We start from the raw sequence: 116,948 nt of genomic DNA, 5'->3' as shown, positions 1-116,948 counted from the left end.
CTTAAAAATACATTATTAATTTGAAAACTTATGATGATGGAAATGATTTGATAAAAATTCACCTAATTGGAAGCCAGTTTGATGATGACGATTGACTTTGGTTATAAAGCAATGGTTTAAAAATCGATGTTCGGGCAACTGATTTTTGGGTCAAACGGTCTTTAAATGGATGGCCCATTTTGATAAAAAAAAATTAAAGTCAAAATTGTTGAACATATCAATGGTTTGACAACCCGGATTAGTGGGTCATTGATCAATCCAACAATTTTTGGTCGTAGATTGGGTTTGGAGTAAAATAAAACCAATTGCTTGGATGGTTCTCATGGTGAACAACAATCTGGGTCAATAGCGATTCGAAAACACTGTTATAAAGTTTTTTGGTATAATGACTTTTTTTCGTTTGATATCTTCTAAAGAGCTACACAACAGGAGTAGCCCATCCCCCAACCCAGGTGCAGACGGAATTCAATCCCAAATCACCTCTATGACCACTACTAGAGGAGATTATTGCCACATATGCATTTTTCAATGCCACATTAACATATTGTTGCTAGCAATGTTTTTGAATTGTTGTTGACCTGGACAATCGGATCGTTTAGTCCGGAAATCGTCTGGACAACCGGTTCCATTTCACCCCTAACTCGTTATTGGGTCAAAATCCATTGATTTCGTCAAAAAACAGTTGACTCAGGCGATCGAACCATCGACTCGTTCGACCCGGCCAGCAGTTCGCAATATAAAGTTGCTGAGAGAACTCGGATGATTTAGATCTAAGATCCAATCTGAGACACGAACTTATATTTGGGATCTAACACAAAGAGAAGAAGAAGAAGAAGAAGACACAAACTCGGATCTACGAACTCAAATTTGAGATCCAATAACTCAGATCTCAGATCTGTATTTGTTGCCGCCACCTCGCCATCGCCGTCGCCGGTGAATATCCAATCATCCTCTTCCTCTTCCCTCCTTCTCTTCTTCCTTCTTCTTCTTTCTTTTTTTCTTTCTCGGACAACAGTTCTCCTTTCTCCTTCTACTTTTTGGCTTTCTCAGCTGACATCTCTTATGAGGTTTGCATATTAGGGCAAATCTCATATAAACATTTGCCCTAATATGCAAACCATCTGAACCGTTCTACCCAGACAGTTGAACCGCTGACCCAGAAACCGGTAGCTAGAACGGTTCAGTTTCCGGATCAATTTTTAAAACCTTAGTTGCTAGTAATACTAAACAATAAAAAAACACCAATAAGAACGTTTGCTCAAACCATAATTTTTCCGATTTCCAAGGTATGCTCTGAAAAAACATTTTTAAGGAAAATATATAACCAAACAGCAAGCATGGTCTAAAAAAACAGATTTCAAATAAAGCACTGATGTAATGTCATTTTTCACAAAAAAATAAAAATAAAAACACATCGGTGCCAAACACTTCTTAAGCCAACGTTCAAACTAACTACATATCCATTAGTTGAAACTTGAAAGTTTTAAGGACATAGACAATTTATTATTAACGTGGAGCAAAATAATTGATCCCACACCCTATAAAACAACTACTAACTTTGGCTAATCGGGTCTTGAATTTTGTAAAGTGCCATCAAGAGGTCTTCTGGTCCTAGAGGGATTTCTAATCCCTGTAAAGTGCTACTGGAGCTGAGGCGTCCGCATGATAGAAGTTTAGTGTTCTGACTTACAGAAATTTTTTAGCGCCTAAACTTCAACTGTAAAGTGTGATATATGATTTATCCTTCCAATACACTCCTGCATATTTGGGCTTGACATCTTAAAGTGAATCCCAATATCCATTAGAAACTCACCCACTTTCCACATGGCAAGTCTTGATTCAGTAATCCTTGTTATCAAGTTCTTTTTCACGTGTTATTTATTTGTGCACCATACATGCATGATATGATACCATCATTTGCTTTAAATTGTTCTAAATTCTAATAAGCGTAGAGAGAAGCTCACATCTGCACTCCACAAGGGGCGCCCCACAATTGAGACAGGGAGTCTCACATGCACATTTCATCATGTGAGATGGAATGGTGAGATCACTGAGATGTACCTCTGAGATTGGTGTGAGACGCCCTACGTGAGGAGCAGATCCTCGATGGACATGTGGTGTGAGAAATTGTGAGGAACATATGTGAACTCCGAGAAACAAACTAATGGCCACTATAATTAGTATATCATTGCCAACCAAGTGCATTATAAAGTGAGTTTCAAGAGAGTTCAGATCTATGCCCCACAGTGCATCACCGTTGTATATTAGGAACATCTCCCGATGATAATATAAGACTTGATGATGTCATTCATTAGAAGATGTTCCCAATACAAGGCGGGGGTGCGCTGCGGGACATTGTGGGGCGCAAATGTGAACTCGTTTCAAGAGGAATGGGATTTGCTCCTCACACATGGGCACCTCACATGCACATCCACTGTGCATTGGGAACATCTCCCATGAAAAATAACCTACAAGTAGGGAAAATGTTCCTAATGCATGTTAGGATGTGCATGTGAGGCGCCTTATTGTCATAAGTGACCACTTTTTCGCGACATCAAGTGTCTTTGCCATGCCCACGACATGCCATCAAAGTGTCGTCTAGTGTGTCTGGGGTGGGGCTACATGTGTATTTTGTAAGGGGGGTTATCGATGGCATTGTTGTAATTATGTAGTATGATTTTCTAGTATTTCTATGTAATCTTTTGCCAGAGCACCAAAAGCTTAAGCTACTATTTGAGGGGAGATAGGTAGTTGAGTGGTGCCAAGATTGTATAAAGGTTAAGCACGAGATCCCCTCGACACAAACTTGTGTGCTTGTTTTTGCCATCTATTGCAATATAAAGTGCAATTTTACTAATTCGTGTGCCATTTTTGTTGCCTTTTGTGTGTGATTTCTTGCTTTCTTAGGCTTACTCGACCCAATCAAATGCCACACGGGGCCTTGTCGATTAGCCCCGTGACAAGTGGTATCAAAGCAAGAGCTCATTCCTAGCCATTTCACCTGCGACCGGAGCACACCATGAAGCATAATAGGGACATCATAGAGGAGATCGAGCATGGACTTTCCCCTTCCCATGAGGTGCACGATGAACCCATTGATGACACAGTCAAGGACAAAGCACCGAAGACCCGTACATCAAAGGCAAGCAAATGTGAGAAATCCACGGACAAGCATTCCGCCATCAACCTACAAGTGCTACACTATGAAGCCACTATGGGTGAGATGCGTGACCGAGTAGATGAGCTCCACCAAAATGTTGAAGCCATCGAAAGTGCAGTGGTAGAGGTGGAAAGGCCACATGAATGATGTTATTGATGAGGTCCGTGACATGCTTAATGGGACACTCAAGGAAGTTTGCAGCACCGCACGCCAACAAGAAGGAAGCTCATCCCACTCCAACATTCAAGACAAGCTAGATAGCTTTCAGGCCCAACTCGACGAAATGAGAAACAAGTGGGCAACATGGAGGAGAGCCATGTCCTCCCTAATGGCCATCCAGGCCCAGATGAATGAGATGAAAGCAGAATGGGCAGCCATGAAGGCAGTCACTTATTCCTCCAATTCCCAAGCTCAACTAGATGAGCTCAAGGCTGAGTGTGCAATCTTGAAGATGGCCATTGCCAATCCAACCATCACTTCCTTTGTGCACAGTTCTTCCCACATAAAGATTAGGGAGCCAACTCCCTATTCAGGTGTGCGCAATGCCCGGGAGCTTGGCAACTTCCTGTGGCAAATGGACCAGTACCTTGCCACAGCCGGTGTGAATGATGAACTAACTAAGGTACGTACAGCTACCATGTATTTAACTGATGTCGCTATATTGTGGTGGTGCAGAAGATGTGTTGATATAGAGCGTGGTACGTGCACCACCCAAACCTGAGCCAACTTCAAGTGGGAGCTGAAGAGGCAGTTCTATCCAAAGAACATGGAGTATCTCGCCCGTTACAAGATGAAGATACTCAAGCAGGGCGACTCGCTCCATGAATATGTCAAAGAATTTTCTGCTCTCACCCTGGAGGTCACCGACATGTCAGACAAAAACTTATTGTTTAACTTCATGGATGGCCTAATGCCTTGGGCCAAGCTCGAGCTCCAGTGATGTAATGTCCCAGATCTTGCCTCTACCATGGCTGTGGCCGAACAACTTGGTGAATTAAGGCTATCGGATGATGAAGGAAGCAAGCCAACCAGCCCGCGTGCCACCAACTTGAGTTGGGGAGATAGACAACCCAGTCCCCCGAAGGAGAAGCAGCCATTCCACCACAAGTCAGTCGAGTACCACAAAGGGAAGCAGCCACAAGGAAGCCAAAACTCCTACAACAGTAGATATCAAGGGAGACCTGCCCGTCCTCTCACTTGCTACATTTGTTGGGAGGAGCACTTGACCAAGCACTGCCCAAAACGAGAGAAACTAAATGCCCTCATTGCCAAGTTGAGTGATGATGAATGAATCGATGGGGAGTGGAGTACACAGGTGCAAAAAGTGGGTACCCTACAACTTTTCAATGCCATGGTGAAAAAGGGGGTTACCTCCAAACAGCTCGCCTCAGTCAAGAGAGGACTGAGGTACACTGGCATATACTTTGGCGGGAAGCCAACCCGGGCTCTAATTGACACAGGGGTCACTCACAATTTTATATCCATTGCAGAGGCCAAGAGACTCAACATGGTCATTTCAAGAGAGCCAAGCTGGCTCAAAGTTGTTAACATAGGTGCAAAACCTATCGAAGGCATGGCTCGTCGAGTTGAACTCCGAGTCGGCACCTGGAACTAAGAGATTGACCTCTCCATAGCATAATTGGATGACTTCGCTATCGTCCTTGGTATGGACTTCTTAACATAGGCTAAAGCCGCACCATCACCTTACCTCGACACCTTGTTGATTATGGACGAGCGATCACCTTGCATTATTGACATGATTACATCTATTGCTATGAAGAAGAAGCAAGTTTTGGCCTTGCAAATCCAACTTCCATCCGGACATCAAGAGTCTCCGAAGAGCACAACAGTAGCAACCGCAGTCACTGCAACAAGAACTTATCGTGACATCTCTAGCAAGAAGTTAGTGCCACTGCCATCTTAGCATCAACAGAAGCCGCATCCGTAGCATAAGATTCCAGTGCCCTTCACCAACAGGCCGAAGAGAAGACCCAAGGCCAACTCCGACATCAGCCTTACCTACCATCCTGGGAAGATAATGCCACCCACATGCTCTAGGAACCATCCCAACATTTGGTCTCCATCACGCCCACATAGTAGACCTATGAAGAGAGAACCTTGGGGAACATCCCTTAATATCCAACATCCTTTTGTCTTAGATTCATCTATTGCTCCAATCCCTGCCTTAGCTAGTAGTGAAAACCAAACTAAGCCACACTTCACTTACCTTTAGGCTGCTAGCCAAGGACTCAACTTAGGCCTTGGCCATAGGTTCCCCCCATCACACTAAACAACATCAAACCTATCCCCAAAGCACTTTCCTAGGCCTTGGAAGTGAAGAAGTTCGTGGATCATCTGAAGAACCCTCATTCACTAGTAGCAGACTCGAGTAGCATACCAAAGATAGTGTTCGAGAACGAAGCCTAAATTGAGTGGGGGAGACTGTCACAAGTGACCACTTTTTTGCGACATCAAGTGCCTTTGCCATGCCCACGACATGCCATCAGAATGTCGTCTAGTGTGTTTGGGGTGGGGCTACATGTGTATTTTGTAATGGGGGGTTGTTGATGGCATTATTGTAATTATGTAGTATGATTTTTCAGTATTTCCATGTAATCTTTTGTTAGAGCACCAAAAGCATAAGCTACTCTTTGAGGGGAGGTAGGTAGTTAAGTGGTGTCAAGACCGTGTAAAGGTTAAGCATGAGGTCCCCTCGACACAAACTTGTATACTTGTGCTTGCCATTTTTTGCAATATAAAGTGCCTTTTTACTAATTCGTGTGCTATCTTTGTTGCCCTTTGTGTATGATTGCTTGCTTTCTTAGGATTACACAACCCACTCGAGTGTCGCACAGGGCCCCACAGATTAGCCCCGTGACACTATGTTCCCAATGCATGGGCAGGAATAATATACAGATGTGACATGCCAAGCTCTCCTTTTATGATCGTAATGCAAACTTAATTTACAAGTTTCTAAACTTTCGGACACTGATTTGTTTGGCATGCAAATGGGGAGAGTGCAAACTTGGTTCTGTTGTATCTATCATGTCAATTTATACATTCTTTTATCGAATGTAAGTGGATGTAAAATTTTGTACCTATTATAGGACGTATTTTGTTTGGAACAAATCCACATCCGTGAAAAACAATTACAGAACATAAAAAAAAAGTGCACACTTTTTGTTCTATCAAGTATTAACCATCTTGATTCTTGACCCCACCACTTATAAAGCAGTTTGTCAAGGGGGTGTAAAACCCAACTGTGAGAGTTCAAAATTTACCCCTCCTATGATCTTATATTCGCATGGCAATCAATACAAATAGGTGAAAATCGAAAGCAAGCATAGATGTTGTACCTAGTTTGGATTTGCACCTCAAACTAGAGGAGACTAGATAATAACAAGCCTCAGACATTTTTTATTTGCTTTGTAACATTGCTCATTGTAGTTTACATTAGTAAAAAAAAGGCCTATTGTTTGGTTAGAGAAGAAAACAAAGGTGGCATATCATTGTTGCCAAATGAATGGTAAAATATATGATCTAATGTTTGGTAAAATTGATCTTTGTGTTGTTGATGGACCCTATTATGGGGCTACCTCTCTTCAATGCTTCTTAATCCTTGGTTTATGGATTGATATTCATCTTAGATGTCCTATATGAGTGGTCTATCAATATAATATTGATTTTCATTGAGGAAAAAACATGGGTAACATTTGGGAGGGTCACTATTTCATTTATTGGGGGTACAATAGTCCTTAGGGAACCACAACAACCTTTGTTTGATTTGGTCTCAAATTGAATGAATAAATTCTTGCTGTGAAATGGATAGGGGTTAAATTACCCTTGAACTACTCTGTGCCCATTTGGGAGGGCCCATCCAGACAACCTGTAAGCTAGCCATATTTGGTGAAAACCCCATAGATCTCAAAATGACTAAAAGCCAAGAAACATGGATTTTCAAAGCTTTCTCCAAAGAAACTATCTCGATGAAAGCACTCAAGCGATACATCACCCCTCCCAAGCAGACCCTTTGTTTACAACAAGGACAAAGTTCCTGGATACTTTTCCTTTATGTGTGTTCACAAGGGCATGTTGTTTCACCCTCTTCTTGTTTTATCCCCATACCTTGGAGCGTGAAATAATGGCCTTTAAATAAGTTAGGTTGTGTTTGATTAAAGTGTAAATGCGAATCAATGTAAAGTTCAACTATCGATTTGCATTTATACCCTTTTGTTTCTTGTGTAAAAGTTGACCGGTGTAAAGCTCTGCACCCGATCCATTTTTGCAGTTGCTTGTTTCCCATGTAAAAATTCTATAAAAAATTGACGTAATCTTGTTTTTGGATGACTTTTATCGATAAAATTAATGTACTTTTACATATGTTTACTTAAAAACTCCCAAAAGTCCAAGCAGCTTTAAATCGATGGACTTTTACACGATGGATGTTTCCATTGATTGACTTTTACATGGTGGATTTCTTCACTGCATTCAAATACATCCTTAAGTTGTCAATCTTTAGGTTGTTCAAGGAATCCTTGTATTCTATGAAAATGCAAATTAGTTAAATTGTCTTTATTTATTTAGGCCCTCTCCTGTAAGGTGCCAGCTAACTATGGTTGGTAAGGAGTTGAAATTTCCTATATAATTGGTCCTCACACCCACCTTACAGTTCTTGCAGTTGCAAAAATTTTTATACTTTTATGTTTTTATTTATGAGGAGAGATGTTTCCATGCACCACTGCAAGTGCTATGAGGACCAATTATGTAAGAAGGAATTAAATCTGGATTCATTGGAATTGGGATCTACTCCTCACAGAGCATGCCTCACACTGATGTCTCACAAACGCATCCCAACCTATATTAGGAACACCTCCACATGAATAATAAATACAAGTACAAGAAACGTTCTAATGTGCGGCCAAGATATGCTATAGTCATTGTGAGAAATGCTTTGTGAAGAGCAGATCTGGACTCAATTGATTGGTCTATTGGTTGTAAGAGACACTTGGGACTATACCAAGGTTTATGGGCTAGTACCCATTGTGTAGCATCATGAAAGGTCCTCTCAATGCTCCAAATTTAATCCTCTCCAATTTGTCCATATTGAACTCCTACCCATGTTTACACAGATGACACCATGGCATTTTAACATATCCTCTAATGTCTTAGCTACATCCAAATGGGTCCACATTTTTGGTGACGTATTGGATTCCAAGAGATGGGTATTCTCAATCATATCTTTCTTTGTAATGGAAAATTCGTAAAATAAATTGTATGCCCCACATCAGCCACAAAATGCATATGCTTCACAATCACTTAGTTTCAATTAAATCTCACCTACACCAGGTTAGTCAACTTTGTATATGCTAAACCTTATATTTGCACTTTTCCCAAATTGAAAACAACCAGAGTGGTTTGGGATACGATTTGTATCAACAAAGCTTAAATCTTAGGATCCATTTAATTTACAATAGGAATCAAAATCGAAATGGTCTATTCCTATAGTTTGTTTGATTCAAACAATAATCAGAATGGGGAATGGAATTAGCTAGAATGGGACTTCATTCCCAAGGAAGGGGGAGAGAATGGCCATTCCCTCAATTGGGGGAATGCCATTCCACCAATAATGGGAATGTGATTCCGATTCTACCCAACCAAACAGTTGGAATCAAAATGGCCCATTCCGATTCCAGTCACCTATTCCTACAAACCAAATATGTCGTTAATTACTTGTTTGTGTAGTCAACTTTGAAGTTTCTTGTGCTTTGCACTTTATACCTCACATGTGTTTTATAATTCAATTTATATAATTAAATAAAGTACATGTAATTGCTACTATATGTTTGTATATGGATGGTTTGAGGGATGAATGGATACATGTTGTGTGTGTGTGTGTGGCCTAGCCGCTTATCTAACAGTCTTTGTCTTTAAAGACAAAAGACCCCAAAAGATCAAAATGTCTTTTGGTCATCTAAGTTGTTCAAAGATCTTTCTAAAAATACTTGCCAAACGGCGCCATAGTATTGTGACCATATAATATGCACAAATATATACAAAACATGGATATACAATGTATGTAAGACTCCATTTGAGAAGAATGCAAATACAAATATGCAAGGTTCATGAAATGACAACATTTTGTATTAGCAGAACTTAAAAAGAAAATATAATATAGAAGAATAGGTGATTTAATAATATGATGGGTTTATTTTGGGCTACTTGAGCTCTAAATTCAAACAAAAATGAAGTTGTGGTCAAGCACAATCTTTGAGCACTAAAGCTTAGCTCAAACATGAAAACAATGTCTAAGTTTTGTACATCACAAATAGTGGTGGAGTCGAGCCGAGCTGAATATCTTGCTATTCGAGCTCGGCTAGCCAATAAACCATCAAGCTCAAGCTAGAGCTCGATTCGAGCTAGAGGCTTGAGCTCAAATGTGAGCCAACATTTTATAAAAATAAAAAATTAATAATTATAAAAATTAGTTATTGTATATGTAATAAAAATACCATATATATATATATATATTATGTATGTATGTACATATACATATATATGTAAAAGCTCGATTAAACTTGCGACCTCACGAGCCAAGCTCGAATAGCTCATAAAAAACTCGGCTGGTGGCCACCCCTATCACAAACAATTCCACCGCAAAGCTCACAAAATCATGGTTTTGATGAGTTAGCCATTAGCTATATATATTGTTTAGACAATAAAAGTAGCAATCAAACTCCATGGTACCAAAAAAGGCATTGCAAACACCTTACCTAATCAATTTTTTACATAATTTTGAATGTAATTATCGATTTGTTATTTACAACATTTTTTTTTCAGTACCACATCTTCAAGACTAACAAAAACATCAAAAAGTGGGGATCCAAAGTGCTAAGTCATCAGTTTTATCAATGCACTTATCTCCTACCCATGACACATTGCAGCTACATAATGGACACAACCCTAGCTTGTTCACTACCATTTCTCACCTCAGATTTGTTTTTGCACATTGGTATCAAGAGAGTATTGTATTTATACTTTAGACCTTGGGTATGGTCGAGACCGGATCTGCTCCTTGTACCTTGCGTCTCACACGCACATCCTACCATGTATTGCTAGAACATATCCCATACTTATTAGCTATTATTCACGGGAGATGTTTCCAATGCACGACAAGTGTGCCTGTGAAGCGCCCATTTGTGAGGAGCAGATCCCGGCTTGATATAGCCTACCATCAAATAAAAAAAGAAATTCTAATGTGTGCAATAGAAAAAGGAAACATGTTGTTTAAAATAAATGTAATTTCACAGTAATCCCTATTATTAATGCTAAGGTTGGAAATGTTATTGGGCTATATGTGTGAATGCTATGGTGACCATCATGCTAGCCGAGCCCAATCTAACACAAGCATCTATGAAATATTAAGACATGATTAATATATATGATGATACTATGTGACCAAGTTTTAAAAATAGACCTGAAATGAAACAAATTTAACCTCCTGCTATGTGTCATTGGTTTGACCATTCGGGTCAAATGGTTTGACCCATGATATAGTTTTCAAAGACACCAAATGCAATTGAAATTGAAAATGACACAAGAAAAAACCCGGGATTTTGTTATAAGAGAGATAGAGTACAAAAATATAATCCTTCCATGGTTCTAGTTGTGCTAATTGATATTCAAAGAAATCCATCTTAAAAGTCGGCTAAATTATAATCTAATTCAGTTGTATAGATAACCCATCTCGTTTTCACTCGGTTTTTTTTCCCTATTCAACATAATGAAAAATGAGTCTCATTGTTCAACTTAACATGTTTGAGAATCCGCAAACAAACTGCAAGGTTCATCATCTCCCAAGTTGGCCTCATATCTTACCTAAGAAACCAGACAAATGTACTATTTTGATCGATCCCAATGCTCCAAGTTCCGATGAATTAGAGTGCTTGTTTCAATACTTGGCCGAGAACAGTTACGGGAAAATCTCGGACCCGTTTGATATGTCTTTTTGAGAAGATCTTTTAGTAGTTCTGATATGCAAAAGATGTATTGAGCCTTTGCATAAAGATATGAGCAGCCCGAAACATGTTTGGTATATGCATGTTTTTTCATACATCTTTCCATGTAAGAATAAAACGCAAAAGACGCGGAAAGTTTCATTTGAAACTTTTCGAAATGAGATTCTCACGTCTTTTCGATGCTCCGTCTTTTGGCAATTAGTTTTTTCACAAGACAAACAAAAATAGACCAAAAACTGATCTTCCTAACTTGTAAACAGTCGAATGGGCCCGATCGTTAATAGTGTTGTAGAGTTGTACGAAAATAATGCGGGGGAATGAGGGAAGATACTGATGCTTATTGGGCTACAATGATTGATGGTCATTGATGTAAACCATGATTGTTGCAGACTATAAAGTCCAACAGCTACTCCTCAAAAAATAGAAAGAAAATAGCGAAGAAAAAGGTGAAAAATCTTAGTCCCTTGACCATCAAATAGGTATTAGGACACAATAGTGTCTTTTTATTTCATTTTTTTGTGTTAAGTAATTTTAATTAATTTAATTTTTTTTTGAAAACCATTAACCACTACTTGGATCGAACAAGGTAATGGTTCAATTGCCTGGGTTAGAATTATTTTATTTTTAACCATTTTAACAAATTTCATTTCAAAAAGTGGTTTGTGGCAAAAATGGAAAATTGTGATTTAATTGAATCTAAGCTGAATGGTTCAACCATCTTGGTCAATGACAATTTTAAAGCATTGCTATACAAAGTCCAACTATAATACCAAAAAGACATGATACATAAGCCATGTTCATTTTTTAGTAAGGCCATTAACCTAGGTAAATGCACTTATCCAGATAAGTGATACTTAGGAAACACTTATTCCACTATGTGCATTTACCCGTGTTCTTTTAATCAAAAGTATTTTCCATATAAGAGTTTGTTTGACCATTTTATCCATAAAATGCAATTATTGGAAAAGGACACTTTTGTCCTGTAATGTTTTGGAAACTTTCTTGGGAAATATATGGTTACCCACTAGGGTGGGTGGGTAGCTTTGTTTTTCATTAAATGGGGGTGAATAAGTTAGTGGATACTGTGGAAATGTACATACTTGTATTCATGTTTCAGGATTAGTGAGTCCTACAAAAAAAAAAAAAAAAAAAAAAAGAATGATTCCTAAGTCATCAATTACCTAGTAAGTAATCCCCTCCCAAGACCTGGGTTAAGTAAGGTCACGTTTGGTTCAATTTTCATTATTTTTCATTCTTACCCAATATGAAATTGTAAAATAGAAAAGAATGAATAAAATAGGGAGAATGAGAAAATATTGCTATGAACCAAGCACTTTTTTTCCTAAAAATGAATTCTTTTCAAACTAACAAGTGTCCTCTGTTGCTCATTTTCATTCTTCGAAAAAAAAAATTGTGCCAGTACTCACAAACTGCCAACCTAGGTCTCCAACAGTCAATGTTTACCAATTGGCATATATGTTTTATAAAAGTACTTCGTAAAAGTGCTTTTATAAAAGTACTTTCATAAAAATGTTTTTATAAAAGTAATATTGTAAAAGTGCTTTCATAAAAGTATTATCGTAAAAGTACTTTCATAAAAGTACTTTCGTAAAAATGCTTTTATAAAAGTACTTTTGTAAAAGTGCTTTTATAAAGGGACTTTTACATAAAAGTGCTTTTACAAAAGTACTTCCATCAAAGTGCTTTGCAAAAGTATTTTCGTAAAAGTGCTTTTGTAAAAGTACTTCTGTAAAGGTGCTTTTATAAAAGTACTTTTTGTAAGTGTTTTCATAAAAGTACTTTTGTAGAAGTGCTTGTATAAAAGTACTTTCGTAAAATTGCTTTAGTAGTATACTTTTATAAAAGTGTTTCTGTAGAAGTGCTTTTATAAAAATACTTCCATAAAAGTGCTTTTATAAAAGTACTTCCATAAAAGTGCTTTTGTAAAAGTGCTTTCATGTCAAAGTACTTTTGTAAAAGTGGTTTCATAAAAGTACTTTTGTAAAAGTGCTTTCGCAAAAGTAAACATCTTTGGCAACAGCTTTATAGGTTTAGTTTCCTCAAAGAATGAAATGAGCAAGATGGGGCATGATTATTTTTCATGTTGCAGGCTAGTCAATTTTTGTGCTATGGGGCTGATTTTTCATTAAAAAAATAATGGCCTTTGGTAAGAATTTTGTAACCAAACACTTTAATGTTATTCACTTTTGCCCATTCTTACTTAGAATGAGCAAGAATTAAGAGAATGAGGCCCCGAGTAATGAAACCAAACATGGCCTAACTTTCCCGTTCATGTGGACAATTGCTAACATTGATGGAACAACATTGTCCCTTCAATAATGACACTTTTTATGGATAAAATAATCACTGTGTAACTTCACCTAGGAAGCAAATGAACATAGGTGAATGCACTTACCCAAGTTGGAATAAATGCATTTGCTTAGATAAATGACTTATTGAGAAATGAATGCAAACCCTAAATAGAACAACAATTCACCATGGGCCCATGGTTTACTGAAAAGTGAACCCAGGATTGTTGGTCAATGGGAACCACCATTGACCAACCCCCCTCCATTTTATTGAAGCATAAATTGTTTTTTCCTTGGGTAAGTGATACTTAGGCTCCATTCGCTTTTCGGTAAGTTATTTACTCGAGTAAATGCATTTACCCATGTTCTTTTATTTCTCATGTAAATAAGGAGATGACCATTTTGGCCATAAAAATCCAATATTAAAAGGGCATTTTTGTCATATTCAAGTGTTGACAACTTTACCTCCAAGCGGGAAAGTTATTTACCCACCAAGGAAATGGGTATCACTTACTTGTAGAGGTGTAAATCAGGTTGTTCTGCCCGCGACTCAACACGATGGTCCGCGGGTCATGCTGGGCCTTGGGTTTTAGGTCCACTGGTTAGGCCCGCCCATGACCCGCATGCCGACATGGCCCAACACGACCCATATATATATATTATATTATATATTTATATAATATTATATAAATTATAATTATATAATAATATATAGTATATAATATATTAATAAAATAAATATTTTTTTTATTTTATTATACTAATTTATTTAATTATTGTATATATAAGCAATTGTATACATCAAAATTCATATGAAATTAAAATTTTAAGTTTTTTGTCTAAATTTTAAATAAATAGATTTGGCCCAATGCACGACCCAACTTGGCCCATGGCTCAGCCCATGGGCCAGCCTGGCCTGCAGCACAACACCGGCTCGCACGGGCTGACCCCCCAAGTTATCACAGGGGAGGGCAGCACTGCCCGCACTTTGCACGGGCCAGTTTTAGACCTCTACTTACCAGGTAAGTTATACACAGGAAAATAAACTTTTCCTAATCCCCACATAAATCTGAAAAAAGAACATGGGTTTCTTGGTCAATGGGAATCAAAATCCCATTGACCAATTTCCCCCTCTCTTAGAATCCAAAAAAGAATGCCCCCCTTAAGGAAAACATTTTACCATGGAGCCCATAGTTTACTGAAAAGTAAACTCGAGATTGTTGGTCAATGGGAACCACTTTCCTATTGACCATCTTCCCCCTCCATCTCCAAAAACGAATGGGCCTAAAAATGTTATTAATCAATCAACTATATCATAAGAGTGGTAACTAATCAACTACCATTCATCAAAATTCATTTGGATTTTGATTGGTCAAGGTTCTTTTGGTATCATAACTTTTTGGCATCATAGAAATTGCCATATAATAGTTGCTATATAATGCCAATGCTTCTCTTGGCTTCATAAGGGAATGATGCCAGAAGAATTTGATCGATTATAACCTCCATTGATTTTGATGAATATTAGCTACTTGGCTAATTGTTTTTTGATTTATAGGAATTATACCTTATTGATATCATAACTGAAGAAAATATTTTCAAAATCTAAATGCCATTTATCTTTGAAAAAGTTTATATTAATTTTCTGCATATATTTTCATTATTTTAATTAAAGCAAATTGCTGAAAACTCTCATGAAGTTTTTGACCATTTGTTGAAACCTTCCCGTTTGGTAATTGCAATTATCTCCCCTCAACTTTCTTACATAGTTGCAAGTAAATCCCTTTGGTTAGAATCCTCTAACAAAAGGCACAAAATTGTACAAAATGCAAATGCAATTATCATTGAAGTTGGTTTCTATGGAAAATGCAATACAAACTTTATAAACAACAAAAAAAAAAAAAAGAAGAATTTAAAGTTGCAGCTTTACCTTTGAGTGGTTGATAAGAAGGGCAAATTTGAAAAATAAACAATTTTAGAAAAGAGATGGGAAGGGTTTGGGATAGGGATTCACATGAAGTTAAAAATTTAAAAATAAACATTTTGATCAAAAGTAGATGAATTGGGTATTTTGGACATTTTCATACCTCTTTTTTAGAGGATTCTAGCAAAGAGAGTACTTGCAATTATGTCATAAAGTTTAGGGAGGTGATTGCAAATATCAAACTTCAATGGAGGTTTTTGCAATGGTCAGAAACTTCATGGAAGGTTTCAATAACTTACCCTTTAAATTAAATAGTTAATATAATATAATAGTAATAATCAAATAGTTCATTTCCATTGTAGTGAAACCCAAAATATCCATATTTTCCAATAAAACTCAAATATCCATTGATGGGTGAGTTCATATTTCCTCCTCACACCCACCTCAAAGTACATCGTAGTCATACATCACCAATTTATCCATGTTTGTATGTTTTCGTTCACGGGGAAATGCTCCCAATGCACCATTCATGAGATGTAATCTGGATTCTTGATGGGTTATTAGTAGGAGTGGTCATTTCTAGATAAAGATCCCCCTTGTATTATGGGGTTAGTGATAAATATCCCATTGAACTTTCACTTTGTGACAAATACCCCTTAAGTCATAATACATAAAATTATTATAATGCCCACCTGAATTTTTCTTTTTATTTTTTCCCCCTTGCCCTTTTCTCTTAAACTCTAGTTGACAAAAAATACGCACTAGTACAAATGCATGAGAGTGCAAATGAAAAAAATGTAAATTCTTGTTTAATTTTGTTTTGGATTTTACTTTGTTCTGCTTCTTGTCTTAATTTATTTCATTTGTACTACAGTCAAGCAAAATAAACTAAAATTTGAAACAAAAATAGGTCGGGATTTACATTAAAATCATTTGCACTGTCATAGTTTTGCATCAGTACAAATTTATTTGTATTGCAACCAAGCACAATCAAAGACTCAATTTGGAAGGAGTACAAATATATAAAGTGCAAAACCTGTCCAAAAAGTATTTACACTATTTTATATGCATCAAAATATAAATTGTTATAGGGTATAGTTTCTTGGTTGATTTAGGCCCAAAGCCTGGCCCGGCCCGGCCCATGGTCACCCTATGTATAAGAAGATTACAATCCATCGGAGGCTTTTAAGTGTCTACAAATATAGCTGTAGACCATGAATCTATTCTGTAAAGCCCTAAAGCCCTTAACGAGCATCCCTCCCCTGAACAAATACAAGCTTCTAGTTGTTCTCTAGTTCATAGTTTCATACCCTCCTTTAACACTTCCACCTCTCGATCGTTTTCGCGAAGAAGCATCGAAGATGTCTCTGAGGGTTCTTAATCCCAATGCAGAAGTTCTCAACAAATCTGCAGCACTCCACATGAACATCAATGCCGCCAAGGGCTTGCAAGATGTTCTCAGGACTAATCTCGGACCCAAGGGCACCATCAAGATGTAAGACTTCTTCTTCCTCATATTCAATTTGTCACTATCACTGTCAGCACAACCATTGACGTTCTCTTTGATCTCTGTTTATATTCAATTATTCAATCATCCTGCAGGCTTGTCGGAGGGGCTGGAGATATCAAACTTACCAAAGACGGCAACACTCTCTTGAAGGAAATGGTTAGCTCTTCAAGAACCCTATTTTTTTGTATTTGATCTCACATTTTGATTTTCATCAGATGTTTGCATTGTTTGATTGAATGTTTGAGCATGATTTATCGTTCGAACTTGTTTTGAAAACCAGAGTTTTAACTCTCAACTTCCCTGTTTATAATGTCATGCTGTTTCTCCTTCTCTTTTGTTGGCGTGCTTGTTCGTCCATTGATGTTTTGCATTTGGTAGTTATAATGTTTTGCTTATGGCATTTAGCAAATTCAAAATCCGACGGCTATCATGATTGCAAGAACTGCTGTTGCCCAAGATGATGCCAGTGGTGATGGTACAACTTCTACAGTGATTTTCATCGGCGAGCTTATGAAACAATCTGAGCGATACATTGATGAAGGTTAGTAGCACCGATAAGGATTTTTTTGTAATGAGTTTAGTGCTCAGATATAAAAGAAGAAAATTTTAAGAAGAAATAGTGACGCACGAAATTAAACCCTATATATAAACCTTAGCACGGGCAGTGATTCGACCCATGTCATAGTCTTCCCACTTGGATTACCAGTCCCTGGTTAGGTGCTGCTGCCAGCAGGGTTTAGTTCCAATTGTATTTCTGTTAATTCTTTTTTGTTTTTGAAGTGTATAACTATATATTGTGTAGTTTCTCGAGTGCGCAAACTAATGTTTCATTTGAAACCAATTTGTTAGTGTTCGGTGCCTGTTAGATTGATAACAGTCAAGGAAGAGAGAGAGAAGAGAGAAGGAGAGAAAGAGAGAAAGGAGAAGAGCAGAAGAGAAACAAGGAGAAAAGATTCTGGTTTGAATGAGAGAAAAAGTTCACTCCCCCATTTGGCTAGATGTATTTTATATCACTAAAATAATGTGAAAAAGTCACATATGCCCCTACTTAAGTTAGGGACATTAAATCTAACATAAACTTACACATCAGCACCTAAACACAAGTACAAAGACAAAATTACCCCTACATACTCGACACTAACACTCCCCTTTAAGTTGGAGAGTATATATTATATAATCCTAGCTTGTTACATATGTAGTCCACTTTCCCCCGATTCAACCCTTTAGTAAACCAATCTGCCCACTGGTTCCCTGTGTTGACATATGTAGTGTCTATCACTCCACTCAACAACTTCTCTCTAACAAAGTGACAATCAACCTCTATGTATTGGGTTCTCTCATGAAACATCGGATTAGAGGAAATGTGAACTGTAGCTTGATTGTCACAATAGAGCTTCATTGGAGTATCAACAGTGTATCCCATCTCCTATAGAAGGTTCCTTAGTCACACTAATCCACAAGTAGTATGTGCCGTAGTTATATATTCTGCCTTTGCACTGCTTCTTGCTTTTCCATGTCACCAGATTCCACTAATTCTGTATATCAAACCACGACTAGGAGCCCCCTTTAAATACCTCACAATCCTTATAACCACATCCCAATGTGGGACCAGAGGTTTCTGCATGAATTGACTTACCACACTAACTGTGAATGAAATGTCTAGCCGAGTGATGGTTAGGTAGTTCAGTTTACCTACCAGCCGCCGATATCTGCTAGGGTCTTCAAACACTGCACCCATATCACTGCTCAACTTAGTGTTTGTTTCCATAGGAGTTTTAGCTGGTTTAGCACCTAACAAACCTGTTTCTTCAAGTAAATCAAGAGCATATTTCCTCTGACACAAGTTAATACTATGCTTGGACCTTGCTACTTCTATCCCCAAGAAATACTTCAATTTACCAAGGTCCTTTGTTTGAAAATGTTCCTGTAGAAAGATCTTCAACCTGTCAATGCCCATTTTGTCATTCCCGGTAATGACAATATCATCTACATACACCACTAATAGGATCTTCCCTGCCTGAGAGTCATGACTGAAGACGGAATGGTCAACTTGGCACTCTTTCATACCAAACTTCTTTTCTACCTCACTAAATCTGCCAAATCATGCTCGAGGAGACTGTTTAAGCCCATAAATGGCCTTTAGTAGTCGACACCTTACCATCCTCCCCCTGAGCAACAAATCCTGGTGGTTGCCCCATATAGACCTCCTCGAGCAGATCACCATGCAAGAAGGCATTCTTGATATCAAGTTGATAGAGGGGCTAATCATACATTGCAGCAAGAGAAATCACAACACAGACTAAACCAATCTTAGCAACCGGGGAGAAAGTCTCTATGTAATCAATACCATAGGTTTGGGAATGCCCTTTGGCAACCAATCTAGCTTTCAGTTGCTCTATACTACCATTAGGTAAGTACTTAACCGTATATACCCACTTACAGCCAACAACCTGCTTACTAGGAGGAAGAGTGGTGAGTTCCCATGTATGATTATGAGCCAGAGCTGAGAGTTCTTCTTCCATCGCACGAAACCATCTTGGAGAGGCAAGGGCTTCCTGGACATCCTTAGGTATAACAACAGAGGATAGCAAAGAGATAAATTGGCGATGGGAAGTGGAAAGGTGAGTTAGTGAAACCTAATTAGAAATAGGATGAAGGGTGCAATTGCGCTTACCTTTCTGCAAGGCAATGGGAAGATCAAGATCAAATACTGGGGTCGAGGCTGGTGTGGTAATAGATGCTGGATCTGTTGACGATGATGAAGTTGGAGGAGGTGCCGGTACATGTGGGCGATGTATATACACGTGATGGATCGGTGGTCGTTCAACAAGTGGTGGCACCGGAGGCAAAGACTTGGGCATTGTGGGAACAAGAGGAACAAAATCCACAACTGGAAGAGGAAGGGGAGGAGGTGATGGGGAGGAAGAAACATCACTGGACCCCAAGAAGAATGGAGTAGTCTCAAAGAAAGTAACGTCAACAGATACAAAGGAACGTCGAGATCTAGGGTCATAACACTTATACCCTTTCAGTCTGGGAATAGCCAAGGAAGATGCACTTAATAGACCGTGCATCTAACTTGTCCATTCCTAACCCTAGATTATGAACAAAACAAACACATCCAAAAACTCGAGGAGAGAGAGGAAACAGAGACAAGATAGGAAACAATGTGGTGAATGGGGAATGACCATCAAGGATAGACGTGGGCATTCGGTTAACCAAGAAGTAGGAAGTAAGCGATGCATCACTCCCAAAAGATTTGGGAACATTCATGTGATGCATGAGGGATCAAGCTATTTCCAAGAGGTGATGATTCTTTCTCTCAGCCACCCCATTTTATTGTGGGGTGTAGGTACATGTAGTCTGATGGATAATGCCATGTCGGTCTTGGTAGTCCTGAAATGATGAAGAGAGATATTCACATCCATTATCAGAATGAAAAATTTTAATGTGAACACCAAATTGGTTGCGAATCTCAACACAAAACTTTTGGAAAATGATAAACAATTCACTTCTTTCTTTCATTAAATAGAGCCACGCCATCCTTGAATAATCATCAACAAAAATGACAAAATATTTATATCCATTTTATGACATCACTTTATAAGGACCCCAAAAATCTGAATGAACAAAGGAAAAGGGACTCAATACATGATTATCAACTCTATGACTAAATGGAATATAATGATGTTTCCCCAACTGACACAACTCACAATCCAAAACAAAAAATGACTCAATGGAGGAACCAAAGACTTCAGATCTTTCAGTGAAGGATGACCAAATCGGCAGTGCCACTGGAGAGGAGAGGGACGATTGGAGAGCTGTTGACGTACTTCCACCACCATCAAGATAATACAATCCATCAGCTTCATGTCCTCCACCAATCTTCATCATCGTCTTGAGATTCTAAAAAACACACGAAGAGGGGTAAAAGGTAATGGAGCAATTAAGAGACTTGGTCAACTTACTAACAGACATAAGATTAAAAGGAAATTTAGGGACATACAAAACTAAGGATATGGATACAGGGTCCAGATCAACATTACCAACACCACAAATGGAGGATGTAGAACTATTAGCAAGGGTAACAGATTGTGATGTTGAGCAATGAGAGAGGGAAGAAAACACATATGGAGTTCCAGTCATGTGATCAGAGGCTCTAGAATCAATAATCCAGGGATGGGGTGTGGATGCCAGACAAGCCATACCTGAGATGTGGCCTGTACTAACCTCTCATACTCGTCACGGGGAATACTCATCATCTCCTTCCCAGCGACATCTGTGGATGTAGGAGGTACCTGATCGACTAAATGGCTCTCCTGTCTAAAACTACTGTCATTGGTCACGGCATGATTGGCCCAAGTTGGAGGTGGACTATGCAAGTCATAGCAATAATTGATGGTATGTTCATCCATACCATAGTGTGCACACCTCCTTGGACCCGAGCTATGTCCTCTGGCATGGGCTCCCCCTGAATCTTGACCTCTAGTACGATCACCACCACGGTTATATGTAGGTCCACTACCACCACTCCGGCCATATGCCGATCCACTACTATGGCCAGACTAAGCTCCCCAAGCTCCACCTCTAATACCACGGCCTCTGGATACTGCTATCTATCGGAAATATTAGGGTTCTCGATAGATCCAATGGAAATCCTCTTAAGTCGAACAAACAACTCTTCTAAGGAAGGGAGAGCTGAACCTCCTAGCATCTGAGCCTGCACTGGTTCATATTCAGACTTCAACCCCACCAAAAACCGAGTCACATCAAGTTGTTTTCTCTGTTGTTGCTGAATTTTGGCATCAGAAGTGAGGGGGTGATAAACATTCAATTCATTACGAATGTTTCTTATACTAGCATAGTACTTCTTAAGACTCTGATTACCCTGTTGTAGATTAAAGTATTCCTGGTACAACTGATATACTCTGGTTGTGTTGTTTTGACCTGAATACAACTTCTTAGCATGGTCCCACACTTCTTTGGCTGTATCAAGGAACATGAAATTTACACTAATCTTGGGTTCCAAACTATTCCATAACCATGCGATGATCTGTGCATCTGCCTGCTCCCAATCATCATATTTAGGAGAATCGGTGGAAGGTTTTTCATCCCTTATGTGCTTCACCTTCTTCTTTGCCTTAAGAAAGGCTTCTACAGATTTGGCCCAAGTTACATAATTTTCTCCATTCAGCTTAATGGAGGTCATTTGAATATTCAGGTAGTCAGTAGGGACCATCACACTAATCTTGCTATCACTATTGTCTTCCATTGCTGAATTTGGCAAACTGCACACTAGATCACACTACACCCTGATTTCAGCACTTACTACTGCTGCAAATTGCACTCTTTACACCACAAACCCAACTCCACAACTGCCTGAAACTTCCCAACACTGTTTGAGGAACACCCCCCCTTCAAATCACACTGGAGGGTTCACAAACCCTAGCACACTACAATCTGAAATCCCACCATACAGTCTGAAATAGACTTCTCATTTGATTCACACAAAAAAAATATGCATAAAACCTCTTACCTGATCACTGAAAATCAGATCACACAAGACACCCACTGCACCATACGAATCAGCCCTCTTCTCTTCGTCGATTAGGGGAGGGCTTTTTAGAAACTGCAGCAACCGACCACAAACTCCACAACTGGAGGCATAGAAATCTCCAAGGGAAGAGGGCGATCACTCTTTTTCAGCCCTGCCCCTTGTCTCTAGCTGATGGCGAAGAAAATAAGAGAAAATCCTTGTCTGGATGCGCAGATTACAGAATTCTGGGCAGATCCGATTTGCTCAGTTTAGCACTGATACCATGCTAGTGTTTGGTCTGCCTGTTAGACTGATAACAGTCAAGGAAGAGAGAGAGAAGAGAGAAGGAGAGAAAGGAGGAGCAGAAGAGAAACAAGGAGAAAAGATTCTGGTTCGAATGAGAGAAAAAGTTTACTCCCCCATTCGGGCAGATGTATTTTATATTACTAAAATAATGTGGAAAAGTCATATATGCCCCTACTTAAGTTAGGGACATTAAATCTAACATAAACTTACACATCAGCACCTAAACACAAGCACAAAGACAGAATTACCCCTACATACTCGACACTAACACAATTAAAATAAGGAAACACAATTTTTAATCAATGCCATTCCTTGAGGCTAGGACAATTACAGAAATCATCCAGATTTTTTTTTAATTGGTTTCAACCAATGTAGTTATTTATTAACAAATCCTTAATTGCTTATAAGGAAGCACATAGGTTGTTTTGAATTAAATTATAAATAAATTTATGGCAATTTCTTTTTCCTCCCAGCCTTTTCATGAGATATTTAGATTAAATCATCATTGTTCCAGGGATGCATCCACGTGTACTGGTTGATGGTTTTGAGGTTGCAAAGCGAGCAACCCTCCAATTCCTTGAGAAATTTAAAACCCCTGTTGCGATGGGCAATGAACCTGATAAAGAGATTCTTAAAATGGTAGCAAGAACAACACTTAGAACAAAGGTATATTCACTTAATCTACCTCTTATTTCTTGCTGCTTATATTATAAGGAATCCTCCCATTTTTGATTCTTTCCAACCTGTTCTCCTGTATAGTTGTACGAGGCATTGGCAGATCAGTTGACTGAGATAGTTGCTAATGCGGTGAGTACCTTATTTAGTGTATTTTCTATGCATTTTGAGTTCACACTCCTCTTGTCAAGATTTATCTTGAGTGATGAGGGTATGTGAAATAACTTTCTTTAGCATCCTTTCTGAATTAAGTCCATCTTTTTGCACATCTTTGAGACAGTCAATTGCCAAAATTTATTATGTTCGTGCTTAATGAAGCATGTCTTGTATATGAACAGGTTCTCTGTATTCGCAAGCCTGAGGAGCCTATTGATCTATTTATGGTAGAAATTATGCACATGCGCCATAAATTTGATGTTGACACGCGCTTGGTAAGTTTATCCCATTTTTTCTTGAATATGTTCTTCATATACAAGTAACATTTGTCCATTTAAACTGATTTCATGAATTTTAGTTTAGGGGTTGTGGCATGATTATACATTCTGAGCAGTGTTTCAACAGCATGACTTGATTCCCGAAGTCCTGAGGATGCCACTGTAGAATTAGGGCTATGTGGTTAAACAAGGGATGTGTTTTAATAGTTTTATGACATTGGTGCATACAATTAGGACTGAAGAGGCGCTTTGTATAGGGAGTTGGGTCACTTGTTACAAGGTAGCATGTTGGTTGTTAGAAAGTAGAAATAACAAATTTATAAAATGTGTTTAGAAGAGCTGTTGATGTTGATATGGATGATTGGTAAAACTGGAGTGGTGTGCAAAAGTAGAAACAAGCATAGTGGTGATGCTGATGACAGTTGTTTCGTTAGGCATGACAGTGTTGATATAATGATATATGAGTGGGTGTGGATCAAACTAGCAGGATTGAGGAGGATCTTGTCCGTGGAATTAGAGTAGGATGGCCAAAATTGAGGAGTGTGCATCTAGAGTCCTATGTGATGGGAGAATACACAGGCTTAAAGGAAAGTTTTACAGAACAGATTCATCAAAGAAAGGAAAGTTTTATAGAACAGTCATATAGGTCCAACCCTATTGTATGGAGCTAAGTGTGGGCAGTCAAGAAACAATATTTAAAAAATGAGTGTAGCAGAAATACAAATGTTTAGATGATTGAGTAGGCAAACTAGAAACAAACTTATTCAAAGGAACCTTGGAGTAGCTCCAATAGGGTGATAAGATGAGAAAAAGTAGATTAAGATGGTTTTGTCACCACGCAATGACCACCCTGCTCTAAGTATGGCGCTGTGACAGCTATCATCTTATTTGAGATTCACTACTTATGTGGTAAATCTGATTTGGGTTTCCTATTTAATTTAGGAAATTAAATCAAGTATAATTGTACTTGCTGACCTATTTCATCTAAATGAATGAGACCTGCACATTGAAAGTCTTTATGGTGAGTCTTTTGTTTGAATTAGTGAACTGAATTAGAAAGGTTAGTATATGCAGACAAGACCATCTACAATGCCGGGCAGACCAAAAAGGACATGGGTTAAAGTAGCAAGAAATGATTTAGGCTGTGTTTTGTAGTGTGGAATCTCCATGGACCAATTGGCTTCAAAACATGATATTGCCTGTTTGTTGATGTTCATTTGAGGATGCAGCATGTTTTGAAACCCTCCATGAATGACTTCAAAACACAAAATATTACATAGTCTCATCCATGGTAAACTCTATTAGATCCAACCATGCAATTGTGGATTGGTGATGCCACATTGCCACCTACAGTTTTATTGTTTTGGTGTGGTTTCAACCACACTACAAGTCCCAAAACATTCACTTCTGGTTGCCTGTTTTAAAACATGCCACATAAAATGCAACAGAGTGCCTCATGGGGTATGCCCTGGTTCAAACCATGTGGTCTTAACCACATCACACCACAGTGGGGCCCAGTGGTTGACACCACACCACACCTCAAAGAGACTGCACTAATAACTAATGACCACCTCCTTAAAGGCCCATAATTTAACGATGGACATGGCGCTGAACAGAGCAGAATGGAAGAACATGATTTGTGTAGTCTACCGTATATAGTTGGGTTTAGACTTAGTTGTGTTGTGTTGTCAACCTAAGACTTCTGTTATAGATAGATAACAAGAAAATATACATAAAAAAATTCAAAGATATATTTATAAAAAAACCAAAGATATGAGGGGGCAAAGAAAACATGACCACAAATACAAAATAAACAACACAATTATTAAGGGTGGCCTAGGTGCTGCTCTGCATTTGCTGCCAAAGGCATTTCGTAGCTGGAGAGTAGCCACATCTGCAGCCAAATAGCGGATCTAGTGGAATGAAGTGTTCAGTTTGTAATTAAGATGCTGTATATTGAATTCTGTATGAAATATATTTCTATTAGTTCACTTTCTGTGAATGGTTCTATAATTCTCTAAAGTAATTATGAGATGATGAAGACAAGGATCTGTACACACAAATAAATTTTTGTATTCTCTTGTGAAGTATATTCATCTTGAAACGCCTTTTCCCACTTAGGTTGAAGGCCTTGTCCTTGATCATGGCTCTAGGCATCCTGATATGAAACGACGGGCAGAAAATTGTTACATCTTGACATGCAATGTATCATTGGAGTATGAGAAGAGGTAACACGTTCATGACACATTTGATTTATGTTTTATTTTTATTATCACAGCTAGCAGCACCTAATTTGGGAAAAGTGAATGCTTTATATGGACTTGGAGTGTAACTAATGCTTCCTGCCTCTCAGTGAAATAAATGCAGGCTTTTTCTACTCAAACGCAGAGCAAAGGGAGGCAATGGTTGCTGCTGAAAGACGACAAGTTGATGAGAGAGTTCAAAAGATCATTGATCTGAAAAATAAGGTATATGTATTACAAAAGCAGATGTTTATTTACATGATATTCTTAATAGAGCTTCAGTTTTATGTATGGCATGTTAAATATTACTTTGATTTCTTTTGTGCAGGTTTGCTCAGGTAATGATAATAACTTTGTTGTAATCAACCAAAAGGGGATTGATCCTCCATCATTGGACCTTCTTGCTAGAGCTGGGGTTAGTTACACATACTTATTCTGCTTTTTTGACATGTGAAAGTAGTGATCATGTTCGGAACATATGATGGATTTACCTATATATAAAAAAAAAGCATAGGATGGAGTTAATTTTCTGATTACGTCAAGCTGGGGTTACCAGTAGGCTGTAGGTATTACATTTGTAGGACTCCAAGAAGGGAGCATTGTTTCCTGATCTTTACTGCAAGAATGTGTTGTTACAAGTAGTTCCCACTTTTTGATAATGTTGGTCGCTCTTTTCTTTTATTAGTTGCAAAATGTAATAGGTTAAGATTGTGTTTACTACTTTCCTGATATTTACTGCAAGAATATGCTGTTACAAGTAGTTCCCCCCTTTTGATAATGTTGAAGTAGTGGGGTGAATAATTACTTGTTTCCTGATTTAATTGAATACGATTTTCATTAAAGTAGTGGGGTGAGCACCTTTAGCACTTCTCAACTCATCCTAGTAGTCAAGGTGGTCTAATCACTAAAGGTCACACTGCCATACGTCTCATGTGGTTGAATAATTACTTTAACACTTTGCCTGACTTAACTGCCTAGGTGAGTGAGGCACTTGTTTGTAGCTACACTTGACAACCCACTATCCTACACAAAAGGACTTGAGTCAAACCTATACACCCACAATAAAAATCACTGGGATTAAGATAAGCAAGATTTCTCCTAGTAATATTTTCAATTTTTTTTAAAAGAAAGTAAAGTAAATTTTATTAGAACAGAACCAATTTACAGAGTACAAGAGGCCCCAAAACCATAAATCTGGGGACCAAGAAGCCATAAAACAATACAATTAGAAACTGCCAGCATTCAGCTGGGCTGCCAATACCCTTGGTGGAACCCCTAAAGCAACATCACTCCAAGAGATTAGTTTTCCAACAATACAGGACAATAGCTGATCCACAGTTTTGTGTTTATCCTGGAAAATTCTTCTGTTTCTTTCAGCCCAAATGGTGCTAATTACAGCCACAGGAATTGAGAACCAGACACTTTTTTCTAACTTAGACAAGCCTCTCTGGTCCCAGCACCACAAAAGGTCCAGAACAGTTGCAGGCATGACCCATGATAGCTGCCTAGAGGAGAGGAAGTGGTTCCAAATTTTATCGGAGATGGGACGATGCAGAATCAGGTGGCTGCTGTCCTCCTCCCCTTGATTACAGAACACACAGGAAGAATCCTGCAGCTGCATACTTCTCTCCAGATTTTTCTTGGTAAGACACTTATCCAGAGCCACAGCCCAGATCAAAGCATTAAGCTTTAAAGGGACAGTCTGGTTCCAGACTTTATCTGCTGGGAAATCAGCCAGATTGATCAGTTGAAAGGATCCTGGCAAATGAAGTAACAGGAACAGACCATCTGTGCTCTATGATCAAACCCAAGAATCTTCTTCTGATAAATCCAGAGACTGATTAGATAACATCTCCAACAGCCCTGAAACTTGATCTAGTTCCCAGTCCTGGAAATGCCTTCTGAAAGAGGGGCCCCAAGGCCCAAAGGAAAGTGTTGTCTCTAACCTCATAGCTGTCAGCAACCAAGGCTTCTTGGTTTTCTGCCATTAGTACATCACATATCCTTCCAGAATTGAATCCTCCTGCCATTCCCCAACTTTACCGAAAGACCATTATTCAATAAAGGGAATACTTCCATGGTTTTCTTCCAAATCGAGCACTCAAGAGAGGTCATGGTGTTGGTAGTAACCCAGTCCCCAATATCTGGGTTATACTTGGCTGCAATTAATCTCCTCCACCCGGCTTCCTCTTTCTCTGCCAAATCTCCAAATCCATTTGCCCAAAAGAGCTTTATTGAAGACCTTCATTTTTCTGATCCTTAGTCCACCTTTGTCTTTTCGAGCACAAACTTGATCCCAGCTAACCAAGTGAATCTTCTTCTCTTCTTCCCACCCTTTCCATAAAAATCCCTCTGCTTTTTGGCATTGGGAAGAGAAACAGAAAATAGGAAGGAAGATTTGATAAAGCACTCTTGAGTAGAGTAATTCTTCCCCCCAGAGAGAGATATTTGGTCTTCCAACCTGCCAGTTTCCTTTCTAACCTCTCCACCATCGGCTCCCAAATCAGAGAGGAGGTGCATTTAGCCCCCAGAGGAAGACCAAGATAAGTAGTTGGAAGGAATCCAACTTGGCAGGCAAGCACCTCTGTCAGGTTTTCCATATTTTCCACCTTTCCCACTGGAATTAACCTGCTCTTGACCAAGTTGACTTTCATGCCTGAGACTACTTCAAACCAGCACAACACCCCAAGAAGCACCCAATTGCTCCAAATTAGCATCAATGAAGCATAGGGTATCATTAGCAACTTGAAGCAATTGTACCTTTTCTCCACCCGGAGTAACTTCAAAACCTTGCCATAGGCCCTATTCTCCCACCCTGTTCACAAAGGCAGAGCAAACCTCAGTCACACAAATGAATAGAAGAGAGAGGGGGTCTCCTTGCCGAAGACCTCTAGAACTCTTGAAGAAGCCAGCCAACTGACCATTAACCAAGACTGAAAATTTTGGAGAAGTGGTGCATATTTTAATCCAATTTCTCCATTTTTGTCCGAAATTCATTCTTTCCAGTACAAAATCCAAGCATCTCCAATTCAAGTGATTGTAGGCCTTTTCCAAGTCTAACTTGGACAGCAGCCCAGGTTTTCCTTCCCCTTTCCTTGAATCAATCGGTTCATTAGCCACTAGAACATTGTCCAGCATTTGTCTTCCCCCACAAAAGCGAATTGAATCTTGGCTATCATCGAGTTAAGAACCTTCTTCATTCTTTCAGCCAAAACTTTGGCCAGGATCTTATAGAAGCTGTTCAACAAGCTTATAGGTCTGAAATCCCTCATATTTGTAGCTTCTTCCACCTTCGGAATCAAGGATATGAAAGTAGCATTCAGACTTCTTTCAAGGGCAGCATTAGAATGGAAATCCTGAAACACTTTAAGAAGGTCCACTTTAACTACCTCCCAACACTTATAAAAAATGTTTGTGAGACCATCCTGCCCTGGTGACTTATCCACTTCTAGTTTTTTAATCACTTGCCTTACTTCTTCCTCTGAAAATGGAGCTTCCAACTCTCTTTGTTGTGCTGCTGATAGTTTACTGAAAGGCAGATCTAGGGGGAGAGGTCTCCTTTTCCAACTCTCCTTGAACTAATCTGAGAAGTAGCGGGTATCAATGTTTTTTAACTCAGTCCAAGATTCTCCACTTCTAGTTTTTTAATCACTTGCCTTACTTCTTCCTCTGAAAATGGAGCTTCCAACTCTCCTTGCGCTGGTGACTTATCCACTTCTAGTTTTTTAATCACTTGCCTTACTTCTTCCTCTGAAAATGGAGCTTCCAACTCTCTTTGTTGTGCTGCTGATGTTTACTGAAAGGCAGATCTAGGGGGAGAGGTCTCCTTTTCCAACTCTCCTTGAACTAATCTGAGAAGTAGCGGGTATCTATGTTTTTTAACTCAGTCCAAGATTCTCCCACCTGGCCATCAAACTCCAGCTTTTCGGTATGGTTGATTCTTTTCCTTGCATTTACCATCTTGTGAAAGAAGTCAGAGTTTCTATCCCCTGCCTTCAGCCAGCTGATTTTTGATATTTGCCTCCATTTTCAGCTCATCCCTGTATGCTAGATTATCAAATACCAGTTTTGCTTCAGACCTTTTGTTCCCTATCTTCTTCAAGTAATGGACCATTCTCCTTGGCCAAGTCTATTTCTTTGATCAGATCGAGGCAAATTCTCTTTCCAGATTCTGTCTGATCTCTAAATTCCTGCTTCCAAGATTTAAGATAATCTTTAATTGAACTTAACTTCTTTGCCAAGATATAAAAGCTAGAACCCTCAAATTCTAATTCTGTCTACTTTGAAGAAAGTAAAGGCACTAGGTTCTCTTCTTCAAACCAAGCATTCTCCATCTTGAAAGGACATTTTCTGGATCCCTGACCTCCACAACTCAGCTGAATTGGAGTATGATCAGAAACAGGCCTCAGAAGGGCCACATGCTTCACTTGCTGACAGGTATCTTCCCAATCCGATGTGATTAGAAATCTGTCTAGTTTAACCAGAGCTGGGTTCTCTTGATTATTTGTCCAGGTGTATTAACCTCCTAAGCAAGTTATATTTTCAAATTTGCATAAAGTTTTTAGGTGTATAATTTTTCTGACTACTCTAGGTTTTGTGCATTCTATGTGGTTTGCCTTTTTTGAAATCCTATTTGGGCTTCTTATCTTTTTTTGGTACGATAGGTGGTTTCTATGCAAGGTTCAAAATATCAATGCACCCAATACACATGAACCTTGTATATCGGGTGTTTCCAAGTTACACAAACCTTTATTTTTTTCTTTGGCTTTTTTTCAAAGGTATACAGGGGAAGTATCAGCCTTAGGCCTAGCCACCTCCCTGAAATTAATTGCCAAACCCCCAAAATATATATTATTTAGGCGTATTGGGGTGCTACTGGAACAATGCGATACGCCCGATCCCTGATATGTGATGAAATTTTGAACCTTGGTTCTGTGTTGTTTTTGTCCATCTTTATTCTTCTTAGGAACCAGAATAAATGTCTCTTTAGTCAATACATTGGACTTTTTTATCCGAGTATATGACAAACTAAATTATTGATATTAATCATATTTTGAAATCCACTTGCTTTTCTTGGTGAGCCTTCTTTCTTCTTTTTCCTTTTTGTTTTATTATATACATTTTACTTTCTCTTTCATTTTAATTTATTAGTTTATTGGCAATAGAAAAATGAAAATTCCTAGTTGTATTACTTCTATCAACAACTTTTTGTTTCTATAGATAGTTGCACTACGTAGAGCTAAGAGGAGAAACATGGAGCGACTAGTCCTGGCCTGTGGTGGGGAGGCTGTAAATTCTGTTGATGATTTGACTCCAGATTGTCTTGGCTGGGCTGGATTAGTTTATGAGCATATCCTTGGGGAAGAGAAATATACATTTGTGGAGAATGTTAAGAACCCTTACTCTTGTACAATTCTAATAAAAGGTATTTGGAGGATTCATTTCTTTTCCCTTCTATGCACTTTTGTCTTGCTGTCTTGCATATCCTAATGAAGTGGCATGGTACATTGCATACAAACAAACCTTTTTTGAATTAAAACATGATGTGCAATATAGGGTTATTGCCACTAATTTTTCATTGGTTTTTGGCTCTTAATAGAGATTTAGAGACAATATTTAATTTTATGGTTGTATTCACAAGTTTCATATTGCTTGACAAATTTTGACATTAATGGAAGAATGAACTAATACCATGGAGTTGAGTCCTTTGACAAGGACCTTAAAATCAGATATCATGCATGGAGTGAAGAAAGGAAATGTAATCTGTGAAATTTGCACATCTTGGTGATAAAATAGCTTAAAGAATATGGATAGTGATGGTAATGGATAAAATAGCTTAAAGAACCAGCATAGGAGAATCCTCTACTCTCTTGCAAAAGAGGAACAAAGATGGTAATATTACCTATCAAGCGAGATAAAACTTTTGCTTTGAGTTGTTTCAGAAGATCGTTGGGATAAAGTTAAATACTCCCTCTTCAATATGTTGAAGAATTCCATGGTTAGGAGTCATTATTAACAGTTTGGTTGCATCTAATCTGAAATAGAAAAAAAGGAAACGATAGATGAAGAGAAGTATTACAGTTGTCAGAGGAGATGTGAGGGAAGGAGGGAGGTAGGGGTGCAAGTCAGGTACCCGATTTGAAGATTTTAACAAAACCCCAACCTGAGTGGCTAAGCCCACCCAGCATGTATGTTGATTGAAGTCTAACAAATAAGAAAATAAAAAGAAACTAGTATATAAAACCCACCAAAATGAATATTTTAGTTAAATATCTATTTAAATTATTATTATAATATTAAAAACAAAGAATTTTAAAGTGTTTCATAGTGGCATGTAAAAAATAGGTAGGCGATTAAGCGAGGCAACCGTGCATGGGCGCCTTGTTGCCTAGGCGTTGCCTTGACAACTATGCCTCCCTCCCCAAGAAATTGCACCATATGTCTGTTCAATCTCTAACTCTAGCGGGTATGGGTGGGAAGGTTGGGTAATTTACTTTTTATCAAGGTTAGAGTCCCTTTGCCTTTCAAACATAATTTTTCTTCCATGCAGCAGTGGTGGGCTTAGAAGGGCAGAATAAGAAAATTCAGATTTGAAAAGATGGGGAATGAATAAGAGTTGTAGATTTGTATACCTCGATAGGAGAATATAGGGGAAAAAACAAGTTTCCAATCTGTAAATAGAGACAGATTAGAAGACAGGAGAAAGGAGAGGAAGACTTCACAAAGTAACTTATTTTAATATTTTTTCCATAATCAAATTTAGTCATAGACTCGGTGAATTTACAAAACACATGTTTTTATATTTTAAGCTCAGTTTGAGAAGAGTACAAATACAAATATGTACAGTGCAAAGCCATGTATGTTGTATTCTAAACTTGTATTTGCACTGTAGATTTTTGTATTTTTAATCTTCCCAATCTGAGAGGAAGAAGGATTCACCAGCCCACTTTCCTACTTAAAATGAGACTCAAAGAAATAGAAAACCTAAATTTAATCTCTTCGTCCATTGATATTCTGATTCTCTTGATCTTGTTGGATGGATAACTCAAAAACCTTCAGGAGACAACAAAATCAAGTAAAATAGACAAATTTTGACCTTTGAAAAAGGGTCCTAAACAAAAGTGACATGTTCCAAATCAAGGTTGAAGTCAAATGATCGACCCAGTGTTTTAAAAGCAATGAGTCCAAGGCACAATGTGAGTTTTGTGCCTGAACAAAGTGACACACCTTTTCTGAAAAAAATGGAAAGGAAAATATACAAGAATATGCATTTCTAAATTTTTTTTTTGGAAAAGGTAAAGTAATATTTATTGAGAATGAAATACACACTGGAGGCTGAGATCAGTCCCAAAACAGGCTGACTGATCTAAACAGCGATTACACAAGCCATGAAGACAAGGAAAAAAATACATCTGATACATTACAGTTTCTAAAATCTGCCACCACAGAACCAGGAAATCAGTTTGCCCACTAACTTCTGGGTTAGGTCCTCCAGACTTAGAAACTTGTTGCTGAACACCCTACTATTCCTCTCGGTCCAGATACACCACATTACAGCACTTGGAATCATTTTCCATAAAGTCTCCTTTTTCTTGCTCCAGCCCACAATATGCCAGCAGCATAACAGCTCTTTTACTGGCCTCGGCATCACCCAACAAACCTTCAAGGACTTGAGGAGGTGGTTCCACAACTGAGCCGAGAACAGGCAGTGTAAACACAGATGATCAGTAGATTCAGCACTGCACCCACATAAGCTGCAAGGCTGGTCCAAAATCTGAATTCCCCTGCTTACAAGGTTCTCCTTGGAAAGGTGTTTGTTAAGAGCCATAGTCCAAACAAGGAAACTGGCTTTAGTCGGACTGATAGGATTCCACACTTGCTGAACTGGGAAATCAGGAATACCCCTCCTACCAAGCCTAGCCGCCAAAGATTTAACAGAGAATATCCTGTCAGGATTCCACTTCCAATGCCACTTATCCTCCATACTAAAGTCCATCTCTTGATGCTGGAGACAGGTCAAAAGATTCACTGCCTCATCCACCTCCCAATCAAAGAGATTTCTTCGGAAAGAGGGATTCCAAGGAACAGAACCACCAGAAATACTATAGCATTCAGCAACTGAGGCCTCTCGGTCTGAAGCACACTGGAAGATGAGAGGGAAGGACTCAGCAAGAGGAACATCTGAGCACCAAGGGTCCTTCCAGGATTTGATCCTATTACCATTACCAGCCCTGACTGAGATCCCCCTGGCCAACTCTGGAAAGTGCTTCATTATCCCCTTCCACAGAGAGTTACCCCAGTTAGGAGGGGGGTCCCTAGATCTCCAATTTCCCCAGCTCACACCATATTTGCTAGCTATGAGATATCTCCACCTAGCATTCGATTCTACAGCAAATCTCCAAATCCATTTACATAGGAGGGCAGAGTTAAAATATTTCAGCTTCCTTATACCTAACCCCCCTTCAGATTTGGGGAGACAGACTTGTTCCCAACTCACCAAGTGCACTTTTTTCTCCTCCTCCCAGCCTCTCCAAAGGAAATTCCGTCGAAGCTTTTCAATTTGATTTGCCACCTTCTTAGGAATAGAGAAAAGAGATAGGAAGTAGGTAGGCAAATTGGAGAGAGTACTCTTAATCAGAGTCACCCTCCCCCCAAAAGAAAGGTATGCAATTCTAAATTCTAAAAGAAATAACAATACTTTAAAAATCATATTTTTGATGTGTTGTTGTAGTTATGGCTGCTGGAATTTCAGTAGTTACAACAATATAAATGCTATTGAAATAAATGATTCCTAGAACCTTAGACATTTGAAGTAGGCCCAAAAGATTGATTGGAAATTTTCATAATTTAAAGGGAAGATACAGACCATTGAAACGTGTGCAAGCAAAACATAATAAAAATTATTGTCTTTTATTTATATGATTTTTATTGTCTTTAATGCACACATAAAATTAAATAGTTATATGATTCTCATGCCTTATTTGATGTTCCAGGACCTAATGACCATACGATTGCTCAGATTAAGGATGCTGTTCGCGATGGTCTGAGAGCGGTCAAGAATACAATTGAGGACGAAGCAGTTATATTGGTGAGCTTTCATCTTTCAATTTCCTGTAATGTTTTAATCACACTTGACCTCTATGCTTCAAAGTCACATTGAAATCACTGCCTATAAGCCAAGAACCTGACGAACTGCTTCTCAGTTCATTGAGTTCCTCCCACAATAAAGGCTTTAGAGAAGAGTCAGTGGGACCATACACAGAAGTTATGACAATAGAAATATCCAAATGCAAGCCAAAGAGCTTCATCAAGATGGAAAACATACCTTCCTTTTTGTCCATCAATCTAAAAGAAGAATTATTCTAGATGATTGCTATACCACCTGTTGCATTCACTGCCAGAATGTAAAGCCAGTCACAAGGTTGAAAGCCCCATACACTTTGAATAACTGGGAAATCCACCCTTTGTAGTTTTGTCTCTTGCAATAACAATACATCTGGATTCTTGTCTTTTATGAAATCTGCAACCATCATCCTCCTTCCAGAAGCTAAGCCCCTGACGCTCCAAGTTAACAGTTAATACCTTGGTGCTCTCAACCATCAACGATTGGCAGATCTGCTTTTCCTTCCCAAACTGCCTGCTCCCTCATTCAGTAGTCAAGAATACAATTGAGGACGAAGCAGTTATATTGGTGAGCTTTCATCTTTCAATTTCCTGTAATGTTTTAATCACACTTGACCTCTATGCTTCAAAGTCACATTGAAATCACTGCCTATAAGCCAAGGACCTGACCAACTGCTTCTCAGTTCATTGAGTTCCTCCCACAATAAAGGCTTTAGAGAAGAGTCAGTGGGACCATACACAGAAGTTATGACAATAGAAATATCCAAATGCAAGCCAAAGAGCTTCATCAAGATGGAAAACATACCTTCCTTTTTGTCCATCAATCTAAAAGAAGAATTATTCTAGATGATTGCTATACCACCTGTTGCATTCACTGCCAGAATGTAAAGCCAGTCACAAGGTTGAAAGTCCCATACACTTTGAATAACTGGGAAATCCACCCTTTGTAGTTTTGTCTCTTGCAATAACAATACATTTGGATTCTTGTCTTTTATGAAATCTGCAACCACCATCCTCCTTCCAGAAGCTAAGCCCCTGACGCTCCAAGTTAACAGTTAATACCTTGTGCTCTCAACCATCAACGATTGGCAGATCTGCTTTTCCTTCCCAAACTGCCTGCTCCCTCATTCAGTAGTCCCTAAGCCTACCTTAAAAGTTCCTTCAAAACTTAAACAATTAACAATCAGATACCTGTTCTCCAAGGCAACCAAAAGAGCTTTCGTTTCTTCTTCCATTCCCTTTATTGACACCCCCAGAAACTCTCCAAAACTTAACAGTTTAGACAAAACCCACTAAGGGACCTCATTATCTTGTAGCTACCTCAGCTGAATCATTCGAGGAGGTGTTTCCTCTGCCTGCAGATTCCTCATCGCAGCCAGTGGTTCTAGGCCTGTCTCATTTTGGCTACCATTTTGTCCTTCTGGGAAGGCTTCGATGTCGCGTTCCCCTACCTCTGTACCCATAGCTACCAATGCTTTTTGCAAATTCGACCCGACAACTAATGAAGGAGTGGTTTTTGTCCTCTCTGGTTCCCTAGTGAGGTCTTGTGGAGAACTTGGGCTCGGTTGATTGTGATCTCCCTTCATCTGTCATTGCTACCTCTGATTCCTTGTCACCTCTCCTTGATGTCTCGGCCCCCCGGGATGAGCTGGTTGATGACGACAACGATGATCAAACCTCCCTTGCAGGAATCTTGCCTTTTCCTTGAGTGGGAGCAGGTGGGGACTGAATCCCGCTTTCCAAAATTCTTGTCGCACTTGGAAAACTGACTAGACTCACCTTATCTAGTCCCCGTCTTCTGTTCCTTAGGCCTGGCCCTGGCGTTGCTGACTCTAACCTGCTGGGTCGGATCCACTACCATGAATGCCCAAACTAGATTTAACCCGCACCGCTACTGAATCCATGAGGTTGTTTAATAAACTTTCATCAAACACCTTGTGATTTTCCCTGTTTGAAATTTGGGAAGGACCATTTTGAAATTCAAATCTTGACCTTGAGCCTTGATCATTGGATTTGGTGGGGGATCCAAGGGATTTTTTTTTGGCCACGTTGGCCTTTCTTCCTTCTGCTGACCAAACACCAACTCCTATTGTCTCCCTCTTCACCGGCTGGGGAGACTCCCACAGCTTCTTTATCCAGTATTCCTGGTGGAGGATTAATCAAATCAAATTTTTTCTCTTCCATCTTCTTTCTTACCTCTTCTTCTATTGGCCACCCTGCCAGCCTCTACTGAGCCAGCTATTCTCCCACAACTATTGCCTCCCGGAAGTCCTCTGGAATTGCAAGTTTTTCTGCTTTATCTCCGGTCATAGGGTAACTACATACTACATTCAAGGCCTCACTGTCCATCACGTTCACTGTTGGAGGTGGGACTCCTAACCATTTCACCTTTAAACACGCATTCAGTGGACCAACAATACTCAGATTCATCCACCACCAAGAAACCTCCGCAGAGATCCAATCCTCTGTACAATTTCGGAGCTCAACAAATCAAGAGGGAGACCAAAAACACAGATGCAAAGATGACGAGGGACGCCTAATGCCTTCGACCAAGTTTCGTATCTCTCCAACCAGGGTTCTAAATGAAGGAACACCCCATAGAAATTTCTAGACCTCATGTGCAGATTCTTAGCCTCTCTGCTGGTTATTGGAGGATAAATAGCCACCATTTATCATTCATATGTCTCACCCCTACTGCTTGGATTGATTGACAAACCTCCTTTGCCCATTAGCTGATATCATTTCCATCTAAATCATCCCTGGTGAAGCATCCCACCAAACAACCATGAAGGGAAGTCCTTTCTTGAACTCCTTTCCCCTCTGCTTCCAAGAAAAAGTGGTGAAGGTTTGCCTTCAGTTGTGCAAGTTCCACCGGAAGCCCAAGCTCTCCAATCCCAATCTTGGCTATTACTGAAATACTGCCTGTGCCCTTTAGAGACAAGCTTCCCTACTTTCTAATTCTTTCCTTTCCTCTGTCTTGTCCCCTCTTTGTCTTCTCCTTGTAGGGAAGCTCCTCAATTCCTGTTCTTATTCCTTTGATTGAAACTCTGGCGACCATGGTGGCATGGCCTCCTGATCTTGTTAGGATGCAGTCCTGCATTCTACCTTCCATCTCTGTGCAGCTTTAAAAACAGAGTGACATCGTGGTTACTATTGGCCAGGACTTTCATGGTTACCATTGGCAGGAATTTAAAGGGGCAAACCACTTTTTATAAAAGTATTCTTATTATATAAAAGTACTTTTATATAAAAAGTCATTTTATAAAAATACTTTTATCAAAGTGCTTCCATATAAAGTACTTTTATAAAATGCACTTTCATAAAGCTTATAAAGATACTTTTACAAAAATACTTTTATATAAAAAGTACTTTTTTTATAAAGCACTCTGTTGGCTCTATTTGAACTTGTTTTATACTTTTATAAATAAATATTTTTATATAAAATGCTTTTATAAAATTATAAAAGTACTTTAATAAATGCAAATTGGCTGGATTCGATGTGTTCAATATATCTCGATGAGTCTCTCTCTCTCTCTCTCTCTCTCTCTCTTCAAACACACAGTTGGGAACAAGAGAATTAATCAAATCACAAGCAAAAGGCTGAAAGACTACTGGATTACAAGACATCTTTATTTTTGTGGGTTTATTTATTTATTTTACTTGGTTTGTGGTTCAGGGTGCAGGGGCTTTTGAAGTTGCAGCTAGACAGTATCTAGTCAATGAAGTAAAGAAAACTGTTCAAGGGGTAATATTTGGCCTTTTTCCTAATTCCATGTCCAGAAAAAAATGTTTTTTCTGATTGGTTCTTAGAAAATAAAACAGTTTTTGTGGTTTTCTTTTCTTAACATTGGTGGCATTTGTCATATTTGATCAGCGTGCACAACTTGGTGTGGAGGCATTTGCTGATGCCCTTCTTGTTGTTCCCAAGACATTGGCAGAGAACTCCGGCCTTGACACGCAAGATGTCATCATTGCACTTACGGTACAGTCCTATGGTGCTTAATCTGCTTTTCAAGAAGTGAAGATTCAAGTCAGCAGATCTGTAATCTATGTTTACTATCTTTGATGTCTTTTAGGGAGAGCATGACAGGGGGAACATTGTGGGGTTGAACCAGCATACAGGAGAGCCAATTGACCCCCAAATGGAGGGTATATTTGACAACTACTCTGTCAAGCGCCAAATCATTTACTCAGCGTATGTAAAACTAATTACTTCAAATCGGAACCTTTTTTTTTTTATGCATTTTCAACTTTAAGCCCATAACGGGTGATTCTTTGTTTTGCAGACCTGTTATTGCTTCCCAATTGCTACTGGTGGATGAAGTAATTCGTGCTGGTCGAAATACGAGGAAACCAAATTAGCTCCTACGTGCTTCTATTGCATATATTGACCTTTGGTTCCTGCCTTCCTGGACTGCTTCAGAATTGGAGTTTTGTCGTCCAAAAAGTTTTGCTGGATTCTTAATACAGGGTTGTCTTGGGATTTTGAAGTGGCTGTACAATGAATATTCCTTGGTCTTGTGTTTTCAGTAGTGTAACTTGTTTGCTTCAGTGTGTGGAGCTTCTTGTGAGAGCTTGCCTTGGTATTTGTCCTGTGGCCTTTGAACAAATTCCGACAACTGAGCGACAGATGGAAGCAATGAATGTAATTGTGATATATCCAAATGTTTTCTTCAATTTTCTTTATATTTTTTATAATTTTTAGCATTTTTATATTTTATATTTTTCTTATTTAATTATGATATCAAGAGTTGGCACATTTAACCTGAAAGGTTGAATTGTTGACCACAACCATATAGGAAAATAATTTCATTTTTAGGTTGGTTTTAAGTTGTATTTTTTATTTCCATCAATATAAAACATTAGTGAATTTTTCCATTTATCATATTTTTTTTGTGTTTTTATCATTTTTTTTAATTTTATTATTAAATTCTAACATCAAGGGTTGACACATTTGACCCAAAAGGTTGAATTGTTGACCCTAATTTATACTTATTTTATTTTTGTTTAATATGAATTTATATTTTATACTAATTTTTATTATTTAAAAATTGTTTTTCATTTCCAACATCAATAAAAACAATTATTATTTAAAATGATTATATGATTAATACAAAATATGAAATATGTACCCAATTTTTTTCTACATTTTTTATTTTATTTTTATAATTATTTGTCTTAAAAATTTTATTATTTAACTATAATATCATGTGGTGATCCTATTTGACTTAGATGGTTGAATTGCTTAACTATAACCAGGATGAAAAGTGGTTTCTTTTAGGTGGCTTTAAAAAGTATTGTTTACTAAGTATTGGATATAGATCTAATTGATAGGATTTATTAGTGAGAAAAATAGCTTAAATATAAGATTAAATGAGAGAGAATATATATTATTACCTTAAATATTAAACTTAATGAGAGAGAATTGAATGAGGTTAAACAAAATAGTTCAAATTACATCTTTTGGATGGAATTCAAAAATAGGGTTATTTTAGTCAAGAATAAGATTGGATGAATGATAATTGGTATTAATATCTTAAATATAAGATTTAATGAGAGGGGATTAAATGGGGTAAAAAGTAGTGGTTCAATTACATTTTCTTCTATCACAATTAGAGAGGGACCAATTTAAGAAATAAGGGTCATTTAGGCAAAGAAAAGTTCTACACTTTCATTTGTACTTTTAATAGTAGTATACATATAGATTTTTGATACAACTAATATTTATTGATTGCTCATTGAGTGTGCTTACAATGATGTCCCTACTAGACAAGGTTTTAAAAACTGACCTAGAAACGGAACCGTTCTAGCTATCGGTTTTTGGGTTGGTGGTTCGATCGTTTGGGTCTAATGACTTGGACAGTTTGCATATTAGGGCCAATATTTTATATGAGATTTGAGAAAGGAGAATTGGAGAAGAGATGTTGTTGGCTAAGAAAGGAAAAAAGAAAGAAAGAAAGAAAGGAAGAGAAAGGAAATGAAGGAGGGAAGAAGAAGAGGAGGAGGATGGTTCGATGCTCACCGACGATGATAATGGTGATAGTGACGGCAACAGACACGGATTTAAGTTCTCAAGTCTGAGATCTGAGATCTAAGATTTGAGTTCTCGGATCTCAAATCTTAGATTCTCTACAACCTCTATGATATTCTTCTTCTTCCTCAGATCTGAGATTTGAGTTCGTGTGTTTCTCTCCTAAAACTTTATACTACAAACCACTGTCCGGGTCAAACGAGTTGAGGGTTCGACCGCCTAAGTCAGCGATTCTCTGATGAAGTCAACAGTTTTTGACCCAGGAACAGATTAGAGGTGAAACAAAACCGATTGCTTGGATGTAGACCTGTTCATGGGCCAGGCGGCCCGTTGGGCCGACCTGGCCCGACCCGACCCCCAGATGGGCTTGAACAGGCTTTTTGGCCCGCAAGCTTAACCTTGGGCCAAAAAGCCCGGCTCGCATAAAATTTGAGCCGGGCTCAGACTTTGCCAAAATAGCCCGGCCCGACTTATAGTTAAACCTGAGTAAACCCGACCCAACCTATAGTTAAACCTAAGTAAAAACCCTATGTGATGTCCATTTGAATAATTTTTTTGATTTGTGAAGGTTGTTGATTCACTTGTAGGCCCATTACTCATTTAAATAGGGGAAAAATCTGAATTAAAATAGATAATGTCTATTTGAATAGGAAAAAATTTGATTTTCTTTTATTAGGTTGGGCTTCGGGCTTGGGCTCGGGCTTCGGGCTTTTTATCAGGGCCGGGCTCGAGCCCAAGTTCTAGGCCCGTTGGTCGGGCCGAGCTCGGGTTCGGGCTCAGGCCTATTATTTTTCTGTTAATGAATAGTAAAAGCCCGGCCTAGCCCATGAACGTCTACTTGGATGGTTTCTGGGCCAAACGGTCTGATTGTCCGAGTCAACCACGGTTCAAAAACATTGCTACTAGATCCAGACTCTAATTAATTTAAGGGTAAACCTACAGAAACTATATACCAAATGTTACTTTATTGAAAACCTGTTCTTAATGTGAGAGATTAAGAATTTTGTGAGTGTACCCATGTAGTTCATAATTGTAATAAAAAACTATTAAAACATGATTTCCTATGTACTTTATACTTAGTCATTTAATTCTTAAACTTAGTGTTATTAATGCATTTGTAGCATGGTTCAAAGCATCAATATGCGGTGATGTCGCAAATCAGACCCAGGTTGGACTTCCTTGTAAATGAATAGGGAAATTACAGCTGACTGAGCCGAGGAAGACTGCGTGGCATGAGCTTGGATGAGTTGTGATGTGGCACACTCCCATATGACTGAAGGGCTAACCTTGGTGCATGTTGCAATCCTCAAATGAGGTGGGGATTCGTGTTGAACACTGGCTGAGGCCCAACAACCACCAAAATCGATGCTAACTCTTTTAAGCATGGTTTTTAAAATCGATTTGGAGACCGAACTGGTCAGGGGTCTAATTACTGGGTCGAACAGTCTAATTGTTCGAACCAAACGTTTAGCCTGTTCCGACAAAAAAATAAAAAAAATAAAAAATGATCAAAACTGTTAAAACGGTTCGAACAATTAACCGCCCGATTCAGCGGTTTGCTGACCAAAATCAATGATTTTGAAGAAAGATCCGATTTAAAAATTAACAGACCGAATCCCGGTCCGATTGTCCAGTCTGGTCCTATTTTGAAAACCATGATTTTGAGCTCCTTGCCCTATTCTTCCCAGAATGTACATCACACGCTCAATGGTTCAAAACTCTCGATGCACAACTTTTAAGTATTTAAGTATCATACTTTAATTGCGTTTTAATTCGCTAATAGTAGCTTTGCATTAATAACAGAGAATCCTTGACTGAACTCTATTAAATGTAGACTATCTATTTCCTCGTCAACGAGTTCAAATCAGCCCTTAGTTTCCCACAATCGCGTCACAGCACATTCCGCCGTGTATTGAGAACATACTTATCATCGAAACATCAATACACGGCGGAGTTCTATAGGACGTTGTGGAAAACTATCTTGCCAGTTGCCATGATTGATGACATGGGAGCATGCATATGTCATTTCATCATACATTGGGAAAATCTCGCCATGAATGATGACATGGGGAATGAGAGATCAAACTTCGAAGATGCTGATATTTTGAACTTTAAAGACCATTGATCTAATTGAAATTTTAAAGGAAACTAAGAAAACAAAAGTTTATTTTGATGTTATTTGTTGGTAAGAGAATGACTTTTCTTTTTTTCCTTTTCATCTTAAATATATTTTTATCTTTTTCTTTCTTTTTCTCCTCTCTATAAAGAATTGTTGATATGGTAACAATAGGAATGTCAGGATGGCCAAACAAAATAACAGTCTACTGTGTTATAGGTCCCCCATGACTGATATGATCTAAGATGTCAGTCTCATGAATGCCTTTATGTGTCTATATCAGCCTTTGGAAATGAAAACGTATTTTTAACTGATCAAAAAAAAAAAAAAAAGAAAACATATTTTTGTTTTCTGAAGCATCTTTTTTTATTGGTTTGAAAAAAAATATTCTGACTTCGTTTTGGAAAAACGCACGCCCAAGGACACGTTTTTGTTTTTGTTCTGTTGTGCCAATTTCCTGAAGGAAGAAAAATAAGAGCATTGTTGGGAACATTTCCTCTTTTGCTCCTACATTAGACTAATGAATTCAATGATTAAAGTTGAGGATCATGAACATTGGAATGCGATGTTTGATGGGACATGGAGCATCAAGGAAGAAAAAAAGAAATATTTCTAGACATTGTCCTCTTCATTCCATGGTACACAACTTTTTCAACATTTGCACTGGGCCACTGGTGGAGAATTCTTGTAATTGGTCCCGAATTAATTGGTGTTAGAAAAACAACGCACTCAAACTTATGTAGATCCCTTTCCTTCCTGTTGAAGCATGTATTCTTTCTTCATTTCTTCCAGTACAGAGTCATTGGTGCTGCCAAGAAAAATGAGGAAAGCATGGTTATCTATAGTCTTGTATAATTTTCTGAAGTACTTTCATATATTCAACTAAAGAAAGCTTTAACTGGTTCACTAGCTATCCATGATGTAAGATTACATATCTTGTTGGTTTTCTCTAATACTACCCTTTTCCATTACGTCATTTTGTTGGAAGAAAGCATAAAAAATTATAATGTACTTCTCTCTAAACAAAAAATTTGATGTAATCTTGAAATTTGTTGAAGATTAATCAGTTTTATGTTATTTTTCTGAGTAGATGTTTTATGTTAGTTGTTGGATAGGAGGTGGGGACCACAGTAGTTATGTGAGTCCAAATTTTATTATGTTTTTGAGTCTTATATATGCTGTTTTCATATTATGCCTCCCTATAAGGGCATAGTTGTCTTTGTACTGCTCTATTATTTTTAGTATAAATAATAAGTCAAGGGGGCGGCCAAATCATTGCTCTCTTTTCTTTTCAAAGATCTCTCATTCTCTATTCTCTCTCTTCAAGAAACCCTTTTCTGTTCATATATTTGATTTCATTAGATTTCTACTTGGTATCAGAGCATTGGCTAGGGTTCTTGAAGCATTCTCATGCAGCCCTAAATCAGGTGACTGCATGAAGCAACAAAGGGTTGATCGATTTGCTATATATTGCCCAGTTCTTGGATTTTTTGGTGGGATCTAGTCATCATGAAGGTGATCTACTGTTCAACATCAAAATCAAGAAGAACTGGAGTACGAGGAAGAGTCCCAAAAAAGTTGGACTCTTTGTTTTTGATCTGATCTTGGGCACCCAGGTATTGTTAGTTTTCTTTTGTTATTCTGAAGAGGGTGGTTAAGCTTCTAGAATTTTCTAAGCCTCCTAGAGTGATCAATTCACTCTTCTCTCTGTTGGGAGGCGTGGGATGGAGAGAGATTTCTCTCCGGATAGGGTTTTCTTCTTCCAGAAGGGTTGCTTTCTATGTGTGTGATATTAAATTGCTTTTGGAAGATCTCCAATTTATTTTTTCTTACTGTTGAACTGTTTGAAGTAAGATGGAGAGTTGGAGTACCGAGGTGAAATCCACTAGTACCGTGGGACTGGGTGTTGGAGGTAATAGTGATATTTTTTGGTCTGGAATCATTATTATAGTAAAACTTGATGGTACAAATTATTTCGAATGGGCACAATCAGCCAAGATGACTATTGGTGCCCATGAAAACTTAGGATACATCATTGGGGAGGAGAAGAAACCTGATACAAATTCTTCCCGATGGGTGCAGGAGAATTACATGGTAATTGTTGAGTGGCCCGGTTTTGTTTTGGTTTGTTTTTATTTAGTTAGGAAGTTGTTGGGCCTAGGCCCATTAGTTTATATTTTTTTAAAGTTGTGACTGTTCAATTTTAGTAGCCGCCCTACTAAGGGCATCCTTGTAATATCTCATCTTTAAGTTAAATATAAATATAATGAGGTAGGCGGCTGGGGTTAACTTTTCTCACAATCCTAGTTGACCTCCTACTCTTTTCTTCTTCGCATTCCTTCTCTACTGCTGAAATCTTCACCTTCCCCCTCTTTCTTTCGCAAGAAGCCTGACTGAATCAGCAAATAGTGATTTCTACTCAGTATCGGAGCAGGCTGAAGGTTCTTGAAGTTGTTCTCCCATGCAGCCCTAGATCGGCCGATTGTATGGTGATTTAAGAGGCTGATCGAAGCTCTCAGGTAAGCCCAATTTTTGAATTTTCTTGATGGATCTGTGTGCCCTGTAGCTGGTCTAGGGTTTCTCATCAGAATTAGGAAAAACTAGAGAAAGGGTAAGAGTCCTGTTTTTGTTGGACTCTTCATTTTTGACCTAGGAAGTGGCGCCCTAATTTTTTTAGGGTTCCTTGGGTTTTTTTTGTAAGGGGTGGTTCAAGTCCTGCCTGGTTTGGAGGCTTCTAGAGAGGGCGGCTGCCTCTTTTCTCTCTTCTCCCATCCCATAGAAAATGAATCTTTTGTGGGAAGAAAGTCCAGGACACCAAGAAAGTGTTGTTGGTTCCAAAAGGTGTTTTATTTGAACTTGCTGCAATTTTTAGTTATTTTCTTTATCTTTTTTGAGAAGCATGAAGGGCCACAGAGTTGAAAATAAGCCTGGGAGTGAAATGGGACCAGTGGGAGGAGGTGCTGGAGACCCCTTCGGGGCTGGGACCATTACTACAATTAGGTTGGATGGTTCAAATTACTTGGAATGGCTACAATCTGCAAAGATGGCCATTGGTGCTCGTGGGAAATTCGGGTATATCACTGGTGAAGAGGTGAAATCTGAAATTAGCAACTCCTAGTGGGTGCAGGAGAATTATATGGTGATGACTTGGTTGTGTAATTCCATGTTGCCACATATAAGTAAAAATTTTTTATGGGCAAATGCAACCAAGGAGATATGGGATGGGGTTGCAGAAACTTATTCACAAAAGGAGAATGTTGCTAGGGCTTATCAACTGAGAAATCAGATTATTGCTACAAGGCAGGAAGATAGATCTGTTGCAGCCTATTTTTCAGTCCTTAAAACCCTGTGGCAGGAGATTGACCATTTAGAGACATTTGCTTGGGAAACCACCAAGGATGCAACTACCTATCAGAAACATCTAGAGAAGTACGGGGTGTTTGAATTCCTTGCTGGCCTTAATCCTGAGTATGATATTGCACGACATCTTCTTTCCAGGGACAGTGTCCCTCTCTCCCAAGCATATGCCTTTGTGTCAGGGGAGGAGTGTAGGAGGGATATGATGATGAAAAACCTCATTTCTGATCAGTTTGCCATGGTAAGTGTTTGAAACCTAAACAAAGTGATGGTGAAATCAAGAAAGAAGACAAAAGAGATCTAACCTGTGACTACTGTAAGAAGCCTAAACATACAAGAGATACTTGCTGGAAGCTTCACCCACATCTTGTGCCGGATAGATTGAAAAATAAGAAGGAAAATGCACACATCGCAGTTATTGGTGACACTCCGACCCCTCCTATTACAATTGCTTTGGAGTCTGTTGCAACTGTTGTAGTAAGGGCCGAACTTGAGAGGTATGGGCTACTTCTGAACCAACGGGATACAGCCAGTTCCAGTTCAACTGCAAGCGGACAACAAGGTACAGGTGGCACTGGTGGAGTTCACTCTACCTCCTTTGCTCACACAGGTAGTTCACACGTCACTGCAAATTATGTTTCCACTTTAGGTAAGGAGTGACCTCCTTGGATTATAGATTATGGAGCCTCAGAGCACATGACCCATAGCTCCACTATTTTTTCTTCTTACCAGCTTTGTTCTGGCAGAGACAGGGTCTCCACAGCTGATGGATCCCATGTTCCTATTGCTGGGAAGGGAACTGTCAAGATTAGTGATTCTATTTGTCTACCCTCTGTCCTTCATGTTCCCAGATTGAGTACTAATTTGTTATCTGTTAGTAGTTTGACTAAGAACCTGAGCTACTTAGTATTTTTTTTTCTCCTGGACGTTGTATTTTGCAGGATTTGGATTCAAAGAGGATGATTGGGAGTGGCCGTGAAGTGAATGGAATCTACCTCCTGGATGTACTTCCTCCTCATCAGAGTCATCATGTTAGCAGGGATAGTGAGTCAGGAATTGTGAGTCAGATTATGCCAAGCATAATCTGTGAGTCAAATTAAGTGGCCCGATTATGTTTTAGTTTTTTTTTTTTTTTTTTTTTTTTATTTAGTTAGGAAGTTGTTGGGCCTAGGCCCATTAGTTTATATTTTTTTGAAGTTGTGACTGTTCAGATTTAGTAGCCGCCCTACTAAGGGCATCCTTGTAATATCTCATCTTTAAGTTAAATATAAATATAATGAGAGGTAGGCAGCTAGGGTTAACTTTTCTCACAATCCTAGTTGACCTCCTACTCTTTTCTTCTTCTCCTTCCTTCTCTACTGCTGAAATCTTCACCTTCCCCCTCTTTCTTTCACAAGAAGCTTGACTGAATTAGCAAATAGTGATTTCTACTGTAATGTCTTGGTTGTGTAATTCTATATTAGCTCATATTGCAAAAAATTTCCTATGGGGTAATACTGCTAAAGAGATTTGGGATGAAGTGATTGAAACCTACTCTCAGAAGCAAAATGAGGTCCTATCAGTTAAAGAATTAGGTGATAAGTATGAAACAAGGAAAAAAACCCCTTACTGTGTATTTCTCCATGGTAAAAACCCTTTGGCAGAAAATAGATCACTTAGAAACTGTGGTAAAGGAAAGTGTAAATGATGCAGCAACCTATCAAAGACTGGTAGAGAGAAATAGGGTTTTGAGTTTTTGGGAGGGCTGAACCCTAAATTTGACATTGCTAGGCAACATATTCTTTCTAGGGAGGGTGTGACACTCTCTCAAGCCTATGCCTTTTTCTTTGGAGAGGAGAGTAAGAGGAATGTCATGCTAAGACACAACCTAGGGTTGACTAGTCGGCTATGGTTAGTACAACCAAATGAGACAGGGGGAGTAGTGACACTAGAAGGGAAGATAAGAAGGACTTGGTGTGTGATTATTGTAAGAAGCCTAAGCATACCAGGGACACTTGTTGGAAGCTTCATCCAAATCTTATGCTTGCCCGGATAAGGAACAAGAAGGGAAATGCAAATGTGGCCACTACAAGAGATTCTTTTTCCCCTCTTTCCCAAACTAATTGGGAATCCATTGCAATAGCAGTAGTGAGAACAGAATTGAAGAGATTTGGACAGCTTATGAGTAAGAAAGATTCACCTAGCTCTGGCCTTCCAGATGGACAGCAGAATGCAGGAGCCAACTACACCACTTCTTTTGCACATACAGGTAGTTCATATGCAACTGCAAATCTTGCATCCACTTCAGGTAAGGATGGATCTCCCTGGATTATAGACTCAGGAGCATCTGAGCACATGATTAATGCCCCTACCTTTTTCAGTTCCTATCATTTGTGCTCTGGTAGAGACAGAGTCTCTACAACAAATGGTTCATATATTCTCATTGCTGGGAAGGGAACAATTACAGTGACCAATGATATAACTTTATCTTCTGTCTTACATGTCCCTAGACTTCATACCAACCTACTTTCTGTTAGTTCATTGACAAAAAATTTGAACTGTTCAGTGACCTTTCTTCTTGGTAATTGTGTTTTGCAGGATCTGAAGTCAAAGAAGATGATTGGTAGTGGTCGTGAGGTGAATGTAGTCTACCTTCTGGATGAGATTTCGAGACATCAGAGCCATCATATTAGCAGCAATAGTAGTAGCGGGTCAGAGCCAGTTAGGAAAGCATTGTACTTTTGCTTTTAATATTGTTCACACTGATGTATGGGGGCCATATCATATCCCTTCCATAGGAAGATAACATTATTTTCTCTTGTTTGTGGATGATTATACACGGTATTCTTAGATATATTTGATGAGATCGCGAGATGATGTTTTTAACTTGGTACGACAGTTCCACCAGATGGTTCTCACACAATTTGGAGTGAGAACTAAGGCCTTTAAATTAGATAATGCCAGAGAGTACTTTGATAAGGACTTGACCACATATTTCTTAGAACATGGTGTAATTCATCAGAGTAGTTGTGCATATACACCGCAACATAATGGAGTAGTTGAGAGGAAAAACAGACACATTGTGGAGGTGGCAAGAAGTCTTATGGTGTGTGCTTCAGTTTCTGTGCATTTCTAGGGAGATACAGTTCTTATAGCCGTGCATTTGATTAATCGTGTTCCTTCACGGACCTTAGGGTTTAAGCCATTTAATCTTCTTTTTCCAGATGGGGAGATATTTCACATACCTCCGAGGGTTTTTGGTTGTATTTCCTTTGCTCACATTCTTGGCCCCCATTGCAAAAAATTAGATCCTAAGGCCAAGAAATGTGTTTTCTTTGGGTATGCTCAGAACCAAAAGGGGTATTACTGTTATGACCCAATGTCGATGAGCAGATTTGTCACTATGGATGTTACCTTTTTTGAATCCACCTTCTTCTCGAGTGGTTCTTCTCAAGGGGAGAGTCTTGGGGAGAACTTACAATCTGTTCTTCTTCTTGTTTCTTTTGTGCCTCCATCAGATCCATAAGCACTTCCATCAGCTTCTTTGCCAGCACCTCCGTCAGTTTCATTACTTGAGCCACTACGAGCAGCCTCACAGAAATATCAGCGTTGGCAGACGATGGTTGACACCACACATCCTCAACCCACACCACTCTCTATCAGTCCCTCTGAAACTCCAGATTCAACAGATACAGTTCCAGGTATTCCTCTTGAGCTTGAGCTTGTTATGCTTTCTAATGATAATGTTCCTGTACCTAACATCATTGTTGCAACTGATCCCATTGATCTTGATCTTCCCATTGCACTTTGCAAAGGGAAGAGAAAGTATACAACCCATTGCATTTCACACCATATTTCCTATAGTGCCTTATCACCCTCCTACTAGGCTTTCCTTTCTTCCTTGGATTCTGTGTCTATACCCAAGAATGTTACTAAGATTCTCTCCAAACTTGAGTGGAAAACAGCCATGCAAGAAGAGATGGAAGCCTTGGTTAAAAACCAAACTTGGGAAATAGTTAATCTTCCCTCAGACAAGGAGACAGTCGGATGTAGATGGGTATTCATAGTGAAGTATAAGGCCGATGGCAAGATAGAGAGGTACAAGGCAAGGTTGGTAGCAAAAGGGTATACTCAGACCTATGATGTTGATTATCTGGAAACCTTTGCATCAGTAGCTAAGATGAGTTCAGTTCGTATCCTTTTATCTCTAGCAACCACCTATTCATGGCCCTTGTTCCAGCTTGATGTCAAAAATGCCTTCCTCAATGGTGATTTATAGGAGGTATATATGGACATTCCAACAGGCTTTTATGAAAATGTTGGTAAAGGAAAGGTGAACAGACTCAGAAAATCTCTGTATGGACTGAAACAGTCACCTAGGGATTGGTTTGACAGGTTCAGAGGGGCACTTATCCGTTTCTGATACACTCAAACCCATTCTGATCACACCCTCTCTGTAAAGAGGAGAGATTCTCTGGTGTCAATTCTGATTGTGTATGTGGATGATATAGTGGTTACATGAAATGATCTGGAGGAAATTGATGATCTCAAAAAATCATTGCAGCAAGAATTTGAGATCAGAGATCTTGGCGAGCTCAGATACTTCTTGGAGATTGAAGTTGCAAAATCCAAGCATGGGATCTTCATCTCACAGAGAAAGTATGTACTTGACCTACTGTGGGAGACTGAAAAGCTGGGGACCAAACCAGCAGACACTCCTATTGATCCAAATCACAGAATTAATGCTATGGATGGTGAATTGGTAAAAGATGTGGGGAGATATCAAAGAATGGTGGGCTGATTGCTATATTTGTGTATGACACGACCAGATATTTCTTATGTTATCAGTGTTGTGAGTTGGTACACGCATGCACCTCGGGTTCTGTGAAGCTATTGTGAGAAAACTTGCATATTTGAAAAAGCACCCTGGCAGAGGCATTCTTTTCTCAGATCATGAAAAATTGAAGCTAGAATCCTATACAGATGTAGACTAGGCAAGACGCTTAGATGACAGGAGGTCTACATCAGGAGTGTGTGCCTTTGTAGGTGGAAACTTGATCTCTTAGAAGAGTAAGAAGCAAGCGGTTGTGGCAAGGTCAAGTGTAGAGGCTGAGTATAGATCCGTGGCTCATGGTGTCTTAGAACTTCTTTGGGTTAGATATCTTTTGAGTGAGATTGGGGTGAAAGCAGAGGAACCTATGATGCTGTACTGTGACAATCAGGCTGCAATCAATATTGCCCACAATCCAATTCAACATGATAGGACAAAACACATTGAAGTTGATAGACACTTCATAAGAGAAAGGGTAATAGTTGGAGAAGTCTGTTTGCCTTATGTCTCTTTAGAGTTGTAGTTGGCTGATGTTCAAACTAAAGGGGTGGCAAAGCACAAGCTAGAACATGATCTACGCAAGTTGGGAATGTGTGACATTTACTCCCAACTTGAGGGGGAGTATTGAAAATTAATCAGTTTTATGTTGTTTTTCTGAGTAGATGTTTTATGTTAGTTGTTAGATAGGAGGTGGGGACCACAGTAGTTATGTGAGTCCAAATTTTATTATGTTTTTGAGTCTTATATATACTGTTTTCATGTTATGCCACCTTATAAGGGCATAGTTGTCTTTGTACTGTTCTATTATTTTTAGTATAAATAATAAGTGAAGGGAGTGGCTAGATCATTGCTCTTTCTTCTTTAAAAAGATATCTCCTCTTTTTCTCCTTCTCTCTTTTTTCTCTCTTCAAGAAAACTTTTCTGTTCATATATTTGATTTCAACAGATTTCTACTGAATTAATTGGACCATGTGCAGTATCTCAAATCATCATCTAAATGCCCCAATTAGCAGAAGAAACAACTGCATAAATTACAGGTTCATCTCAGAAAGGTTAGTCAAACTCTATCTTGGACCAAATAGGGAAACATGGGGGAAAAGAAAAGAAAAGTCAGCACTACCTTAGAAAAATAAGATCATATCATGCATGCTAGACAATGGAAGGATCCTGCAAGTCTATTAGGAATGGATAATCTGAGGGGATGGGCTGCATGTATGGAATATCATCTTTGAATAACCTCTCTTCACTGTATTGAATAATGCCAGATGGAAGATAGGAAGGACAAGGGATTGGATAATTTTGACTTGGGGGTTAAAACATTTGTACATTAAAAAATAAGCATGTTTTTTTGATTGGTGAAGTAAACAAGTATGTTGAGATAGAACATCACAAAGATATGCAACTCAAGCCCTTCATTGATACCAAATCATAAAGCCTAAACAACAAGAACAAAGAAAACCCCTCATGAATAACAGACCACTAAGTGCTGAGCCAGTACTCCAAGGAAGACCTTAACATGGAGGGACAGATTCTAGTTACTAGGATTTTTTTTGATCAATAACAGTAAATTTTATTAAAGGATTGAGAAAATTACAGAGTCAGGGAGTAAACACTCTTAACTCCTGAATACAGCCAAGATACACCCAAAATATAAAGGTAATTACAACAAAACCCAAAAAATAGAGTTTCTGTTCATCCCTTGCCTAGCTAGACCATCTGCCAATGAATTTGCACTTCTCTTTCCCATGTACATTGAACTTCAAGGTCCTTAGTCAGCCACTTAAATTTCCTCCTTTCATTGCTGTAATTCCAAAGCCTAGAGTTGTCATCTTTTAGCCAGTTCACCACAATTTCAGAATCTCCTTCTATGACCAGTTTACATTCATGTCTTTGGCCCTTTGTACCCCTTCAAGAGCTGCTAGTACCTCAGCCCTCAAGGAATCTCCCACCCCAATTGGACCAGAATACATGGCTAACAAATTCCCTTTTTCATCTCTTATAACTCTCCCTATTCCAGAGGGCCCTGGATTGCTCATACTGCTGCTATCGAAATTCGGTTTAGTAAAGCCGTGAGGTGGAGGGTTCCAAGAAGAACTTGAGACATCTGGCTAATCCTAGTAACTAGGTCTCAATTTCTAGTTACTAGAATTAGCCAGAGGAAATAATCCTGCCTAAATATATGATACCTTGGGGAGCTTAGGTGGAGGGTTTCATGACTAGCCTATGGAGAAAACTGGAATAACAAGAGTTGAAAGATGGCTATGGCTGCCATAGGTTTTGCTAATTGTGTAGGTAATAATAAAAAAGACTGAAGGAACAGAGCTAAATGCCCAAGATACTAGAAACAAAGGATCACCAAGATGTGGACAACACAATCCACAAATTAGAACCAACCAAAAAACAAAAGCCTCAGGAGTTGGGACAATTCATTGAAGAGCTATTGGATACTTGCATATAGGTAACAAGATACAAAGAGGGATACAAGATTCTGTACAACATCATTAAAACAGAATGAACAACAATAGATCATAAAAACATCTATCCAGAAAAAATAACATGGGACAGACAAAGGCCCATGTTTCAGTCAATCATGAGTTCATGAAGTAGAAACTAAAGTGCAGATATATTTCTAGTGGTAACCTCTCTGACATTTAGGTTCATAAACAGTTAAATACAAAAATCAAGCATTGTTACCATGTAATGAAAAGTACAATTCCCATGCTTTAAGTTATTTATAGAAACAAGCGTGAATTTGATTCTGTCCACTGTCAGTCCATGAAGAGTCTTTTTTGTTTTTAATTTTCCTATTCATTGACAACAAGCAGCAGACAAAAAATTTCATTCCAAAAGAGTGAGAATAAAAAACTTAATGGTGCAGTTCGTGACTGTTAACCACCACTGCACCACATTTTTTTGATCAATACACCACTGGACCACATTGCTTACAAATTCATCTCACCAAAACTTTTTTGGACCCCTAGAAAGGCTCATCAAAACCATATTTTGATCTTAAAACTATTGTGTCCATGGAGACTAAATGCAAAAGAAGTTTTACTTGTCTAAAATCTAAAATGGAACGAGTGACATCTGTTGTTCACTAATGGGTTATGTATGGGATCACATTTGAAATCCTATTGGATGTAAAAAAAAAAAAAAAAAAAAACACTTGCTCATATAGTTGATCATCCTAATAGACTGTCCTAGTCAAGTGAAGAATAAGCTGTACTTATTATTGCTGTTATCATCATCATCATCATCATCATCATCATCATCATCATCACCATCACCATCACCATCACTATTACAACTAGAATGGTACTTTCTTTGAGATTTAATAAACAAATTGTACACAAGATAGTACCATTGGATAATTTTAGTATTAAGTTTTATAATTACTGAATCACAATTTAAACAGTAGAAGGATCTACAGAAAAAGGAACTTCCTATTGAGGATATGGTAGAAGAGCTAATTTAGCAAAACAACTCGAAAATGTCAATAGAATTGAGCAAATCAATTCTCAAAAAAAAAAAAAAAGAGCAAATCAATGGGTCCCACAAAAGAGGAGCCCACATGGTAATGTCCTCAAATAAGAATCAGAATTTTATCGCAAAAACATTTCACCAAGGATAAAAAAATACTTTTTTCTTACATACCACTACTTGTAAATTTACTCAAGTACAAAGCCCCATTGCTCATGGTAAAAGGAAAGCTAGGGCTTTCTGCTAACCCATCAGATTCACTATACAAAATGTGCAAAAACATTCCAAATTTGATGAACTTTGAGGTGTTAATTTGGTACCTAGCTTTGAAGAAGCACTTTCAAATTTTAACAAAAGCTCAACCAAGGCCTGCTGAAGTTGCATCCCTTGGATAAACTAACAACTTGCATCCCTTATATAGATAAACTAGGGCTATCTTCAAGGAGTTTTTCTAGAGTTGGCTAACCTAGGAACCCTGAGGAATATGAGGTTCACTCTAGATGCCAAAAATTATCTCTGATCTGGTAGGATAGGTTCCATGGTTCTCCTGCTCTGCCTCTGTTACTCGCCCAACCTATAAGAATCTGTGGATTCACCCCTCAAAAGTATATTGACATCTCCTGAAAACTGATATCCCAAGACCCTGTATAAATGAGAGAAGTTCTACTTTTTCTGATTCTCTTGAATAAACTGATCTGATTATGCTAAATCCAGATTCACAGATTCTACTCACTAAGTTCAAAATGCAATTACCTCATATTAAAAAAGATTTAATATTTTTTTTTTCAAAATCCATACGAACATATGACAACATATATAATGAGTAAACAGAAAAGGAAGTTCAAAACTATCATATCCAAGCAACATGCAGTAATGTAACAACTGAACTTACTATTGATGAAGGCATTCATTTAATTCTTTTGCTTGTTTACGACACTGCCAAATGATTGATATTGTTCTTCCTGAAGCACATTCAGCATACTTTGAAGTGTAATAATCACATTCTTTGAGTGCCTTCTGCTTCATTTTGCTGCGTAAAGCTGGAAATATTAATATATGAAAGCTCATGTTATTGTATGCCCAAAGGATACCCAAAATATAAAAGAAACAAAAAAAGAACAAGAGTCATTGACAAAATGAATACATCAAATAATATTTAAAACTTAAATAAAAAAAATATCACAGGTAACACAATATCTGAAAGACCTAAAGTTACAAAGTATAATTGGAAATCTGAAATCCATTGGAGAGCCAGTTGGCATCATATCATTTGTTTGGTTATCCACAATAACTGCTCTGCTTAGTCAGTCTCTGTTCCTTTTAAAATGTCTTTGGCTGAGAACCACAACCATCCCTTTGTTTGACTCTCTTTTTCCTTCTCTTATTTTTGTCTGAACAGTGTTCTTCCATTCTTGCAAAAAAGCTAAAAGATGATTAATGATAAAATAGAAAATCACAAATTTCCATAAAGAGGAAGAACTATAAGGTAAAAATCAAGTATCCTTCTTTTACCTTCACTTGGTTTTAGTTGAAAGTCTACATGGTAGTAAAAAAATATGACGCAAAAGTTGTATATGGACTTGGTTGAATTATTATAGCTTGCCACATTTAGATACTTGTACTTAATGATTATAGGATATATAAATGGCAATGCCTCATAACTTCTATCCAACATGATGAATTTGTCAGTAACAATTTTCTTGTTTGTTGCACATAAATGTCTCATTATGGTTTCTTGCATCCCAAATCATTAGCTGTATTTATTTAACATTTCCTGAAGCTTTCTTGACAACTTACCTGCTTTCTTTCCAATTTTACCAACTTTCCTATCTTCTAAGTACAAAGTCATATTAATATATTTATGAAATTGAAGTATCCCCGTCTTCATTGGTGATATTTCTAACAATGAGACAGCAGTTTCATCCTTTCACATAATGTTATATTATGAAGTACAATTGAAGTATCCCCATCTTCATCGGTGATATTTATGAAGTACAATTGAAGCATCCCCATCTTCATTGGTGATATTTATGAAGTACAATTGAAGTATCCCCATCTATAGTCTCAATTAGATTGGCTGGCAAACTGGGTTAAAATGAGACAGCAGTTTCATCCTTTCGCAGCTGATGATATCCTTAGATGTTGGCATTACGTGGCCCCTCTTTCTTCCAGACTTTCTCTCATCCTCAAATATGGAGTTCTCCACCTCCCCATATAACCAAACTAAGTTTTGATGGTTACTGCATGGGAAACCCAGGTAACTCAGGTATTGATGGTGCCTTTAGATGTCATTCAGGAACTATCATGCTAATATTCTTAAACCCGATTAGCTATGGGAACTAAGATCTGAGCTGTTGCCTCTACTTAAAGGTTTAAGACTGGGGCACTCATAGGGGTTCACAAATTTGGAGGTGGAAGGGGACTATAAAATGATTATAGGCTGGATGCAGAACTACTATGCAGTGCCAGGTCCTTGGCAGCAGACATGATACTACAGAGACTATGTTCCTGGCAAGAAGAATGAACTATACATTCAGGTGGATAGGAAGATCAGCAAATTCATTGGCTATTTCCTTGTCTAGGGAGGGACTGGATAGATTTGAAATGTATTGGAGGTCTATCCAAGAGGGACTCAACACATAATAGTAAGATAGAAAGGTGATCTTCTCTCTTTCTCTCTTTCTCTCTTTCTCTCTCTCTCTCTCTCTCTCTATTGATAGTTAAATAGAAAGGCAAGTGTTTACATGAGGCAGGTAGAATTGGACTAGTCTGGTTTCATTATAGTATTAGGGCAAAAACTCAATCTTGGTCTCATCTATTCAGGGTCTTGGGAGACTGCACTGGATACAGACCTAACCTTAATTTTTAGCACAAAGTGGCCACTCTAAAGACTCAAACCTGCACTCTCAAGCTCAACAACCTGAGATTTTACCATTGTGCCAAGCAATGGACCCTTGAGCATGGAATAATATTGCACCATACATTTATTTCTTCATCTAGTTAAAAACGATTCTTGATCTCTTATTGATACAAAATATCATAATTCTGAACGCTAAATAGTTATCTAGGCTGCATTTGGATTTCGTTCAGTTTATGTACTTCATGAATCATGAAGAATGTGATATCAGTAATACTTCTGCACTCTGCAGGAGGTTGCTTTTGTTCACTGTGTTTTTGAAGTTTAAATTGTAGTAATTTCATTGTTGCAGCTATTGCAGCCCAACTTCAGCTTTATTGCTTTGAAAATTGCTAAACATAGGTAGCAATTCTTCTTACCAGATATAGTTAGTGCCTTCTTCCTTTTTCCCCCTGTTTACTGCCAGCAACATAAATGCAGCTAGCGACAGCATTGCCAGACACAACCTCATATAAGCTGCTTCCTTGGATAATGGAGATATACCATATTGCATCATTAAAATACACAAGTTAGTGTTCTCAAAACATTCTAAAGTAGGTAATATTTTAAGCCATTGAAAGTGCAAAATAGCCCAAGTCACTGGATGTTTGCCTAAATAATCACTTAAACCCAAGGCACAGCTTTGCATATGCATTTTTTATTTTATTTTTATAAGAACAGTATAAAATATTCGTTCAACACCAACCTGCATACAAAGTAATGCAGCAAAAGAAATGTACAACATTGGGCCTCCCAAGACAGGCCACACCACAAATAACAGTAGAAACAAAAACAAATGATAGCAACTGATTACATATTACAAATTAGCAGCCGGTCCTGGACATCCCCAATCTAAACAATCTTTTCCCACCCCAGCCTTAAGCCAGATAATCAGCCATAATGTCGGCACTCCTAGGCACCCACTTGAATGAGGCGTTCACTGCATACACATTTTAATGTGGGTGGATTCAATCTTGAATGTTTTTGTCCATGCACCATCTCTTGGACAAGTAACCAATAGACAGAGTGACTAAAGAGTTCTGAAACATCAGAAAAATTTCTTCATTTTGAGGTCTACCAATGTTTTCAAAAAAAAAAAAAAAAGCTGTAGTTTCATTTAAAATGTATCAATTTGATTGATAAAATGCTAATAACCGGCTATGTTTCAATGATTTGTCTCTGTAAATACATCCATACTAGATATCACACTGCACCAGATACCGAAAAATATCACATCACGGCATAGCACCATGAAGCTTATACTTCATCAGAACAATGATTCCAGTATCATTTTCATTTTCCATATTGCTTGATGCATACGCCTCGCTGCAAATGAACACATAAACATGTATGTGGCCTCATGATCTCCCTTTTTATTCATTTGAGTTTTTCCTTTTGTGTGCATCTGTCGAATGAAGTGACGAGCATTCACTAGTTTTCTGCTTTTACCATGTTTTATCAATTACATCATTGAAGAATTAGACTTGGCACTAATTTAAATCCCTTACTAGACAACCCCGAAAAAATTTACCAAGGCTTCGAAACCTTTAAAACTACCTACAAAACACAAAGGTTTGAGAGCTTTGAAAAGGGGAAAAAACAAAAGACAGAAAATAAAGGAGCTTGCCTTCTTCTACTTTCTTCTTGACATGGTTTTCTCTGGCTTCTTGCACGTAACCCATTGAGATCTCAAAACCCACTTCACCCTAGCAGCGCTTATGCAAGAGAATCAGCAGAAGACAAACTCAGCTCAACATGCTATTTGCTAATTCGTTATTGACGCAATAACTCACAACCAAACAATACCTTCTGAATCAGTTCAAATCGACGCCATATAATATTACTCTCACAACCAAACAATGCCTTTCGAACTCAAACAGCAATTTAGAAACTATGGTTGTGGGACTCTAGTCAACAACCTGTATCCACCTTTCGTATAGAATCTATGATCATGGATCCCATGGAGCTGTGGACCCACACCTCGATGTGTGATCTAGATGACATATCCGACGGTGAAATAAACCGTCCTACCTGCATAAAATAAAATGTGAAAGAAAAAAATAAAAACCGCCCTACCTGAAAAATGCACATTGATTTAACGTTTAATTACAGAAGGAAAATGCGAGCGAAGCAAGAGAGAAGTATTATACTATTGTTTGTTAGTTTGGTTTCAAGGATCTGACGCCATTGGATAGCCGATCCCGAATTTGAACTCAGCAAGTAAAACACTCTGTAAATTAAGACATCGTGATTGAAGAGCTCGAAGAGAGATTTAGAGTGGAGTTGTTGCAGATCCAGATTCATCCATGGAAGTCCCTCAAGGAGGATCCGATAGAGAGAAAGGAAGCTCCGGTCCTTCTTCCATGGTAGTCGTCTCGAATTTTTGGAGAGGTAGCCCCATTTCGCATTTCCGTTATTAATTAATAATTTTTCTTTATCCATATACGGAAAATTTTCGCTGAGATAGCATGTTCAGTGGAGTTGTGCAATTTGCTTTGTTGCTTCCAACTTTTAGAGCCCCTTGGACGGAATTTACTGAAAATTTTCTTCTTACTATTAGTAATAGAACCTTGAGTTGCCGAGGTTCCATTTTCCTCTGTACAATTATTGGATCACAGTAGTCAGTTCTTGAATTATTATAGTCGGTCATTGTAAACCAAGAAAGTGAACCGCAGTATCTCTCTCAATCTGTATTATATCTTCTCAGTCTTGATAAAAAGAAAAAAAAAAAAAGATAACATAGACACCTATTCAGAATAAATGAAAAATCTCATTTGTCGATTGTAATCATGAATTCATGCTAGTGAAGAATTAGGGAAATTCTTGTCGACTAACGAGATTTAGCTGCTTAGCGTTAGGCTAGCTTTGATACTTCTAAATGACTTTTGCTCTTTATTTTAGTTGGGAAGGCTGTCATCGGAGATGAGATGGTGGCAACTGGCAAGTTTGATATGTAGTCATTTACCGAAATAATTATTGCAAAGTTCTGCAAAACTTCCCTTTTTCTATTGATGGATTTTTAATTTCCCATGCATGAGAACATAAATATATCAAGATCTTTCCCTACAAGCCTAAATTATGTTTGAGGTATTATGGATTGCATTTTTATGCCCTTTTTATGAGAACGTTCAAGTTCAATGCCCTTTCCAATATACTTCTAGTTCGCTATTCAAAGTTGTATTCCTTTTATGCTATTTGATATGCATACTGATATTTTGTTATCCATGTCAGTATAATCAGTTACTTTGATTTTATGACAGCTGAGTGTCTGCAAATTTGAGACCTCAAAAATCTATATGCATATCTCTTTATGTGGTTCAGACATGGAATAAGGAAAAAACTTCTACTCCTTTTGTAAGGAGGAAATGCTCTTTTTCATGGTGGATGAAATATTCATGTAGGACCAAGGTTCAAAATTTCGATACGATATGCCCGATATGGAGCATATCGTATGATCATATTGTATTGGGAGCTTAAAACCGACCCCCTGATGCAATTTTGAAAAAAAAAAAACTTAAAATAAGAAAGTTATAAAGTAGCGATACACCCGATATGCATGAAACACCCGATTTGCCTGTTCGTGTATATCGGGTGTATTGATACTTTAAACCATGCGTAGGACATATTTGAATGAATCTTAAATTTTTCATGATAATATGGGTGATATGGCTTTTTATCCACCATTTGCAGAAGCATTCTCTCCCTTTTAAAAGGAGTGAATGTGGACTCTGAAATGTGTAAATGACATGAATGGATAATTGGAAGGTTCTATACCATTCGCATGGAGGTGCTATACTTTTATTGTCTTTTATTATTGCAATTTAATATATATATATATATATATATATATATATATATATATATATATATATAAGTTTCTTATCGCAGCAGACCAATTGTGATGGATGATACTTTTCAGATGGTGGTAATGGTGATGTTTGTGTTTAGAATGATAGCTATAGCAACTTCATGTAAGGTCGATCTCATGCATACTTTGTTCTTGTACTTTTTAAAAATGAGGTTTTTGAGTGCTTATTACAGCTTATATAGAATTATAGATATGATCATTACTCAATCAATGTTGGTCCTGGATATCCGGGATTTTGGAAGTGTTTCTTGGAGAAAATAGCCACTCTCAGACTCAAATTGTATTCTCACACTAGTCAAAGGTTTTACCATTGCACCAAACAATTGCCCCTATTACAGCTTATTTATACTTTTGTTTTAATTTTAATCTTTTTCCAGTTTTATCATATGCTTGCCAAATTTCTTGTCATTTATGTTATTACACTGAAAGAGGCAATCTAATACATTAAGCATTGTTATATGATAATGATTAGAGTTTTCTTTTCTTCTTGAATAGATTTTGACCTGGAGAAGGAAAGGAGTTTGTTAGATGAGCAGGGACTTAAGATAGCTGAAAATCAGGAAAACAGCCAGAAAAGCAGGCGGAAGCTTGCAGAGAGTACCCGAGGTATGCCCTTTAAAATCTGGATCTTAATATTAGTGCTCAATCTCATTGTTTTTGCTGTCATTGCCTTGGTGTTTTTTTATGTGTGTGTGTGTGTGTGTGTTTTGTGAATTTGAAGGTCGGCCTGTAAAATTTATTACTCCATATTGGCAGATTTCAAGAGAGCTTCTGCAGACAAAAAGTTAGAATTGTTTGATTCTTTACTAAAGGGTTATCAAGAGGAAGTGGACAATGTTACAAAAAGAGCAAAATTTGGAGAAAATGCTTTTCTTAATATCTATCAGAAGCTTTATGAGGCTCCAGATCCTTATCCAGCTCTTGCCTCAATTTCTGTAAGTACAACTGGTTACTTTTTAGGAACTTCCATTGGAGTGTCTTTTAAGGACTTTTAGCTTCCTTGGCCTTATGTGTTGTTTAGTGCCTTAAATCTCTTTATTATAAATAGCAAAAAGTTGGTCAGTTGCAGATAATGTTTAAGAGCATCCAATTGTTATATTTAGATCTGTAATTTCAAATTCATTCTGATGAACTTGGATGATGCATGATCCCTAAAGTGATCCCAACATATGGGGTCGGCTACATGAATCCTGTTTCGTCAATCCGTTCTATTTAAAACCATATCGATTGTTAAATTATTAGCACTTAAATCATTTCTAATAAAATTAAATTTAGAATGTCAAGACACTTAATTTATGATATTTACAATTCTAAGTACTAAGTTTTTTTAATATATTTTGGATCCATTGGTTTTGGCTTCATGTATGTTTTGTGGAATCTTATGTTCTATAAATACTTGCTATCTATTTATTTTACACTTGTCTAATTCTATGAATTTTGGCTGCAATGTTGGAGTAATATATGATCACCGTATCTCACTGTACAATGACACATATCCCTATTTGTAATAACTTGTTTAAGACCTAAAGATTAGTTTTCTGGTCTAAAAGAAGACAAGGAAAAAAAGGGATATGACACATATCCCTTGTTTTTAGATGTAAGATTATTAAACAAGAGAAGAAAGATAAGGAAAAAAGTAATCAGGTCCTTTGCCAGGACCACAAACCTTACACTATGATAATGCTAACAACTGTAACATATTGCAATGTGAAGATAAGTAAAAAACAAATATTGCACAAGCAGATTTTTCTAACTGTTTTATACTGTCATCCTTTTGCTCAAATTGTCAAATGGGTCAGCATGCATAACAGGTAGAAGTAGAATAGGAATTGGGGTGGATACGAGCCGAGTCGAGCCGAATAGCTAGCTATTCGAGCTCGGCTTGCCAAGGTAGTACAAGGCTCGAGCTCGGTTTGAGCTAGAACCTTGAGCTCGAGCTCGACTTGACTTGAGAAAAATGTTTTATAAAAATAAAAAAAATTATATATAAAATATTTTTTTATTTGATATTTAAAAAATTAAGAATTATAATAATATTTTTATTATATATTATTTTCTATAATAATAATAATTTTTTTTTTTACTTTTATTATTATATGTATGTAGCTATTCGAGCTCGTCTCACGAGCCTCACGAGCCGAGCTTTATTAGGCTTGAGCTTGGCTCGATTAGTAAACAAGCTTGTAAATTGGGCTCAAGCTCAGCTCGAAGCTCGGTCGAAACCGAGCTGAGCTGAGCTTTTCATGAGCCGAGCTCAAGTAGCTCGTCAAGAGCTCGACTCGTGGCCACCCCTAAATAGGAATATGTTCTTAATATTATATGCTATTGCAGATGTTGATATATTGTCATCTACAATATCTAGATACGTATATTTGCCTAGCATACATTGTTGGACATGGTACATGCTTGTTATGACATTGGATGCTACATGGACAGTTTTGGAGTATACTTTGTAATATTAACACGTTAACATATTTAAGTTTGACATGGTGTTTCTAACAAATCATACTACCAAGAATTTGTATATATCTAAAGCTTAATTAAATTTTTAAGTATTGAGAAAGGGCACTTGACTTCAAAACTAGATACATGATAAACATATTAAATGGTATACATCTACCTCTATCCATATCCAGGATCTTATAAGCTTCATATTAAAAAATAGAAAACCAATATATTTATGAGGGGAAAATGAAGAAATAAGAGAAAGTTCAGAAAATATAGGGGCTAAGCCCCTAATTTTGTCTAGGAAAAGGAAAAAAAAGGGGATGGAAGGAGAAGAGAAAGATGATGATGATAAAGAACGTGCTGATTTGACAGAATTTTAAGTTCTTCCTTGCTTATTGGTTCAGGTTTTGTAGTCTTTGAGGGTTCAAGACAGCATGCACCAACATGTGTGTTGATTGAACCTTAAAAAATAAGAAAATAATAAAAGGAAACTAGTATATAAACCCACAAAATGAATATTTTAGTTTAATAGTATCTATTTAATTATTATAATATCTAAAAACAAATAACAAAAGTGTTTCATAGAGACATTTACAAAATTGGTAAGCGATTAAGTGAGGTGACCATCCATGAGTGCCTTATCACCTAGGTGTCGCCTTGACAACTATATACATGAACATGTGTTTCATGTAAAGATGTAGGAGTGCCTGGGAATTCCCATTCACATACACAAACACATTGTAAAAGTTGCACAAACAATCCATATATGTACATATAGGCTTGCATTGGCTGGGTGACTCACTGCATATTGTCTTCAATGTAGGAACAAGATTTAAAACTGTCTGAGCTTGAGTCTGAGAACCGAAAGATGAAGGTTGAGCTTGAAGAGTTCAGGGCTGAAGCTACTCATTTAAAGAATCAACAGGCAACAATAAGGAGACTAGAAGAACGCAACCGCCAATTGGAACAACAGGTTGGCATTACATTCAAAGCAGTGCATCAAGTTTTATTTCTTCCATTTTGATGCTGCATCTTAAATGACATTAGATGTAAATGCTGCTTGTACAGTCACAACATTTTATGTTCTGTAGCATTCACTGCAGATACTGAAACTGGTCCATAAATCCAATTTGCATAACTTTGATTGTTCAAAGTTTGAAATACAAACATAGAAAAGTAAAAGAAATCAAAGTTCATATTGTATTTTTTGATTACAAATATAATATGTCCTATAAATAGGACATTAGATAGGTTTTGGTTATTTCATATTTTAGGGGGTAGACTTGGAAATCAGATCAGTGTTTATTTCAACTATCTGGGAAGCCCTGCTTTGCAGGGGTGAAATAGAAAAATGACATTTGGAGATACAATAATAAATTAGATGACTTTTTTTGTTAAAAAAAGTAACTATAACTATATTACTACAAATAATAAATAACTACAGTGGGCCCCAGTTTGGTTTAGGGCTGCCAATGGGTTAGGTCTAGGTAAAAGCAGTCTTGGACCAATTATTTAATTGGGATAAAATCATAGACCTGATTATATTCTCATAGTAACTTAAAATAATACTAAATTATTTTTATGTTAATAAGTCAAACATTTTTAACTAATATTATCTTATTTATCATCTATCAAATTTACTATTTCAAACATAAAACATGATAAATATTACATATTCCCATAAAATAATCGGTTCCAGATCTGAATCAATTTTGGACAAGTAAGAACAAAAACTGACCCAATTATTAATCGAGACAAAATCATGGAACCATAACTGTTATAATTATGTTCAAAAAATTTAGCTTCATCGGGTAGACCCAACCCATTGGTTCAGCCCTAGTTTTTGTTAAATAAATTAATGGTTATATAATAATTTATTAAATGAAATGAAATAAATAAATGAATAAATAAAAGTTTATTGGGATGGGACTGATATAGGCTATCTCAAACCAGACCCGATCCGTTGACAACCCTAAATATTGGGCTCAAGGGGAGAGAATAATTTGTTAGTAAATTATTTCTAAATAAATAAATAATTTAGTAAAATAAATAAATAAATGTGTAGATAATAATAATAATAATAATAATAAATAAATAAATAAATAAATAAATAAATAAATGAATAAATAAAAGTTGAGATAGAGAATAGGAGGAGAGAGAATTAGGTGAAAGAGAAGAGAGATGACATTTTATTTTATAGGATGGCATAATCGTAAATAATTATGTGACACTCTTGTAATTTTCAAATGCCATAGAGTCAATTACATTTGAAGGTTTGTCTTATATGTGGCAGTCCCGTAATTTTCGAATATCATAGAGGCAATTACACATGAATATAAATAAGCTGATTATTGAAGGCGATTCGCAAGTGGTAATTGGCTGGATAGAGAAGGCAAGCGATGAGTTATGGGCATACATTAATGAGAAAAGGCATTTCAAGTGGCTAACCCAAGGAATGGATGTGTGTATCCGATGGGTTAAAAGATGTGCTAATTCATTTGTAGATGCTTTGGCCAAACAGGGGGTGGGAAGAAGCCATTTGTTTCAAGATACTATGTAATTTTTTTGTTGGGGGGGGGGGTGGTTAGAGGGTTTACCTCCCCCCTCCTTTGTATTTTAATCTTCTTATAATCTAATGAAAGTTTCCTGTTGTTTATCAAAAAAAAAAAAGGAAAAAGAGGCAATTACATAGTGAGGTAAAGAGAGTAAATTTGTCTTATATGTGACACTTCTATAATTTTTGCCTTTTCGGATACCATAAAGTCAATTATAGAGGGAGGTTTGTCTTTATGTGGCATTCCTGTAATTTCTTGAGGTCACTTTCATATGTTTCGTGGTCTTTATGTGTGGGATATTGTTTCTTGGAAGGAGAATGCACAATCGTACACCCATTTTATTGTTAGGATATGTTACATCTTAAAATAATTATGGTGCAATTTATAAATATGCCCTTAATAAGTAAGGGCGGAAGCAGCTATGAATAACATGGAATAAAAGATAAGGCCCATGGCCCAATATGAAATAAAATCTAGTAACAGAAAATAAGCTATGCGGTCTATGATCTCAACAGGTAGCATATTACAATGAGATGATACCTGAAAAACATCGTAAAATTTTGGAGTTAATTATGAAAAAGTTATCTACAAAAAAATGAAAAGAAAAGATGATATTGTAGACTAAAAATGAACTTATTACCATTTGAGGTTAGAACCCAAGTAGACTGGTAGTTGTAAGTTGTAACCTTAGATTAAGAAGATGTTATGCAAACCGTCAGCTGTAATGAGAGGGCCAACCAAAAATTTGTAGAAGCGAGGAGCTAGTTACCATCTCTGGAACATCTAGAAATGCTTTATTTTTTTATTAGGGAACACTTTTTCATGTTATCTTTCACAAGACTGAGATGTTTAGTGCTGAATTTTTATCTGATAACTCTTTTCTTTTACAATGTGGATGCAGAAATCTTTTCTATTTGAATCTTTTAGTACTGTTGGAGATGAGATGAAATTGTTGAAGTAAGAAAAGAGAAAAAAATATATGGGGACATAGAAATTGTTGGGAATAATAACAATTGAAAATAAACAGTTTGACTAGAAAAATTTATGTAGTGGTCGATCAGTTCACTATAATTTTTATTTTACTATTATTGTATAGCATTCTAAATTTCTACTCTGTTTGCAAGCCTCATGTTTTGGGTTATATGGTCCAAGCTTTTAATGATATGTACATTCATGTGGCTGTACAACTCTTCTTTCCTTTCTAATGCACTGACATTTGGCATGAGCTTAGATGGAAGAAAAAGTGAAGGAAACTGTGGAGATGAAGCAAAGGAGCTTGGCAGAAGAGAACCAAAAAATGCTAGAAGTCCTAAAAGAGAGGTATCACCTTTGATATCATGGAAAATTAGCCATCTCAACTTCTAGTCCTGCCATATGATATAAGAGAGGATAGAAGTTTTCCATGCCTTAACCTCGTCTTGGGTGCATATTAGGAATAAGAATAATTGATTTGTTACTGTTATTTTAGCTTATTTATAATTTATGTTGTGATTCATAGGAATCTAGCATTCCTATCTGAACATGCAGCATTTTTATTCCTATTGTGGCAGAGAGCGATTGTTGCAGGATCAGTTGAGGCAAGCTAAAGAAAGTGTTTCAAATATGCAGAAATTGCATGAATTTGCACAGACCCAATTGTTTGAACTTCGTGCTCAATCAGGTGTTATGATAAATTTAAATAGCAATTTCATATATGTTTTTCCACCCACTCAAGGAAGTCAACATCCATTGGAAAGAAATATGTTTTTATGGTTAGTTCTTTTGAAAAAAAAAATATCGTCAAACTCATTTCCCTATCTTTTCAGAGGAAGAAAGAGCGGCTAAGCAGTCAGAAGTGAATCTTCTAATGGATGAAGTTGAACGGGCTCAGTCGCGGCTGCTAAGTCTTGAAAGGGAGAAGGTGCATATGAAATTCTTTTTTCCCCAATAAGAGTCCTCCATAACCCTTCTTTAACTTGTATTTGTGTTCTCAGATATTTGATTTAATATAAAATATATTGCTTCCTCTCCATCTAGTGTCCTATTATTTCACCTCGGGTTCTTTTACTTAGTAGAAATTATTGGTCACTTTTCTCTTGTCTCTGAATTAAGTCACTTCTTTGAAGTGAAGGACACTAATTTTGCATTGCCTATCTATGCAGGGACTTCTGCGTTCCCAACTACAGTCAACAAATGAAGAAAATGAGAACAAGAAAAAGTGAGTCCATTTGATAAGAGATGTCTTTATCTTACCATTTTGCCTATAAAAGATTTGGTACTATGTTATGGGCCCGTGAATAAGATCTCGTCACGGAGAATGTTATGGGCCCGCAAATAGGATCTCGTCACGGGTCGGTCCATGGGGGAAACCCTCTGTTTTCCCTTGTTCCTCCCTGCTCTTGATGAACCTATCTAGGTGCCCTAATGGTGATTTGTTCAAGAGATCACCTAACTCTCCTTTACTCTCTTTCTTGACTGAATGTTCGATATCCTCATTCAATAATGGTGTCTCCTTAAATAGGAGATTACAAGAGTCCTAATCTTAGGGAGTCTCCTTGCTGAATAGGGAGACTTCCAATTCTATCTTGCTAAGGATAAGATAAACTAATCCTAATCTGATAATAAGATAAACTAATCCTAATCTGATAACTTACTAACAAGATAAGATCAGAGCAATAGAATAAGATAAGAACAAGCAAGATGATCTAATCTAATCTGGCGGTGGGTCAGGTTCCTGTTGCTGCCGGCGGCGATGGTACGTCTTTCCGAGGAATTCGTCCATAACATACTACTTATTCATCCATGTATATTAAGATTATGGGGGCACATACCATTCTACCAAATAAAGATTGAGTAGCTGTATTAGTCATGTTAAAACTTCAAACTGAAATCATAAATCTTGATAACCTGGATTCATTTGTTTGAATTACCAGGAGGGGATACCAAGTAAAAAAAAAATCAGGAGAGGATTTTCAAGCTTTCTAGGCATGTGAGTGCCTGCATTAGTTGGCTAAGGGTCAGTCTGTAGGATACATCATGAGGTAACCTCTTTTTTCATTGGTAACTGTTATGGGGAAACCTCTTGTTATACACTAGTTGCAGCTGTTTGTCTCTGTTAGATGAAGAGTATGACCAGGCGTCTTAAAGGATCTCTCACCAGGAGGGTTCCAGCTAGCTTTGGGGTAGTGAAATTTGGGGGAATTGAACCCAGAGCTGATATTGAATCTCGCCTTCATTAATCCTACCTACCAACATCTGACAATTAACCCATCACCCATTAAAAAAAAAAAGCTCTCCTACCAGTGATTTTGGTATGGAGCCAACAAGTGTTAGCTTATGTGGGAGAGAACTATGAATTAACATTTTTCCTTAATAGAGAAAGCATGAGCAAAAGCAGCACATAACATTGTTACAAACCGACATGCATATACACAAATTGATGTCTGTTACCAAGAATTAAGGATTAGTGAGTGAGAATGCCAAGGCATGTGCGTATTTATTGTTTGTGAATATTTTTGTTTTTTGATCAGCTATTGTTTGTGAATATTTTGGTGTATGTTTATGATCTTAATATGGATGTCTCTGGTTTTCAGTGATACTTTAGATACAACTACTGTCTTGGAGAATTCTTTGAATGCAAAGGAGAAAATGATATCAGAACTGAATTTGGAACTTCACAATATGGAAACTACTTTGTCAAATGAACGAGAGATACACATGAATGAGATCAAGAGGTTGAATTTATTGCTCAATGAAAAGGTATTTTGAGTTGCCTTTTTAGAAATGGTTTTGGAATGTGTTTATTCTTTAGACTCAGTTTGTTTGCAGTGCAAATAAAATTTGCACTGGTGTAAATGCATGGGAGTGCAAATAGGCTGTGTAAATTCTGGTTTACTTTTGCTTCAATATGACTTTGTCTTGTTTGATTGTGATAAGTAAAATAGGTAGTACAATAATTATGTCTTCACCTGGATGTACTCTGTAATTATTTTGCAAAACGGGAGGTGCTTAAATCTGAATTATTCTGGGCTCAATTGTAATCTTGCTTCCAGTTGGGGCTGCATCTCGTGCCTCTTCTGGATGTACTCTTTTATCATGTGGTAATTTTTCTGTTCTAATGAAATTTCTATCATTAATAAAAAGAATTATGTCTTCACCTTATATGAAAGAGAATGAAGATAGGAGGGTTATTTGTTTGGGAGTAAGGTAAGATGCAAGATGATGTGGCCTCCACTTATATAAGAGAGAATTGATGTTGGAGGGCAGTGGTGCGAATTTTGCACCAGTTTCTGAGAAAAAAAATTTGCACTTCCACAGAGTGCAAATGAGACAAAAAGTACACATTTCGTATAGGTAGGACTGCAAATCATAGTTATAAACAAACAGATGCAAAACTGAATCAAGTGCTAAATTTGTATTCAGTTCAGGTTTGCACTGTAAATAAATACTGCCTTAATTTTATTGATAAGAGTAATAATTCAGTAAAAATTAGCCTTAGGTAATAGATAATATTCCTCTGATTTTTTTTTTTGATAAATGAATAATGATTTTATTAATAAGAAAGAAAGTGTACATTCACCCTAAGAGGAAGCACGAGATGTTACCTCCCCTTGGAGGTGGAAGCATAAACAAACTCTTAACAGAATACAATCATAGAGTCGCAGAAAATAACTTAACCCTTGAAACCCCTTGTTTTGCCATGGCATTTGCTGATCTTCTGACCCACTGATAGGTGACTGACATATTCCTTGTGAGCCAATTAACTTTCTTAAGAAGATCCCTGTAACCCCATAGAACAGTTTCTGGACTCAACAACCAACCCACTACCACCTTAGAATCTCCCTCAACTATCAGATTTTCCACTCCTAGTTGGTTTGCGGCCTGTATTCCTTGCACTGCAGTCAGTATTCCTCTGATTGTTAATGTCCAAATCTGTTTATCTTGTGGCACCTCTCTCTATCTCTCTCAAATTTTATCAGTACCCGGATTTTGTATACCAATTGATATATAACATCTAGGTATCAAGATATCTGTTCTTTGTTATGCATGTATTCAGTGAATGGCATTAGCTTCATTAGTCTTCTTTGTGCTTACTCCAGCAATCTTTTATTGATGCTGTCTATTAGCTGCTGCTTCATGCTTTCTGCATTGTAGATTGTACAATGCCATGAAGAACTTGCTTGGCTCTGCCCGTATTTCAAAACAAATACAATTTGCATTTTCTTGGTTTGATCTTGCAAGGCTCTTTCTATAAGTCCACTTTATTAGACTTCTATTGAGGCTCCTCGTAGTCTCCTTGTCAAGGTCTTACTCTATCCAAGAATGCATATATGCCTAACCAAGGTTTAAAATGTTGATGTTGATGGAAATGTCGCTTACCAAAATATAGGACATATGTCGTAAATGTCGAGGGGAAATATTGTAAAAATTAGAGACGTTGTGGAAATATTATGAAATATGTGGAAATATGCAAAGATATTTTGTAAAATGGTAAAAGAAGCATTAATTCATATTTCTAGACTATTATCTTATTTCCAACCATTATATAAAGCTAAGAAACTAAGATCAATAACAAATTAGTAAATGACAATTTACTGATTTATTATGCATTTTGATGTTTTTACAAGGTTATCTGATATTTTCTTTTCTTATTTTTAGTTCTGATTTATTATAAATTCTAATATATTTATTTCACACTAGTAAATAGAAATACATTTATTATGACTTTTTTAAAATATTAAAGTTATAATACATTATGTTTTATTTATAAATTTAATAAACTGATTCTCCTTTTTGTAGTATTAAGATTATGATAAATTCTGATTTCTTATAAAACTTAGTGAATTTATTATGATTTTTAATACTAAATTTATAATAAATTATGATTTAGTATAAAATTTATTAAATTTATTCTGATTTTTTTATTAAATGTAGAATATGGTTTATTATAAAATTTAATAAACATTTTCTGATTTTAATAAATATTTTAAAAAATACTAACTAGTTAATATTTTATTACTTGAAAAATATTTTATGTTTTATATTATAAAGTAATTAATTTATTCTTTTGTTTTATATTTTGTTAATTCTTTTTATAAATATTTTATTTGAAATATTAAATAGAAATATTAATGGAATAATCTATATTAATATTACTAATATATTATATTTTTAATGTACATTAGTTGACATCCTGTCGACATAATAGGAAAAACTGTATTTTTTTGGTTATTTGGACCGATTTGGTCAACATTTTTCGGAAATGTCGACCGACATAATGTAATTTTTATATTACCATCCATTTTCATGTCAGTGAGCCTCGGCATCGACATATGTCGGGCGACATTAGCGACATTTGGCGACATTTGAAACCATGTGCCTAACAATCTTAACCTCCAAACTATTCATTTACAATATTCTTGTTGGTTTTTCCATTTCTACAAGTTACAACTTATATAGATCAATGAGAATTTAACCTAAACTAGTGCTAAACATATTAAAAACTAAAAATTACCTAGGAGATAATAATACTGCCTTGTCATGTATTCTCATGCTTATATTGGGTTGAGCATTGTCATATTGTAATGGACAACTGTGCCATATCTAGGTGACTAGGTCATTTTGGTTCCATTATGTTCGGAACAGATATTTTCCGCATTCTTTTCAGATGTTTTTCTTTGTTAATTTACAGGATACTGTGCTTGAGGACATGAAGAAAGAGCTTCAGGCAAGACCAACAACAAAACTAGTTGATGATTTGCGTAAAAAAGTCAAAATTTTGCAGGTGCTTCCCTTCTCTAGACTTAGTAATATTATCTTGAGTGGATTCTTCCATGTTTAATTTTACAACTGTTTTTTTTTTTTATCAGCAATAAGAACTGAAAATTTTATTAAGATGTACTAAATCTTGATAGTACCATATGTCAGATCAATCCCCACAAGTAACATATGTTACAATTGCGCCCAAAACAAGTGTTGCCCATATACCCTTGTTTTGCTAGAGTATCAGCCATCCCATTTGCAGTCCTTCTTACCCAATTGAATGTATTGTTCAGCTCCTATGTTATGCTTTCTATTTCCCTAAACTCATGCCTATAGATCCATGGCATGAGCTGTTTATTCTTGGCCCAAGAAATGATTAGCCTTGAATCCCCCTCTACTTCCAATTGCTGAAAGTTTGGTGCCATCAGTTCTGCCTTTAGTGAGTCTCCCAACTCCAAGGGACCTGAAAACATAGCCAATACTTTCCCTGTGCAGTCTCTAAAAACTCCTCCAATACCTGCCATTCCAGTGCTTCCCATGGAACTCCCATCAAAATTCAGTTTTATTTTATTAGTTTCTTGGGGTGACCATACCATAACCCTCTTTTCCTTTTTTCTTGAGGAGGCTGCCACTTCAGGCCATGCTCTTATGATGCCATTCACAACTCTTCCCCAAGTTCACTATCAGATTAGAAACTGACTCGAAAGAAACAGTGGTTTCCTTTCAACTGTTTTTTTTTCAAAAGTTACATGAATCAGTGTACCAGAATGAAACCCAAAAGGTAGTTATAAATGAAGAAAAGTTGAGGAGCATCCTGTGTATCTTACTTTTAAGTTATTATTGGATGGGCAGTCAAAATTCATGCATGGTGGAGATGGCACATGCATCAATGATATCCTATTTTAAATATCCTTTCCACTTATAAATGTATTATAGGTAGATAATTTTGAGCTTAATCAGTCTTAGAAAGGTGAAATTATTTTATTTTTACTTTTATAAATTGTTTTCTATGCTTATGTTTCAAAAAATCCTGCATGGGTTGATATTGACAATACAAGAACATCATGAGGGAGTTCACTACTTGAAAGTGTTTTTCTGGACCCTTTAAGATCTGATGTGAAACTTTAGTCCCCTAGTCCAAAAGGTTACTTCACGTGTGCTTCCTTCTTTAAGTCCCTTTGCTCTCCCTCGGGACAAGTGGGTTTCCCAGCTAAGGAGATTTGGTCTAGACCTGTACCTCCTAAAATTATTATTTTCTGCTGGTAGGTGTTCTATAGGAAAATCAGCACTTTAGACTTATTGCAGAAGAGAAGGCTTTCTCTGTGTCTGTCTCCTAATTGGTGTGTACTTTTCAGGGCTAATGGTGAGGATTGCTCTCACTTACTTATAATCTGTTCTTTTTCTGTTGCTATTTGGGGTTGGATCTTTGCTTTGTTTGGTTGTAGATGGAACTTGACCACAGCCGTAGATCAGATCTTTGACCCTTCCTTCTTTGTGTGGCCCACAAAATTTGGTAAAACAATGTGGAGGTGCATTAGAGCTACTGCTTTGTGAACAATTTAGGAAGAAAGAAATGCAAGGATTTTCCAAGAGGAGAGAAATATTCGAACGTAAAGGATTGCATTTTGACCAGGGCAATCCATTGGCTGAGATGGACTCCTTTAAAACATATTCCTTTGATGACGTTTGGAGGAACTGGATTGCTGTGGCTAGTAGCAGTAACAGGAAGAACAGGGTACCAGCTGTGTGGGTGCCTCCTTCAGAAGACTGGACAAAGCTGAATTTTGATGGTAGCAGCCAAGGAAATATGGGTCCATCAGGGATAGGTGGGGTGCTGAGAGATAAAGATAGTAATATATTAGCTTTATTCTCAGGCTCCATGGGTATAGGAGACTCTATTAGAGCTGACCTTCTAGCAGCAGTACAAGGTATTCAGATTGCAGACCAGTTGGGAGTTCAGAATTTGCTTATTGAAGGAGACTCCAAAGTCATTGTGGGATGGTTAAAAAACCCAGCTTTGGTTATTTGGTGCTACAGGGATCTTATGAGGAAAGCTAATTGGTTTTCAAGGAACATGACTGTTAATTATCAGTGGGTGGGTAGAACAGCTAATACCATAGTGGATGGGTTAGCTAAACAAGGGGTATCAAGGGAGCATTTATTCTGGGCAGCGCTGTAAACTTTCTTTTCCTAGTCTAAGGTAGTACTTTGTTGTTGTTGTGGAGAGATACCAGCTTGTGCCTCTCCTTTGGGCAGGCTGTATTGTAATATCATTTTGATTATCATGAATAAATTTTCAATCATTTATCAAAAAAAAAAAAAAACAAAAAAGGGACAGGAATATTAATGTAACTCTGATCTAAAGATCAGTCAATGCATTGGCTGATGCTATGACCAAGCAAGGGGTCAATAGAGGGCAGTTATTCTAGGGACTAGGTGATTCTGGCGCGACACTGGGGCACCTAGTCACCTAGGTGACATCTAGGCGATAAGAATTTTATAATATAAAGAACTAACTTTTGGCTAGTTCCCTAGTTTTATATACCATTCAACATGTATATTAATTGAAAAAAAAAACAGCAATTTTCTTTATTAAGAACATTAAATTTCCTCTAAAAATGTGGCAAATCCCATACACAAAGTTGTAAAATTTTAAATCTAATTTCAAATAAAATTCTTCTTTGCTGATAAAAAAAATCATTATTTTCAAAACTAATACTACTATAATAAGTATTTACTAGAGCAATTTCATATCAATTAGCAGCTTAAGAAGGTTATTAACTTTATATGATAAATATTTAAGATGGAAAGTAAAATAGAAAAAACAAGGATGGAATTTCTATTTTATTTAATTAGAGAGAGAGAATAGAAAAAAAAGAACTTTATACTAATATCCTTTTTTCCTCTTTCTTTTTTCTTTCTTTCTTTTGATCTTTTAAATTTCAATAGTAAAACATTAAAACAAAGTATAAATGATATATATAGCATATAATCAAATGTATTAACACACATATTATTAAGATACAACAATATAAGTGATATTACATAAGGCGCCTGCCTTGTCATTTTTGTCGCCTAGGCAGGCGCTTAGTCACCTAGAAGGCCCACCTAGTTGCTATAAGTCAAGGTGTTTGGACAAGCGCCCAGCCATGGGTGCCTAGTCGGCTAGGCAATGCCTTGACAACTATGGCAGGGAGAGTGGAATTAGGATTTGGTGAACTGAATTCTCAGAGAACCTGGGAGCTCTTTGAGAATAACAGAATGAGAATGAATAGAGAGCATGGTCCCCCTTCTTCATCACAAGTCCTGCTATTTATAGATCAAGATAGGGCTTTGGCGTGGGCAAGAATTCTAGAATCTTCTTTAAGTGGTTACTGGTCCAGGTTTCTAGGTTGATTCGAACGAGGACATGTGTTAGATTGCATAGTGGGGATCAATGAATGGCTTAATCACTACTCTCATAGGATCCTACCACATCTCATACTAGGGGATAAAATCTGAAATCACGCATGGCCATATGAGCAGTCTCACTTGTGCTTCTGTTCCCGGCTCATGGCTGGGGACCACGGTCCTGTCCCTCATAAGAAGAGGCAGTCACGGTGGATTCTGTTGTTGGAGAATCTGTGGCCCCCCTTGAGTCTGCTTGTTGCAGGACGTATGTTCACTGGTTTCTGGAGTGTGCAGCCACGGTTAATTTGTAATAGCACCACGGTACAATACCAGTCTATCCCCTTACAAGGGGGATACATAATGTAACAGCAACTTATTTTTAGTTGTTAATGCATGGAATGTGAGGGTTTTGAGGGATCCAGGGAGGAGAGAAGTGATAAGAGATGTGGCGAGATGGCACAAGGTGGAGGTGATTTTGCTGTCAGAAACAAAAGAGGAAGAAGTTGATTGAAAAATTATTATTGATGTGTGGATTTCTGATGTTGACCTTCAGCAATTTTAAGTAATTCGATCTATAACGAAATTAATAGGTAACCAAATCTTAGATAAACTTGAAATACTCAAATCCCTTAAATTGATAACAAAAAATTCAAATCCCTTAAAAATCCAAATACTAATAACCTCTTTGGTTGGCAATTGAAATGGAATCATTTCAGTTATTCCTCTTTATCAATAAATTACCTATCAACTATAAAAAAGAGTTCAGTGAAAATAGTATAATTTAGTTTTCTTTTTAAGATATGTTATTAAATTATTGATTCCTTTAATTTTTTCCTAGTAAAGATAATTCTTGAGACCAGCACTTACGTAATTATCCTTACAGTCCACATGAAAATTTTCTGCATCGTCTATCCTCTTCATAGAAGAAAGTTAAGGTCTTGGATTCTTTGGAGATGTATGATGACGTCTCTTTTAATTGGTAGATTCCTTCTAGCTTTGTTATTTTATGACTTATGGCTTGAGAGTGTGATATACTTTTTTTTTTAAGTTAGATTTTTGGCATTGTTATATTCCTTTAACTCTGTTCTTTACACTTAAAGGCTTGAGAGTTACATGCCTACTGTATCTTTAACTTGTCATGCACTTCATGGTGTTATGATGTATCATCATGCTAGTTGCTTTAATATTTTGTATGCAATATTTTCTTTTGATATTTTATATGCATTTATCTTCCTTTGCATTGCATCATTGGTCCCAACAGTTTCCAGCAAATCTCTATTGACCTTTCAGTTGTGTTTTTTTCACCATAGGCAGTAGGTTATAATTCAATTGAAGCTGAAGATTGGGAATTAGCTACAAGTGGAGAAGAGATGAGCAAGCTGGAATATCTACTTCTTGATAAGAACCGGAAAATGGAACATGAACTCACACAGTTAAAGGTATGGACTGGATTTAGTGGTTATGTTTTCAACACTTTTATGTCCAGTTTCACATAATGATACTAAATGAATATCCATAAAGATATGCCTAAAGAGTAGCAAAGATACAGTTGAAAATTTGCCACATGTCTCTTTCAGTACTTTGTTCTCATTTGGTATTTAATGAGTATTGCTTTTCAGTAGCATCATCTTTCCATTTCTTATTTTCAGGTCAAACTCTCAGAAAAAACATCTTTGTTAGAAACAGCTGAAGCCAAGGTTGCTGAGCTAAGTGCTAAGGTGAATGAACAACAAAAGTTAATAGCAAAACTTGAAGATGATATATTGAAGGTGTGGACCTTTGACCTTCAGTTCCCTCTCTATTATGTGGCTATTTGTTCACTCCATCTTTTGCAGATGTCTATGCTTGTGGTCTTCAATCCAAAGTATATTAGGAGCAACATTAGTGCCCAGAACCATCTAACGTTGGGATGATGTTTCATGTGATATCTGTGGTTTGTATAGTTCAGAAGTGTAATGGCTAGCTAACTGCATTTCTGAAAAATATGAATCACAGTTTACTGAAAACTGAAACTATATATACATAAATTTGTTGCCAGAAAAGAGTCTAACCACATTAAAAGCACCAGAATATTATACACTGTTTTGAAAGGTCCTAGAGGCGTACCTCAAGGTGAGGAACTAAAAAACATCTCGGGGTACACAATGGAAGTGCAGAGGTGTATGCCATATATGCTTTTACCTTTGAAGCTAGTTTTTTTTCTATAATAAAAATGTTATAAATAAAAGTTAGGTAACCATTTTATTGTGTTCCCTATTATATTTTAACATAAAACAGTGGATGAAAACCCTCCATTTTTTTTTACTTTAGTATTTTAGTAAAATATTCAAAATAGATTTTGGGGCACTGTAGCTTCAATTTCTTTTAATACATTACACTCATTTGAATATGAATGACACTTGTTTATGTTAATGTTGTGCATTTTTTACTTTGATAAGTAACTGTAAATTGTATTAATTATGAACAAAGTTGTACATAGTTTACGAGAGATCTTTAGGGAGTGTAGAGAGACTGGGCCGAATGGGCCCTAGCCCATTACCATCTTATTGATTAGTTCTTTCTTGCTATTTTTTCTTAATGGGCCTTTTCTTTATTTGCCTTTAATTCTTTTTATGTTTTCTAAGTATGCTGATGAGGTGGACACCCACTTAAGGGCAGATTTGTAATTTATGTAATCCTAGTAAGATTAATAAAAGATTAGAGTGGAGAAAGAGAAGATTATCAGACTCCTTTATCCCTTCTTCTCCATTCTTCCTTCTTCTTGTTGTCTTCTTCTTCTTCTTCTTCTTCTCTTCCTCTTCTACTATAATTTGAAATATTTTTACTATTTTTTATTGGTCTGAATCACATCTTGGTATCAGAGCAGGTCTTCCTTCTCTTTTATCTTTCTTTTCTTTTCACATACACTCTTCTAATCGAAAGGTGTATGGAGAGAGAGATAAGTTGTTGATTATTCAGAGAACTTGTATGCCTAGTTGGTAGAGGGTTTAGAGAGCTAGAATCTGGCTGCAGATTGCCAAGAAAGTTGGGCTGCTGATTTTTTGCCCAAAACCCTAGCCGACTAAGGAGCTTCCAATTACAGGTTAAAGAGACTGTTTGGGTGTGGCACTAAAGGCCTGGAGGGTTCCTTTTGATCTCCAAAAGTGGGGGTTGCAGTTAGAAGAGGTTTGGGAAGCTCTGGTTGGAGTGACTACTTCTCTCTTTCTCCTTAGAAGCCAGGTACAGTGAAACCCTAGTTTTGGGATTTTAAGTGTTGGACTGACCTCAGTTAGGTCTATAAAGCTTGAAAACCTTGTTTTCTGATTTTTGTTTGATCAATGGAGCAATCTGGAAGTGAGATGAAGTAAATCTCGGTGCCAGGGGTTGGTTTCATAGATTCCATTTTGATAGGAGTGACTACAATCAAACTTGACGGAACAAATTATTTAGCTTGGGCACAATCTATAAAGATTCATGTCTGTATTAGAGGTAAACTAGGGTTTCTCGCGGTAGTAAGGAGAAACCAAAAGAGACTGATCCTACATATGAGAAATGGATGCAGGATAACTACACAGTTATTGGATGGTTGGTAAATTCTATGTAGCCCCACATAAGTCAACATTATCTTTGGATGACTTTAGCCAAGGAGATTTGGGATAGTGTTATAGAAACATATTCTTGGAAATTAAATGTTGTAAGGGCCTACAAACCAGTGTTTTAAAAGACGTGGGAGGTGTACGCCTGGAGGCACGCCTCCAGGCAAGGCACTCCCAAAATGCCCTGAGGCGTATGCCAAAGGCGTTGATACCTCTGAGGCGTGCTAGAGGCGTGCTAGAGGCATACACCTCATGCACACCTGATATGAAAATAAAGGGAAAAAAAAAGAAAAAAGAAAAAAAGGAAAGGAAAGGAAAGGAAAAGAAAGGAAAGAGAAGAAAAAAAGAGAAAAGGAAAGAAAAGAAAAGGGAAGGGAAGAAAAGATAAGGGGAAAGAAAATGGTTTGCCCCCCACCCCTTCGGCTGGGGGGCTTTGCCCCCCAGACCCCCCCCCCCTTCGAACCACTATTATGCATCTTTATTATTTATAATATAAAAGATTTTTATTAAAAATAAAGAAAAAATGAGATCCCCCCCTTCCTCTTCATCCTCCTCCTAACCCCCCCTCCTCTTAAGAAGGCTTACGCCTCCTTGTGTTCGGGAGGCTTATGCCTCTTGCGTTCTGAATTACGCCTCACGCCTCTAGGTAGTGGAACGCCTCACGTCACGCCTCCGTGTTTTAAAACATTGCTACAAACTGAAGAATGATGTAAAAATCTGATACAAGAGGAGGAGTGTAGCTGTCTACTACACAATGTTGAAGTCACTATGGCAGGAGATTGATGTTATGGAAGCAGTTGTATTGGAAAACACCAAGGATGCAGAGACATTTAGGAAATTTGTGGAAAGAAACAGGGTGTTTGAGTTTCTTACAGGACTTAACCTTGAATTTGATATTACGAGACAAAATATTCTGGCCAAGGATGAAGTAACACTTGCTCAAGCATATTCTATGGTGAACAATGAAGAGAGCAGGTGACAGGTATAGTTATAGGGTCCACCACCTTTAGAACATTTTGCACATGTTGGAATAAAACCAAAGGGGTCAATTGAGAAGAAAGAGGTGATATGTGAATGCTGCAAGAAACTGAAACATATTAAGGATACTTGTTGGAAACTTCATCCAGATCTTCTTCCAGATAGGTTTTGGAACAACAACAACTATCTTGTTGATTTCTTTCTTGTTACTTATTCTTAATGGACCTTTTCTTTATGGGCCTTTAATTCTTTTTATGTTTTCTAAGTATGTTGATGAGGTGGATGCCCACTTAAGGGTAGACTTGTAATTTATGTAATCTTAGTAAGATTAATAAAAGATTAGAGTGGAGAAAGAGCAGGTTATCGAACTCCTTCTTTCTCCCTTCTTCTCCATTCTTCCTTCTTTTTCATGCTGTCTTCTTTTTCTTCTCTTCCTCTTCTGCTATAATCTGAAATATTTTTACTATTTTTTATTGGTCTTCTATAATCCACTCTCAAGCCCATACTTTCCCTTTGCAAATGAGCCCAAAGCAATTCCTCTCTAATGATCCTTGTTTGGCTAAACCATCAACCATGCTATTATCCAATCTTTGTACCCATTGAACTTTGACATGCATGTTTCTTGTTAACCATTTAAATTTCTGCATTTCATTCTTATAGGACCACAGCACATTATCACTATTCTTCAATCAACTAATCACCACTTTTGAGTCCCCTTCAATAATTATCTTGTTAAAATTCAGATCCTTTGCTAGTTGCACCCATTGAAGAACAGCCATGAGTTCTGCCTTTTTAGAGTCCCCAATGGCAATTGGGCCTGCACCCAAGAACAAAGCCCTTACTTGGCCTTCTTTGTCTCTAGAATGACCTCTCACTGTGGACTGCCCCAGATTTATGATGCTGCTGCCATCAAAACTAAGCTTAAGAAAGTCTTTTTGAGATGGTGTCCATTGCCCATCACCCACCTGCCATTTAGTGGATAATGTGGCCATTTCTCCTCACTTCCTTATAACGCCATCGAAGGAGAAAGATGAAAATGCATCCAAGGATTTTATCCAATGTATTACCCTTACTGCAATGCATTCAATTAATGTCTCCTTGCTTCTTTCTTGCTCTTTGAAGATTTTAATATTCCTCTCTTCCCATATTGTCCAAGCAATAGCTGCCCTAGTACATCTCTACATGTTTCTTTCTTTCTTTTCTGGCCAAGTAAAGGTCAAAGGGTAGACTAAACTAGCCACATCTTAAAGGGAACTCCACCTTCACACAAATAGAGAGGAGAACTATTTACAAATACTAGTCACAAATAGACAGGAGATTAGTAGGTGGTAGCAGGTCTTACCATTGGTTTTGCAAAGAAGACATCGGTTAGGGAATAAATACCAGTTAGTTTTTCTCTTTTGTAGGGAGTCCATCATATTGACCTTTCCACAGAATAGTGGAACACTTCTCAACAAAAGCTCCAATTTTGGAAGGAATAGGAGTACACTAAATCTCTTTTATATGAAAAGCATTACTACTGAGTTAGGATAAAGAGCATGGAGAAAAGAGGCTCAAGAGAAAGATCCTGATGGGTTAGGGACCCAAATATGACCATCAACTTTTTAGGATCCAACCAAACCCCTTCCAGGAACCGTAGAAGATTTAAGACATCAGGGTATTTAGAGTCTCCAATACCTCTTATATAATTATGAATGGTGATACTTAATGTCAAGATACTTCAATTCTATGTTTAAATGTGATAGCTTTATTATTAAAAACTGCAAACAAGGTTCAAAATATCAATACACCCCAATATGCCAGATGGTGTGTATTGGGTGTTTCAACCACATGCGAACCTTTCTTTTAGGGGTGGGTGGGGGGGGGGGGTCTTAGGCCTGACTATCCTCTAAAATTGATTAAAATGCCAAAAGCCTTGTATTTGAGGTATCAGGGGTATGTCAATATGGGGCATATAGTATCTACATTTTGAACCTTGATTGCAAATACGAAATTTTCTAATATTGGTTATACAAGCATATCACTCTTACCAACAGAAAAAGAAAAAGAAAAAGATGGCCAATGCTCTAGCAAGACAGGGGGCTGAGAGGGAACAAATGTTTTGCGCACAGTTGCTAGAGATTTAAAAAGAAACTAAAAGGGTCAAGATAAAACTCCTTATCTCTAAAAAGTGGACTTGTACATACTGGATTTCTCCTAATATCAATAAAATTTTACTGTTAATCATCAAAGAAAAAGAGAAAGAGAATCTTATTATTTTTTACTCAATCCATGTCACATTCTTTGCCAAGATAAGCACTTACATGTTTCTTTGCGTCCTTGTCCGTGTTCCTCCCTTCCTATAGAGAGACTGGGCCGAATGGCCCATAGGATGCTTTTATTTGTTTATGTTTCTGTTTATTTTGTTAATGGGCCATCTAACTAATAGGACTTTTTTATATTATGTTATGCTTAATTAAGTTAATCGCCCAAATAAGGGCCTCTTTGTAAATACTAGAACTTTGTAAATTATGTTTTAATGAAAAGGATTAGGGAAGAGAGAAAACATTCGATTGACTTCCCTCTAAACCCTATTGCTGCCAACTTCTTCTTCTTCTTCTTCTCTCCTCTCCTTTTCATTAAAACATAAGAAGAAAAACAGTCCTAAGGAATGAGAGGACTGATTTAAAAGTTGTGAGAAGGTGTTAGATATCAACAGTGTAGAGAAAAGGAGAGGAGAGAAGAAGAAGTTGGCGGCAATAGGGTTTAGAGAGAATGATACATTATCCTTGGCTAAGATATTCTGTCTGGTGATGTCAAACTCGGGATTCAGCCTTGTCAAGAATTCAAATATCCTGTTTCTCTCAACTAATTTCCTGTAAGTTTCAGCATCATTAGTACTTTCCCAGATAACAGTTTCCATTAGATCTATCTCTTGCCACAGAGATTTCAGCATTGAGAAGTAAACGGCCAAAGGTCTCTCCCTCTGCCTTAAATTATTCATATCACTCCTTAACTTATATCCCCTGGCCACATTCAGTTTTTCCAAGTAAGTTTCAGGCACACTATCCCATATTTCCTTGGCTGAATTCATCCATAAATAATCTTGATTGATTTGTGGTTGCATTGAGTTCACTAACCATCCAATGATGGTATAATTCTCTTGCATTCATTTTTCATAAGATGGGTTACAGAGAGGCCCTTAATTGGGAAATTAACTTAATTAATCATAACATAATATAAAAAAAGGCCCATTAACACAATAAACAGAAACATAAACAAATAAAAGCATCCTATGAGCCATTTGGCCCATTCTCTCTACACTTCCCTTTGTGTCTTGGAATGGGATTAACTTTTTTAAAGGGTTGAATTATTTAAATATTTAATGAGCCTTATTAGAGAGTTTTAGAATTTTGAAAAGGTCAAGATGCAATTACATAGTGTTGCATGGACATGATTCAGTGTTGATACACCAGGTGGAAGTAAGGCCTTGTATGTTTGTTGATATTTAGAGAGGGGGGGGGGTGAGTTGGTCAGCCAGTAAGTTGACCACAATAACCTCATTCATTTTCCGCTATAGTGGGTCCCTTGGTAAATGAGGATACCCTCCCGTGATGTAGATTTAAAAAGAAAATAACAATTTTCATCAAAGTGCATTGGATATTTTCATATTTTATTGGACTTTTTAAGTTAAAGTATTTGACAATAATTTTCAATGTGTTGTGGTATAGATGCTTCATGAGTGCTCAACTGCTCAAGACATTTAACCTCTTTGAATATCACTTTTTTTCGATAACCATTATAATATCACAACTTGAAGTCCCCATTCACCCTCCAGCTCCAGCTCCAAAATCTGGTGTTGAGGGAGCATAATCTTCCTATTTGGAAAATTATGCATAGTAGGTAGAAACTTTAATTGATGTAGTAGCATGGCATGGTTTGCTTAAGATTATGGCTTGTCTAGAATTTATCATTGTTAACTATTTTGGTAACTTTCTTGCTTTTAGCATTCTTTCTCGTATTAGTGATATTCTAGTCATGTTTTAGAAATTATGTCCATTGTTTACTACTTGTTTTGTTTGTTTTTCATCATCTTGCTTTTGTTACAGGGCTATAGCTCTACAGATCGAAAAGGCAGTATTTTTGATGATTGGGATCTTCAAGAAGTGGGATCACCTGAACTATCTGAGGTATTATTCTTTCTTTTATCATGCCCTTGAGTTGACAAGAAAATCCATGCAAAACCTGTTGTGAAACGTTGCTAGTTTTCTTGTAAATTATGTTTTCCAACATTTCCATGCAATCATGTAATCAGAAGTATTTCCAGATGTGTATGAGGCATTCAATTCAAGGAGCACCTTGAGGCAAGGTCTGGTGTCCTCAAAATACACCATGGCACACTACTTATGTGCTAAAGATCTTTGAGGCTTACACTTAAATGGGCTGAAGTGTAGATGAAGTATACTGTCAGATACACTTCAATACTGAAGTGTATGTGCCAGGAGAAGGGAGAGAACCGAGAAAAAAAGAAAAAGCACAGCCTACTGTGATGGTGGTGCTGCTGCCATGTCCAAAAATGAAGCCTTCTGTGGTCAATACACCTATGGTGGTGGTGGTGCCGCCTCTTCTCCCTCCATGACCGACCAATAAAGAAACCACTGTGCTATGGTTATAAGAGATAAAATTTCTTTTTTTATATAATAGAACAATTTTCTATACTAGAGTTAAATTACATAGTAGCCCCTAATAACTTCAATCATTGGAAACTGACCTTAGAACTATAGTGGGTTGAATTCAGTAGCCTCAGACAACCACCAAGATTATGAATTACCTCTGCTTTCTTGTTGTCCCCTGCTTTGCTAGTTCCTCTGTTAAGGTGTTAGAAGATTGAGATACCCACTTTACACTTGTTCTTAATTCCTTCATCAGGTCTTTAACCTCTCTTAGCATATGTCTATGCTTCCAAGAACCCTCTTGATTTCTATGTAATCACCCTGTTACAATGTATTATTAATAATCTGAATTAAAGAGAAAAAATATTAATATGTAGAACTAAGTTAGAAATCTTAAAATGCACCCAGAGATCCAGAGATTCCAAAAATACCAAGATTCACTTAGATCTGAAATCTGTGTCGTATTTCCTTTCTAAGCATTGCATCACAATAAGAGCTTGTTATATATACGGAACAATATATCTCTTAAGTGACATAATGTCTGTTTATGGCTTACTATTTGGAAGACTCGTTATAGCAGTTTATAGGTGCAGTTATATTGTGGCAAAATCTCCAATGTTATTGTTTTCTGTATTTGTAATACATGATTTTGTATTTACTATACCTCCTCTAAGTGCATAATGATTCATATGTAACCCATTATCCTGGATCAGCATGCAGATCATAAACATGTTTCCCCAGAACAAGATCAAAGCTCAATGCTTAGGGTTATTTGCAACCAGCGAGATCGGTTTCGGGCACGTTTGCGAGAGACAGAAGAGGTGTAATGTTTTACATAATGCAAATAAACACCTAATGAACCTATGTTTTTTTCCATCCTTTAATATCTGCATGATATTTTTATCTCATGAAACTATTGTCTAATAAGCACATTTCCATGAATTTTCCAAATGTAGGAAGTGAGGCAGTTGAAGGAGAAGATAGGGGTGCTCATGGTAGAGCTGGAAAAAACAAAAGCTGATAACGTGAAACTTTATGGGAAAATCCGCTATGTCCAGGATTACAATCATGAGAAACTAGTTTCTAGAGGATCAAAAAAGGTATGGTTTAGAAATTGTTGTTACTGTTTTCCTTTTTCAAATATGGTTTATGTCAACACTCTTGGCTGAATAGAGAAAAGAACAAGGATAATCTTAGAGGTGTCAAGAATGAAAGACCCCAACCTCAAAGAGTCTCTTATATATTAAAATATATGTACAATTACAAGAATGCCCACATAGGGCTGAAAGAGAAAAGAAGAATAAGATGTATAAGTAATATACAACAGGGACTATACTAATAAGATACATCAAGTTATAGAGTCTCCACACTCCCCCTCAAACCGATGCCTAGACATAAGCATCAGTTTGTCTATACGAAAGAGATGTTGAACTCTAGTCATAGCTTTGGTGAAGATATCAGCAATCTGCATGTCTGAGGTTACATGAGGAAGCGATATAGACCCAGTAGTGAAAAGATCTCGAATAAAGTGGCAATCCACCTCGATGTGCTTGGTCCTCTCATGGAAGATAGGGTTAGATGCAATCTTGATAGCACTTGTATTGTCTGCATAGAGAGGAATAGGAGTAGAAAGCTAAATGCCAAGATCCATAAAGAGAGATAGTAACCAAACAATCTCACTGCAAACCGAAGACATGGGTCTATACTCTATTTCAGTGGAAGACTTGGAGACGGTTTGTTGTTTCTTACACTTCCAAGAGATGAGTGAATCATCCATAAAAATACACCACCCAGAAGTGGACCTACGAGTGTCTGGACAACCAGCCCAATCCACATCAGCATATGCTCTCAACTGAATAGGAAAGGAGGAGAAGAAGAACAGCCCCTGATAAGTTGTGCTTCTAGCATATCGAATGATGTGATGAACAACAATCATATGAGGCTGAAGAGGAGCAGAAACAAATTAACTAACAACCTGAACACCATGAGAAATATCAGGCCGAGTCATAGTGAGATAAATGAGGGACCCCACAACCTGGCGATACAAGGCAACATCAGGAAGTAATGGACCTTTAGATTTAGATAGCTTAAGATTTAGCTCCGTAGGTGTATCAACATGCTTTTCATCATTAAGACTTGCAAGTTTAACAAGGTCAGAGGCATACTTCTGTTGACAAACAAAATAGCATCGATCATGTTTCGACTGCTGCTACAGTAGTCCGAACAGGAAGAGGAGAAGAAGAAGAAGAAGAAGAAGAAGAAGAAGAAGAAGAAGAAGAAGAAGAAGAAGAAGAGAAGAAGAAGGGTCTGTCGAAAATCTGATGGTTAACCCATCCAGTCGACCCCCTTAATCTATATTAGATTCTAATAATGTTTACAAAGACAGAAATGCCCTTACTTAAGTGTGGGGCAGAGTAACTCTAATAACACTGCCACATAAGCAAGTTACTTAATAAACAGAAGAAGACTAAACTACCCCTATTCGGCACATCTTAACACTCCCCCTCAAGCTGGAGAATATATGTCATATAATCCCAACTTGTTACATAGATAGTTCACTTTCCCTGAGCTTAGAGCTTTTGTAAACAAATCTGCCCACTAGTCATTGGAGCCCACATGTTCTGTATTTATCTCTCTGGCAAGAACCTTCTCTCTCACAAAGTGGCAATCAACCTCTATGTGCTTTGTTCTCTCATGAAAGATAGGATTGGATGAGATATGTAGTGCAGCTTGGTTGTTACAGTACAATTTCATAGGTTTATCCATGTGAAACCCAATTTCTTGTAGGAGATTCCTCAGCCACACTAATTCACAGGTAGTGTGAGCCATGGCCTTATATTCGGCTTCAGCACTGCTTCTGGCTACAACCGTCTGCTTTTTACTCTTCCATGTCACAAGATTTCCTCCCAGAAATGTGCAATAGCCTGTAGTAGATCTTCTGTCACTCACTGAGCCTGCCCAGTCTGCATCTGTATACCCAACTACTTCAAGTTTTCCTCCTGGTTTATACAATAGCCCACGGCCTGGAGCTCCTTTCAAATACCTCACAATTCTAAGGACTGCATCCCAGTGAGGTACACGAGGGTTCTGCATGAATTGGCTCACCACACTGACTGCAAAGGAGATGTCGGGTCTCGTGATAGTCAGATAGTTCAGCTTTCCCACTAGTCGTCTATACCTTCCAGGATCTTCAAATACTTCTCCTGTATCACTGCTCAACTTAACATTTGGTTCCATAGGGGTCTCAGCCGGTTTTGCACCTAACAGTCCCGTTTCTTCTAATAGATCAATGACATATTTCCTTTGGCACAGATTCACACCTTGTTTTGACCTGGCAACCTCTATTCCCAAGAAATACTTTAATGTTCCAAGGTCCTTTGTTTGAAAATGATTTTGCAGAAATACCTTTAGTTTGCCAATCCCCAATTTATCACTACCAGTGATGACAATATCATCCACATAGACCACTAATAAAATCTTCCCAGCTTCTGAGTCATAGCTGAACACTGAGTGATCAACCTGGCATTGCTTCATTCCAAAACTCTTCACCACTTCGTTGAACTTCCCAAACCAAGCACGTGGAGATTGCTTCAACCCATAAATTGCTTTCTTCAGCCTGCACACCTTACCACCCTCCCCCTGAGCAACAAACCCAGGTGGTTGCTCCATATATACCTCATCCACTAGATCACCATGGAGGAAGGCATTCTTTATGTCAAGTTGAAGGAGAGGCCAATCATACATAACTGCCAAGGAAATTAGGACACAAACGGAACCAATTTTAGCCACCGGAGAGAATGTCTCCATGTAGTCCACACCATACACCTGTGAGTAACCTTTAGCAACAAGTCTGGCCTTCAGACGCTCCACACTACCATCTGGCAAGTATTTCACAGTATACACCCATTTACAGCCCACAACATGCTTCCCAGGTGGGAGAGTAGTAAGTTCCCACGTTTGAGTATGTTGAAGAGCAGAAAATTCCTCCTCCATTGCCCGCTGCCATCCAGGTGAACTAAGAGCTTCTTGAACATTGTTAGGTAGGGAAATAGAAGACAAAAGTAAAACAAACTGGCGATGTGAGGCAGAAAGACGAGATAATGAAACAAAATTGGAAATGGGATGGAGTGTAGAACTACGTTTACCTTTCCGTAAGGCAATGGGTAGGTCAAGATCTGAAGGTTCAGCAATAAGAGCCATGAGAGGATCCACAGATGAGGTAGAAGCAGGAGGAGGGGCCGGTGTCGTTCGACGTGCATACACTTGTCGGATCGGTGGTCGTTTAGTGGTGACCTGCACTGGATGAGGAGATGAGTCTACTCCAACAGCAGCCTCTGGAACTGAATCACTGACAGGAAGAGGAAGAGGAGGTAAGGGTGAGGACAAGGGTGCTTCATGACTGGAGAAGAAGGGGACAGACTCAAAAAGGTGACATCAGGGCAGACATGGCACTTTCGGGCAATGGGATTATAACACATGTACCCTTTTTGAGTCCGAGAATAGCCAAGGAAGACACATTTAATTGAGCGTGCATCTAGCTTGTCTATTCCAGGACTCAGATTATGAACAAAGCACACACAAACAAAGACACGAGGAGTTAATGGAAACGGAGATAAAGTGGGAAACAAGATGGAGAAGGGGGACTGACCATGAAGAATAAAAGAGGGCATCCGATTAATGAGAAAACATGCAGTGAGTACAGCATCACTCCAAAACTGTTTAGGAACATGCATGTGGTGAAGCATAGACCGAGCAATTTCAAGAAGATGATGATTCTTCCGTTCAGCCACCCCATTTTGTTGAGGGGTGAAAGCACACGAGGTCTGATGAATAATGCCATGCTGTTCTAAATACTGTTGAAATGCAGTAAGAAAGTATTCACAACCATTATCTGAACGGAGAACTTTGATTGGAACACCAAATTGTGTGCGTATTTCAGCATGGAATTTTTGAAAAATGGAAAATAATTCACTTCTTTCTTTCATTAAGTAAATCCATGTCATTCTTGAACAATCATCAGTAAAGGAGACAAAATACTTGTACCCATTATAAGACTCTATTTTGATTGGACCCCAAACATCTGAATGAACCAAAGAAAAAGGACTCAACATACAACTCTCAACTCTTGGACTGAAGGACACACGACGGTGTTTACCAAACTGACATGACTCACATTGTAAAACTGACAACTGACTCAATGATGGAACCAACATCTTGAGAACCTTGAGAGATGGATGTCCCAGTCGGCAATGCCATTGTAGAGGAGTAAGGGAAGTTTGAAGAGCAATTGAAGATCCACCGCCGTCAAGGTAATACAATCCACCAGCTTCATGCCCCCCACCAATCTTCTTCCCCGTCTTGAGATCCTGAAAAACACAAGTGGAAGGAAAGAAGGTAACAGAACGGTTAAGAGCTTTGGTTATTTTACTAACAGACATAAGATTGAATGGAAACTTAGGTACGTATAAAACAGATGATAAGGGGACAGAAGCCAAGTCAACATTACCAACACCACAGATGGGAGATGAGGACCCATTGGCAAGTATAACAGTTTGTGATGTGGAGGTTTCAGAAAGAGAAGAGAACACACCTAGAGTCCCGGTCATATGATCTGAGGCTCCAGAGTCAATAATCCAGGAAGGAGTTTTAGATGACATGCAAGCGGTACCTGATTGAGCATATGTGGCAGTGGTATGCTGTGAAGTAATTTGAAGGAACCGTTCATATTCATCACGCGGAACACTCACCATCTCCCTTCCAGAAGTAGATGTAGATGTGGGAGGTGTTAGGTCTGCCAGTTTACTGTCACTAATAGCAACCTCGCCTGCTACAGCATGATTAACCCATTTAGAGGGAGTGCCATGTAGGTCATAACAGAAATTCACTGTGTGTCCATCCCTACCACAATGAGTACACTTCCTTGTAGAGTTATTTTTTCCTCTGCCACGGCCTCCCCCTGAGTCACGGCCACCCTGACCAATCATGGAATTGCCACGGCCCCCTCTGGAATGACCTCCCCCTCTTGTACTATGTCCACCACCTCTAGCTGTCACAAGTGTTGATCTATCATACTGTGTGGGGTTCTCTGTCTGGCCCAAAGAGATTCTACGAAGTCTTGAGAATACTTCCTCAAGTGTAGGAAGAGTAGAGCCCCCCAATATTTGAGCTCTAACTGGTTCATATTCCGACTTCAGCCCCACTAAAAATCTTGTAACATCTAGCTGCTCCCTTTGCTGTTGCTGAACTTGAATATCTGGAGTAAGGGGATGATAGACATTGAGTTCATTCCTTATATTCTTCATGCAGGGATAGTACTCTTCTAGTGTTTTGGTTCCTTGTAAATCAAAGTACTCCTGATACAGCTGATATACTCTTGTTGTGTTATTTTGTCCAGAATATAGCTTCTTAGCATGCTCCCATATATCCTTAGCAGTATCAAGGAACATGAAGTTGGCACTGATTTTGGGTTCCATACTATTCCACAGCCAAGTCATGATTTGAGCATCTTCTTGTTCCCAATCATCAAACCCTGGAGAGTCAACCGGTGGCTTCTCATCTCTAACATACTTTACTTTCTTCTTTGCCTTGAGAAAAACTTCCACTGATTTAGCCCATAGAACATAGTTCTCCCCATTTAGCTTAATTGAGGTCATTTGTACCCCTAGGTAGTCGGAGGAAATTACTACACTAGGTTTCTGATCATTGTAGCCATCTCCTATTGCTACCATTGTACTCTTTCACAGTTGTCTCTAACTTTACTTCTCAGCTACAAGCTGATTGATGTTGTTCACAGTTTGATATTTCAGCACCTATTGCAGCCTCTAAACACCACTGCTGACTTCACACACTTGTTCTTATTCACACTACTGCTGACTTCACACACTTACGTCCCACATAAACATCAGTTTACCATTCACTAATCACAAGTAGAGGCCCTCTTACAACCACTCAAGCACCACAACACAGCCAAATCTGCTACACCCAGTTCAGACTTGTTTAACACACTTGAGAGGGCATTACACAACCACAAGGAGTTCGGCAAGGTCACTGCATTCTACCTTACACCACTCGGCCACTTACAGCAGCCCTAACACCATTCAACAACTTACAGCAGCCCTACACCATTCGACTACTGCACACAACCCTTCCTAGGGCAACAATGAACCTAGTTCTCTAGGTTCTACTCAGTACAACAGCTTCTTGTAGGGTTTCTACCCAGAAATATAAGTAACACTAGAAGAAGAGAGAACCGACCTTCCTTTGAGAATATCAATCAACCATTCACTACTGAAGTCACTTTCCTTGTTGAAGAAGGTTATGCGCAACAGAGAGACAAGCTGTAATGTTTCTGACCTAGGGCGAACCAGTTCTCTCCATCGACTGACCAGAAACGAAGGTGAAGAGTCACGAACAATGCTGAGGTGCTTTACCAACTGACTTAGGTCAGGAGCATGGCTCTAATACCATGTTTCGACTGCTGCTACAGTAGTCTGAACAGGAAGAGGAGAAGAAGAAGAAGAAGAAGAAGAAGAAGAGAAGAAGGGTCTGTCGAAAATCTGATGGTTAACCCATCTAGTCGACCCCCTTAATCTATATTAGATTCTAATAATGTTTACAAAGACAGAAATGCCCTTACTTAAGTGTGGGGCAGAGTAACTCTAATAACACTGCCACATAAGCAAGTTACTTAATAAATAGAAGAAGACTAAACTACCCCTATTCGGCACATCTTAACAGATCACTACGATGTACTTCCAGTCCTAGGAAATAGGTGAGAGGGCCCAAGTCCTTCATGTGAAAGGATTTATGAAGTAATAGTTTCAATTCATGAATGCCCTCAGCATCATTCTTGGTCAACAACATGTTATCAACATAATAGGAGAATGGTAATACCTTGAGGCCATCACCTAACAAAGAGAGAGTGATCATATAGAGATTTTGATCATCGCGAAAGCGTTCAAACCATGCCCGGGGAGGTTGCTTTAGATCATATAGAGATTTTTTTAGGCGACATACTAAAGAAGGATCGTTGCAGTATCCAGGAGGAAGCTTCATGTAGACCGTCTCCTTCAACTGACCATGAAGAAAGGCATTCTTCACACCAAGCTGGCATATGGTCCAAGACTGAGTAACAAACACTGCTAAAAGAACACAAACTGTGGTGATCTTAGCAATGGGAGCAAAGGTTTCTTCATAGTTGATACCATACTCCTAATTATATCCCTGGGCAACTAAACATGCCTTGTATCGATCAAGAGATCCATCAGACTTCAGCTTGATGTTGTAAATCCAACGACTTCCAACAATGGATGCATCTAGAGGAGTAGGCACAAGGTCCCAAGTGCCATTCTCATGTAAAGCGTGAATCTCTGCATCCATGGCTTCCTTCCAATGAAGGTTGCTATTAGCTTCCTGGTAGGAGCGAGGAACATCTGTGGAGGATAGGACAATAGACAAAGAGTTATGGTTTAAAGGAAAACCATAGCATTCAGGAGGTCTAGATATACGAGTAGAACGATGAAAAGGAACAGCAGTATGAAGAGTGTTTGAAGTAGAGGTATCACTTACAAGAACAGTGGTAGGATGATGATCTGAACCGGGAGGAAGGAGAGTCACAAGCATAGGGGCTGGAGCACATAACCGCTTGTGATAGAAGACGAGAAGGTCCTTCTCAATAGAAGGAAGTGGAGCATCCTGTGAATCAAAGTTTGGCAAAATAGAAATAGACTGTGTAGACAGTCTAGCAATTCCAGCAAAAAAGGAAATGTGCTCAAGGAAAACAACATTACATGATATACGAATGCGACGAATAGAGGGATCATAACAAAGAAATCCTTTGCGATCAGGACGGTAACCCACAAAGGCACACGTGACTGACTGTGTAGACAATTTAGAGCGTTCACGAGAGGGAAGATGAACAAAACACACACATCTAAAAACATGAAGCATAGATAAATTTGGAGAACGACCAACCAACTTCTGAAAGGGAGACATATTACCAAGCATAGATAGGGAAGGAACTCTATTCTTAATAAGGCCTGAACCAAACAAAATTTTTAATTTTTCAGCATGTAAATGACCCAAACGTTTATGCATAAGTCCCAAACATTATTTCTATGACTCAGAAAGGAACTAGAAGTGGATGAATTGAAACAAGCTGATGTTTCTGTTGTTTGAGGCTTCTTGAACTTCAATGCAAATAGACGGCCCAACTTGCGCCCCTTCCCTTTCACCTTCCCAGTGTTCTGATCCTGAATCAAACATCCATCTTGAGAGAAGATGAGAATGTTACCTTCATCAATTAATTGGCCAACAGAAATCAAATTTGTAGTGAGATTAGGAACAAGAAGGGTCTTGGTAAGAGGAAAAGATGTAGTGGGTGAAAGCTTAAGAGATAGATTATTACTACCAATGATGTTTAACTTTTCACCATTGGCAATAACAATATGTTTGTGATGGGTTTCAGTAAGGTTACTTGGTTGGTTAGGGTAGGCTCTTATCATGTGGTTGGTGGCTCCAGAGTCAATGATCCAAATATGAGAAGGAGAAGCACAATGACCGAAAAACTCACAAGGTAAGCCAATAGCAGAAAGAGCAGAAGAAATATCGATGTTACCAATTGTCGAATGTTTTCCTCAACCATAGATGCTAGAGAATCACCTTTAACAAAAGAATCACCACCAGTAGTAGATTTCTTACTCCTATGTGCTACAGAAGTAGTGTCAATTCCATAGGTTGGTCCTTCCAGTTTTATAGGAATAATAATGTCTCTATCGGAGGCCATTCCAACATGTAAACAACAGTCCAAGCACAAGGATATCAGAGACAACCAAATTCAGCAGTCAAGAACTCAAGATGACAGTCCAAAAAAAAGGCAAGTTCTTAAGACTGTTGAGTCTAAAACCTCTCAAATATCAATCTGAAGTCTGAATCAAATAAATGGGAAGCAAGAAAACCCTAGGACAACACCAGATCTAGGGTTATAGGTTGATTGCGTCAGCCGATTGAGAGAAAATTGTGATTTACCAACACATTAGGCGTCTTTTTCAAGAACAAGGAGGTATCTTGTGCTGATTGAAACAGTCCTTAGAAATATCCAAACCAGAAACTGAGTGTAGGATTAAAGAGAGCTTGAGAGAACCCTTCAATCTGGAGAGAAAAACTCAAATCATAGGCTGATGTAGAAGGCCTGAAGTTCAAAAAATGTTGCAGTCCAAAAAAAGGAAACTGTACAGTGTTGCCACCCCAAGAAGAAGATCAGAACCCCTTCGAAAACTTCACCAAATCAGATGATGTTTGTAGGTAGAATAGATCAGGTCTAGGCAACACCTGATCTGAAGTCCAAAGCTGTTGCAGTCCAAAAAAAAGGAAACTTTACAGTGTTGCCGCCCCAAGAAGATAAGAACTCTTTCAAAAGCTTCACCAAATCAGATGCTGTTTGTAGGGAGAATAGATCAGGTCTAGGCGACACCAGATCTGAAGTTTGGCCTCGAACCAATGTCTCCCAAGAGAAATCTAATGAAATCTCTCCTGCTGGTTGCACAAAGAAGACTGAACAGAAAAGGGTTGATCAAAGCAGCCCTAATCCGACAGGATTACTGCTTCTAGTGAGGTTCAAGAGAGAGAAAATAGATCAGAGAGCAACCCACTTTGATACCATGTCAACACTCTTGGCTGAATAGAGAAAAGAAGGATAATCTTAGAGGTGTCAAGAATGAAAGACCCCCACCACAAAGAGTCTCTTATATATTAAAATATATGTACAATTACAAGAATGCCCATATAGGGCTGAAAGAGAAAAGAAGAATAAGATGTATAAGTATTATACAACAGGGACTATACTGATAAGATACATCAAGTTATAGAGTCTCCACAGTTTCTTCTTAACTTCTTTTACCTGTTACGTGATTATTTCAGCACTTAGAAGATGTTGAAAGTGGCTTCACTTCAGATGTTGAATCGAAGTACAAAAAGATTTATGAGGATGACATAAATCCTTTTGCTGCATTCTCTAAAAAGGTATCTGTTCTTTACTCCCCTTTTTGTGTATTTATTTTTTCCAGATCGAACATAATGACCTTCGTACAGGGCTTGTCAATATTTGTTTTTGCTTTCATTGAAATCTTATGATTCATAGAGCAGAAATGCCTTATGCTGTTGCTATTGTCTAAGACATTTGAAGTCTTTTTTTATTGGTTTTGCTACTATTTCCCAATTTTGTGGATATTTCATTTTCCTCCTTTTAATTCGATTCCTCATCTGCTTCTTTATTTCTCTTTTTAGTGTTTGTGACCTATTAAAGGGCTCCATCTCATTTTGCATTTCACTCCCTTGGACCATGTCAGCCTATGTCCCACCTTTTAATGGACCTACTAGTTCTTTTTTCAATAGATTGAATGTCCAAATTTTCAATTCCAGAAACGCCCACAGGAAAGGGATTATTTGAACACATGGCAAGGAATTTTCATCTAAAATTTCCTTTATGTTAGAACATGTGTCTCTTTCGGGTCTACATCTTGTTGCTATATGGAAGACACTTAGGTCATTTAGCATGACTCAACTCAACCAAAGTAAGTCTTGTCCCAGCTACATGAGGTTGGTTGGCTACATGTATCCTGCTATGCCATTCTGCTTTGTTAAATGGCATGTTCATTGTTAAATTATGAGCCCTTAAATCATTTCTAACTACTTCAACACATGTCCTTTTTGGTCTGACCCTAGCTTTTCTAGATGCTTCAACACATGCCCTTAAATCATTGCTTCTTCTCGCTAGTGCTGTACATGGTTTTCTCTGCACATGACCAAACCATCTTAGTCTAATTTCCCTCATTTTATCACCTATTGGAGCTACTCTTGAGTTCTTTTCAATATGTTCTTCTCTAACCCTGACCTTTCTAGCTTTCCCACTCATCCATCTCAACATTTACATTTCTGCTGCACCCATTTTTCGGACATGTTAGTTCTTGACTTCCTAACAATTAACTCCATACAACATTGCTGGCCTTATACCCATTTTATAAATTCTCTTTTCACTTAAGTGGTATTTTTCTATCACATAAGACTTCAAATGCCCTCCTCCATTTTTCCATCCTGCTCTGATCTTATGGACAAAATCCACTTCAATCCTGTTAGTTTTCTCCATACCCACTTATATATCATTGATCTCAACACTGTCATACCTAACCAAAGCACCCCATGAAGAGGCCATAGTTCATTTTGTGTTTTTGGTCATCTGCACACTTCTTTTAGATGATTCAAGAATTCAAATTTTAGACATTTCCATCTTCTCCCTCTTCGAAGCTTAGTTTATGATAAAGATCATCACATGCCTTAAATTTAGCTTCATCAATTTCATTTTAGCTTCCTTTTTTGTGTACTCATATTTTTTTCAAGTTTTCTTTACTTTTAGTGTTGCTAATATTTATAACATGCCCGTTTTGTTTTAATTATATTTTGAACCTTTTCATTCTACTACCAAGTTTCAAATACCTTCACATTTCTCTTCAGATTCACCTAAAACCTCATTTTCTAACTTTTTGCACAGTTGGTACTTTCAAGCCATATATCATTAGCCTCTTCATCTAAATTCCATTTTCTTTCTACGATTGCTAGATCATAAGTTGCAATTTCTAAAGTTGTATCTATTGTTTTATTCCTCTCCCCAAACTCAATCCTGAATGCACCTCATTATACCTTACACTTCTTTTCCTAACATGATCATTTATACTTCCTCTCATTATAATTTTCTTCATTTAGAATATTTTGAATTAGTCCATCCATGTTTTCTCAAAGTTGTTTTTTATTGTTTTCTTCTAAACCCACTTGAGGTGCATAATCACCAACTACATTGATGACTTTCTCACCTAAAACAAGTCTAATTAAAACTATTCTATTCCCAATTCTGTTAACATTATAATTTTATTTTTTGGATCCTTGTCTACTATTTTTGCAATCCATTTCTATCATTTACTTCTATGCACCATTGCATATAGCCATAAATTCCTTTAGCTTCCCTCTCCCCTCCATTTAGTTTTTTTGTAAGCATACTACATTATTTTCTTTTCTGATCAATAACTTTAAAAAAGGTAGATCATTTACGTGCCAAGTGTCCCAATAAAAGTATTAGGCCAAGCCTCCCCGCCCAACCCCTTGCTTGGCTAATGCATTAGCCAAACTGTTGGCCGACCTTGGTAACAAAATAAAGCTAGACTCCAATTCTGATGCTAGCTATTGTATCTTTCTCAAAACATGTATGTATTGTCATAGGCCTTGTTGTTGTCTTTTATCCATCCCACAGCTATTTTTGAATCCCTTTCCACTACCACATTCTTATGCCCCAAGAATTTTCCTAAATGCAATAGTATTGCCATCAGTTCAGCTCTAAGGGTGTCTCCATGTTTGATTGGTCCCAAGTAATGATTACCTCCATTTTTGTATGTACCTCCTATGCCTAATTATCCCTTATTTCCAATGCTACATCCATAAAAGTTCAACTTTAAGTGGTTACTCTATGGTGAAATCCACTGCATTTGCACTGTAACCCTTGCACCATATCATTGTATCCATTAATTCCTAGTCTTGTCTATTAATGTTCCTATATTCTAAGTAACCATAGAATTATTGTCTCTCTTTTGTCCAAAAAGATGCAAGAACCCTTGCCTTTTTCTCATCAACTAGGTGTCATTGTAGAGCATTGTTTCCAGGGAATGCTCCAGCATACCCTTACCCATTTCTCACGCTACTCAAGTAAAGATGTAGAATGGTGCTTTTGGGGAATGCCCTAGCATGAGCACGAAATCACAATGCAGAATCCATATCTTGAAGCAACTTTTCAACTTCTTGTATAGTTAAGACTAACTTCTCTCTCCTTTCAACTATTGCCAACCTTAGAAGCATTACTTTTCTCCCAATTGATATTCACTTGAGTAGTGACTGAAACTAAAGCATCTTATTTATTAATGGAAAATGAACAGCTTAGTGGTTACAACACTGATAAATTTCTTTATGCAACTTGGATTTTGTTTAGATGCTAGAAATTGAACATTAATTTTTATGATTATGTTTTCTTGCAATATTGTTTGCATTAACAGGTTTTCTGGTCAGACTTCCTTTTAGTTTGTCTTTGTGATTCCAATTATGGATTCTTCTTCTTGGATGAAACAAGTTGACTTACCAAATTTCCTAATTTGAACCAGGAAAAAGATCAAAGATACAAGGAATTGGGATTGAGGGATAAAATCACACTTAACAGTGGTCGTTTCCTTCTTGGCAACAAGTATGCTTTTACCGTGTTCCTTCCATGACAATATTCTAAACGATGGTTCTCTATCTTGCTATTTACTATTTCAAATTAGAAATTGTTCTTGTGAAGAATATTTGTTGGTAAAACAATTCCACTTGGATATTGACCTAGAAATTTACCTTTGTATGTAATGAGAAGAGATGTACAATACAAGAATTCCCCTTCAGGGATGAAAGAGAGAAAAGAATAAATACAAAGAATGTATTGTATAGTGTAATATACAATAGGGACCATACTAATAAGATACATCAAGTCTCAAATCTCCATACCCCCCCCTTCAATCTTGATAGCACTCATATTGTTTACATTAGAGAGGAATAGGGGCCAATCTTGATAGCACTAATATTGTTTACATAAAGAGGAATAGGAATAGGAAGTTGAGTACCAAGATCCATAAAAAGAGACACTAGCCAAACAATCTCACTGCAAACTAAAGATATAGCTCTATAGTCTATTCTCAGCTTCAATGGTAGAGTTGGAAACTGGCTATTGCTTCTTACACTTCTAGGAGATGAGTGAATCACCCATAAAGACATACCATCTAGAAGTCGATCTATGGGTGTCGGGGCAACTAGCCCAATCTGCGTCAACATATGATATCAACTGAATGAGAGAGGAGGGGAAGAACAGATCCTAAGAAGTCATTTCTTTTGAGATAACAGATGATACGATGAATAGCAGTCATATGAGGCTGACAAGGAGTGGAAACAAATTGACTAACAACCTGAACAACATTGAAACAATAGGCCGAGTCATAGTGAGATAGATAAGAGACCCCACAAGTTGGCGATACAAGGTAGCATCAGGAAGCAATGGACCTTCAGATTTAGATAACTTAACATTCAGCTCCATAGGAGTATCAATATGTTTCTCATTGATGAGGCCAACAAGTTTAACAAGGTTAGAAGCATATTTCTACTAACAAACGAAATATCCCCAATCATTGCAATGAACTTCCAAGCCCAAGAAGTAGGTGATAGGGAACAGATTCTTCATGCGGAAGGAATCATGAAATAAGGACTTCAACTCACGAATACCTACATCATCATTCCTAGTCAACAGCATGTTATCAACCAAGGGCAGAGCTAGAGGGGGACCTACGGGAGCCCCCCCCCCCACCGATGGCCTAGAAATCCCTACTTATCCATCTATATTTTCCCCCTCCCCCCCACTCCCCACCTCAATGTTTGCCCCTCCCCCCACCCCAATGGCCCATCCATATTTATCTCTTCGCCCCCCAAATCCACTTAGGTCCCCCCCCCCTAAAAAATTCCTGGCTCCACCCCTGTCATCAACATACAACAGGAAAACAGTAAATACCCTAAGGTCATTGCCTAATAAAGAGAGAGTGATCAAAGGAGCTCTAACTATATCTAGCAACAACTACAACATCTCGAAAGTGCTCAAACTAAGCCCAAGGAGCTTGTTTCAAACCATATAGAGATTTCTTTAGGCGACACACCAAAGAAGGATCACTACAATAGCCAAGAGGAGGCTTCATGTGGACTGTCTCCTTCAACTGGCCATGAAGAAAGGCATTCTTCACATCTAATTGGTAGATGGTTCATGACTGGACAACAGACAATGCTAGAACATAGACTAGATCTTTGCAACTGGGGCAAAGGTTACTTCATAATCAATGTCATACTCTTGACTATATCCTCGGGCAACTAATCTAGCCTTATATCAATCAAGAGACCCGTCAAATTTCAGTTTGATGGTGTAAACCCAACGATTCCCAACAAGGAGGCATCTGGAGGAGTACATACAGGATCCCAAGTGTCATTTTCATGTAGGGCTTTAATCTCGGCATCCATGGCTTCTCTCCAATTGTTTGCTGGTAAGAATGATGAATATCTATGGAGGATAAAACAATAGAGAAAAAACTCTGGCTTAAAGGAAAACCATATGATCAGGAGGCCAAGAAATACAAGTAGAACAATGAAGAGGAATGGAAGAACTAGCATATGAACCAAAGGTACCAAAGGGAGAAATATCACTTACAAAAGGATTAGGAGGATGATGTTCTAGTCTAGATGGAAGGGGGGTAGCAGGCGTAGGGTTTGGAACATGTAGCTGCTTAATGGTGAAGACAAAGAGACCACTCAAAGAAGATGAGGGAGGAACATCCTCTGAATCAAAATTCTACAAAATAGAGAAAGAGGATGCAGATAAATGAGCAAATCTAGCAAAGAAAGAGATACATTCAAGAAACATAACATTTCATGAAATCTGAATACATTGAATAGTAGGATCATAACATAAGAATCCTTTGTGGTCAGGATTGTACCCCATTAACACACACATAGCAAACTGAGCAGTAAGTTTAGAACCTTCACGAGAAGGAATATGCACAAAACATATACAAACCAAAAGCATGAAGATTAAATACGTTAGGACAAACGAAGAGTTTTTAAAAGGGTGAGGTATTAGCAAGAACATAAGAAGGAAGATAGTTGATTAAGTACACAGCTATACTAGCTGCCTCTACCCAAAATGAAGGTAGAGCATGGGATTCCTAAAGTAGTGTCCTTGAACACTAAGAGCATGTCCATTCTTGCATTCTACTACACCAATCTGTTGAGGAGTATCTAGGCAGCTATGTTGAGACTGGATTTCATAACTCCTCAAGGAAGCCTAAAAATCCCCATCTGTATATACTCTCCCCGAGTTTGAGTAAAGAATGCTAACATTGGCCTTGAACCAGACTCGTACCATAGCATTGGGCCTTGGAGAAGTCCTTAGAGGATGATTTCTTGCTTCCATGAGCTATAAAAACCATTTCAGCCCTGGACTCTATCATTTATCCTTAAAATCCAGCTATTGTGAGGAGTCTAGTCTCTTCCTTAAGTATCTCTTTCAACACATAATCTAAATCTAGAAGGGTACCCCTGCTCAAAATATTTTACCTAATTATCTCATATTCAGGTCTAAGCCTCATTAGTAACATTCCCATTCAAATACCCTTCCAAGCCTTTTCCTTCAACATAAAAATCAAAATGGAACTTCCATGTTTCATTGGATCGGAGTTAAATTTGCATCCAAAACATATTTTAGACTTTCAGAGTCTGTTGACAGCCCTAATTCTGACAGTGTGGCTTTTGACTGCATCATGATTTCAGCTGCAACTATGGTCACAAATCTAAATTCCATTCGTGCATGTGTCATCTCTTTTGTGTTCTCTTATTCGACTATACTATATATTGATATTCAATAGATTATAGACACATCTGGTTCTATTAAAATAGACGTTTGTGATCAATATTAGGCTTCAAGTAGTGAATCAGGTAGATAATTGGTCCCAATAATTGTTTATGGACAAACTCACGACTGTGCCTTAAAATTTTCTGCACCTTATTTATTGTGCTCGACTCCTGGTCTTACGATGCATAGGATCCATAACAGCAATATTGGGTGAGGAATTGGATTTTATCACAGATGTGATGCATAAAAGCACCACATAAACTAAAACACTCCTATATTCTTGTTTCTTTTTCTTTAATCATGAAGCCTCTTTACTTAAGACCAGTGTCTTATTGCAGGTATGCCCGTACTTTCATATTTTTCTACTCCATTGGGTTGCATCTCCTTGTGTTCACTTGTTTATACAGAATGTCTGCTTTGAGCGATCTCAGGTATTTGTCCATCCAATATATTTTTCTTTTCTTTTCTCAACTGAAGTTTCTATAGTTGATTTTGTTTCCCTGTTCTGACTTTACCATGCTCCAATCGTGCAGCTCAACCAACGTAAATGAAGGATCTACTACTTTAGACTCCAATCTTAACCTCCCGCATGCGTTTTGACATTTATCGCTTAGTTACGATTCCTACTGTTACCTGTGATAGTTGATGGATGAGGTCTCGTGAAGCAGACAATGTATATAACAACAATGCAGCCATTTTCTTCATTTTCTGGCAAAAGATGGTAATGCAAAGAGAATATTGGTGTTCTATTTGTACTGGAGTTCATGCTGCATGTCCATTCAAAAGAAGGCGTTTTTAAATTGTACCAGTCCATAGCACCGAGTTCTCTGGATTTATAGACTGGATAACACCCAACATATACGACTTGGGAACTTGGATCCACCGTTCAATTCTCCTTGTTCAGACATGTTGTCCATCCCATTTATGCCCTTTCAAATGATCAAATTAAGCAGTACTTGTATTTCAAAGCTAAGGATGGCCTGTGGCCAGATAGTTGAATCATCTTGGCTATCAACCCATCCCCAAATGGTTCAGGTTAACCCTGAATTGTTGTTCAGTCTGGTCAGTCTCCCCCTGGTTATACTTGGGAATCTTCGAACACTTTGTAATTTTCTTGGAATACTTGAATGCGCTTTGTTTATTATATTTATTTGATCTCAATTTACAATTTTACATAGTTCAAACATGACGTCGTTTTGAACTTTGATCTACCAATAAAAGAAATTCAGTAATTGTTTGGACTTTTTTATTTGTTCAATTTTTTTTTGTTCAGATCTTTTAGGTCAAAAAAATGTTGAGGCTGAGTTTGGAAGGAGTACAAATGCAAATATGTGGAGTGCAAAATCCTTATATTTTGTATTATTTTGTATGTATTTACACTGTTGCATTTGTTCTGCTTCCAAATTTAGCCTTAGCAAATATTTAAGCTCTGCATGTTAATTTTTATGATGACTGATAACAAAATTTAAACGAAAGTCGGGTTTTAGGCCCGTTAATTTTCACTTACGTTTACCCGGAGAAGCGCTTCTTAGGTAAAACTTGTTCGAGTAAATGAGGTTTTAGCATTTTTGTGCAATTAGAGGTTATTCGGGTAAAGAGAGAGGTGGGAGGGAGAGAGCGTTATCAGCACACAGGTAATACCCAGCTTCCCTTCCCTTCCAGGACAGGAGGGTTATTCGAGTAATTGGTACTCTTCAATACCTTTGCTCATAGCGGGACCCAACATAGTGCCGAATGAATGTGGGGATCTTGGCTACCCCTCTCCCGTAGCTAAACACCAGTAAACGAATGGTAAGGTCGTAGATTATCGACTAAGCTGCTGCATAAATGAGTTTATATACCGAGGACTCCTGTACAACAACGGTCTACGGTATTAATCACTTCATGAAAAATCAGAAATGTTAATTGACGACAACTTTATGCAACTCTTGTTTTGTGCAACCCCTGTATTCGTCGCCTATACTCATGGTGGGAGCAATCAAATGTCACCGTGAGAAAAGCCAACAATTGCATAAACTTGATTGCTGTAGAATCTTTATTTTATGTTTTATAGAATTATCATATTCTTGTGGCCTATAGGCAAGGTTCAAAATATCCATACGTTCGATACATCGGTATGGATGTATTAGGCGAATCGATAGTGTTTTAGGCTTTTTTTATTTTGCAACTGGTTCAAGGGAGCCGGTTTAACTTTTCTCTACCCTTGAACCGATCAGACCTCCGATACACCCACTGTAGGAATATATCAGAGGGGTCTCAGAATGATACGTATCGGCCAGTATGGGCCGATACCCGGCCGATATGTGTCCATACTTTGAACCTTGCCTATAGGCTATATATGGGGTTGATTATTTTTCGTTTGAGGAACCCGGAGCCATTTTTTATAGCTCTCATACATTCATTTACCTTTTCTACAATTCTATTGATTATCATTAGTATTGAGAACTTTACGAAATATGAATTATTTTGTCTTTTTATCTTTTGTACTTCTACAAAGAAAAAGTTTATCATTCTGTCTTATTTTTATTTCTATATTATTTATAGTTAATCACTTTCCCAAATGGATTTGTACAGCAAGCTTTTAGAGAATTAAGGGAGAAAGAATATAAAAAAATATTCTTTTCTTTTATGTTATATTTGTGTCTTTGTTACATTTATGCTTTTAACTGTCACTTTTGCATTGAGCTGAATTAATGTGTATTGACTGTAGGGTTGTGAGTTGGGTTGGCTATTTGAAGAACTTCAATTACATTGAGTGCATATTTGAAGAACTGTAGGGTTGTAAGTTAGATATTCGTCCAAATCAATTAAACAAGCTAACAGAGAATCTCAAATGGTGTCTCTCAATAAAATAATGGGAAATTTCTGGATTAATAACTTGTATTTTGGGTCTAGTGCCACTTTGATCACTGAATTTTAAAATGCAATAATTCAGTACTCAAACTTTTAAGACATGACAATCCATTACCTGCCGTTAATTATCTGTTAACCAGCCATTAAGTGAAATTTGAAAAAGACACAAATGTCCTTAAAGTATCATTTAATTTTATTTATCAACTATCTAAACGTTGACAAAAAAATTAACAATCCCAAATCTTTTCTTTTTCCATTCAAGAATGTTGGGGTCATGTTTCATTGGGCATTCTGATGACCCCAACTTCTTGGATAGAAAAGATAAAGATTTGAGACTGTTAATTTTTTTGTCAATATTTAGATAGTTGATAAAGAAAATTAAATAATACTTAAAAAACATTTATAATTTTTTCAAGTGTCATTTAATGACCGATTAACAACAAGTAATGAATTATCACGTTTTAAAAATTAGTGTATTTTAAAATTGGAGGAACAAACTGACACTACACCTAAAGTAAAGGATAGTAATGGAGAATTTTCCCTCAAATAATTCATCGACAGTCTGACCACTTTGAAAAGTTAGTGCACTTGCAATGGCAGCTATAATGAAGTCACAGTCCATGAAAAAGCGTCCAGGGTCCTTTTTGGAGAGAAGTCAAGGGCTTTGGGTGCCTTTGCATGTGGTCGAATGTTCCAGATCTAAACTCTAAAGTCTCGTTGGTGCATGATACATAAACAATGCCTTGAGTTGAGTCACGTCAAATACCAAACGGTCGCGTCTCGTATGATAAGGACTGAAAAGATTTCTAATCTATTGATTTGATTGCAATAAAAGGAAAGTTGAGTGGTAGATAAAAGAACCAGTAAATGATCAAAACACTGGCCCAACGATGGCTAGCGGATAAGGCTAATGACGTGTATTGCGATAAGGATCGATCTGCTGAGGCAGGAAGGACTAGGTGCATGCATGAAGCAACGCAACGGGCTTAAATTAATCATGAGGTGAAGTTAAATGTGTATATGGAAGTGGGTTTGTTTATTTTTTATTTTTTCTTTTTTTTTAAAAAGTCATTCATTAAAGATAGCAAGGCCGAAGCCAATACAAGAAACAACAAATAGGAAAGAAACACCAACAGACCAGTCAACAGCTAAGTAGCATAATCAGCACCATTCGCAATTCTTCTGATATTGGAGAAGATAACATTCACAGAAGAGGCCAACCTTGGGCAGTCTTTAACTATATTGTAGACTTCATCAGGACTATCTTTTCCGAAGTTTTTTGAGTCAGTGGTTTTCACTTTCTACCATAGTTTTTAAAAATGAACCGGTGAACAAACCAGTCAGGGGTCCAATTATCGGTTCGAACAGTCTGGCTGTTTGATCTGAACAGTCAGCCTATTTTGACAAAAAATTTAAATAAATTTAAAAATTGAAAAATGGTTAAAATCGTTTGAATGGTTCAAAGTTAACCGGATGGTTCAGCGGTTTATTGACCAAAATCAATGGTTTTAGAGGAAAACGGAACTAGTCAGGTGATCGGTTCCCGATTTTTTTGGTCCGATCCGATTTTGAAAACCATGCTTTCTACAATATCTCCTCAAACTGGAATGGCTTCCTTCCTCTCTGGAGCCTAGGATAGGTGTCTAACATGATGGAAATATATGCCAAATTTATAATGCAAGCTTAGGGAACATCATTTTCCACTTAGACTCTGTTTGGAAGAAGCACAAATGCAAATATGTAGAGTGTGAAATCTTATATTTTGTATGTATTTGCACTTGTACTCTTTCCAAACTATGCCTTAGAATTTGCAAGACCCCTATCAAGTGTTTCTCTTGCCAAGGCATTCTCTTCTCTATTATTACACCAGGTGTACTTTGGGCCACAAATCTTGAGACAAGAAAGGCCCAGGCTATTTAGGAAATGACAACTCGATCACCTAATGTTTTGGCTCACTCCCCACCCCCCAATACAACTCTAGGCCCTCGGTCCAAACCCCATACAAACTAGATCCAATCTAGTCCAATTGAAATGCAAATGGACCAGATTGGACCCGATCCAATCCAAATTAAATAAAACTTTATAAATTAAATGAAACACGAATTATCTTCTCCTGACATTACAACTTCACTCAAATGCCCTCATTTTCTTATCCTTTCCCAACATTTTGAGGTGGCCATTGGGCATATTAAAGATTGAATGAAAGGTCTTCCAACGTATTAAAGATTGAAAAACAATTCCTTTTGATGTGGTCACTGGGCATCACTCCCCAAATGGAAGCATGGGATTGACCCTATAGAATTGCAGGCTCTCCATGGTATGGCTAGTGGATCTAATGTGCACCCTGCAATATCCCCACCTGAGTTCTTGCTAACACTAACCTGCTAGTTACAGGTCTAGCAATATCCCCAATGGGGTCCAAAGCCACATTATAGATCCAAAAATAAGTAAAATGAAATTTGTTAATGAATGATATGATGAGGAGAACCCTTTAATGGAAAGCAAGCTTCTTATAGGAAGGAACAAAAAGATCCAAAATGTTGTCAATGGCAAGCATGAAGCAAGGGCTAATAATCTGCTCCAGAGAATGACTAATCAATTTATTGACTCCAGTGTAGAATGGAATTTGAAAACGCTAAATAAAAAACTATAAATCATAATATAATGAAAATGTTCAAACAATTAAAACTAAACATTATCCTAGATAAATGCCATCCACCACATGAATCCTATTTTGCTATTCTACTTTACCAAGGGCCATACATTTGGTAAGTTCTGAATCATGAGAATGCATGATACGTTCATATGAATAATTGATGTATGGTTATGTCAATGTAGTTTTTGTGGACACTACACACTATCATTCAAAAAGATAATAAAAACTGAAATTTGATAGTAAATAGTGGTAATTAAAAAACACTTAAATAGATACATATGCTGATTTAGAATCAATTTCAATGAGTAGAAAATGATTGTGAATTACACTGAGAAAATTCTCCTTTTTGAATCAACAAACAGTGAGTTGCACTATTCTAGTTTTGGTTACAACTAAAATGATGAAGGGGAACAAAATGTTTTCCTCCGAAAATAATACTCAATAAGGAATTAATTATTTTCCTAGTTCCTCAAAAAATAAACAAAATGGTTTCCATCTCCATCTGCAATCAAACACCAAAAAACTATCATTTCCTAAAGAAATTGTTCATATTAGCAAATCATATTCCTGGTGCAACACTTGGTGGACTTCACCAACTTAGCCATTTGATTAAGTACCACTAAGAGGATGGATGAACAGCTGCAACCAGAGAATAAAAATTATGAAACCACATAAACCGTTCTCCAAACCACCCGAAAGAAGTTGATGTAGTATTTTCCATATAAAGGAATTCTTACGGCATGTTCCGATGTTATGGATCCATTTGCCAGCCAGTGGGTGATGCACCGGTTTTCCACAAACCTGAATAGAAGTTGAATAAATACCTGAGAATAGCATATTTGTTAGGTTACAAACATGCATTACAGAACAAATTAATGTAGCTTTCAAAGTTAAAACAAGAGTGTGATCTAGTGAGCTTTCTGATTGATTTTACTTGACTTCTGATCCGGTTCTGATAAATGGTATTTTGCTTTCTCTTACTTGGCCCAGGTAGTGAGGTAGGTAAGAAGTTTTCACCTTTGGGTTGTGATTATCCAGCCCCTTAAATATGATAAAATTTTAGCATCTAGCTGCTCCAGAAAGCAAAAAAATAAAAAAGGTGTTGATTCACTAACTTTCCTTCAATTAGACACATTAGAAAATGGTAGAAACAATTCACTGTTTGTAGAGTTGTCTATAAGGTAGTATTAAGAACAGAGTTCCTAATGGTTATTCAGTACAAAACTTTGGAAGGCAATGAAATGGAATTTGCACCATAGCAAGGGTAAAGACAGAAAGAACAAAAAATCACTGTTCGACTTGGGGCTACACAACAAGGCTAAAAGCACGAATACCAATCACAGGGGAAGAAGGGGTGGATATTGATCATAATTTTTCTCACGAGATCTAATATAAATGTTATCAAGCTATGCTCGGAGAGACATTAAATTGTGAACAACTACCATGTATGAGAAATGGAAGACAAAACATTTTAATGATACAAGAGACAAAGATGTAGCACATTAACTCCCCCACCATCCATTGTTTGGAGTCAAAAGCCTTTTGATTGGTCCCATAAACCCACTCTCAGCCTCTCAGGCATGCCAATGGTGCTGGTTGTTTGGGCTAGTAGCAAAGTAACTAATACTTTGCATACAAAAGCCATTTGGCATACAAAAAACTAAAACTTTAAACATTTAAGACCAGGCACACAGAAGCATATCTGTTATATTACTCCAGCTCATGCAGTTCTGTCACCTTATTTCAGATAATATGCATAGAAATTTTAATAAGAGAATCAAGATTTATAAGCTCCACCACTCATAACAAGACTACAATACAAATTTCATGTAAAAAGTAAATGTTTAGCCCACTAAATAAATTGATGCATTTTCAAACTGAAACTAAATCTCATATGAGAAAATTGGAAATATCACCAGGATTCTCAATCTCAAAACAGAGAGAACATGTCACAGGGGAAAAAAAAAGATTAAGAGAACTTTAATCCAAATATCCAATCCACTGTACTATTGGACTTTCCAACCTGGACCAAATTGGACTAGTCCAATCCAATCTAAATGGTATTGATTTGTTTCCCATTAATTAAGTATGATAAAGCAAATATAAAGTTATAGTACATACAGTAATTTCTAGTTTTCTACTTAAACAATAAATAAATCATAGCATGAGAGTCTCTCAAAGTAATAAGTATGCCAAAAATTAAGTAAGATCAGTCTGCACTCTCTTGGTAGCTTGAGCCTAGGTCGTTGACCTTCCTCATAATCTGCCAGTAATAAGTATGCCAAAAAAGCAAGAGTTTTGGACCACGATATATATAATTAATTTGGGTTGTCTCTCAAAGATTAACTAACATAGCATACACTCCATCAAGTGCCTGTAGTAGTCAACAGTCAACACTCATGGTGGAAATTGGAAAGAGTTTCAACTCCCAAGCATGGTCCCTTCCTTTTTACCTACAATACTTTTTCTTTCAATTTGGTTGCCTCCTCTAAATCAATAAATGAGGTCCCAATCTCACAACCATGCATGTTTAATATCCACTTATTACAAAGCACTTTTTTGCTTATGCTTTATTAAATGAGGCTCACCAAACTGTTTTTGTACATCTGATTTTTTTCAATTGAACTTAATTTTTAAGTTACCTTTTAGACTGTCAAATGTAATTGTAAAAAATAAATAAATAAATAAAGAGTGTTGAGCATCCTAATTACCAATCCAATAAATCTCTTTGTTTTCTTTCTTGGGTTTGTAATATATATCTCTCTCTGTATAGCATATTTAATACAAGAGTAAATCAAGAGAATGTCAATGTTTGTTGGCAGCAAAGCATAGACAAACAATTCCGAATCTTGGGAATGTTAGTAAGTGACACTGTGATAGGTTGAAGTTGCAAGAGATGATTAAAGGGCTCATAGCTTAATGAGTACATAAGGTTAAAATATAAAGTAGGTGGGTTAGTGTGGTGCATATTATGAAGATACTGATGACAGTGATGATGAAGATGATGAGTGTTGCGATGAGGATGATATTGCCTAGTAAACTGGATCGGATTGGACTGGTCCAATCTATTGTCTTATTGGACTAATCAACCTGAACCGGATAGGACTAGTCCAATCCACTATCTTACCAGACTGTTCAACTTGTACTAGATTGGATTGGTCCAATCCATTATCTTATTGGACTGTTCAACTTAGACTGGATTGGATTGGTCCAATCCACTATCTTATTGGATTGTTCCACTATGATACCAAAAAAAAGAAACCTAAAACCAAACCACCAATCAACCAATATCATAAAACCAGTATCCAATCAGATGATATTTATCAAAATTCATGGGAGGGTTTGATTGGTCAAAACCCTTCCAATATCATGTCTTTCCGATAGCATGGATTTTCCCCAAGGAAAAAATATTTAATTTTAATTTAAAAATATATCAAATCTATTAGAATTTATAAGATACATAAATATGACATTTGATAGATTTATCCATTATGCTAATGTTTATAAAATATTGATTTTGAAGATTATTATTTTTAATTTTTAGTTAAACATAAATATACTATTATTTATTTGGGTTGCGTTTGGGTGACTTAAGTTCAAATCTCATCAATTGCAAGGTTATATTTATGATAAAAATATTTAATGGCACAAAATTAGAAATTCAAAATTCAAATCTCGGGTTGTAGCAAACAAATATTCAGACTGTAGCAAGCTCTGTACTAGGTTATACCAAACTCTGTAGCAAACAAATATTCAAACAAAACCATTGGCATTCCAAGAAATATCCAAACAGAACCATTGAATATTCAAACATAAATATTCAAGATATTCCAAGAAATATTCAGACTATAGCAAACAAATATTCAAGCAAAACCATGTATTGCTGTCTACAATTAAAATTAGGAGAGTATCTACCAAACTCTGTGATAGGTTCTAATGACAAAGGATACCTTAATGAACAAATCATAGATGTTAGAGGAAACTATCACTTGAGAGCAAGATGCAAGAGAAAAAAATCACCAAAATATGATTGCCTGAGTGAAGAGAGAGTGTTGTTGTTGCTGGAGAAAGTGAGAGGGCATTGAGAGAAGAGAGAGTTTTGTACTACTGTCACTAGAGAAGGTGAGGAGGCGCTGAGAGAAGAAGAAGCTTTGTTGTTGGAGAAAGTGAGAGGGCAAAAGGAAGATCGCCGGAGAAAGGGAAATACACCTGGAGTTCGTCCAAAGATTTAAACAAAATATCGTCGTCCGCCAGTGAGACTGAGGATGGAGCGATGGAGGCGCAAAGGCACTGAACCCTAACCTTCAAGCTTTGACTCTTCGAAAGCTTCTATGCTTGACGCTTACGAAAATGAACAAACCATTCAAGCTAGTGGCTTTGTCCACTTTCGGTCCATTCTATGAATGGATGATTTATGTTCGGACCGGTTCGCGTCCATATCATTTTTTAGGACCGTCCGGTCCGTCCATATCACTTTTGATTCAGACTATGTCCAACCCGAAACCGGTCCATTGACACCCCTATGTCCTACTAGCCACTTGACTCCAGAGGTTGAAGAAAGAACTTAATTTTTTATTTGCTTCACCATAACAAAAGGAACAAGGCCACTGATTTCCATACTTTCAATCCCCGCCCGCTCAACTTTGATGACAATTCAGTAATTAGACTAAGAAATACTTCTATGACATTTGGATCAATACACCTATAAATGTTGATTATGGGGTTCCTGATCCATAAATTTTAGAGCTTAGGCCTAGGTTTTGTGCTTAGAACTAGAGGTGTAAATGGGGCTTGGTATGATAGATTGTGAGCCTTGTTAGGCACAATACGATTGTATGGGCCGTGTCGGGCCTAGGATTTTAAGCCTATCAGTTGACACAACACGATACAACTGAGCAAGTCATGCCGCCGCATGCCAACATGGCCCAGCCCATGGCACGACCCATATATATTATATAATATGTATATGTATTATATATTATATATAATATATTAATATCTATAATTTTATTTTCAATTTTATTATATTATTTCATTTTATCATTACATATGTAAACAATATTGTATACATAAAAAATTCATATAAAATAAAATTTTAAGATCTTTTTTTTTTTTTTACTTTTTGACTATTTTTTAAATTTATGTTAAAATTCGCATTATTTTTTCAATTTTTTCTAAAAAACATGGCTTGACGCAATTTGTAATCCGACGACCTAGCTAAGACTTGGCCTGTTACGTTAAAAAACAGAAAAGTAAAAAATGATTTTCCACACCATCATATTCTAATTGCAAAAAAAGTTCCTAATTGAAAAACCATAATACGTGAATAGCTAGTTTGCATATGTCTCTATCAAACCGTTTTTCTAGCAATATCATTGCATAATTAGGGGCTGCAATGATAAAAGAAGCACCTCAGTGCCAAGCACCGTCCTAGGGGGTGTTTGTCAGTATGTGTGCTTTTTGCTTTTCAAAACAAATATAACTGTAACATCAACAAAAGTATAGTGTTTTTTTTTCCTTGATTTGATAATTGTTTTTTTTTTCTAAAAAACAATATCATTCTAAAAAACAATATAATTCTAGGAGTAAAGATAATTAAATAGACAGAAGGAAATCTGGAATATAAGACCATGCTTGTGATTTATTTACATTGACACCATAATGAACAACTTTGGACTGTCATTAGTTGTTGTTCCATCTCAATTTGGAAAGAGTACAAATACACATATATACAATGCAAACATATACAAAATATGAGGTTTTGCACTTTACATATTTGTATTTGTATTCTTTCCAAATTGAGTCTCAGTTTGGAAGGAGTACAAATACAAATGTAGAGTATAAAATCTTATATTTTGTATTATTTTATATTATATATATTTGTATTTGTACTTTTTTCAAATTGAGCCTAAAAACATATCTAATCGAGCAAGATGAAGGTGCAACATCGCACTTCGGCAATCAGCTATAGTGGTATGGAGCTGTTGTGGGTGATTCAATCAAGGTTCAAAATATCGATACGTATCAGGCCCATATCGGCCAATACATATCATATAGAGAGCTTCCCACTACATCTGTTTTGATTGGTTTAGAGGGTGGGCAGACCTTAAACCGGCCCCTTTGAACTATATTAAAAAAACATAAAATATATATATATATATATATATCAATACTGCCTGATAAACCACTACCGACATATCAATATTTTGAACCTTGATTTTGTTCCATAATAACTACCAATAGAAGATAAACAATGATTTGAGCATCACCCTCTAATATCACATTAGTAAACTGCAAATTCCTCGCAAAGAGAATGCCTTCCAAGAAAGCTTTAGCTTCAGCAGCCTCAGGCTTACAATGAGAGAGTCTCCAATTATCACCCTTTTCTTTCTTTTCTTCCAAAACAAAATAGGTAAAGGACTTGGCAAAATTCCCAATATATATTTTTTGAGGGTGCTCTCCCATAATTAATATAACATAATTGTCACGTAATATTGCAGTTACTTTTGTTTTCAAATCCAAAATGCCAATAATGCCCAAATGCGAAAACAGATAGGAGAAAATGGGGGTATGACTCTATTTCTTAAAATCCCATATACATGCATATACGAGTATATATCTCATGTAATATGTTTATATGCTGCATTTATATCTGATTTTTTTAATCTAAATATCATTTCTCAAGAATCATGTCTTATCAGATTCAATTAAATTTCCAAGATATGCAGGCTATTTTATAGTATGGTTTATTAAGTGTATAAATATATTTACAAGACATGCATTTTGTGCAAAAAATTTACCAAAGTTTATTTATTTATTTTTGAGATTCGATTTCCCACAAGGAACTGTCTCCATTGACAATTAAGGATAGAGGGTAACTTTTATCCCTAATGAGAATCGGGGTTAGAAATGGGGATTTATTTCAAAATTAGGATCCTATGCCTCTAATTTGAAGGAATGCCAAATGACCATGTAGATAATTAGGTGATTAACAAAGGTTAGGCTTAGAGGTTCAAGTCCTATTAGCCTGAATTCAGGGGCGGAACTAGGAAATTGTTATAAGGGGGGCCAAAACTTAAATGAAGTATGAATGGGCCCGTAGGGGGGACAACTATTGAGATGGAGAGTGGAGAGAGGAGAAAATTTACATGGAAAGCTGTTTTTCAGTGTGGAGTTTTTGAACCATAGGGGGGGGGGGTATGGCTCCTCTGGGTTCCCTTGGCTCCGTCCCTACCTGAATTGATATTTTACATTGTTATGGGTTTGGGCTTTAGGATAGACTATTTGAATTTTGACAAAGGTCCAATCTGAACCAATCTGCTTAACACGTCCAGCTTCAGTCCAAGCAAAGCCTATTCGGGCAGTTTTTACTGCCTTGCATTGAAAATATCTCCGTTCTTGTGTACTTTATTTTATGGGGAGATATTCTCAATGCAAGGTTACAAAAGGTTGTTAGAATGGTATGGGCATAGATTTGCCTTGATAAAAGTTGATCTCCTACTTAACATGCCACCCTTATTTTGGTCATCTAATCTACCCCTCCCAAGACCCTAATATAATTTATGGACCTATGATATAGAAACAGTTTTGAACAATCAAAACCCACCCATGAATTTTGATAAATAACACCTGATTGACTATTACGATTATAATTCTAATTTATTGGCCAATTATTTTTTTGCTATCATATTTTTTCCATAACATAGTCGAACCTTAATCAATATGGTAAAATTCATATGGTATCCAAGTATGTCGGGCACATGAAAGTTACAAGACAAAAGTTACAACCACAATCGGTGCGGGT

At 37.4% G+C, this 116,948-nt stretch overlaps 3 protein-coding genes across 4 annotated transcripts; 2 read left to right on the top strand and 1 right to left on the bottom strand.

Moving 5' to 3' along the window:
• Positions 1-16,455: 16,455 nt before the first annotated feature.
• On the top strand, positions 16,456-39,897 carry LOC148854772 (T-complex protein 1 subunit zeta 1-like). Its single transcript, XM_088983680.1, has 15 exons — positions 16,456-16,900; positions 17,008-17,071; positions 17,321-17,456; positions 23,272-23,423; positions 23,517-23,564; positions 23,771-23,863; positions 25,988-26,094; positions 26,220-26,334; positions 26,438-26,524; positions 31,330-31,534; positions 35,103-35,197; positions 38,909-38,977; positions 39,107-39,214; positions 39,309-39,427; positions 39,519-39,897. The coding sequence occupies exons 1-15, from the start codon at positions 16,767-16,769 to the stop codon at positions 39,592-39,594; spliced, it is 1,608 nt and encodes a 535-aa protein (XP_088839806.1). The 5' UTR covers positions 16,456-16,766; the 3' UTR covers positions 39,595-39,897.
• A 3,962-nt stretch (positions 39,898-43,859) lies between these two features.
• On the bottom strand, positions 43,860-59,803 carry LOC148854771 (Cytochrome c oxidase biogenesis protein Cmc1-like protein). 2 transcript variants are annotated; one of them, XM_088986743.1, is made up of 4 exons: positions 59,550-59,710; positions 58,303-58,399; positions 55,919-56,056; positions 43,860-44,187 (listed from the first exon to the last, which is right to left on the bottom strand). In XM_088986743.1, the coding sequence occupies exons 1-4, from the start codon at positions 59,602-59,604 to the stop codon at positions 44,115-44,117; spliced, it is 363 nt and encodes a 120-aa protein (XP_088842869.1). In that variant the 5' UTR covers positions 59,605-59,710; the 3' UTR covers positions 43,860-44,114. The 2 variants fall into 2 exon arrangements, with proteins under 2 accessions (XP_088842869.1, XP_088842870.1); XM_088986744.1 differs by lacking the exon at positions 58,303-58,399 and having other exon boundaries at positions 55,919-56,066; positions 59,550-59,803.
• Positions 59,804-59,991: 188 nt separating this feature from the next.
• LOC148854770 (protein CASP) lies at positions 59,992-104,819 on the top strand. The gene is made up of 19 exons (XM_088984708.1): positions 59,992-60,313; positions 62,286-62,396; positions 62,547-62,725; positions 65,062-65,211; positions 68,025-68,113; positions 68,344-68,453; positions 68,599-68,693; positions 68,935-68,990; positions 70,366-70,531; positions 73,464-73,556; positions 78,235-78,363; positions 78,574-78,693; positions 85,566-85,646; positions 86,843-86,950; positions 87,086-87,229; positions 97,047-97,148; positions 100,325-100,404; positions 103,974-104,066; positions 104,169-104,819. The coding sequence occupies exons 1-19, from the start codon at positions 60,229-60,231 to the stop codon at positions 104,233-104,235; spliced, it is 2,058 nt and encodes a 685-aa protein (XP_088840834.1). The 5' UTR covers positions 59,992-60,228; the 3' UTR covers positions 104,236-104,819.
• Positions 104,820-116,948: the final 12,129 nt, after the last annotated feature.

Source organism: Nelumbo lutea, chromosome 4 (assembly GCF_056320005.1).
Source record: "Nelumbo lutea isolate HS-2025 chromosome 4, American lotus-T2T, whole genome shotgun sequence".
Taxonomy (NCBI): Eukaryota; Viridiplantae; Streptophyta; class Magnoliopsida; order Proteales; family Nelumbonaceae; genus Nelumbo; species Nelumbo lutea.
Note: the sequence above shows the minus strand (reverse complement) of the source record. Positions and strands in the feature narration are given on the sequence as shown.

Excerpts from the sequence above, each read along its gene's own strand:
- LOC148854772 (XM_088983680.1), top strand. The coding sequence starts at position 16,767 with ATGTCTCTGAGGGTTCTTAATCCCAATGCAGAAGTTCTCAACAAATCT. Across the intron at positions 23,565-23,770 it reads CTGAGATAGTTGCTAATGCG|GTTCTCTGTATTCGCAAGCC; the intron begins GTGAGTACCTTA and ends GTATATGAACAG. Across the intron at positions 35,198-38,908 it reads AGGACGAAGCAGTTATATTG|GGTGCAGGGGCTTTTGAAGT; the intron begins GTGAGCTTTCAT and ends TTTGTGGTTCAG.
- LOC148854771 (XM_088986743.1), bottom strand. The coding sequence starts at position 59,604 with ATGGGTTACGTGCAAGAAGCCAGAGAAAACCATGTCAAGAAGAAAGTA. Across the intron at positions 58,400-59,549 it reads CAAGAAGAAAGTAGAAGAAG|CTTATATGAGGTTGTGTCTG; the intron begins GCAAGCTCCTTT and ends CCAAGGAAGCAG. Across the intron at positions 44,188-55,918 it reads AATGAATGCCTTCATCAATA|CACCAATGACTCTGTACTGG; the intron begins GTAAGTTCAGTT and ends TTTTCTTGGCAG.
- LOC148854770 (XM_088984708.1), top strand. The coding sequence starts at position 60,229 with ATGGAAGTCCCTCAAGGAGGATCCGATAGAGAGAAAGGAAGCTCCGGT. Across the intron at positions 78,694-85,565 it reads TTGAAGATGATATATTGAAG|GGCTATAGCTCTACAGATCG; the intron begins GTGTGGACCTTT and ends CTTTTGTTACAG. Across the intron at positions 86,951-87,085 it reads GTTTGCGAGAGACAGAAGAG|GAAGTGAGGCAGTTGAAGGA; the intron begins GTGTAATGTTTT and ends TTCCAAATGTAG.